Source organism: Dermacentor andersoni, chromosome 1, assembly GCF_023375885.2.
Source record: "Dermacentor andersoni chromosome 1, qqDerAnde1_hic_scaffold, whole genome shotgun sequence".
NCBI lineage: Eukaryota > Metazoa > Arthropoda > Arachnida > Ixodida > Ixodidae > Dermacentor > Dermacentor andersoni.
This window is the reverse complement of record NC_092814.1, coordinates 133,795,028-133,912,877: the sequence shown is the minus strand read 5'-3', so window position 1 is coordinate 133,912,877 and position 117,850 is coordinate 133,795,028. Positions and strand designations below refer to the sequence as shown.

General features: G+C 44.5%; 1 protein-coding gene across 1 annotated transcript; it reads right to left on the bottom strand.

Moving 5' to 3' along the window:
• Positions 1-3,336: 3,336 nt before the first annotated feature.
• Positions 3,337-99,385, bottom strand: LOC126544252 (E3 ubiquitin-protein ligase UHRF1-like). The gene is made up of 15 exons (XM_050191504.2): positions 98,633-99,385; positions 97,716-97,853; positions 88,485-88,541; positions 85,166-85,461; positions 80,310-80,522; positions 79,661-79,782; positions 65,428-65,614; positions 58,679-58,910; positions 45,146-45,250; positions 38,898-39,004; positions 32,318-32,480; positions 30,122-30,259; positions 29,297-29,396; positions 18,510-18,778; positions 3,337-7,369 (listed from the first exon to the last, which is right to left on the bottom strand). Exons 1-15 carry the CDS (start codon positions 98,783-98,785, stop codon positions 7,223-7,225), a joined length of 2,427 nt encoding a protein of 808 aa, XP_050047461.1. The 5' UTR covers positions 98,786-99,385; the 3' UTR covers positions 3,337-7,222.
• Between the last annotated feature and the right edge of the window lie 18,465 nt (positions 99,386-117,850).

Below are 117,850 nucleotides of genomic sequence, written 5' to 3'. Positions count from 1 at the left end.
GACAACGCGGCAAGCAGGTGCTGCGCCTGACCGTCCGAAATCGAGTGTCACGATAGACGTGTACAAAGATTCCGAGGACACTGAAGCACTATTTATGAATGGTGAATGCGAAAGCACTAATGTCCAATCAGGGTGTCTACCAAGCTGACATTTCCAAATTCCCCGAGTTTTCCATGTTTTCTCTAAGTGTCTTTGCAAAATTCCCCGAGTGACGCAGAACTCTGTTTTATGTCAAGACGGACTGACACCATGTCGCCCGATGCTGTCACTCTCTAGTAAGCATTTTTAAAAATAAAAAAAACGACTTAATCCAGTTTGAATATAAAGGAGTAGTGTTTATTTTATTCCAAAAGAAAACATAAGGGAGGGGTTAGTAAAATGCACGGCCAATAATCTTCGAAAAAAATGGTAAAACCCATTGCAAATCGAGTCGGAACATTCTCACATACGAATAAAAAAGAGATGCGTACAGAAGCAAATACTTTCGAACATGAGCTATTTTTATCAACTGATAGCAAGCTGATTGGTATGAGGCCCAAACTTTGTCACAAGTGAGATTCTCTCAGACGCTGCAACGTCAACCTCAACTGTCCTGACATACTCTCAGCCCACGCACAACGCCTCAGTGTTGCGTTTCGCTGCTTTAAAGAGTTTATTTTGGTTTGGATGAGGGTCACCTGCATCTCGGCGTCAGCCAACTTTCCTTTTTGACCTCCAGCTCCTTCAAAGAAGAGGAGGCACACTTCTTTATTTTTCCCGATCATTCCTCAATGTGACGGTCCTTTCTGTTCTCGTCCTGGTTCCGGTGCGCATTCGCCCCACGGACCATTTGAAGCATCTTCTTGGTCAGTTGTACTGTCAACGTCCGATTTTTTGGACTCCCTAGGGGCCGCTAAAACTTCCGAAAATTCGGTCAGTCCTAAAAAAATGAATGCATGTCTTTTACTGCCCTTAAGGGCTCAAATCGCCACAGGCAAGTCCGAAAAAGCTCTGAAGGCCTGCCAGTACACTTATTAGGCATATTGGTGCTCGTACTGCGACAGGAGACGGCGGGTGTGCACGTGTATAAGAGAATACGCACTGTGTCCCGTGACAATTGCCCCTTCCCACGCTTTACCGCGTAATGTTGCTGTGCTGAGGCGAAGCTGCCTTTCTGGAACCGACATTATGCAACGTGCCGTGCTAAGCTTCGAAGCCAATCGCGAGGATTACAGAGGCGGAGTCGGTGCCATTGCTGACAGCGGCGAATTCCTTCAATAAAAACACAGCACCGAACGGCCGGAACCTTAATAGCGAACGTCGAAGCAGCTAGGCCTCGTTTTGCTGCGTTGGTGGCTACGGCTGCCAGCGGATCTGCGTGCGAGCGCCGGTTCGAGGCGGCGAGATAATCAAAATGGTGGTGTTGGCTTTGATAATTGCCGTTTCGGACTTGCGGTCGCGGAAAAAAGTCCGGCAAATCGGACGGCGAAGGGTTCTTGCGTCCGAAATTTCAGACGTTCTTATACATCGACTTCATGGGGTACATGGTGGTGCCGCGAAGCCGCCCGCCTTATCAGGCATGTCGCAAAAATCGGGCGTCCGGAAAATCGGTCGTTGACTGTACACTGGCAACTCCTCCAGCCGACGACACGGCGTCAAAGACAATTCGGTACGATTCCACTCTTTTACTCGAGCCAGCATTAGGGCGACTTTTCCTTTTCAATAAAATGATAGCCAATTTTGCCAGACAGAAGCACAAATTCCCCGAGTTTTGCCTGAGTATTTCCAGACTCTTCAAACCCCTTGAGGATTCCCGATTTTACCGGTTGGTAGACACCCTGTGTAACAACACAGATATTAACCAGCCTGATAATGAAGACTGTGCTCATCCTTTCCATGATCTCCAGGATGAACACACCGGCAATGTCGATATTCACATGCCCGGGAGTCGAACAAGTCCTTCGCATGGCCAATCCCACAAACGGAACAAACGTCACCCAACCAACACCCTCCAGAGGGCAAAACGTTCAGCCCTCTGGGCCTGACAGACCCATTACAACTCAATCTGATAACCCCACCAAGCCATGAAAGAAGGGAATGTAAGCATTGAGTATAAACATGTTGCTAAATACCAACAAAAATAAAGCATTTTCCAAGCATTATGTGCTAAAGAACAATGCTCCAATGAAAACTTTCAGAGCTGCAGCTATGTTCAGTCCTAACATTATAAAGGCACGCATTTCACTAGATTGGGTCTTAGTGGCAGTACGACTGAAAAAAACTGTTGGTCATTATGGCCACTCCGACTCACCTCAACTCACTCGGGCTCACGCCTACTCCAATGTACTAAATTCGACTCGGACTTGCCTGGGCTCGCAGGTAGTCTGAGTGAGTCGACTCATATGCGAGTTTGTTGACCTATGTCCCAAGAGAGATTTAATTCAAGAAAAGATCCGGTTGCCGAGTACTTAGAGTGAAAACATCTCATCTGCTTGTCAACCTACATTTTCAGTAATGTTAGCCAGATAAGCCAATGCAATGATGCTGAACCAAGCCAAAAGCACCCTGCAGCTCAGGTAGCATGTGCTGTAACTCTCACAAGCCATGTCGCTAACAAATGACTTTTATTCTTATGTCACTGAGTGCTGTTACGGTTGGCATGCATTACCCCGGGCAACAAGGATGCTCAAAAAAGACCCTGCTCAACCGAAACGGAAGATGGATTCCTAGTTTGCTATGGTTGTCTCGTGAGGATGCCGGTCTGGCAGGCGCTCCGCAGTGATGACAGGCCCCTTTGTGTGTGCGACCAAGGGGAGAACGCTTTCCGCGAACCAACGCCGCCTACGATCCCCGACGCACGTGTAGCCGCCGCCAGAGAGAAGCACATGCAAACGTCACCTGGGACAGGGATCAGCAGCCCATCCACAAGCAGACTCAGTGCCTGTCACGTGTGTTGACGTGAGCAAGATCCCGCCTACGATTTTAGGGGGCCTATTTAAGCGGCCACGCAACGTAGTTTTGTCTTCACTCATTCTCTTCTGATTTTTCACCAACCATTGAATAAACCGTGCATGTTTCGCACTAGAAATTGTCTCGTCCTTGCCTGGTCGCCATGGTCTACTGGACGCCTGCAGCCCGCCGACAACGCCATGCTACCCAATAGTAACGCCCGTCGAGGTTGAATTAGGCATAGCAACAACTGTCGGCAGCGGTGGGGTATGCTACCCTGGAGAATGCAACAGTGCATGGAAAGTACCAACAGGCTTTTTTTCTACCCCCATTCTTCGAGAACCATGTTTCAATGGGCATAAAACATGAAAAACATTGTTTAGACAATTGGACTGAAATTTCTGGAAGTAATGAAAAATACATAAAATGATTTTTAATGTCTCTTAAAACAATTCTGAGCCCTTAGCCTGTGAAAAATGCATAAGAGCGCTGATAACATGACAAATCCTAATAATAATTTAGTAAGCATTAAAAAAATTTTTGCATCAATAAACATGTGGCTTTTTACTACTACCATAATTTCGCTACCTAGAAGCCTTCAGGAGTGCACATCTGTTGTTGTGGATGGTGGTTTTACAGTACTTGCTGCTATAACAGTGGAACATGTCAATCACCACTGGATTTGCTGTGCAGCAGCAACAGAATTCCTTTAGTTTGACAAGAGTTTAGGGCTCTTCAAGGTGATCAAATTAATAGCTGTTGAAATATGGCTGCATGCCATGGGCCTAATAAGCACAAGAAAATCAGCTTAAAGGGACACTGAACGTTACTATGAAGTAAAGTTAAAGTAATAAAGCAATGCTCCAGAACGTCTAAGGGGTCAATATAATCGTGAACAGAGCTTTAGTAACCGAGAAATTGAGGTAAATGCATGGCACGATCCGAGACCCCCCAGCGACATTTCGGTACTAGCCCGATGACGAAGGCACTCCTCATCATAATTTATGTCACTAGTACTCAACTACTCGTATTAAAAAAGATAATTTCATTAGATTGAAAGACTGAAGAAAATGCTGCTTGTCTACTTCTATTCGATTCTAAGAAAAAATAACATTTTGACGTTACCCTTGAGTAGTGTGGGTGATCGAAAGGTTTCGTTTTCGCTCGACTCTGCGCGCTCGACTCAGCGCCGCACGCGCTTTGGAGTTTTTTTTCGTTATCGCGTCGTGCTGCGGTGGTTCTGCTGGCTCGTGAAACTTGCATTTGGAACAAGCAGCGAGAATGCCACGTCTATGTCATGTCGTGGGATGCGCGAACGGTCCGCGGAACTTGGCCAAGGGCAGTTGCAGCGGCGAATCCAACGTTGTGCTAACGAGTGAACCTCTCCGTTCTAAGTGGTTAAGTGCCGTACCTCTGCCACAGCGCGTTGGCAAAGAGCCGTAAAATCGCATAGTGTGCTCGCTGCACTGTCGTCCAGAGGATTACGAGTTCAGCGCCGACTTACTGAAGTCGTGTGGAGTGCCTTTCAAAGCAATGCTTTCCCGTAGCGCTGTTCCGTCGCTCTTGCCTGCATTCTCCGAAGCGCAAGAACTGCCGGTCGAAGACGGGGTGGTGAGCGCGGCATTTGGTTTTCGCGAAGGAAAAGCTACAAATGTGCGAATATGTACAGCCATGACATACAGCTGTCGTCGTAGTAGTACGCAACGACGCCGGCAGCGCGAGCCCGCAGGAGCAGGTCGCGTTCATCAGTGCTTAAATCGCTGAAGTAGAGCCCAGCATCGCGAGCCAATGTGTCGTTGTCACGGTCGTCCATTGCAACGAGCGTCAAAGTTGGCGTCGTAAAATAAAGAACCAGCTTATCGTCGCGCGCTTTCCCTTCCGTTAGCCACCATAGTTCCGCTTTCGCGCTGCTGTCGGCTGTCTTGGCTCTGTTTCTGGCCGCGCGTTTGCGTTTTGCGCAGAAAAGCCGTAGCGCCATCTGCGGGCGCCGTTTTACTCACCGACGGCGCAACGTCACTATAAGACCATGACGTCACCACCCCTCGATCGGAGGGCGGGAAATTTGAACTGCGCTAGAGGTACGCGGACACTTCAGAACGCATGTCCTCTTAAGATTCTCTTCTTCGCATGAAACAAGCGTTTCGAGGTTTCTGGGATGGTACTTCAACGGTCCACGTTGACTTAATATTAACCTTTAGTGTCCCTTTAAGGTATAAAAAATGACAGCAATCCTGGTACAATTTCAGACAGACCTCTGAAGTTATTGCTGGATGACGTTTTGAGTGGTGATTATGTACATACATGACTAAAACAAAGTGGGTAATGAAATATATGAGTTGGAAAGCATTGTGGAAATACATAGAAAAGTACTCTTTATCACTGGTTATTTTCCTTGGTAAAATTGCCTCAGCAAACTAGCGCTATGGAATGGCTTCTAAGAAAAGCCCCAATTTCCTCCTGAATATTGACTATAAAAATGATACGATTTTTAGCCCCCATAATTAAAAAAAATACAGAAAGAACACAAAATTAAGAGTCATAAATATATAGTGCATCCATAACATGCATATACGTGCACACTGAAGACACAATGACAATGAAGCAGCTTTGTGTCACCTGTTATGAACCTCCGAATTTCTTTATATGCCACAGTGCAACACATTTTTTGTGACCAGGAGCCAGAACCAAACTTGATGACAAAAAAAAAGTGAGAAGAATTTATTTTTCATGTAGTCAGGAATATTGTGGTCGATATTGGGGCAACCAAAATGCAGCCCATTGTCAAACACTTTGTTTAATTTCATGTCAGTCATATTTTATGGCGCACCTAAGCATATAAAGAATGCAAAAGAGAGTACTGTTACACAAACCTTCAGCAGCTTAAACCTCAATAATTAAAACAATGTAAACATGCCAACTCGCATTACCTTGATTCACAAACTGAGCTTTACGACTGCATGCCATGATTCATCTTGCAGAATCAGCACAGCAAACACTGCTTAGCTGAAGCCTTCAGTCTTTCTAGCTAAATATTCTGCTATAGCAATGGCAACATGCTTGGTTCAACACCAATGACATGATTATGCTACTGTTGCATAATCTTGTTGCATACACCAAAAGTGTATTATATTCTTCTGTTGGAGGATCATAAAAAAAATTTACTACTGATTAGGCCTTGTGCATCACCATGAACTAGCAGCCTTCTTTTTTCATTTGCTATAGCACAATTTCATAATAACTCATAGTGGTGATTTACACAAAGCAACCATCTGGTTATACGCTACCTGAACTGATTTTTGGTTGTTACTGGTAATTCAGCATGACATCCAATGTAAAAGCTTTATTTATGGTTAAAAAGTTAAGCTCAATTTCAAATATTTCCACACTATTAAATACACAAAAGCTGTAATTTTCTTGCTCCAGTGCAACGTTGCTTGCTACTTGTTATGCCATGTCACAAAACAAAAATGGAAAGGCAAACTTAGCATTTCCCCAGATTATAAGTAGCATTAACATGAATGAATGCATGTCACCATCGTAGTCTAAATCTGGTGAAACTGTGAAGTATGGAAAAAGAAAAAAATAATTTGAAGACTCAATCCCACAGAGCAGTCCACTCACATATGCATGCACATGTGGCTATCCTAACACACTGTTCATCAATTTGTACTTGTAGATACTTCAGAGAGAAAATACAATCACCACTTCATAAGTGCCAGTTATTTAAGTATGAGGCCAAACACCATTAAGTGTCAACAATAAACTTCAAACATGAACTGACACTTTTCAGTGGCTTTTCTCTATGCACTGAATTTCTTGCTATAAAATAGCCAATAAAACAAATTTGGTGGCTTTCTCACTTTACCATCCATCAAAAACACAAACCAAGGCAAAAGGGCTTTAGCAAGCAAACATTCACTGAGTATAAAACAGGCATCCAGAGACACAAAATACCGAAACAACACATGTACCATGTTAACAAAAACCAATTTGTATACAGAACAAGGGGACAATAAAACACTGTCTTTGCCAAAAGCAAGATCTTAACATTCACAAAACCAAGCTAAAAACACCAGCTAAAAGTCAGTGAAAAACAGCAAGCTGGTCCAGCCATCACATTCAAAGATGACACTAATTTCATGCCACACTAAAGATGGCTTTCTTCATGGGTCTTCAGGTTGCTTTACACTAAATGCACGTCACAGCAGTAAATATAACCATAGATACCACCGCCCTTCGCACAGGTCAGCGATATAACACAGGCAGCAGAAGTACAGCCCTAATATAGGCCCACTCATCGTCCATTTTCATATCCTGGGAAAAGCGCCTGCAGTGTTTTCTGCAGGGACTTGTTGACCAGAAGAGTGTATGTGTTACCCAGTTCCTGGCGACATGTTGGGCAGCTGAACACCTCAGCCTTGAAGGATCTCTGTAGACAGCTCTGTAAGGTTGTGAACACACACAGAAAACCCACACCATAGTTACACAGAGCGAGAGCACAGTGCTTCCAATGCTAAAGAAAGCACCAATGTCAATCTTTGCAGCTATAAAAATGTAAACAATATTTATATTCCCAATTCTTAGGACATCATAAAAGAGAATGTCTGAGGTATATACACCGAAAAGTAACACAAAGGAAACCCATAAAGGATGGCAACTTTCCTTTTCATAACACTTTCTTGACCTTACGGATTTTAGCACAACCTGATTGGTCTGGTGGTATTACACATAAGCAAAGAATCGCACATTTAGAGAACTGCATGAGATCATGGTGACGGCCACTTGATGCACAAGTCAGGCATCTTGCAACCCTTAAACAATGTTTTAATGTCATGCTAAAACAGGCAAGTTTGCTGGCCTATGCAGCAGGTTGAGTCACTCTGGTCATGTGTTATTCTTTTTCTCACCATTCTTGATGTGATCATGGTAAGCTAAGCAAGTAGCATGCCTTGAAGGCATCATGTACACTGTAGTGTGCTTACTCAATTTGAACATACACCTTTCTTCCAGAATAAATGAACTGCAACTGATAGTATGCTAAGATTGGGAATAAAAGTGAGGTTACACTAGCCACACCCTCTTTTCACTTTGAATCAAGCCTGCCCAGCATAGGGTCTTTCCTGGATACTTCACTGCATGCAACCACTGTACCCTTTAGATGAGCGCACAGTCTGATTGGATGAGAAAAGCCACAGGTGTACTGTTTCTGTGGTTAGCAGTGCATGCTCACTGCTCTCCACATACCTTATGTTGACTAAATCAAAGTACCCCATTGATAGTCTTCCACACAAATGCAGCAAGCAATTATTATTCAGGCAAAAGCAACAAAAAATAACATGCTATCAGGTTAGGGAAAGTCAGTGGGTCACCAGACTCTAAGCACTTTGTAAGCAGACTCTGCCTGCAACCGGCTGGAACTTCAAGACTTGCACCAAAGGTGATTTCAGAATCCCACCATGTCAACAGCAGGAGTAGGAGTGTCAATTACGAGGACTGTCCTATAAGTCCTAGGCCTAACACAAAAAAGTTTACACAGAGTCTAGAACCTTTATGGTAGACATGCCTTTCAAAAGTTGCTCCACAAAAACTCGCCCATGTGTAGCGCACACATTGATAGTGAACAGCAGGTGGCGATTTGTGCCGCCAAACCAAAATGGAGAATTTTAATGCACATGTAGTGATTGAATTATCCCTGAAAGGGTTAGCTCCGGCCCGTCCATCAGGACATGGTTGAGGTGTTAAGAGAGGATGCTCTTATAGGACAACAAAAAGGGGGTTGTCAGCATGCAATAAAACATTACCTGTGTGTGAGACCGTGCAAAGGCAGATCGCCGGCTGAACATCTGAACAATCGTGAAGCTGACAAGAGTATTGAAAATCATGGTACAGTGCAGCCTTACCAAAAAAATTTATATGCACAATGTTTCTGGGAGCTGATTCCCAAGATTGCTCACTCAGAAGCAAAAACACATGTGGTGCACAATGTACAGATACAACCAGGAGCTAGCTGTTCAAGGTAGTTTCAGTAAACTTCAATGCACTGGCTGTCACTGTTGCTGAAACGTAGGTCTGCCACTTCTGTCCTCAAAGTAAGTTTATTCAAAGTGATGGAAACTACCTTCTTCTAAAGAGCCAAAGAAGCCCAGGCTGCTCCATCAGCAGACAAATTGTTGGCTACCGCCTCCAGGAATTTTGAGGGCCTGTTGCTTATGGATTTTCTGCAGTAGGGGTGAACCATCAATGAAGAATACCATGCTGCCCTGATTCGTTGCCTGTAGGACACCATCAAGGCTAAACAACTCGACATACTTCAAGAAGGAATCATTCTTATCAAGGCAATGCTTCTTCACACGCAGTTGTGGTCATCATCATCACCAGCAGCAGCAGCAGCAGCAGCAGCCTGGCTATGCCCACTGCAGGGCAAAGGCCTCTCCCATACTTCTTCAACTACTGCGGTCATGTGATAATTGTGGCTATGTTGTCCTTGCAAACTTCTTAATGTCATCCGCCCACCTCACTTTCTGCCGCCCCCTTCTACGCTTCCCTTCTCTTGGAATCCAGTCCGTAACCCTTAATGACCATCCGTTATCTTCCCTCCCGATTACATGCCGTGCCCATGCCCATTTCTTTTTCTTGATTTCAACTACGACATCATTAACTCGCGTTTGTTCCTTCACCCAATCTGCTTTTTTCTTATCCCCCCCCCTTAACGTTACACCCATCATTCTTCTTTCCATAGCCCGTTGCGTCGTCCTCAATTTATGTAGAACCCTTTTCGTAAGCCTCCAGGTTTCTGTCCCATACGTGAGTACTGGTAACACACAGCTGTTATACACTTTTCTCTCGAGGGATAATGGCAACTTGCTGTTCATGATCTGAGAATGCCTGCCAAATGCACCTCACCCCATTTTTATTCTTCTGATTATTTCAGTCTCATGATCCGGATTCGCAGTCACTACCTGTCCTAAGTAGATGTATTCCCTTATCACTTCCAGTGCCTCGCTACCTATCGTAAACTTCTGTTCTCTTCCGAGACTGTTAAACATTAGTTTTCTGCAGATTAATTTTTAGACCCACCCTTCTGCTTTGCCTCTCCAGGTCAGTGAGCATGCATTGCAATTGGTCCCCTGAGTTACTAAGCAAGGCAATATCATCAGCGAACTGCAAGTTACTAAGGTATTCTTTATCAACTTTTATCCCCAATTCTTCCCAATCCAGGTCTCTGAATACCTCCTGTAAACACGCTGTGAATAGCATTGGAGAGATCGTATCTCCCTGCCTGACGCCTATCTTTATTGGGATTTTGTTGCTTCACTTATGGAGGACTATGGTGGCTGTGGAGCCGCTATAGATATCTTTCAGTATTTTTACATATGGCTCGTCTACACCCTGATTCCGTAATGCCTCCATGATTGCCAAGGTTTCGATTGAATCAAACGCTTTATCGTAATCAATGAAAGCTATGTATAGGGGTTGGTTATATTCCGCAAATGTGCGGAAACATCCCTATTAAAGTATGTTTTACACCATTTTCTTGCGAATAAATCGCATTACGACTTTCTAATGCAAAAAAATTTTGTTTGCTTAGGTTAGCATAAGACTATTTCTGTTCAACGCAATTTCAGACTACCGGCAATGACTCCAAGGCATCACTTTATCAGCATTATAAAAACATTATGTTATAAATAGAAACAAAAGGCTGGAAAGCCTGCTAACATTTTATTGTGCCATTGTGTGTGTGTTAATGTAGTGTGTAGCACTCCAGCTACTTGCTCAGCCAAGTGCTAGCAAACCTAATCTTCTCAATTTTCTTGTTTAGTCCTAAATACGTGTGACGCATTTACAGAAGAAAATATTTTGAAAATAGTGGTCTAAGCAAAGTTTGCCACTTGTTTTTGTTAGGCAATAGCATTAAAGCTCATCGATGGAGGAACCTCACTCATGCAATGTCCTTGCTACCCAAGGCAGGAGCAAAGAAACAAAGGGTTACGCTGAATCGACTAACATACAGAGGCGAGTTGCTTCACAATGAAAGTAACCAAGATAAAACAAAATTATCTAGCAAAGGTCAGCCCTGCAGCACAAGACTACATAACTTTGTTTTCCCCACTAATTTTGGCCGCCCTTGTATCAGACATTCCAGATCGCATTTCGCTGCAATGCCGCTAAAGCAGTGCACGCTTTAAAGCGCCACAGTGACCATGTAGTTTCCTGAGAATGGCATTAAACGTCTTTCGTGATTTGCTTAACACGCCGCGCAGCAACAAAATTGGAAAGTCTGCGGCCGGCAGAGCAGGCAATTGAATACGCAGCACGCACTGCACAGCCAAACACAGTATTACAGTGCAGATACAGTAGCTGAAGGTCAAATTCTGTAGTTCATCGCCAGAAAAAATGTCCAAAAAATAATTATGACTGCACCAGGACAACGGAACTGCAATGAGGAAAGACTACCACTGTGCACGCACGTCTACATAATGATGACTAGCAGATGACACCAGGAACAATTGACGCAAAGCATGGTCACGAGTGCGACTCCACTCATTTTCGCAGGGAATAGTGACCTAGAACATTCCGTATACAGTGAAATCTCGGTGATACGATCTTCACGGGAACTGGAAGATAAAATGGACCATCCGAAAATCATATTCCCATATTTACTCGATTCTAAGGCGCCCTCGATTGCAACGTGCACCTATTTGGCGTAACCTAAAAAAAGAAAAGCCCTTTACAGTACCACGCACTTCAATATTTCATGCAGAAATACAACTTTATCTCATTTGGCAAAACAGATCTACTCCCAATGCACTAAATTTGTGAGGAATAAAGAAAGTCGAAGTTTCGCCCAAAAGGCAAAGCATTGGTTGCAATAGCAAATTAGTAGACAGCTATATGAAGTAAGGATAGTAGTTTTATCGGCCGTATAAACTTGTAAACATTTGCTTACTAATTAAATTAGCAAGCATGGTGTCACGTGCGCACAAGCAAACATGCACATGTCTCACTCGATGACCGCGGAAATGAGCTATCAAAATGCTGGAGTGAGGAAGTGCGGTAGCAGGAGCGAGCCTTCATGGTGCCTCTTGCTTCATTGTGAACTAAGAAACGAGAACACAGCGCGGTGCGCCTAGACGCGTAGACTCTGTCCGCATCACAGATCGTTTTCAAGATAGGGGCCACGCCGTACACAGCAGCTACCGGAGTAGAATGCTTCTTCTGTTTGCGCCAGTGCCATACGCAAGTTTCGGGAACTCAGAATGCCCGTGATGCAGCCCGATTTCTGTCCGTCTCCGCACACGTGATCACTTTCTTTTTAATTGTGCCATCATGATGAACACAGCATGTCTTCACAGTCGGTACTTCTATGCTGATAGAGCAAACACAACATAAAATGGGAAGGCAAACGGTAGACTAACCTAAGCACACATACTACATCACATGGAGGAAACTAGGTCAACTAGGCTTGAAGCAGGTACGAGGCGGCCATTTTAAAATGCCAAGGGCCGCCTCGTAGATTTAGGGTCATACTCGATTCTAACACGCATGCAATATTTGGACCCGTTTTATCAGGGAAAAAAGTGCACATTAGATTCAAGTAAATACGGTATCTAAAGCAAGCTCCAGATGGGACGGTGGTCGGGAAAAGAAAAAAAAACAAAACATAGTATCCCGAAAAACGTATTATGCAAAATAATATGAATGAGGTTCCACTGTACAGTAAAACCTCGTTAAACCGTACCAGCTTAAAGGGGTTGGGACACCAAATTTTGAGGCTATAAAAAGCATGTTGTAGGCTGCTTCCGTATGCAAGGACACCCACAACGAGGTATTGGACGCTGCAAACATTTCAAAATAATTTTAATTCAGCTCCAAAAAGTCATTAAAAACTCCTTCTCGTAGTCGAGACCCATCGCTAGCACGGCAGTTTTCCGTCACAGAAGAGGAACGAAAATATTGACGTCGTAGCACACTAGCACAAAAACGTGACGTATGATGAGTAGCGATGAAATGCCGATTACGGAGCCTGCTGAGCCGAGCGACCGAGCATAGCCTCCACTATGACCGAGCTACAGGCATATAGAAATAAGGGGTAAGGCGTGCAGACACGGACACGAGAGGAGAGAAGTGGACAACACGAACGCCGCACGGCGGCCCAGGAACGGCAAACTGCGTGCGGCGAGTTGCCGTGCGGACGGGCCTTTACACGTTTGAGTGTAACACTAGCCGGCCGACTCCGAAAGGGACCAGGATATGTGGCGTATATGTGGCGTTCGTGTTGTCCGCTTCTCTCCTCGCATAGTCGCATAGTCCTGCAGCTCTGAGCGGTCTCTCGTTCGTTTGGCCTTTCTCAATGTGAGGGCTGGGCACGTTACCGGCACGGAAACTCGCCGCACGCCGTTTCCGGGCCCCCGTGCGACGGCGGTTTTGCTCGCGAACGGCGAGATTTCCTTGCCGCCGAGAGGACGGGCCCGGAACCCATTTGTGCGGCAGCCATACGGTGAAGCAGCCAATCAGCGACCGAAGAGTGGTCACTCTGGCAACCGACGGCAGCTTCACCGCCTCTGATCGCTCGGTGCCGCCGATATCGTCGCTAGGCCTTTTCCGGTTCACTTCAAAGCTAAAGCTTACGGCACTTCGGAATGAATCACCGACTCTCACAAGCCGCAATATTTTGTTACCGTTGCTGACGCTCTTCCCAATAATCATAATCGCGACATGCACTTCGAATCGCCAGTTGTTGACCTCTGCTGGCAGAGCACGCGTATGCGCGAGCAGACGACGCAGCAGTTTTATGTCACTATTTTTTGTGGCCCACGTGACCAAGCCATGTTGCGTTCCCTCCTCTGTGACGTCATAGTCTCCCCTGAAGCCCAGAAACTGAAACCGATATCGCTCGGTATAATAATGCTAGTATTAAATTATTTATTGCATATATATGAATCCCGCTGTGTGTATCGCGCTCCCTGAAGCATGACGCAACGTTTGGATCAACAAACGCATGAACGAAAATTTTGATGTCTCCACCCCTTTAAACAGTAGTTTCGTTTTAAAACTAGTAAAGTCTGCCCCGACTCAGCGGCCATTGAACATAATGTGTTTTGTAACCGCATAAACCGTACCAGTTTATTGCGTACGCATCGGTTAAAACATAGTGTTTCCACTTTTCGTCGTGCAAACAAGGCGGTGTGTCGTCTCCATCGAGCGGCCTGGCAGAACAACAAGCCTCAGAGATGATTGGGACGGCCTTCAAGCACCCTGCGCGTTTGCGTGTGAAGCCACAGCACATCAACATCATTTCGGCGCCATGCCAGAGAGCGTCTTTATTCTACGAGAGCGTTGTGGCGTCGTGCAAGCGAGGACTTGCGTCATGCAAAAGCTCGGATAAAAAAAAAAAAAGACGCCGGGTGCTCAGCATAGAAGAAAAATTAGACATCATCTGTGCTATCAAACGTGACGCGGAGAAGTCGGTGCTGGCACGCGACAGGGATCTGCTGTTGACTACGGTGTGTGGCATTTCGAATGCGAAAAAGTTGCTCGGCAGCGCTGCTGCGACTGCGAAGAGATGTCGGCTATGAGGTTCGACTTTTCACCATCGTTGCCTCTGTTTTTGCCGAAGTGTCGACTAGCGACAGTGATGAGGACGGCATGGAAAGCGACAGCACGGGTGATTTAGGCCCGACAGTGGCAGAAGCTGCACGTTACGTCAGCCTCATGAATGCAATCGTCGCAACGAAAACAGCACCCGGCAATAAAAAAGGCGTCCCGGGACTTCTGCAGCACTACTGCACGGAGAATACGTAATGCCAACGAGGAATCTGCCATGCCAGTGTTTGCCGAGAAGAGGGGGCTGGCTGAAAAGCTGGCACGCAGCTTCAGTAAGTTTGAGGCCGCTGTCGTTGTGCTAGGCCGCCGCGGCATCAAATGAAAATAACACTTTTGTCGCGCAAAGTGAATAAATACTGTATGTTTTTTCCCCTTTCATCGCACTCTCTCTGAGTTCCGTTTTCAACAGGTAAGTGGGCGATCTGCTCATTCCGTTGAACAGTACGACCGCTTTCCGAGCTCCGGCAGCTACGGTTTAACGAGGTTTCATTGTACACTGTTCTTCGAACCTGCCAACTCACATTTCAATACTCGAGTAGAACACATCGGCCAAGAGCCTTCACGTAGCGAGCGCGCACATGGCGCGGCAGCGGAGTCTCCCCACTGACGTCGCACGTGAGATCTCACTGAAAGATCAATCGCACTCAGAGATCTCGGGGCTGACAGCCTACAAGATTGGGAGGTGCATGCCATCAACAGAGAGCGCGCACCATTCTTCCGTCTCAGAGGCCGTGCTCACTCTTCCTTAGCTGACAAAAGACTCCAGGGGACGGCACTTTAGGCACGGTCTATTCACCTGAAGCACCTGAACCAGTTCACGAGGTGCCACACACTGCCATTCGTTTCAGCGGTGCAGCAATGGCGCCCTATGAACCGTGCCATTCACTTCAAGAGGTGCAGGAAACGTACAAGGCTGGTTCATGATTTTGCTGCACTCTTTCTACTGTCGAAGCCAACTTGGCGCAGACATACAGGTGAGAAACAGCAGTGCAGCAGACAATGCAGCATACATGCGCAAGCGCCATTAAAACCCCGTTTACGTGCATCTGCTGTGTCTACACAAGCGCGGGTGTATTTACGCCTCAGAAGCCGATAACACAGTCAACTCTCATTACATCGGGCCCTCATAATCCGACAAAAAAGTTTCCACTTTATCCAAAGTCTGTAACATCCAAGACGCCTCACTTCCGAAACTTTCGTGTCAACGTCTCACAACTTTATTGCAAAGAGTGAGTGACGAACATCCAAAGTGAAGAACAAAAAAAAGAAAAAGTCGCAGTTTCACCCGAAAGGCAAAGCATCGATTGCAATAGAAAATTAAGCAAGATAAGCGCGGCGGCAGCAGCGAGCAAATTGACCTTCGTGCTGTCTCTTGCTTCAACACGAACTAAACGTCGAAAGCAGAGCACATACGAAGCTACCGGCACTGGGCACACTTAGTCCACATCGCAGATTGCAGATCTCTTTAAAGATAAGGCCAGCGCAGGCACACACTTTGTTCACATTGCAGATCACTTTCAACATATGGCGGCCGCGCCATTAACAGCAGCCACAGGAGTAGAACCTTCCCCTCGTCTGTGCTGTGCTATGTGCTCTCTCTCTCTCTCCTCCCCATCTTTCATCCCCTCCCATCCCGCTCCCATGTGTAGGGTAGCAAACCGGTTGAGCTAAACTGGTTAACCTCCCTGCCTTTCCTTCTCCACTTTTTCCTTCCTTCCTTCCCCTCGTCTTCCCTCACCTGCCCTTTCTCCCTCCCTCGTGCACAATTAGCAGGAATCGTCGGCTGACACTCACAAGTCAGTTGCCAGCCCATGTCGACACGGCAAAAGTCCGTTTTATACGCGCAATTTTGACAAACATTTCTGCTAATTATGTCGGCTGTATCCAATAGGCCATTGTAGCACAGTCCGTTAAAAGTGAACTTCATTGCATTAATGAAATGCGTAGAACAAACTAAGGCTGAAATATGATTCGTTAGATCCGAAAGTCTGGTGTATGCAGGCCCATTGTAACGAGCGTGGACTGTGCCAGCAGTTCAGGGCTTCTCAAGCTTACGCACTCCGTGCACATTAGTCAGAAAAAACAGAACGCCTGCACCACGTCTGCACCTTGACGTTTGTTTCGAGTGTCACGCTGTGCCTGCACCAAAAAAATCGAGCTGCACTATTTCTGAACTTCTCGTGGACTACCGTGAACCGGTTCACAGTGGTACAAGCAAATCGAACAGACCTTTTTTTTTTTCTTTTTCCTTTCTTTTTTAAGTCAGCACTACCGTTATAATCACTTAATCCAAGTCCAGTTGCTATTTTTTGCTCACGGTGTGTTCACAAAGAAGGTGTGTCTCGGAGACATCGCATCTTTACGTTTGTTTGTACGATTTCGCATGCCGTTTCCTGTGACTTCGCGAGAACCAAGTGATGCGATGTAACGTGGCTCGTTTGATATCCATGGCAATCTCCACCAATGAAGATTGCCAATGCAGTAACTCTTGCCGACTCTATATAGAGACGACATCACTCTTGCAGAAATCCAAGCAAATCTGATCGCCTCCAAGCATAGTATAAGGCAGGGCATTATTTGAGATTTTTTTAAGCCACTCGAAGCCTAATAAATTTCAGACTGTTTTTCAGTCCCCGCGAGGTACGGAAAATCTGTCGGCTACTGTATTTTAAAATATAGCAAGAATCTTTCTATGTTGAATATTTTGCCACCACATGCAGGTGCTGGCATGCAGGCCATACACTTTTGGCAATTCATTAATATGTGATATTACTACCTCCTACTAATGAGTTTCAATGTTTTCAATAATTGTGGCATTGTGACTGCTACTCATTTTCTGAGTATTAACACCCTTTTGTGATTACGTTTGTTTCAGTGAAGTTGAATTTTCATTTATTGAAGTTCTTTTATTTTATTTCCCTCCACGTTTAACCTGTTTGTATAAGTGAACTTGCATTGAATATTTTCATACATGTGCCTGGCTGGGTGCTAATCACTTTTGTAATAAAGCTTTATCATTTGTATAAGTAAAAAGTAGTGTTGATATGACATTGTGAGTCTGACTGGTGTGCTTTACCTAGTGCTTACTGAACTCATTTTTTCATGTAGCCATTGCAGGATTTCTAATATAATTCAGAATGATCAAAATACAGATCTACTATTTTATGAGCCCAGTTTTCACATTTTGATGAGCACCAGAACCATACATAATACAAAAGATACCTCAGGAGTGTTTAATTTATATTTTGACATTTACATGTTTGCACATTAACAAAACATTTCAAACAAGCTTACCAGCTACTTGCCGATAACTTTGGTAACTCTGGCATTAATGTGCCTCAGCAGATGCACCATCAAGGTACGTATTTGTAATGTTGTTTGGAGAAATACATATCAATAGGATGTGGGACACAAATGGTCATCTGGGCCAGTGAAAACACTTGTCCCAATCTTGTCCCAATGCCCGTGCACAGTTTCGGATACAAATGGGACATTCACCGTACGTCCACTTTTGGATATTCTACCGCAGATGTCCCAAGGATATCGCAGATGGACATGTTTTAGAAATCCCACCATGGATGTTCCAAGATATCACACATGGACCGTTATTGGCATACCCATGAATATTTGTGAAGCGGTTTATTTTACCATAGAACACATTCAAAAGTTGGCGGTGCATCGGCTGCTTATTGTTATATCCGATATGGTGTCAAAACTGGTACTGTTGTAAGTGGGTTCGACTGTACCACCAACTAGCCCCATTCACTGCCCCTCTGTTTTAAGAAATATCTCACTTAAATTATTATTATTTTTTTTTGTTGCCAATGCTAAATAATACCAAGCTACTGGTCTGCTGAAAAACTCCCTTATGCCAACATGAGCACATCTCACAAACATGAGAGTTTTGAGAAAACGTTTGCAGTGACCAGAAAACATATCCAGCCAGTGTAGACATCTATAGAGACACCGATCCTCACCTGGCACAGGTTGTGGTTGCAGGGTGTTGTCACAGGATGGCAGACCAGTTCTTGGCAGCACACACATGTAAACACTGCCTGAACGCGATCTAGGAAAGCCACTCGGCCCATAGATGTCGCATCCAAGCATTCACTCCAGAGCCGCTTGTTGCATTTATCTGCTTCTATTGTCTTGCGCACTGATGCTTCCAGTGCCCAGGAACTTCCAAGCTGGCCACTGCTGGCTCGTCGCTTCTTTGTAGTAGTAGCGGCATCTTCACCAGAGCTTGCTGCAAGTTTCACAAGATATTCAGTGTAACACTATGTTTTGACAGCCAAACTAATGCATCCTAACTGTTCTTTCAGATTAGTTTTAACAGATAAAATGCAGTGCATACCATAGGCTACTGCTGTAATACCTTGCTCTCTGGTGACCAGAAGCAGTATTCTTGAATGATCTCTTTTATGAGATTTCGTATGACTCGGCATTAGACGTGTCATCTATGAGTGGAAGCACTCCAGGCACTGTGTGGGAACAGTGTTGGTCATAAACGCTGATGCATTCGGTGCCAAGTCACAAGAAATCTCTTGAAAGTGACTGTATCCTCACAAGTGATTATTCGAGAACACCACCCCAGTAATTAGGGGTCACAGCAAACTGGTAGCAGCAGTAACAAATATTATTTGGCCCAGCCAACAATAGTTTACATATATGAAGCACGCCACATAAAGGAACTACATAGTGTACAATACAGATTTGTAGTGGCAACATAACTCTCTTCCTTTATTCATTTGAAGTTAGAAATACCTCTTGACCAGCTCACCACAAAGAAATGTCTCCACGGTGATGGGTGCCTAGAACAGTTACTGCTCTGCTGTGCTATGGTACGATTTCAGTGGATGTTGAGATTGTGCAAGAGCTAATAGTGAACTTAGTGTTACAACATCCGGACATGCATCACGCCTTCTCTACAAGGTCCACACGGAGGCCACTATTCGAGAGTAAAGCCCTCCTAGCACCAAGGTAGTGAATGGTGAGGGAAGACTTTGCTGATTGGCACCTGAATGAGTTTCCGCCACTTTTACTTTGGCTTCATAATGAAACACCTTCATTCCATGGTGCAGCTTGGCCACCAATGGCTATAAATGGCTGCTGACTATATAATGTGACAGTGAATGTCATTTTGTATCACTTCTTGTACTGTTACTTCTTGTACCCCATCACAATTTTTACATACACAGCACTGCCAACCAGAATGCCAAACCTAAAGCGCTTTTATTCAGGTTTTCGTTTCGGTAAAGTGAAAACGGCTGAGTTCCGGTTCTACTCCGGAACAAAAACTAACGGTTCAAATCGGTTCACCTTGGTTACCATAACCAAAGAGTATTTGCAGAAAAACAGCATAAACTTATTTTGTGCATAAACTGCACGAAAAGGCTCAAAAAAAGATTTGCACGATGTTCAGGGCCGCTAGTAAATATAAAAAGTTATGCAGATCAACCGAAAATGTTGGAATCTATGCGAAGCGATGCAGTTCGAAAACTCATCATCATCATCATTATCAACATCAGCCTATGTTATACCCACTGTAAGACGAAGGCCTCTCCCTGCGATCTCCAATTACCCCTGTCCAATTAACCGATTCCAACTAGCCCCTGCAAATTTACCTAATTTATTCGCACCACCTAGTCTTCTGCCGTCCTCTGCTGCGCTTCCCTTCTCTTGGTACCCATTCTGTCACCATAATGGTCCAACAGTTATCTAATGTTGAATTCCAATGGCGGAGTCGGAGTGGCCGCCGGACTCTGCGAGTGAGCACTCGACTCTGGCGTAGAGCAACGCCTCTAAATCCGCAAGTAGAACACAACCTGCGCCGCCGGAGCAAAGCGGAAGCGGAACTTGTATCACCGAGTTACCCAGGATGCCTTGCGTGTTGTCATTTCCTTCCACTGTTTGCTCCCAGCACCGCCGCACCGGTCACTTGTCTCTTCAGCGCCGTTCACCTGTTGTTTTTTTTAAAAGTGCGGAATGGATATCTCGACAAGCGTGCAGCAGCTTTTGCTTCCTCGCGAGTCGTGACCGGTGCCGCCTCCCAGCAGACAAACGTTGTAAAGGAAATACGTCACGCAGAGTTCTGGTCCACTCCGCCGATTTTGGCGGAGCATCTTTTTCTGCTCCACAGAGTGACTCCCGCTCTGAATCCACTCAGACTCTCTTACTGGAACACCTTACTCCCGCCCTCACTCTGTCACTGGAACAAACTTGCTCCGAAACGAGCAGAAAAACTTGCTCCGACTCCGCCATTGGAATTCAACATAATCTGCGCATTACACGACCTGGCCAGCGAAATTTTTTTCTCTTAATGTCTATTAGAATATTGTCTATACCCGTTTGCTCTCTGATCCAAATCACTCTCTTTCTGTCTCTTAAAGTTATGCCTAGCATTCTCCGTTCCATCGCTCTTTGCGCGGTCCTTAACTTGTTCTCAAGCTTCTTTGTCAGTCTCCAAGTCTCTGCCTCATATGTCAGCACCGGTAAAACACACTAATTGCATACTTTCCTTTTCAATAATAACGGTAAGCTCCCAGTAAGGAGCTCACGATGTCTGCTGTATGCGATCCAAACAATTTTTATTCTTCTGTGAATTTCCTTCTCATGGTCATGGTTCCCTGCGATTAGTTGACCTAGGTAAACGTACTCCTTCACAGACTCTAGAGACTGACTTGCAATCCTGAACTCTTGTTCCCTTGCCTGGTAATTTATCATTATCTTTGTCTTTTGCATATTAATCTTCAACCCCACTCTTATACTCTCCCTTTTAAGATCCTCAATCATTTGTTGTAACTCGTCCGCAGTGTTGCTGAATAGAACAATGTCATCAGCAAAACGAAGGTTGCTGAGGTATTCATCATCGATCCTTACTCCTAAACCTTCCCAGTTTAATAGCTTGAATACTTCTTCCAAGCATGCAGTGAATAGCATGGGAGAGATTGTGTCTCCTTGTCTGACTCCCTTCTTTATAGGTATCTTCCTACTTTTCTTGTGTAGAATTAAGGTGGCTGTGGAATCTCTGTAGATATTTTCCAGGGTATTTACATAAGCAGTCTGTACTCCTTGATTACGCAATGCCTCTATGACTGCTGGTATCTCTACTGAATCAAATGCTTTCTTGTAATCTATGAAAGCCATATAGAGAGGCTTATTGTACTCTGCGGTTTTCTTGATAACCTTATTAATGCATGGATGGGATCCATTGTAGAGTATCCCTTCCATACTACAACTAAGTGTGATGCATACAATTCTGTTTAACATCGATACATGATGTCTCGAGAAGCACGGCGATGTATGACGTTCATCAATGGAAGAGCGGTGATGCGAGATGTATGCGCAAACAGGTACAGCACATGTGTATCTAAATATATTTAAGCATTGTAATACCCCTTGTGCCACAATGACCCATACCCATTCCGGAAGGAAGGCCAAGAATGGGGCCACACTCAGAGGCACATACCTGATGGGCCAAGAGTGGTTAGTCCAAATATAATAAATGTAAGAAAATCAAATATGCCATTGAAATTTTTCAGAGGTCTGTGCACTTCAGTGTTACCGATGAGCCCACATTATGCTTGCAGGTTTTATGTCGCAATGTTTTATGCAGCACACAGGTGCGCTCATTGGCACGAGCTTTTCGGTCATAATTTCTTAATACAGTACGCTCCCATTCATTCAACCCTTGCAGGGCTGCAAGATTTGGTCAAATTATATGAAAGGTTAGATTAACGAACGGCAGCAAAATGAACTAATTAATCTTTTTTATTGCTTCAAGAAAACAGTAATGTCTTTTTGTTTCTTGCTCTTGACTCAACCAGCACAAAAAAAAAAGAGTGCCAACATGTTTATACACTGGCTCAACATGACATAACACAAAACAGGCGGCAATGGATTGCTTCACGGGCAGAAGGAGCATCAGCCACTAAAAGATAAAAATAAATTTACCTATAGAAAACAGCCTAACGTCTAGGAAAGCAGTAGCATAGTCTGCTGAATTTCTTGTGTTTTCAAGCTTATTGTTCTAACTAATAAGCTTTCCTTCCATAGTAATGCACGGTTTCTCTCCAGAAATTTTCAGTGCATTTAAATTATATTTTATGTTGAATAATAATATTTGTTCAAATTAAACGAAAAGTCAAGCTAAGCAAGATCAAATTAATGGGAGTCAGCAGTATCAGAGGTTTTAGAATAGCATAACTTTTTATTCAAGTTGACTACTAATTTTTTTGAAAAGTAACCCTCAAGTTGAATCGCATATGGAGTATTTTTTGCATTTGTGAACAAAGTGAAATTTGAAGTTTGTGGGGGGTCATTTTGTAAAAAAAAATGAAGCTTGTTTACATTATCTAATACATACATGTAATGCCGTTTGCAACTGTACGTGTGGGTCAACTGAGGAGCTTATAAATGAAGAACTTCTCTCAGTTATCTGGCGCACCATGACAATAGCAGTAATGAAAGAAAGGGAACAGCAAACCACCACATGCACGTATACAGTGTGTATACAGCCCCGCACCTTGTTCTAAAGCAATGCAAATACTTCGTGAGAGCGTTCAAATAATAAATTGCTTTGCCAACATTGAGATAGATAATTTGTATATAGCTTAAAAACGAGTCACTCATATTGAATAACTTAAAATTATTGAGCAGATTAACTGCCACTTGCGTTTGCAGGGTGTCTACCAAGTTGACATTTCCAAATTCCCTGAGTTTTCCAGGTTTTCCCTGAGTGCCTTTGCGAAATTCCCTGAGTGATGCAGAACTATGTTTTATGTCAAGACGGGCTGGAGCCAAATCGCCCGATGCTGTCACTCTTTAGTAAGCATATGAAAAAATTTTTTTTAGAAGAACCGACTTAATCCAATTTGAATACTGAGGAGTAGTGTTTATGTTATTCAAAAAAAAAAAAAAGAATAGAATGGAGGGATTAGTAAAATGCACAGCAGATAAAATGTCTTCAAAAGAAATTGCAAATCAAGACAGACATTCTCAAATAGAAATAAAAAGGAGATGCATACAGAAGCAAATATTTTTGAATAGGAGCTATTTATACCAACTGATAGCAAGTTCAGTGGTATGAAGCCCGAATTTTGTCACAATTGAGAGTCTCTCGACAGCTCGTAAGTCAACCTCAACTGTCCTGACATATTCTCAGCCAGCGCACGACGCCTCAGTGTTGTGTTTCGCTGCTTTAAAGAGTTTATTTTGGTTTCTATGAGGGACACCTGCATCTCGGCGTCAGCCAAGAGTGTTTCTTGAGCTCGGGCTCCTTCAAAGCGCTCGCATACTTCATTCCCCTTTCATTCCTCAATGTGTCGGTCCTTTCTGTTCTCGTGCTCCTTTTGTCGCGCGTTCGCACTATGGACCATTTGAAGCATACCCTTGGTAGTCTGAACGTCCAATTTTTCGGACCCCCTAGGGGCCGCGAAAACTTCCGCAAAATCAGGCAGTCCGAAAAAATAAATGCATGTCTTTTACTGCTCTCAAGGGCTCAAATCGACACAGGTACGTCTGAAAAAGCTCTGAATGCCTGTCACTACACTTATTAGGCATAGCGGTGCTCCTATTGTGAAAGGAGCGGGCGGGTGCATGCGTATAAAATTAAGGAATACATACTGTGTCCCGTGACAATTGCCCCTTCTTACGCTTGTTAAGCTTCACCGCAATTCTTTTGCTATTGCTTCACCGCGTCACACAACTGTACTGAGGCGAAACTAACTTTCAGGAACCAGCATTATGGAATGCGGCGTGCTTTCCGAGCTTCGAAGCCAAAATTATTGCTGACAGAGGAGAAATGAAGAAACATGGCAACGAACGGCAAGAAGCTTAATAGCGAACGTCGAAGCAGCGAATCGTAGCGTTGCCGCAGTGGTGGCTACGGCTGCCAGCGGATCTGCGTGCGATAACGCCGGTTCGAGGCGGCGAGGTAATCAAAATGGCAGCGGTGGTGGCTTTGATTAATGCCGTTTCGGACCTGCGGTCATGCAGAACGTCCTGAAAATCGGACGGCAAAGAGTTCTTGCGTCCGAAACTTCAGACGTTCTGACACATTGGCTCTATGTGGTACGTGGTGGTGCCGCGAAGCCGTCCAAATTATCGGGAATCCGGAAAGCCGGTCGTTGACTCTACACTCCAGGCAACTCCTCCAGCCGACAACAGGGCGTCAAAGACGATTCGTTACGATTCCTGCCTTTTACTCGAGCCAACATTACCGCGACTTTCGACCCTTTCAATAAAATTACAGCTAATTTTCCCTGATAGAGGCACAAATTCCCTGAGTTTTCCCTGAGTTTTTCCAGATTACTAAAAATCCCTGAGAATTCCCAGTTTTCCCGGTTTTCCAGGTTGGTAGACACCCTGGTTTGCTCAAAATATTGGTGTTTCTGCACAACTTCAGCACCCCTACAGCAGAATTATTCGTGGCAATCCTCACTTGCATCAATCTTTCTCCCTCGAGATTCCTGTGTTTTTATCCATTATGTACTTGAAGAGAAATGAATACAGTCGCCGGTTGATTTTCCGGACTCCAAAAATTCGGACATGCTCGATTATTCGGTCTGCTTCGCGGCACCGCCATTCTCCCCATAGACCATAATGTGTAACAACTGCCGAAAGTTCGGACACCTTGCAACCTCTCGTCTGATTTTTCGGACACTCCTTGAGCCAACTCGATCGAGAGCACCATGCACCAACTCTGACCGGTGCATGGTTCGACTAGCTGAGCGCCATTTTTGTTTTGAACGGAGCCTCCTTGCTGCCCCATGAAGTGGCGCTACTGGAAATCACCGCTCATCATCATCGTTTCTGCCTGGCTCGATAGAGTTGCTACAGCAGTTCCGGTCTCAGCTTAGTCAGCCATGTCAAGACAATCCAGCAGCTGATTTGTTTGTTTCTTCGTGCATGACGTGCGAGTAGGCTACGTTTTTCGTTTGTGCGACTGGTGTCAGCGTGACGGCATGGTGGTGTTTGCTTTGTGTGCTGTGTCGAAGGTTGCGGTGATCCAACGCGGCATACGGAAACATTGCGTCAAGTGTCTAATGGCGCTGACAGTGACTGCGCAGACTGCGGTGGGGCAAGCGGGTGCCGGGAGGCCTAGGATTTGTCGCCTTCCGATGTGCTCCCTACTGACGCCGAAAACGTTCTGCGGGGCCCTGCGCAGTGGTTGCATTGCGATTTCGGACACTGTCTCATTTGACAGTTTCACAGGTGCTGACATGCTGTACTGACATGCGCAGAACTCGATGACGGCGAGATCATTCGTCAGGTTTCTGCTGCACCGCCGGACAATGACTCCGAGTCGGAAGATGACGCATCATGTGCTACACTGCTGTCGCATGCAGAGTGTGTACAAGCAGTGACTGCTTTCAGCCGCCTATAGTGACCGTACGACCCTCTCCGCGATTCAGGCTTATCTGATTGCGCATAAACAGAACAGCATGCAACGGCGCATTCACGATTTCTTCAAGCCTACTGCCGAGCCCGAATAAGTGCGTGTAAATAAAGGATTTCTCTCTTTTTTTTTTTCTTAATCTGCTTTTTCGGACACCTGTTTATTCGGACATTTCCGCAGTCCCCGTGAGGTCCGAATAAACGGTCGGCGACCGTATTCGAGAATTTCAAACAGTCAACTATCCTATCAAAAATGAATCATAGCAAAGACTATTCAATGTGTATTCAAAATTTTGAATATAAAAAAAGAAAGGAAGTTTAGGAGGACGCTTGAGCTTTGCCTTTAAGAGTGGAACGTGATAGTATTCGAAGTTCCCCAACTGCTTCTCATACTTCTCGACAACTGCAGCTAATGTAACCATGTTTTCCTGGAAGCGCTGGCGGCAAACGCTATGCACGAAGGCGAGCTTCTTGGTTCTTTTTTTTTGATGCTGTCGTAAGGAACTGAGCGGGACCAGCTGCACCGCTCCTACTAAGACAGACCTCAAACGACAGCTGAAAAAGGTGTTCGTGTTTGAGTTTCTGCGTAACAAAATTATCTTTTCTCGTGTGTATTCAAATTACAATCCAGCGTTATCATGCCTGTAGGTTGTGTGGAAGTCATACTTCATGAATTTTCTGACGCATTTTACTTTGACAAATTCAATTAGTCGAGTAACATCTATGCGCCATGCAGAGGGCCTGTGTGGTTAGGGACGATTTTCTCGGCCACGGATTCCGGTGCAGACACCAACGCCGGATTTTCTGTGACATGGGGCCCTTAACACTATGGCGTTAAAAATTAACTTTGGGGCTTTATGTGCCAAAACCACAACCTTATTATGAGTCACGCCGTAGTGAGGGACTCCGGATTAATTTGGACCCCCTGGGGTTCTTTAACAAACATCCAATGCATGGTACATGGGCGTTCTTGCATTTTGCCACAATCTAAATGAGGCCGCCATGGCCAGGATTTGATTCCTCAATCTCATTCCTAGCAGTGCAACACCATAGCCACTAGGCCACCATGGCGGAATTTTGAATATTCATACACTCGTACTTGTATATAAGCTGCAGCATGTCATGGCACATACGCAGTCACCCAGGAATTGTCTAGACCAAATATAGAAAATGAAAGACCAAATATACCAGGTATATTAAAGTTCCAGGTATACCTGCTTGGATATTGGCACGTGTACTTGTTTATCTTTCTTGGGTGACCGCGTTTCACCGTCTAACAAATGTTATCACTCAGCACAGAACGCGCCTGCATGTATTGGAAGTTTCTCAAATGTTATCGATGCTTCTCTCCGCTGTCTGTTGTTACCAAACCTTGTGTAATCTGATTGCATGTATGCGAAACGTGAAATGTGTAGAAATTTCTGGAAGACACGCGGGCACCAGCGATTATTCTGGAACCTTCAATGACTCGGGTATAAACAGGACGCGCTTGCCCTGCAGATCAGATTTCGAAGATTGCTGACTGTGTTCACCGCTATCGTTGTGCTTTGAGTATAGCTGGCTTTTTGGGCAAAGGTTTACCCAATAAAAAGTTAGTTTCATCACTCAAAGTTTTGCGACTGTTTTCATCATGATCACTACAATGTGACAATATATTTTCCGGTGCAAAACAGTAGTACTCCTACAACCCAAGTTTGAACGTCGTGGTGTAGTGTAATGCTCAAAGCGCACACTTTAAACCATCTTTATGGGTAGGCAGGGTGCGACAGATATATCCGAACTCAACATTTGGCATAGAGGTAGCCATAGGATGGAAGATATCTGCAAAACTTGAAGATAGCATAAGAATTGGCACAATCAGAATTCTTAAATATTTGCCAATTCATGGCCAAGTAACGAAAGATTTTATTTCAGTGCGGATTTCAGCACAGCAGTTATTCATAGAATTTCTCTCACAAATACATCTCTTCACAGTGTTAGACGTCAGTCAATAAAGCTATAGTGTTGTCATGCTGGCATCCTCATCAGCGTTGTACTGTCATCCTACCATCATTGCCATATTGTCACCGCCGCCACTGCTGTTGTCGTCACCATCATAACGCTGCTTTACACAGTAAATGACGATGCCAAAGTGTCCATTTCCTTTTCTTTTTTTTTTTACTCTAACATTACATTGCGCAGTGCCTGAACCAAAGCGTGACAACTGAACAAATGATAAGGATCGACCCATTTCCAAGTTTTTAACTGCTGCTGGCAGCAAAAAGAGAAAACAAAAATTTTTGTCTGTGCCAATGCTGGCTAACATTTCAATGATTACTTTGTATACAGTACAAGCAATGCTGCCAGAACATAAACAGCATGACAGCAAGAAAAAAATTGCTTCTTAACCATCGTGACAAGTCAACACAACAAGTACACACAAGGTGGGGAGAAACTGTTGGACCAAAATAAAGAGAGCACATGTGACCCAGAAAGTCAGTGCACAACGTGCCCCCACTGTGGTACGTGTATGTCGCTGATGCCATAAACGCACACATTCAATATGATCACAAGGAATTCAGTCACAAAATTTCACAAAGTTGCAGTTAAACAACTTTCTCAAATATGCGATGAATTTGCCAATAGGCTTGCCGTAAGCTGGTGCCTCGAATAAAATATGAAACTCGCCACAACTTCAAGGTCTTTGGTGCACACTGCTTAGTATGTACTTTGAAGATCATCTCCTGGCTCCTTCTGACAAACTTATTCTTCAGTACTTGTAAGCTCCATAGTAATGAGTAGCTTTTCGTCTCGCAGTCTGCCAGGAACACAACTCTTTGTGGTGTCAAGCATGCCATTGAACTCGAAGTAAAGCTCGCGGTATTCTGTCCAATTAGCAGTTGCCCTTAATGACGAGCATGGCTTATGTTATAGCTTAACCATACTGCCATTTGCGACAACACAGATGAGCACTGTCAACACTGCCAGGTCAATAAAGACACCTGCAATGCTTTGGAGGGGGGTATGTTTTGCACTGGCCATCTGAATCTTGTGCACCGAGTCCAGCAGTTCTGCAACCTTGCGTAGACTTGATGTGCTTAGTACTTATCACAACTATCTTTTTCCTACGTCATTGCGTTCGTTCTTAGGTACATCTCCGGGAACTGGCAGTGAGACAGTAATTTTACTTCAGGTCACACTAACAACAGGCTGTGGACATAAGAGAAAAAAGACAACCAGTAGGCTCACAAGCTAAATGGAGCATAATCTGTAAAAACAGAAGTAAACTTGACGACTAATTCAGCTGTTAACTCAATTCAACTACCATTTGGTTTAAATTGAGACTGTCTATTCATACCTTTACTCACGTTTTCAAAAAGAAAATTACCTCTTGATCGTTTGCCTTTCCCTTTAGCAGCTGTAGCATCATTTTCTGAGCCAGAATTGTTAGCCTCACCATCTTGAGACTCCAGGTAGCCTTCAGGATACTATAGGTAAAGCAGAAACATTTAGAATGAATTAGAGTAGAAAGATGCAGAAACAAAAGAGTAAGGGCAAATTAATATAAAGAGGTTTCTGTGAAAATTTCTATGAGGTGCCCCGCAATTCATCTGCAGAATCATGCAAGTTATGTCACAGGAAGACAGGCAGAAAGGAGCATGCATAATTACTAACTTTACAAGCAAAGACCCATAGGAATTCAAGTAGTATGTTTAATCCTATAACAGCACCTACAGGTCTGTATGAATCTGGCAGCACTATGCATAAGCACCAGCAGTCGATTATTTTACATAAAAGTGACTCTACAGCCTTAACAGTAATATACCACATCAGGAGCTCCACATTTTAAACACAAAGATACAAATTGTTGCTTTAGCTAGCCTGTTCACACGTTTTAAAAATAAAATACCAAGTCTCAGCTACACAGTCTTTTAGTTAACTTCCAAAATGTCCCTGTGACTATACTTCTGAATGAAAGTGTCAGAAACTGCTTGATAGGTTGCATTTTGGAATGTTTTATTTAATGTATGTTTATTTGGTAGTTGACAGTTCAAATCATTAATAATGAAAAATAAAAACAATGGGCAATAGCAGAAGCAATAACAATCTGATCTGACAGTAGACAAGTCTGTTGCCAGAAATTTCAAGGACTGGGGGAACTTATGTTCTGGAAGCAACCTGCTTTTCTCTACAAATAGATTTTGAAACTAACCTGCATGCAAAGACCCAGTTTCTCAGCAGCTAGCTTGCCAGCTGCCGTCCAAGGAGCAGGACTCTTGTCATCTCTTCGAAGCAAGTAGCGCCAGACCAGGAAGCCGGATTTTCCCTTTTCAGGCCAGTACTTCACCAGCTACAACCATAAAATTATAAATGTAAAACCATTAAGTGCAACAATCGCTTGTGCCAAGGGCACAGCAAAAGGCTCAATAGTGGACCGATAAACCTACTACAGGAATGGACTTTTTACAAGGTAAAAATGCCTTGTTCCATTATGGCAAAAGCCAGAGTACCAAATGATTAAGCATGAAATCATATTGTCACAGTGCACTGACAGTGTAAACACCAATACAATGGAAGACAGTATTGCAGACTCATTCTTACATGCAGCCCACAATCCTAAACAATTGTGCATTGTGAACAGCCTGTAAATATAACCTTTCTTCTCCCTGTAATACCTTCATGAAAGTGCGGGGTCACATGTACAAAGCCCTGTTCAAAAGCATCTAATAGGCCTCGCTGCATTGACAAGTGTCGCCGTTGCACTTTGCACTTTTACTCGGCATGTTTCATAAGCACGTAAATGAATGGAGTACATGTACCAGTGCGAGATACACTCATTACTGCCATAAATTAAATTTTAACAAGTGCAATAACAGAAGGAGGAAGATTTGAAATTTTTTATTTGTAAGCCCTGGGAAAACTCGTGTAGAGGTGTGCAAATATCAAAATTTTTGTAATACAAATCGAATACGAATACGTTGCTTTGAATATTGAATAATGATAGGCACATGCATTTATCAGCAAGTTTGGCAATTTTAATATCTTGGAACATTGCAATTACATTGTCAACGGTGAAAAATTTCACTAGTAAGTGGCTGTACTAAAAGATTGTGTATTTGACTCATGTTAACTAAAGTAATTGAGTAATTCCCAGTAGCTGTTTGTTCTTGTCAACCTGTGCCATATTATATAGCATCAAGTGCCCGCAAACTTGGAGGCATTTGACCCTGTGCCAGCCATCACTCATCATATTTGCTGTCAAACAATAAGCTCAGGATTGGGGCATTGCGACCGAGTAGCAACCCGTACGACCAGTGCTCCCGGAATGAGCATCTTATTGTAGTTGGATTCTTTTGCACAGACTGGGCCATCACCTTTCGTTGCGCTTAAGCGCACCATCGCTGTCCGAAAACCCGTGCCCCTTGCTACTGAGAGGCTCGCTTTTCCGCACAGCTGATCTCTTCAGTGGCAGAGCGCACTTTACAGGCATTCCCCGGCAGCATGAAATTGCGGTTGAAACTCGATTTAACGACGTGATGACCACGCTCGAATTATTTCGTTAAGTTGGGAAGTTCGGAAAATTGAGTAAGAGATTTTTCGCTCCTCCGAAATCTAAAATTGTAACATAGCGACACCCAAAAGGTACCGCATGTATTTGCCACTAACCCATGCCTGCGCATTTTAAAAGTCTGTGAGGGGGGCCAAATACCGCCACCCCTAGTGCCATCTGGTACAGAAGAATGCTAGTGACTGCTGAGTAAGTTGTTCGGTGCATGGGCGCAGCATGCAGCCTCGTCAAAATAAAGCTAGGGCTGTGACTAGGGTGCCTAGATGTTTTAACACAATAGCGTTAGAGCGCACGCTCGAAGAAAATCCCATCTGCGTCAGAATTAGAAAGAAATCACAGCTTCTTTTACTCATTTATTTCTGGAAAACTTCGTTAAATCGGGTTTAATGCAAGCTGGTTGCGTTCATTCGGGTTGATGACAACATTGAACCTTACAGGTACTTGCCAGGGAATGAAAATTTCTTCGTTATATTGGGAACTTCGTAAAATTGGGTTTCGTTAGATTGAGTTTTACCTATATTACAAAATTCAGCACAATATCAGACACATTCTCAGATTGAATAGAAACAAACGCTAAGAATTTTCCCCCGCACAGCCATCAATATATTCTGTTTAGAACATTTGCATCAAACCAAATACTATTAGAAAATTTTCTAATTCCTAGGCAGTTTTTGAATCAAATATTAATTATATAATATTCAATGGTATTCGAAATTTTCATATATTCACACACCCCTACTCTCACGTAATTGCAGTTCCCTCTGTCTACCCACTTAACATAGGCCCAGCTTTACTCCCAAAAGCAAACTCATGTTTCATAACAAACGGTTAATGACACACCTTGTATACTCCATCATAGCGGTAGCCATCTTCAGGACAATACTTGGAATGCTTTCGGCCTTTAAAGCTCCTGATCACTCGCACAGGCTTGCCTTCTCGCCAGTCTTTTGCTTCAGCACCATCTTTAGCATTTATTGGTGCTGCACAGTTTCGTGCAAGAGACCTAGGAGACAAACAACATTCTCCTTGATTCCATTAAATCTAAACATAGCAAAGTTTGCTTTATAGTTAATCCTTACAATGCTGTCTCATTACTTCAAATTCATGGTTTATCAAATATTATTTCAAACAACACAAAATAAATTTGCATATTAAAGCCAGTCGCCAGTCTCATCAGTGATCACTGCAAGAAGGGCGCATACAATTTGCTGTTACAGTGGTCATAATACAGTTATGCAACACACAAATATAAAAATCTCAATAGAACATAAATTAATACAGTCATTCAACTCATTAAAAATACTGATCAAATAAACACTATTACAGGAAGCAACATAACTTTGGACAGCACTCAATAATAAACAGTAAGTATAACAAAGGAATAAGAACACTGCTCAGCAAAGATATGCAGCAACTTTTTCAAACACCTCTTGGTCACAAAGATAAGTGAAAGAGGGAAAGGAACTAAGTATCTTTTTGAAAAACCTATCAATAATATTTGGGAAAATAATTGTGCTATACAGTTAGTACAGTCAAACCTGCTATAACGAAATCATATCCGACATGAAAATACCTTTTGTCATATAGAATATTTGTTTTAAGCATGTATTATTTGCATACTGATATTGGCGTTAAATTTTTAGATTCACTTTTTTGGGGTACAATAATAATAAGAATTCACAACAATAATAAGAAAATCATAAGAATTCATACTTCTGGTTCAAGCAGCGCTCACCAGAAATGAGGACAACGGAGGACGACAAAGAAATGCAGTGAAGACATGCATTTTTTCTCTGTTCTCATTTCTGGTGAGCACTGCATGAATCACAAGATGAACACGTAACAACTTGCTCAGTTTTTAATTCTAAAGCATTATCTTTGCATGTCACCTCAATTCTGCAACTTCTCAACTCCTTAAAAGGTTGCTTTGAGGGAAGTACAGTAATAATAATAATATTTGGGGTTTTACGTGCCAAAACCACTTTCTGATTATGAGGCACGCCGTAGTGGAGGACTCCGGAAATTTTGACCCCCTGGGGTTCTTTAACGTGCACCTAAATCTAAGCACACGGGTGTTTTCGCATTTCGCCCCCATAGAAATGCGGCCGCCGTGGCCGGGATTCGATCCCGCGACCTCGTGCTCAGCAGCCCAACACCATAGCCACTGAGCAACCACGGCGGGTGGGAAGTACAGTGAAATCCCAATAATTATAAATATTTTAATTCAAATGGACAGATAATTCTAACTGCTCCAGTAGTCGTGGCAAAGTCTTATGTATTTCAATGGAGAAATACTGCCACAAATTCAAACTCCAAGAACTGCAAAACGGTTATTTAAAACAAAATTTCTCTCTTCCGTTGACCACTTTTCAGACAAACCTCAGCCAAAGGCAACATTTGATGCCATAATGTCATGTGCCAACTTTACTGCTCACTACCGCAAGCTTACACACTACAGTGTGCACTACACCCCCTTCTAGTGCACACTTGATCACGTAATCTTCAACATTGGGCTCACGGGAGGATAACCTACATCAAGCCATCATTCTTCTTGGCTCACCCTCACACGTTTTCACTCGTACTCAAAGCATGTGGCATTGACAAGATCCTACTGCATAATTATAATAAGCTTTTGTTATAGGAAATACTTTTGGTACCAAAGACAATTCATTCTAAGCTGGATTGTCTGTACCTGTGAATTGTGAATATAGTCGCCGACAGATTATCCACACATGCACGATTATTCGGACTGCTTCGCGGCACCGCCTCTGGCGCCATGGGCATAATTTTGTACATCAGTGCATCATTCGATAATTTGGACTCCGTCTGCACGAGTGGAGCAGAAATCGCGATATTTTGGCTTTGATACATCGCCAGCATCAACGCGGCATGATTGTTGGCAATGTTGCTGGCACCTCCTTGAAAACGAAACTAGCAAAGCCTAGTTGATCCAGCCCTGACTGCACCCAAACTGCTGGACAAGACAAGCCCGGCAAGCTTAATTGCAAAGCTGCACTGTCATGCGAGTTCTGCCAGTGTTGGTTCTGCAGATTGTGTTTGTTCATCCACATGTTACAGTGAAACCTCATTATTTAGCAATTCACGTCAGACGCCACGCCGCTACCAAAAAAGAAATAAATGTGATGTCAGAGTAAATCTTATCTACAGTATGCAGTAGTTAAACCTCAATATAACGAACTTCAATACAATGAAATTCTCAACATAACAAAGTGTAACTTTTCATAACCTCTTGTGCAAAGAACATCATGTATTAAACCTCAACTTAAGGAACTGCATTTGTATGCAACTTCAATATAATGAAATTTTGCTTCCACCGCAAAGGAATGCTGAGACAATAAATGGAAACTCCCGTGGACGCAGATGGTCAAATGGTTCAATTACAAGCAGCTGCTTGCAAACGCACCTCTAAAAAACCGCGCACTATGCGACAACTGCCGAATGCGACAACTGCCGAAGTGTAACAGCATCATGTTCCGTATAAAGTCCAAGTGCGATAAGATCCTATCACACACCGTGCACTTTGTGCTTTAGGTGCGAGTGAAAGTGTGCAAGAGTGAGACAAGAAAGATTGTGGCTTCTCGAGCGCCGCCTTCCCACACGAGCAAAGGGAAAGAGGGGAAGGGGAGCGATCTCGCAGTAGCGTGATGAAGCGTGCGCAAGGGCCGGAGGGGGGGCGGAGGTAAGTTGGCGCACATCTCGGTAATGGCTGTTCAGTTCAGTTTATTTTCCTTAAGGACCCCCGATTTCAGGGGTATTACATAAGGGGTGGGTACAAGATTCGAATTAACACTAGTTCAAGTAACGTTCAAGTTCAAGCACGCATATATATACACATACATAGTATACATATTCAAGTATATTCACACATGTATTTACACATATCAAAGCCTATATATGTAGACCAACATACACGTATGTAAATACAAACAACACATATAAGGAAAAATCATGTACAATGTAGTTGGAGATGGTCAGTAACATGTTATAAAAATACGGATGGACAGATTATGTCGACAATGGCAGTGGGGAGGCCGTTCCAGTCTGCCACCATGCGAAGAAAAAACGAGGCTAAAAATGTTGATGTTCGTGAGCGTGGTCGTGAAACTTGCAGCGAGTGGCTCGTCCGGTATGATATGCGTGCTGCAGGCGTGATATAATGGTGCCTGATGAAGGATAGGACTGTAAAAGAATTTGTGGTAAAGACAGAGGGAAGCGATGTGCCGACGTAAAACGAGGTCCGGAAGACCAGATAGTGATTTCAGTAAAGTGACGCTTACGTCATATGAGTACGACGAATGGATGAATCGAGCGGAGCAGTTTTGTACCGCTTCAAGAGCGTCGATGAGATATGCTTGATGTGGATTCCCGACTGCTGAGGCGTATTCATGGCTGTAAGCGCAGCTGCGCGTATACACATCTGCGCACCCTGCTTTACAGGTAATCTGCCTCATGTGGAAAGAGTGGGCGTGCCGAGATGGCGTGGCATCATGTAAGCTGTTTACCGTGTGTTTCGTGTTCGAGGTTGCGTAATGTCGAGTTTCGGTGACCCGATGGAGCGAGAGGCAGATGAAGCATACACTTTCCACTGCCAGCGCTTTTCACGATAGCGTCGTCTCAGTGCGGGCAACGCTATTAGCCCCGTGGGGGCGGAGTGCACGCGAAAGCGCGGCTGGCTTTGCTTAATTCGTGAAAACATCATCAACATGCCTATGTGAAAACACTGTCAACGTGGCATGAAACCGTACCATTCGTCGCTGACTCCCAAATTCATCAAAATTGATTGTTTTCTCATTCATATTTGTTTTTTAGATTGATCGCTAATTCGGAAAATTCTGCGTCCCCTTTCTGTGTAAGAAAAATCAATCGGCGACTGTACTTATTTGCATAAAAGGTCGAATTTACATACAACAAAATTTCGATAGAACAAAGCAAATTGCCCGATTTTACCTACTCCATTATATCGAGGTTTAACTGTATAAGGCATTTTTGTCTTTTTTTTTCTACAGCAGTGAAAAATTCTGTCTCTCTCGCATGACCATGTGATAGCACAAAAGCAAGCAGCATTTTGAAATTTTGGCAGGGAACACAACAGCAGAGCGAACGGCTTGTCCAGCTTTCCCCAATGCGCGTGTGCGCGTTTTTAGAGCAATCGGCTACTGAGCAAAACCGACACCGCTCCACTGAAATGCAGTACCTGCTGCCACGTGGTACCGATCGTCCCGTGCGTCTTGTGTGCAGTGTGTCACCTACTAAGCGCACGCTGTCATTGTGCTGGTATGCTTGCTGTATCACATGTGTGCGTTTTCTCAGCAAACTGCAGCATCTGTGCAGTCAGCTTTCTTCGTGACTGCACCACTCTTGGCTATGCACACATGTAGCATGTATCTTGTTGAGCCAACGCAGTGACGGTGGGCTGCTTTTGTTTCTGCAAGCGACCAGCACTTGAAGTGGTCTCACTCAAACAGGCAGCAGGGAACAGTGGCGCATTTGGGTTATCACCAATTAAAAACAAGCAGTAAGCTGAAGATGCTAATCGCAATAGGGTTGGGCAGCAATAAGTCATACTGGCCCACTCGTTGATGGATATTTGTATTCTTTGCCAAGCCCGCCACCACGCCTCCATGCATTTCCAATCGTTATCGGCATAGGCTTCACCACAATTACACCAGAGCCAGAATCATTGGTAGACGGTTTCCGCACTTACGTAAAAGGCGAAAGACCTTTCGAAGCACAACATGGCACACATTTTTGTTTTGCCATTTGTGGAATAAGGTCACTTGTTTTCTGGCCAATGTGATATTCCGAACACTCAATTATTTGAACTTTCAGTCAGTCCCTATCGAGTCTGAATTAATGGTCAGTGACTGTATCGGAGACAATGCAGTGAAAGTGCCGCTAGCTATCTTAATGAGAAAAAATAGGTGTAAGGCTGTCCGAAGTTAAATCAAATGACAATAATTCAGAAAGTACATGCTTCATGGACACATTCAGGACATCTCAAAGTAATGCAGTTGACTCTCGTTACAACGAACCCTGATAATCAGACAAAAGATGTCCATTTTTTCAGAAGTCCGTAATATCAGAAACGCCTTACTTTGGAAACTTTGGTCGCGATGTATAACAACGTTATTGTAAAGAGTGCGTGACGAATGTCCAAATTAAAAAACAAACAAAATAGTCGCAGTTTCGCCTGAAAGGCGAATCGTCGATTGCAATGCCAAATTTGTAGACAGCTATGCGAAGTAAGGATAGTAGTTTTATCGACCGTATAAAGTCGTAAACATTAGCATACTAACTAAATTAACAAGCACCATGTCACGTGCGCACTGGTAAACATGAACACATCTCGCTCGATGGCCGCGGAAAGTCACTGTAAAAACGTTGGAGTGAGGAAGCATGGCAGCAACAGCGAGCATATTTACCTTCGTGCTGCCTCTCGCTTCAGCACAAACTAAACATCAAGAGCACAACACATACGGAGCTACCGGCACTGGGCACATTTTGTCCACATTGCAGATCGCTTTGAAGATGAGGCCCACGCAGGCGCGCACTTTGTCCACGTTGCACATCGCTTTCAAGATACAGCACCCGCGCTGTTAACAGCAGCCACCAGAGTAGCATCCTCCCTCTCCATTGCCTCCCTCAGTGCCTCGAGCGCAAAAGAAGACGGCATGTTTCCGACCCGCATTCCTCTCTCACGGACGCAATATTGAGCAGCGATCATCAGCTGACCCTCGCAAGTCAGTTGCCAGCCAGTGTCGACCTGGCAAAAGTCCATTTTATGCGCCCAATTTTGACAAAAAAATGCCTCTAATTTGTCCGCTGTAGCCGATAGTCAGTTGTAGCACGGTCTGTTAAAAGCGAACTTCATTGCATTAATAAATAAGGTAGAGCAAACTAAGGTTGAAATTTGGTCAGTTATATCCGAAAGCCTGTTGTACGTGGGCACGTTGTAACGAGCATAGACTGTATGAGAGTAGAAAGGCAGACCAGCACAGCAATTCAACAGTGCATGAGGGGTTCATTTAGTTCCGTGACAGCAAAGGACCTACGGTAGCTAAAGAGTTCCTGCATTAGAAAAAATACACAGCGCACAATTGGCAATAACATAAGTGAGAAGGATGCAGTAAAGAGCACAAGGCAGGAAAGATTCAAGATTTCCAAATTGTAAACCATTGGCAAAATTTTGCTAAGGTCCACCACAGCAACGGCAGCAAAATTGCTACATAGCTGGGGCAGGCTATAATGTTGTTTGCTTCTATGAAGCTCCAGGACAGACTCAACCATGTGCCAGTGATGACACAAGTTCCATTACAGCTTTCAACAGGACTTCGTGGGAAACAAAGCTGAAAAACGCTTCTGCTAAAGAAAATAGAGTGTGTGAGAGGTAACAACTTACATGTTCATGCGAGTCAACTTTTGGTCACAAGACTGCTCTGCAGTGCGTTTGTTTCCGGACAGGTCACGGCCACCACTGCCAGTATATAAGAACTGCTCACCATCGTCCTGTGGGACAATAGAGACAGTACAATTACAGTAAAAGCTCATTAATTCAAGTTCCACGGGGATGCTATGAAAATTCGAATTATACAAACTTCGAACTAATGAAAATCTGAAAAAAAATCACTCGGTTAAGGTGTTTATATAGTCCAACGTGGCTTGAGCACGTGCACATACACGCTACACACACGTGAACAACACCGCCTATACTTCGAAGCACTGGCGCAGCCAACGTAACCGGACACACTGGCCGCGTCCAGTTACGGACGCATTGTTTTATACGGCGCAGAGCGGAAAAATGCCGCAATTTCGCCTGAAAAGCGAAGCATTGATTGCGATAGCAAATTAGTAGATAGCTATACAATGTAAAGATAGTAGTTCTATCGACTGTATAAATTTGTAAACATTCGCTTGCTAACTAAATTAACAAGTACGGTGTCACGCACGCACAGGTAAACATGAACACATCTTGCTCGATGACTGCGGAAACTCGCTGAAAAATGTTGTAGTGAGGAATCGCCGCAGTAGCAGTGAGCGAATTGACCTTCGTACAGCTCTCGCTTCAATGCGAACGAAACATAGAAAGCAAATCACGTACAAAGCTATCGGCACTACAGGCACTCTGCAAACATCGCAGACAGCATTGAAGATGAGGCCCACGTGGGCACGCACTTTGGCTACGTCGCAGATCGCTTTCAAAATACAGCACCCACATGGCCGCGCCATAAGCAGTAGCCACCTACAGTCACCGGAGAACATCCCCCATCTACCTCCCTCCGCCTCACCCCCATGCCTCGCGCGCAATGAGAGAGGGCGTGCATCCGCCCCGCCTTCCTCGCTCGTGCACGCGAGATTTAGCAGCCTTTGCCGCCTCACCCTCGCACGCTTTCGTTTGCACATACAGCATACAGCGCACGGCAACGATTTTATCAGCCTTGAGCTTCATACGGTACCTCACAGGAGAGGAGCGACATACACCAGAGGCATTGGTCATGCCTGGCCAGGCGCAAATGAGTCTCTCTCCAGTCAGACCTAAACAAAGGGCCGCAGATGAAAAGAGCAAAGCTACGCAACCCACGCAGCGACGCCAGCATTGCCAACGTGCTCCCGCGCACCAGCACTCTCCCCATCCACGATGACGCGGAGTTAGAATTATCGGTGGCGGTGCGTATCTCAGTGTGAATTAGCGGGATGTGTTACATATTGCTTTCAATACATTGCTAGACGGACCGCGGCGGCTACTTCGAATCATCCAAAATTTTGAATTCACGAGTTGTGAATTAACGAGCTTTTACTGTACAACACACATCCCCATATACTGTACAAACATAGCAACCACAGCAGCTCCCCTTTGTACAATTACTGAAAAGCATTATAAAAACATATTCAGCATCTGTCTCCAAGTACACTACCAGGTGCTGCACATACAACCCAAGCAACCACGGATATCCGTGGGATGTCGAGCACAAGTCCTAATGTCCATCCACCTAACTATCCATCTCGGACGTCCATAAAATGTCCATAGCCTGTTTGGATGTCTAGAGGACATCCTGTTTAGAACATCCCCTGGTTGCAGATAAATGGGCATGCCTTGAGACATAAGTTAGGTCATGAAGCAATGTCCTAACAGGCAAAAAATATAGTTGGAAGTTCTGAACGTTCGTAATTCGTTTTAGATTTTCATGCATTTCATATATTTCATGTATTTATATCTCAGCATAATAGATTTCAAAGGCTATGCTTTCACAGGCTGCATGAATGATTACAGAAGCAAAATAAACATCATAGAAGCCATGCAGTAGTAGACAATCTCTAAGGCTATGCTTTTGCTACAATGTTGCTATATGAATCCTGCGGAAGTGATTTTGGGAGCTGGAAACACATAATAGCTAGACGTTTGGTTTTTGGATACCACCCATTCCCAAAACAAGTAGCTATTTCACTGACTAATTTTATAATAATAAGAATGTTTCAACAAAATAATTTAAATTTGCGTTGACGTATCAAGAAGCCTTGGCAAAGCATGCTGTTTGACAGTGTCCAGCAGTGATCTAATCCAATCTAAGTTACAGCCATCGTTTCATTGTTTTAATGGCGGCAAAGCACCGATGCAGTGTTGGTTCGTTTGCCATCTTCACAGCCTGCCTGAAGTCACCTGCTCAGCTATTCAGGTATGACAGCTACATCTACCTCTATTTGAGGCATTGGAGTATCGGAATGTGTTTTGTTCCCAGGTGCCATCAAGCCCTAAAGTGAGGGAAAAGGCGTACATGCGAAAGAAAGCGTCACTACAAACAAAGGCTATATATGAGGACTTCAGATTTCGTGCCGGCAGCTGACAGTCAATAGCCAGAAAAATCACAAGTCCAGAATGGTGCAGTGGTGCACGTACGTCGCACACATGCATTAACATGTGTTGTCATCCTACCCATGCGAACGTTTGTGTGCCTTGTGATGTTTGCCGCTGTACAGAGGCAGCATCGGAAGTTAATGCCAATGATTGCAGCACGACGCGAATGCCGACCTCGGGCTCAGAAGTAAAATGCTGCAGCCACACACAAGCGAAGCAGGTATTAAAGACTCTTATAAAATTAAATTGAATGTAATTTGTTGGTAACAATCATTCACCGCTCTGCGGTTGCTAAGTGCAAGTACATTAAAACCTCGTTAAACCGTACCCGCTTAAACAGTAGTTTCGTTTTAAAAGTAGTAAAGTCAAATCCCCGACTCAGTGGCCATTGAACATAATGTGTTTTGTATCCGCATAAACCATACCAGCTTATTGTGTACGTATCGGTTAACAAGTAGTGTTTCAACTTTTTGTGGCACAAACACGGCGGTGCGTCGTCTCCATCGGGCGGCCCGGCAGAACAACAAGCCTCAGAGATCGGAAAGGCCTCCAAGCACCCTGTGCGTTTGCGCGTGAGGCCGCATCAACATCAACATCATTTTGGCGGTGTGCCAGAGAGCATTGTGGCGTCGTGCATGCAAGGACTCGCATCATGCCGAAGCTCGGATAAAGAAAGACGCCGGATGCTCAGCATAGAAGAAAAATTAGACATCATTCATGCTATCGAACGTGACACGAAGTTGGCGCTGGCACGCGACAGGGGTCTGCTGTTGACTACGGTGTGTGGCATTTCGAATGCGAAGAAGTTGCTCGGCAGCGCTGCTGCGACTGCGAAGGGATGTTGACTACGAGGTTCGACTTTTCGCCATCGTTGACTCTGCTGTTGCCGAAGTGTCAGCTAGCGACAGTGATGAGGACGACACGAAAAGCGACAGCACGGGCGATACAGGCCCGACAGTGGCAGAAGCTGCGCACTACGTCAGCCTCATGAATGCAATCGTTACGACGAGAACAGCACCCCGCAATGAAAAGGGCGCCCCGTGACTTCTGCAGCGCTACCGCGCGTGTGCACAGAGAATACGTAACGCCAACAAGGAATCTGCCATGTGAGTGTTTGCCAAGAAGAGGGGGCGGGCTGAAAAGCTGGCTCGCAGCTTCAGTAAGTTTGAGGCCGCTGTCGTCGCTACTAGGCCGCCGCGGCATCAAACGAAAATAACACTTTTGTCGCGCGAAGTGAATAAATACTGCATGTTTTTTTCTTCTTTCATCGCACTCTCTCTGAGTTCCGTTTTTGACAGGTAAGTGGTCGATCTCATGCTATTTCGTTTAAACAGTACTACCGTTTAGTACGTACTTTTTCCGAGCTCCGGCCAACTACGGTTTAATGAGGTTTCACTGTACTGGCTATACTGCTATTAAATCCATCTGGGGTGAAAATTTCCGTATATTATTTATGGATATGCATAATGGCTGTCTCAATATATCATTCTTGTAGCCAAAGCGGTAAATGTTAGGAGCTTCAAGTTTCATGCACTTTATTTCTTTCTTACTAAGCTTCCAAGTGAAAAAAAAAATTGCTCCATGTATGCAAATAATAAATTTCAGTTGTAATTATTGTTAAACAATATATAAATTCCTCGAACTAGCAGCAATGGCAGTGCTTTCGGTGTTAAAACTTTCCATCCCAATGAGTTTGCAGGTGCGTCGCATTTTAAGTTTTTCATATCTTTGAAAATGCATTCTATTTCTGACATACTGTACATAATTGAGTTTGAATGATACCTCACATTATTCTGTGTAGACTTATTCATGTCTGTATTAAGTAACCTTGTTTAATCAGTGCCAAACAAGACAAAGGACAACAAAGTTGGGATGAAGACAGCGTTTGTCTTTCTCCCACCTTTTTTGCCGTCCTTTGTCTAGTCCGTTCTCATACCTTGCTGTATTAGCTAAGCCTTGATGCTTAGACTTTCACTACACATTGTGCTGTCTTTTTGTCATTTCTGCCAAGCATTTATTCTTGCTTGTGAGCTTTTTTTCTTTATTGTAAAGCATGTGCCTATAATGAATCTTCGTAAGGTTTGGCGGTACGAAAAAGTAAAGTATAATAATTAATAAGACCTCATTTAGTTGTATTGTCTTTCCCACAGTTGTGGGACTCTGTTTAACATGTTGAAAGGAGTTTCTATTTTTGTTTTTTGTCTTCACACTGTTCTAACTTCAGTCACGATATCTAGATCTGCAAAGTGTTTTTTTTATCAGCACTTATATTTGTTGCTATGAACAGTATTCATGTGTGCTTTGTGAACTCCACAGCATAAGGTGGCAGTAAAAGATTTATTGTATTTTGAAGCTGGTGTGGGCCCTTTTTTTTTGCTTGTTTGTAGCAGAGCAGTGACAATGAAATGCACTGACGCACCCGACCGGTTGTTAAATAACAGTGGTTGGGTGCTTGAATGCATTCCGCTATCACTGCTTCAAGGTGTGTGTGTATGTGTGTGGAAGCACACGCACACACGTGCAAACACACACACACACACACACACACACATATATTCAGTTAAAACTTGATCTAACGAAGCCAGATTTTACGAAGTTCACGATCTAACGAAGAAATTTCCATTCCCCGGCAGGTACCTATAGGGTTCAATGTTGTCATCAAACCAAACCGAATTAGGGAAACTAACTTGGCCAAACTCCATTAGCTAAGTTTTTCCTGAAATAAATTAGTAAAAAAGCAGCGACTTCTTTCTAATTTTGACACAGATGGGTTTTTCTTTGAGCATGCGCCCTAAAAGCTATCACGTTAAAACATCTAGGCGCCCTGGTCACGGCCCTAGCATTATTTTGACAAGGCTGCATGCCATGCCCATGCATGAAATAGCGGACTCAACACCACCTCAGTAGGGGCGGCGGTGGTTGCTTTCGTTATTTCGTGGTTTATGCGACAGAAGGCTAGGTTAGTGGCAAATACAATGACCGGTAGCTTCTGCGTGTCGCTATGTTACAATTTTAGATTTTGAAGGACCGAAAAATTTCTATCTTGATTTTACAATCTTCCCAATTTAACGAAATAATTCGAGCGTGGTCACCACTTCGTTCAATAGAGTTTCAACTGCGCACACGACACACATGCCATCCAAAATATGTCCGCCACAGGATCCCGTTTCGGATGTCCGATAGATGTTGATGTCCGATAGATGCATGTTGATGTATAAATTCGTTTTTGGATATCTATCGGACGTATGACTGACGTCTGTCGGAGATTTGCGGACGTCCATCGCATGTCCATTATATCGGAAACGGATATCCGTATCACGTCCAATGGATATCCGTGGTTGCTTGGGACTGTAAATGCCACAGTAATGCCTCACAACCTGAAGCACTAATGAAAGTAATGACATTTACGATCAGCTCAGTGGTGATAAAATAATCGGGATGCGGGTGCGAGTGTAAAGCATGTCTACTTTGATTTGCATCTTGCACTGCTCCCACACTGCCAGGGAAGTCGTGAAGCCCTCACCGCTGTGGACACTTATCAGTTACAAGCTGGCCAGAACTGAAGCTTCCTCGCTGAATTTTTGCAAATAGTAACAAGGGTTCTGGATTCCTTCAGCAAATAAAGGCATGTTGATGTATAAGCATTTGTTGTTTTCTTGAGACATTTCATAATTTGACATTGAGTTGATTCGGTCATTTTTTCAGAAACCGTGAAATCGGAATTTTTGAGGTTTTACTTTATAAAGGCTTTCACTAGGACTACACAGAAGAATGAAGAATGCAATAAAAGAAGTTACCTGGTCGTCCTCATAGCCTCCTGAAAGAACAATAGAGTAAGCCCCATCTGACTCCCTGCCATGTATTCCTCCAACTGGTGGCCGATGGCAGCCAGATTCTGACACCTGCAAGCAAAAACCAATAAGTAGTTCTCTCTGAATGACAAACGGTAACTTACAATGGATCGTTGTTTACAACACAAAGAAATCATAATCAGACCACACGTCTCGAAAATGATCATAATCATCCCTTTGACATTGAATGGCCAGCCCCCGCGCTGTTGGCTGCTCCAAGCAGATGTTGCTATTGTCGCTACATGCGGCTGTATGTACTTGTATGTTATAATAAAGTAGCATCTGTGACGTGCACGTCACCAGTGCCTCGCTCGCTGATTTGCGGCTCATTCCCTTGTCATGATACATTTACCGACAAGGGTAAACAGTAGAGGTACAAAGAACGAAAAACCCTGTTGATAGTATTTGTTTGTTCTCCTGCTGCTGCTTCCACAGCACCAGAGTCTGCACCTTCTACAGGCATGACTTTTGCACCTGTTGCTCCGCCCTTCCTGTTGTCCCCCAGACTGCTCACCACACCATTACGCACCAATAAGCAGAAGAATGTCACCTCATAATTCTACAACCTTCCTCAATTTCAAAAAGTGAAGCTAGTGCTTACAACCAATACCTGTTTACCAACCAAGTGAAAGTCTAGCAATACTATTAAATTCAACTTGAGCAACTAAGGGTACTGTAGCTGACCAATTTTTCAGATTTCTTCGATTATTTTAATTCTGCACTGCCATGTGCTCCACAAGTATAATGGCAACCAAAAATGTGGACCCCACACAATTGTTTGTTTTATTACGATGTCAATCATATGGACACTGCAGGTGCATTTCTGCCATCGCCGCTGCTATTGCCGTGAGGTTACGTATAAGGACCAAGGGCCATAACATCATCCACATGCGCCGTATGCTGTATGTGCAAGTGAAAGCATGCGAGGGTGAGCCGACAATGGCGGCTCAATCCCGCATGTGCAAGGGAAGTGGGGAAGAAGCACACCATCTTCCATCACATGCAAGGCACCAAGGGGGGGGATTCTACTCCAGTGGCTGCTGCGTATGGCGCCAGTTGCTGTGTATCATCAACAGCTCTGAACTTAATTTGTAACGAATGCGAACGTTTATACAGACAAGGACATGTGGCCAGTCCATCGTGTAAGTCTTGCGGCTGCTGCGAGAAACTTCAGCATGCGATATTGGAGTGTCCCGCATTCAGTGCGCAGCGTATATGCCTAGTGAGGGACTATCATCTCCTTGGCCTGTGGTGTACGACACTCGACGAATGTTTGTACCCCAGTGGTTGTGCATCTTGACGTGATCAGGCTCATCGCACTCTACTTACTTTTCTCGAATTAACTAACTTAGGTTCATGTTTGTAGCGTCGATACTATTTCTTCTATTTACCATTCTGCAGTTGCATGACCTTCAGTGACCGGCCCTACTGTGTGTGATCTGTATTGTAGATTTGTCCTGTTGCTCTTTCTTTCCTCTTTCCTCCCCTCCCTCCTATCTTCCATTTCTGTGTTGCTGTCACCTCCCTTGTGAAGAATAGGGCGGCATTGTGCCCCTTCTAGTGGCAGTTGCCAGCCTGCTCCTCGCTTTCCCTTTCCTGTTAAATGTACATATGTTTTCGAAACAAATAATAATAATAATAATTTGTGGGGTGTTAGCACTGCTGGAAATACACAGATGGGACACTCACAACATCCACACTTCAACGTATCACAACACATCGTAGAATATAAAATGCATGATTAACGATTATTGCAAGCAAATATTGCCACTAGAGCTAAAGCTGAAAAAAAGGTAATGAGTTTACTGGCTGCTAGTGGACAAGGGTTTTTAAATTACCATATGAATACCTAACACATAATACTAAATTCACATTTGAAATTTGGATATTCACACACTACTGCTTTCTGAACAGTTTAAAAAATTACTTCAAGTACTTCTCGCAGTTAGACCTAAGATAAACGACATCCTACTGTATGCCCATCAACAGTATACAAGTATACAATAGGACATCACTCGCAACCTATCACGCATGAAGGAATTTTTCGTACTCTTTTTTTGTCTGCTCAAACAGCTTGAACAGTCGCTTTTTTCTGAACACCAGCACTTACAGAGACACAAGCACAGAAACTTTTGCACATGCACACATACAAATGCACACACAACACAGCAAAAATAAGTGTTTTAGCAGATAATCAAAAACGTGAATAGCACACTCATCATATTACCTCTCACCTTAATCACAGTACTAGGGAATACAGTAAAAATTCACTATAGCAAAGTTGAAAAGAGGAAGCCGAAATTGCTTTGTTATAACCATTGACAGTACTCGCAGCTAACATTGCCTGCCAGCACTGGGGAGAGGGGAGGTTGCAGTGATTACTGTCGGGTAAGCCAAAGCCGAAGCAAGAGACCAGTGCACGCCACTGAAGGACCGCTAAAGATAGTTTTATGCCACGTCTTCATCAGCAAGACGACTGCTTTTTCTAATGCATCTATGTCATTGTCATGCAAGCAGAAGTAGCAGCACTAGAGGTCTTATCAGTATAGGAGAATCCTGTTAATACGAACTTCAAGGTGACCGGAAATTTATTTGAATAAAACAAAGTTTGAACTAAGGAGAGGGCCAGTAAATATAGTGCCCAATTGATGAGAATTTCGGACACATCTCAAGGCAAAGTTCACCATCAAAAGTTTCATAATCTCCTAAAGAACCCTATCCTCATCTCACCCCCGCGCATTGAAGCTCCCTTCTCCCCTCCTCTTTCGTGGTCGCACATTCTTTTCAGGTTGCCAATTTGCGGCTTGGTAGTATTGCCAAATCATGCATGCAGCGCCAGCGAAGCAATACTCGGATTATGATGAGTTGCGCTGAACAGCAGCCTAAGAGATTGTAAACTGGGCCACAGTAGACACAACATGGATGAGCCGAGCATCCGCAAATGGAGACTGTTTTTACAATTATACGAGTGCTGTTGTATGAAATTATTTGTGTGGGCTATACGCGAGAAAATACAGTATCTTTTCTCCATCAGCATGTGACTTCATGTGCCGCAAGAAGCCTCCCGCCTCCGCCCCTGCCTGCTCTTTTTAAGCCAGACCAGGAAGAGAGCGCACGCCACACTAATTGCTTGGATTCAGCCTCTGCTCCCGGTGCGCCTTTTCTTGTCATTTTTACGGCACGCAACATTATGTTAGCTAGCGACACATCAAACCTTCACCTTTGGTTTGGGTTTCCAATAGCAGTTCATGGAAGCAAGGAATTTTGTTTGAAATAACCATTGCGCAGTTCTCGGAGTTCAATTTTGGGGGGATTTCCCCTATACAAACACATAGGACCTTGCTGGGACTAACAGAGCAGTTCGAATTATCCATCAGTTCGAATTAATAGATTTTGAATTATCGAGATCTCACTGTATTTTGTGACCATGCCCTCAAAATACTGCAGGCCTCTGGTTTCATAGAATGCTCGTTGCTGTCTGTGAGCAGACGCTGCTGAAAAACAACAAACGCATTCCTTTATACTTGCATGCAGCAACAAGCATTACATGAAGTAGTGCAGAGGCTGTATTTTGTAATAGTGCATTTCATTTTCTATTCTTATCATTTGTCAGAGCGAGTGGCCAATGCCAGTGACTATGGAGGTGCAGCTTCGTTTAAGCCAATAACGAAGACTGAAAAGAATGGAAAACAAAATTGATGATTATAAAAAGTTTACTATGCAAATTCAATGCACATGTAATCTACGTGAAGCGATCACTAAAATGCTAAAAACTAAATCCAATGCATACAAATGTCTTTATTGTCAAGCAACATAACGTGTTCTCTCATGCAATGTTTATGTTTATGCACAACATTCACAAGCTATGACGAAATGCAAATAGCAGCTCACGCGAATGCACACTGATAATGCACAGAGAGCAAGAGAGTACAGGAGTGCGTGGTGTTGGTAAAGCAGGGTAGCACAGCAGCAGCAGTAGAATGCAGGTGTGGGTACTAACTTGACAGAGCAACCGATTTGCCACTTTGCTAGGCAGCCGACAGCTCACAGGAGTTTTGAATTGTTGCATCAGACGTTACTAGCATCGTTGCATGCAACCAGATTTTGGCCAAAAAGGCGTGAAACAATCAGTAAATCTTAATTATAAACTTAAAAAAGTCCATTATATCCATTTCTAAGAAAGAAGCATGAGAAGGTGTTTCGGTGTTGACAAAGTCCGCATGCGCTAGTATTTGCGGAAGCAGCACAAGGTCCTCGCTACAAATCGGACACGTCACACCTTTTGCAGGCCAAAGATTGGAATGTTTCTTTGTGTGAAAAAAGTCTGAATGTGTCAGGAACCTGCGAAAGAAGGCTGCACCATTTAGGACGAAATGATCAGGTCACACACACAGCCATGGCAAGAAAGCATGGCATCATGTCCACATGGGTCATGCAGCAAAACGGACTGTTTGAGAAGGCACCCATTGCGTTGCCAATAACTGCCTCCTTGCTACGAGCAGAAGATCCTCACTTTTCCCAGATTTGTGATACGCCTGTGGCGGGACACAGTTTATCTTCTCACAAATCAAAAACGCGAATCATACACCGATAAACTTGGACATGCAAATGAGCAGGAGGTCGAGGAAAAAAGGCGCACACAGCATGCTTGTCAAACAACCAGTGTCTAATTAAATTACTATTGGGTTTTACGTGCCAAAACCACTTTCTGATTATGAGGCATGCCGTAGTGGAGGACTCCGGAAATTTCGACCACCTGGGGTTCTTTAACGTGCACCTAAATCTAAGTACACGGATGTTTTCGCATTTCGCCCCCGTCGAAATGCGGTTGCCATGGCCGGGATTCGATCCTACGACCTCGTGCTCAGCAGCCCAACACCATAGCCATTGAGCAACCACGGCGTGTTACCAGTGTCTAAAAGCAGTGCTTCACTGTGATGCTAGCGATAACAGCAGATGGCCAGGAAGCTGCCACCATACATTAGCTTGAAGAGAAAGACTATAGCAAAGGCCAACTTCCCAACAGGCATACACATGAGAGTCCAAGAAAAAGGTTAAATGTCTGCTGCTTTAAGACTGATTGGGTTCCAACAATCTGGGGATGGCGACCTGGCCCTGTCTCTCCTTGTGCTTGACAGTTCTTGTGGCCAGCTGGAAGAAACATACGCTGCACAATACAGGAGCTGTGAACTCAGATTGCGATCATTTCAGGTGGGCTCACTTCAGTGCTGCAGTCCCTGGATGTGTGTGTGAACAAGCCAAGGATAACATGTGATACTGGTACACATCCTGGATGACCCAGGAAGGATGTGCCCTGACGCCGACTAATAAGGTTAAGTGGCTGTCCATCGAGCTGGTGAGTTCCTGGATTTTGGATGCATGGCACTCACTACCAGCTGACCTGATCGCATAACGCTTCAAAAAGACTGGCATCGCAAATGCGCTGAATGGCAGCAAGGACAAGCTGTTGTGGGACCACGATGTGGAAGAATCAGACGGTGACCTGGACAACGGGTCTGGTGATTCCGATGCAAAATGCAATAAAGAAGCTGTCACAGTTTGCAAATAGTGGACATGCATATTTACTCCAGAGGTAAGTTATCTAATGCATTTATAAAATCATTACCGTCTTACATTTCAATTTTTGCTCTCGTAAAAGTTCCCATAGAGTTTACCTCACATGCTAGACAAGCTTGGTTTCCCAGAAAAAAGAAAGCGGATTCATTATGCGATTATATCCAATAAACCTCAATATAACGAGCTTCAATATAACAATCTCAAAGTAACAAAGTATTTATCATTTCATAAGTTCATGCCCACAGAACACAATGTATTTTTAACCTGAAATAATCAAGTGTGCCTATCCATGATTTCAATATAACGAAAGTTTACTGCTCACACGAAGACAGAGACAATAAATCAAAACTACTGCGGGCATCAGTGGGCAAATGGTTGACTTACATACGGTTGTGTGCAAATGCACCTTTCAAATCACACACCACGCGGCAGAGAACAGCCACCGAAGCGGAACAGCATCTTCGCTGGCAAGCCGGTCATGGCCTCCAAGATGTGCCGCCAGATCGGCCGCATCCAGAAGGCCATCACATGGTGACTGCGCTGTTGAGCAGAGGCACTAGGGGGCACACCTATCAGCCCATCATATCGCATACAAGTGCATTCTATGCAGTATGGTACAGTCGCCGACTGATAATTTGGACTTGACGAGGACCATCAAAACATCCGAATAATCGGAAGACCGAAATACTGCGTTGCCCACAAAATTAGTACATTTATTCCACAAGTGGCCAAGAAAGGTATGCCATATTCTCAGATTGTTTCTTTCAAGGATACCTTCAGTTTCACATGACTAGCGCAAGACGCATTAGAGTCTACAAGAGATGACAATCTTGGCACAGTGCCACACAGGCTATCTTATCACAGTGCAGAAACACTGCTGCTCGTGACTAGCAGCCCAAAATATTGCGAAAGTGAAAGTAACTTTGAAAGTGATCATCCGAGAATATGGTCCAAGTTGGTCAACACGCACATATGCTTGCCTTTGGCCTAACTAGTCCATAGCTGCGATTTGTTAGCGATGCCTTTTATATAGGGGTGTGCTAATATCAAAGTTTTCGAATACGAATACTTAGCTTCCGATATTGAATCGAATATCAAATAATGATATGCACATGCATTTATTGCAAGTTGAGTTAATTTGTTATGCTGGAACATTGCAATCGCATTGTCAATGTTAAAGACTAGATTAGTAAGCCGTTATGCTAAAACATTTTGGCACATGTTAACTTGGAAAATTTAGTAAATCCCACTAGCTGTCCTGACCAGGCTGTGCCTTAATATACAACATCAAATGCTCATAAACTCGGAGGCATTTGACCCTATGTCAGTTGTCACTCATCACACTTGCTGTCAAGCAATAAGCTCACAATTGGGGCTGGTGCTGCAAAAAAAAAAAAAAAAAAAAGTTTAACAATTACAATACTCCCCAATATGAAATTTGAGCGTAGCTCTATACGTGTTTCCATTTCGCAATATATTGGCTGGCGCGGACAATCTGTCTCACACAGCATGTTGCAAACGAAGCAAAGTAGCGCAACTGCCTCGCTAATTGGGAGATCACGAGAGGCCGCGCGTAGCTGATGCGTGGGAGCAATTCAGAGCAGCCGCTGCAGACAGACCTCCACTCATTAAGTGCTATGTTTCCATATAGACGATGCATGCTGCTCTGGCGCCGTCTCATAGCCATCGTTGCAGCAAAGCCCATCTTGTGCAGCACCACACTTTTTTTTTCTTCTCACGCTTTTGCCATACCCTCCTCCTCCACTTTCCTCCTTGTGCTCTCTTCGCTATCACCATCTTTTATCTCCCGCTGCACTCTGCGTTCACTTTCATCTTTCGCTGTGCTCGTTCGCTAGCTCGGTTATGAGGGACAACGCCGACGCTCGCCGCAGAAACAGCGAATGCACACTCGCTGTCCGCAAACCCGTGTCCCTTGCTACTGAAAGGCTGGCCTTCCAGCAAGGCTAAAACTTTTAGTGGCTAAGTATGCTTTACAGGCGAAATTTCGCTAGCAGCACAAAATTCAGCACAAGCTCGCCTCTACATTCTCAGATTCTACAGAAACAAATTCTAAGAACCGCGTTTGCTCCGGCACTGCAGCACTATATTCGATTTGATTCAAATATTCGGATCTAACCAAATATTCAAACATGTTGGAATATCAATTTTTAAATCGAATAAGAATATTAAAAATGTATTATTCAATAATAATCGAACTTTTCAAATATTTGCACGCCCCTACTTTTATGCTATTCCTCCTCATGCTTTTCGCACTTCGTCAGTGGTAAAGAGCAACACTCTGTGCGCATTATAAAATGGATGAGCTGGTCATGAATGGTGGACGATTAGAGTGAACAGAACTTGCACGTCAAATTGCACAAATCACAAATGCAGCCTTTATCAGCATTACTAGAATTCCTAATAATGTTGGCCTTTATGACTTACTGGCTTGGCTTGTCCTCTGGTTGGGGTGCAGTCGGGTAGTACTAGCTTGACTGGGCTTCACCAGTTTTGGTTTCGAGGAAGCACCGGCAAAATGGCCAACGACTTAGCAAAACAAAAATACTGCTATTTCTGCTAGACTCAGTGGCCAAATTAGCATACGGCTGTGCTGTCAGAGCGCGAATTATCGCACGACGCGCTGTAAGGCATCCAAAATTTCCATCATCCTAATACATTGTCTATGTGACTTGTGGCGGCGCCACAAAGCTGTCTCAATAATCAAACATTTCCGAATTCTCGATCTCCGAATAACCAGCCAGTAACTGTAGATAATATAGTATTTCCGTATTCCACACGTGCCTTACATCAGCACCCATTTGCTGTTTTCGTTGTTGCCAATTCTCCCTGCTCTGTGTGGCAAGTCACAAGTGTGAGTAGTAGAGGCGGTAGTACCCTCTCAATTGAGGACAAAGCTATAGTATTTCGCAAGTGATCTCGATCGGTGAGAAAACTGATGTCGATGCTAGTTTCGGGATACCACAGAGCTCCCTCTCCATGAGCTTGAAGTCAGAAGACACTATCCTCCACTCAATGAAGAAGGGGACAAATTCCCAGTGAAAGCAATTAAAAGGTTGTAGCTGACCGATTACTTCACCACAAACAAAAGTGTTCATCGTGTGCACTGCTCCTGCAACAAGTTTTCGATATACAGTCAATGACCAATTTTTCGGACACCCGATTTTTCAGACATGCCTGATAATCTGGACACCTTTGCAGCAGCCATCATGTATAGTAAAAGCTCGTTAATTCGAAATTTCGGATAATTCGAATTAGTTGCCGCGGTCCGTCCCACAATGTATTGAAAGCAATATGTAACACATCCCGCTAATTCACACTGAAATCCGCACCGCCACCGATAATTCGAACTCCGCATCATCGTGGATGGGGAGAGTGCTAGTGCGCGAGAGCACGCTGGCGTCGCCGCGCGGGTCGCGCAGCTTTGCTTTTTCGATCAGCGGCAAGGACGATAACACCCTCGCCGCGCGCCATGTTCTTTGCGTACGAGCGTGCGAGGGTGAGCCGGCAAACGCGGCTCAATCTCGCGTGCGCGAGAGGGGAAGGTGGGGCGGAGCGCGCCCTCTCTTGTCGCGCGCGAGGCAGGGGGCTGAGGCGAGGGAAGGACCTGGGGACGATCTTCGGCGGCTGAGGCGGCTGCTGCTTACGGCGCGGCCATGCGGCCGCCGCATCTTGAAAGCGATCTGCGGCGTGGCCAAAGTGCGCGCCCGCGTGGGCCTCGTCTTCAAAGCGATCTGCGACGTTTGCAGAGTGCGCGTATTTCCGGTAGCTTCATATGCGATGTGCTTTCTACGTTTCGTTCGCGTTAAAGCAAGGGCTGTACGAACGTCAGTTCGCTCGCTGCTACTGCTGCGTGCCCTCACTCCAGCGTTTTTCAGCGAGTTTCCGCGGTCATCGAGCGAGATGCGTTCATGCTCACCTGTGCGCGCGTGACACAGTGTTTGTTAATTTAGTTAGTAAGCAAAAGCTTACAAGCTTATACGGCCGATAAAACTATTATCCTTACTTCGTATAGCTATCTACTAATTTTCTATCGCAATCGATGCTTCGCTTTTCGCGCGAGACGGAGACTTTTTTCTCCGCCCCAGTCAGCGCGACGAACGCGCGGATGGAGCAAGAGCCATCTCGACGTCGGGCGCGTCGGACCGCACTGGCCGCGTCCGGTTACGTTGGCTGCGCCAGAGCTTCGAAGTATAGACGTTTTTCACGCCAACGTGACGTAGCGTGTGCGCGCGTGCTCACGCCACGTCAGACTATATACGTGCCTTGACCGAGCGATTTTTTTCTCTGACTTTCATTAGTTCGAATTTTGTATAATTCGAATTTTCATAGCATCCCCGCGGAATTCGAATTAACGAGCTTTTACTGTACCATTAGGGCCAATTTATAAGGACGTCTGCAATTTTGCACGTCAACACCCTTCACCGTCTAATTCTTTGGACTTTTGCTGTGACCGCAGGTTCCAAACAGCATTAATCGAAGCCACCACTGCCATCATTTTGACTATCTTGCAGCTTCAAACCAGCAGTTTAGCACGCCGATACGCTGGTATCCGTAGCAATTTCTGTTTGGCCACATGGAGTTTGGTACGTGGTCATGTGATCGTTTTGTGCTAGCGTGCACTCTGCAATGCTAGGCCTAGCCGCTTTGACATTCGCTAACAAAGTTCCTGTTGTTCTGTGCCGTGTTTTTCATTGAAAGAATTTGCCACTGTCGACAATGGCACCAACTCTGCCTATGTCATCTTCCCAGATGGCTTCAAAGCACAGAAGAAGCATTGCCTGATGCCAGTTCCCAAAAGTCAGCTTCACGGTGTTATGTGTTCAGTGGTGGTGTTAATACAGTGGTGTTAAGGGGGGAGGCTACCCTTGAGACCGAACTTTTTTATTTTTTAAGATATCCAGATGAAACTTTCAGGGTACGTTCACACCACGGAACTATGAGGAACTGCAAAGTTTCATGAAGATATGTTTATTAGTTCCAGAGTTATTGAGGTCTAACTAGGTGATTCATGTATATGCCTGAGGAAGAGCCTGGAGAAATGCCAGCACATCGTAGGAAGCTGAAATTCACTGTGATGATCCCTTGATAGATATCCCAGGGGGCTAAAGAGCCCTTTTCTTTAATTTCCCCTCCAAAAAATTTTAAGACAACTTTGAATTTGATGTAGCCAGTAATGACCACATTCATCAAAAATTAATTGCTTATTATAAATTAACTGCACCAGCTTTCAAAAAAAGAAGCCTGTTACCCCCTGGCAAAGTCATCCAGGAACAGAATAAAAAAAACGGCATACAAATCTGAAGGGCGGTTCTTGAGATATCGCCTTCCCCAGCACCACTACTAGCAAAAAAATCCATTCCGAGAAAACAGGCCTTAAAGTTGAACACGTGTTTTTTTTATTAGAAAGCTCCTGCGGAGCTTCTAATTAGCTCGAACTTGCGGCTCCAGGCACATCAGTATGTCGGATTTTCGACTGGCGACAGCCGAAAGCACATTTCCGCCGCTGAAAAGCTTCTACGCAGTCGGCACTCGCTACGGAAGATCGGAAGTTCGATGCTCGTACAAGACGCATATCGCGCTCCCGCGCACTGAACATCTGCACTGTCTTGGGCTTTGCCGGCATCGCGTGCAGCGAAGAACTAGCGAAAAAAGATAAAGCTGAGCAAATAATCTAAAAGATAGCGCAAGGCGATGAGCAGCTCGCAAGCTCATGTTGAGGCGGACGGAGCAAGGGGCAATAGCGACGCGAGCGCGGCGGGCGCGCCATCAAAGGGAGCAGCCGCCGCCGCCTGCGCAGCAGCCAATGGCAGGCGCGCTTTAGCCCGCAAGATTTGAGCAGCCGCCGCCGCCCGCGCAGCAGCCAATGGCGGGCGCGCTTTAGCCCGCGGGATTTGAACGCGCTGCTCCGGCCAATCAGCGCTCCGCATCACATCGCGGGAAAACGCCTATAGCGCCTCAACCGCGCCGACGATGCCATTTTGCAAGGCGGCAAAATAGAGACAAAGAATTCGCGGTCAAAACGACACCAATATGGCGCGGGCAGGCCGCATGGGCCGGGAACGGCGCGCGCGCGTAGTTTGACTTCATTTCGGCATTTGCGCGTGTTTTGTGGGCCGCGGTGGCCTCAAAAGTAGCGTTTTTTTGGTACTTTACGGTTGAATTAGGTGCTGATAATTACAGAACAGGTAGTTTATGAGACATACAACCCAAAAATAAGGTTTTTCGAAAATCGACTTTCTCGCGATTTTTCGGTTTTCAAGGGCCGCGTCCCCCCTTAACCGGTCAAGAATGCGCAGTGTATTGCGGTGAAACATACTAAGAGCGGAAATATGCCGTTGTAATGGGACATATTATGTGTTCCTTAATTATTACACGCATGCCCCCCCCACTGTCTCCTTCCACAGTACAAGCACCGATACGCCTAATAACTGTGCTGGCAGCCATTCAGAGCTATTTCGAACGTGACTGACGATTTGAGTTCTTGAGGGCAGTAAAAAGCATGCATTCATTTTTTCAGACTGCCAGATTTTTTGGACGTTTTCGCAATCCCTAGGGAGTCTGAATAATCAAATTCAACAAAATTGATTTATTTTTCATCAAAATTAGTCTTTTCAGACTGCCTGATTATGAGACATTATTCATTGCCCCATCCATGTAAATAAAAAACGGTTGGCGACATTACATAAAAGGTTGAATTTCAAGTAGTAACGAAGTAAAGTGCAATTTTATCGACTTGGTCATATTGAGGTTCGATTAAAAATGAAGCTTGAATGCTGATCAGCTGCAGCAAAATGAAAGCTTTTTTTTTTCTTTTCTTTCTTTTTATTTTTAGGTGGCATAAATTAGTCCAAGATCAATCGTACTTGCTACCCGGCTTTCTGCCCAATTTTGTTGCACGGTGAGCAGATATCCATTTGCAACTGCTGCCGAATGCAAATGCGCCATAAAGCTATCTGTAGGATAAGGTGGAGAAAAATGAAGCAATCTGCTTCTGGCTACACCATTTTTCCTCCTTGGAGTCAATACACAACTTTTATTAATTGAAAATGTGCTTCAGAATGCAACAATCCGAGTATACAAGTCTGCCATATCATTATTTCGGATTTCACAGATTATTTCACAATGGGGAAAAAGATAACTGAGTCCAAAGAACTGCAGGTTTTTTTACCAAGCATCGCAGACACATTACAAAAAATAATATGGCTTCCTCATCATAAATTTGACTACTGCTTTTATCACCAGCTTTTGTGCAGCCCTCCTCCTTTATCATGAGAAAACTGAGGAAGGTTTCAACGTGAACCCAAGGATAGAGTGAGGGATTCTAAGATGAAGAGGAAGAAATGAAAACAGCAGCCGCATATAGAAATGGCAGAAATATGTAGAAATATATTACAGGCAGAAGAAAGCTTTTACTTGCTGAGAACAACTGAGAACACAACTGAGAACAATATGCTATCCCATCTGCTCATGCTATATTTTTCTTTAAAGCTTCACAAAAGTTCCAAGAAAATCCCAGCATAGAATAGCATACCGTATAGACTTGTGTAAGGCCTGCACTTTTTTTTTTCTCTATCTTGACAAGGTGTGGTCCTTACAGGGGACTGCCTGTCTAAGGGCCACTCCGATGCACACAGGGGGCATCGGGGCACCGAATGCAATCACTTCTCCACTGGAAATTCTTTTCCCCAAATTTTTGGCTGCAAAGTTGGGGGTGTGGCCCTTACGTGGGCGCGGCCCTTATACAAGTCTATACGGTAAATCAAGCCAGAAATGGTGCCTGATGTGTGGCTTACATTGAAAATTAGAAAATGTGTTTCTTTAAAATAAACACAGAAAAGCAGCTCCGAGCTGCACTAATCATAATCCGGTTACACAACTCACCTGAAGCCTGAATTTCCACAGAGAACCAACAGGCACATTAGGAAGGGCCCCGAAGTGGTTGGCCGGCACCAAAGTGCACTCACGCGTACGTCCCACACAGGCCATGCCACGGCCCCAGTCGCGTTTGCCTTCACCAACAATTGAGGGCAGCCGGGACTTGCGCCGAGACTCCTTCAAAGCTTCCCCAGGCTGAACAACCTCTGTTGGATCATGCTTGCAGTCTGGGCAGAACCTGGGAAACATGCACAACTCTAACCATCATGCAATGCCAACAGCTAAAAGTTTAATCAATTTAATATGCTTCTACTGAAGATAATTCTTTACGCAATTTTTATTTACATGTTAGAGAACGTTTTCACTAAAGACTATGCATTATTTTTCTTGATTAAGCAAAGCAATGTTGAACCACAGTTGTTATATAATGAAGCCTCTGCACATCAGATATGCTTGGACTCGAGAGAGGGTACACGCAGAAGCGGTGAGTGAATTTCACTGTAGTGCTGTACGCTGCCCAGAAACTCAACAACCTTTGCACTGCACGCATTCCATTCATGTCTGGGTGGACACTCAAGAACACATAAGCAGGATCAAACACGAGCGAATAATTATGGTGATGATATTATGATGATGATGATACATGAGGGGGGGGGGGGGGGTTTGGCATAAGGACCAGGAATAGTTAATTAAGCATGAGCTGTGAATTGAGAAAAGCTGAATTAGCAGTGACCGTTCAGTCAACTTTCGTGGTCAAAAGACAGTGACTATACTCTGTTTCATGCATTGTGGACAATAATACAAGGGCTGAGAGACTTCGCTTACTGCTTGCATCCACAACCAAAAAGTAGTTCATCACACATTAAAGAAAAACATAGGTGCAATCCATGTAATTTGATGCGACATTAAGTCTCATACCTTTATATCACAAAATATGATGCAATTATTACATGAAGGTGCTGCAGGTCTGAACATACTTACTGCTGAACGAGCACAATGACAGGTTTCTGCGAGCAGTGGCCACAGTGCACAAATTGCGCTTATGACCAAAACGTAGTACAGTCAAACCCGGCTATATCGAACTCGCAATAAAACGCCTATCAGTTCGATATAGAGCATAATTCGATATAAGCCTGCTAAATAATTGGATGTCATAAAAGCACATACCATTTATAAAATCACTTTATTAACGAAACTAGCTTAGTTTGGCATAAATTAGTCCTGCATTTTCTTCTGCTTGGGCAATTTCGCTGCCTGCGATGCACGCACTTCCCCACGTTGTCTAAGGAGTTGGAGCAGCTGAGGCCGCAACCTTCCGCATTCGCGCAGAAGCGCCGGACTAATGCGAGTGCACCAATCACTTCGGAGGATGTGGGCAAAGGACCGTAGTTGCTTTCCTCAATGTGCCTACTGTCATTTGTGCTCGGTACGATGTCGGCGATGTAGTCTTCGTTTCCGGGCTCTACCATGGTCGCGACACCATCATCTGCACTCACAAACTCGTCCACCGTTGATTCAAATGTCCCGGAAATTTTGTCAGCTAGCTCCAAACTTCGGCAACACCGGCAACGGCTTCGTCGCATTCATCAGAATTTACAGTCCTCACCGAGCACGCGGAAACCGGCACGTGTGAAGAACCCCTCGTACACGGCCGTGCGTATGCGTCGGGCGCCATGGGCACCGGGTTGCGAGTCTGGCCACTTTAGCCCTAATCGTGCCGAGAGTGCTCCTCGGAATCTTGCACGCTGCGCGGACATCCAACTTCTCATCGCGTTCGACGCGATTTATGATTTCGAGCTTCACGACGAAAGGCGAATTCTGCCGCTTCATCACGGCAACACTGCGGGAGAAGGCCCACAAGGCGCAAACACAATAAACCAGAGAAGCAGCCAGACAACTCGCACTTTCGGCATCTTGCACGAAGAGAGCACAAGAGCTTCTGATTGGCTGTCTGAGCAAGCGCTGTAGGCGGGCCAGGGTCATCTTTTGCTGGGGAGTGTCGCTAGATAGTGATCTAAAGAAAGGAAGGACGCTTGATTCTGCAACCCGTGTGGGAGCACGGCAAAGCGTCGTCAGGGGAGAGGGATGGTAAGTGAAAGATGATAGAAAAAGAGGGAGGATGGTGGCCTAATAGACTCCACTATGCGCGACACGGGGAGTGTCGACGGCTCGCCCGAACAGCCCCAGATAGCGCGGTCACGGTAGGGAGAGCGGTTGGATGGAGCCGCGCCGCCGGGTTTCCCCGCTACCGCGAGGGAAAGCCAACCTCTGGGGGCACTTTTCCGCCGCTTGACGTTCGATATATCGGGAGTCACTGCAATATTTGTTCGATGTAAGCGTAATTTTTGCTATATATACTCATTGTAACTATACTGTGACCAGAAATTGTTCGATATATACAATAATTCGATGTAAACGGGTTAGATATAGTCAGGTTCGACTGTACACCACATACTGGGAGCACAAGGTTACAGAAATAAATAGTACATAATTTCACATAACTTAATGTAAACAAGTTGTAATATGCAAAGTAGTCTGTAGAAAGCGTGGCAGATCAAAAACAACTGCACTGCAAAACACACAAAGTGATAGTTCCATGACTGCACTACTTGAGAAGCTACCATAGCATTGCCTGCAAAGTATGAAACCGAGTATGAGGATTCATACAGTTGTCTACCAAAATTACTAAAGAGAACTCTAGCACTAAGATCATTCAGCTTCCATGGGAATGATGGTTAGTACAGTAGACTTTCGTTAATTCAATTCCAGTTAATTCAGTTTTTCCATCAATTCAATCTCGACTGAGGGCGCCTGACTTCTATGGTGACCCAAATAGCGACCCCTACACTGGCAGTGTCTGTCTCGGCAGAGCTTAGTGGACAGTGACTGCATTAAACACACATCAACCTCCCATCAAAAGCACCTAACTTTGGCCTGCCCTAGAATGATGTTCAAGCAATAACGGTAGCTCACAATGTCTGATTACAGTATTTACCCAATCCTAAATAGCACTTTTTTTTTTGTCCATGAAAATGAGCCAAACACTGCACTTCCATGCTTTGCCGTATAGCAAATGCATTGCGGCGAAGCTGACTTTAGGAAACCGGCCACCACTGCGCAATACACATTAGACCCCCTGCCCATTTTTCTTGCCAAGAACTCGTGTGCATAACAGATTTCTACTTTGTTCAGGAGCTTTAAAGTTATCTCTATGTTAGTTTTCTACATTGGACACATAAAAAGCAGGCGTGCGTTTGATTCAGGAGTGTGTTAGAATGGGACAAACATTGCCAAATGAATCGGCGATGTGTTCTGAAGCTTTTTTTTTTCTTTTTTTTTCATCTTGTTTAGTATGACTCGTCAGATAATGCGATCAGTTTTGTTGGTCCCATCAGAGTCGAATTGACAGAAGTCGAATGTACATGGGTATGTCTGATCGTGCTAGTGGCTTCAAACATTCTTCTGGTTTTATTGACTATGCTTTATGTGCCTTTATTGGCCTATATTTTGAAGTAATCCTATTTTTCTAAACACAGAGAACAATAAATGCACAATCATTGCAAACTGCTGCATTTGTAATGAAATATTTTGTTCAAAATGATCAATTTGCAAAGTCACAATGCCACTTGAAGCCAGAAGGATGAAGTTTAGACAAATCCACTTATACTAACCACAATTTTCATGATGGCTGAACTGCTATACTCGCAGCTCCCATAAACACTAGTGCCAGAGTTCCCTCTAGTAATTCCCTCTGTGAAAATTAACAAAAGCACAGTGAATAAGGCACCAGATGTGCTTTCACACACTTCTTGCTCAGGCTGATATCAGCACTACAAAGATTACTGCAGGCCTGCCATATAAGGTTGAGTACACTAATAACAAACCCCAGTTATAAAGAACTCTTATATTACAAATGCCACACTGTGACCATCAGAGTTTGCCAGCAGGTAATGACACTATGCACAGCAGCCAATGGCACAGCAGGCAATATGTAGACCCAGAACGCTGTTGTAACACTCACAAGCAGAACTCACGTGCACAGGATAAATCCGTGCACCTGTTCTTATGCTACATTCTTTGCTTGCTTTGCCAGCATGGGCCACACTAAGGCACAATCTTCTGGGCACAAAGATGATAACAAAGCTAACATAACTTGCCCAGCCATGGAATAGCAGTTTGAAGCTTCACTGCATTTTTATCATTTTCATCCTTTATGGCTGTCGGGTAGTGGTGAACATTACTTCTACAACTTATCTTCACTACATTTAACTGTTTAATGACAAAAACTGGGAGTCACTGCCCCCAACTATGAGTGCTTTCAACTGCAGACACTTGCATGGCATCCTTGAAGCCATGGATCTTCACTAGAAGCCTCAGTGATGAGTACTTCTCAACATCAGTAATATGTTGCCTACATTGCCCTTATGCTGTGTTATTGCTAACAAATTGCCAGGTTGGTGATTAAAACTGGGTTTATTGAAATCTTTCTGAGCATTGTTTCTGTACTTCATAGCCATCTCTCATAGATGCAAGCTGTATGCTTTTTTTTTTCTTATTGTACACACTGAAATGCTATAAAAATACCTGTAAATGATGGATACAAGAATTTTCTACAATATATATGTATGCATTCCTTTTCTCTTGCAATGCTCCAATTAACATTACTTATTGGGTGCCTGCCAGGCACGGCCCTTCAAGCCCTACGTGGCTTTAACATCCTGTATGTTATAACTGATACTTTAGTTTTAGCAATAATTTATTATTATTATTATTATTTGTCTTCCCTGAATGGCCTTTATTAAAAACCACAATTATCAGTCTGCACTGAAAAATAACGTTTCCATTATCAATACCTTTTCAACATAAATATTCATGCTTTGCTTCCTCTTCAAGCAATCACACAGTATAAATGCACAGTGATATCCTTATAACTGGGCTCAACTGTATTCCAGGGGGTCTACCAAGTTGACATGTTCAAATTCCCTGAGTTTTCCAGGTTTTCCCCAAGTGACACAGAACTTTGTTTTGTGTCAGGACGGGCTGACACCATGTTGCCCAATGCTGTCACTCTCTAGTAAGCATGTCAAAAAATAAAAAAACGACTTAATCCAGTTTGAATAGTAAGGAGTAGTGCTTATCTTATTCAAAATAGAAAACTAAAGGGAGGTGTTAGTATAATTGACAGTGAATAAAATATCTTTAAAAAAATGGTAAAGCCCATTGCAAATCAAGTCAAACATTCTCAAATACGAATAAAACGAGATGCATGCAGAACCAAAATTTTCAAAAATGGGCTATTTCTATCCGCTGATAGCAAGTTCATTGGTATTAGGTCCAAACTTTGTCACAAGTGAGATTCTCTCAGCAGCTGGAAAGTCAACCTCAACTGTCCCGACGTACGCTCAGCCCACACACAATGCCTCAAGTGTTGCATTTCACTGTTTTAAAGAGTTTATTTTGGTTTGGATGAGGGTCACCTGCATCTCAGCATCAGCCAACACTTTGCTTTTTTGAGCTCAAGCTCCTTCAAAGAAGAAGCGGCACAGTTCCTTTCCCGATCATTCCTCAATGCGACGGTTTGGTGCAAGTTGAGGAATCTGTTCTCTATGCCTCTCTTTCTGTTCTTGTCCTCGTTCCGCTGCGTGTTCGCCCCACGGACCATCTGAAGCATCCTCTTGGTCAGTTGTACAGTCAACGTCCAATTTTTCGGACTCCCAAGGCCGCAAAAACGTCCGAAAAAACGAATGCATGTTTTTTACTGCCCTTAAGGGCTCAAACCACCACAGGCATGTCCGAAAAAGCACTGAAGGCCTACCAGTACACTTACGATACATATCGGTGCTCGTACTGTGACAGGAGACGGCGGGTGAACGCTTGTTTAATCAAGGAATATGTACTGTGTCCCATGACAATTGCCCCTTCCGACACCTAAGCTTCACCGCAAGATTTCACGCATGCTTCACCACGTTAACTTTGCTGTAATGAGGCAAAAATGCCTTTCAGGAACCGGCATTATGCAACCCGCTGTGCTTTCTAAGCTTGGAATCCAATCGCGAGGATTACAGAGGCAGAGTCGGTGCCATTGCAGACAGCAGCGAATTCTTTCAATGAGAAACACGGCACTGAACGGCAAGAACCTTAACAGCGAACGTCAAAGCAGCTAGGCCACGCGTTGCAGTGGTGGTAGCTACGGCTGCCAGCGGATCTGCATGCGAGAGTGCCGGCTTGAGGCGGTGCGATAATCAAAACGGATGTGTTGGCTTTGATTAATGCTGTTTCGGACCTGTGGTCGCGGCAAAAAGTGTGGAAACTCGGATGGCGAAGGGTTCCTGCGTCCGAAATGTCAGACGTTCTTATAGATTGACTCTATCGGGTATGTGGTGGTACCACAAAGCCATTCGCATTATCGGGCATGTCCCAAAAATCGGTCGTTGACTGTACACTGGAAACTCCTCTAGCCGACGACATGGCGTCAAAGACAATTCATTACGATTCCGTTGTTTTACTCAAGCCAGCATTAGGGCGACTTTCATTGACTTCCAATAAAATGACACTAATTCTCCCTGACAGAAGCATAAATTCCCCAAAGTTTTCCTAAGTATTACAAGACTATTCAAAATTCCGAGAATTCTCGGTTGGCAGACACCATGTATTCACATTTTTATCTGCTTCTACATTGGTGAGGAAAAAAATCCGTGGACTAAATGTGGTGGAAGCAAACTGTAGGTCCAGTTGGCATCCCTTCCATTACATACCAGTGCTCTTCCTCTGGCAGTTCTTCTAAAGGTGGCTCAAGGCAGCCCAAGTGAAAAGCCCGGTCACATTCGTCACAAAGCAACTGCCGCTCAGGCTCCTTTTTACTTCCACAACGACAGCAAGCACAGTGGCGGCAGCGGCGCTCTGGTCGATCACCACAGTGTGTGCAGTCAGGCTGCCGTCGACCTGGACCACATAACACAATAAACTGCATTCTATCGAAACTAAATTACAGATGACACATTTATCAGCTGGCCAGCGCTTGTTGTTGCCTTGCCAGCTTTGCATCACAATCATAAATATGATTAATATTAATCCATTGAAGGCCTTCGAGCTCAGTTAGTTCTCAGCCATATTTGTTTGTTTCTTTGTGTGCGAGAGAGTGTTTTTGTTTAGGGGTAGAGAAGCTTTTGATGAACCTGTCTTGCCAAGTATATTTTGCAGCAGTTAGCACAGCTGTTCACAAACTTAGCTCATGGAATATTGTCATAGTTATCACTAAATACAAAAGGTGGCAGTTGAAGCACCTCCACTCCTTGACACAAAAAAGGCAAAGTTTCCTACAATAATTACTAGAGGGAACTCTGGGTAGTATGATGGGTAGTATGATGCATAGTACATGGTTCTGTCAGATATTCATGCTCGTGGATTAAGACATTCTTGTGGCTTCATTTATTACACTTTATCTTCCTTCATTCTCCAAAATTTCAGAGCAGTCTATACTTTTCCAAGTGCAGAAGACTCTACGAACACGCAAAATCACTACTAATTGCAGCCTATCGAGGTGGCAAAAAAAATGCCACGTGTGCTCTGAGCACTATCATACAGCTGAAATGAAACTTTATCATTCCAGAATGATCACATCACACATTTTCTATAAAGGGACACGAAGGCAAATAAAGTCAAACCCCGATATAACGAACCTCAATTTAACGAAATTCGCAATGTAATTAACTAGTTTCATTCACCAATCTTAGTTCCATTGAAAACAGAGTATTCTCTTTTTGCAATTTAACAAATTTCGTGATGTGGTTTCAATTTATTGATGTTTAAGGCTATTTCAAGCATGTACTTGGAGCCTGTATGGCTGCTAAATCTAGCAAAAGCACGATCAAAATGTCAGCTGAGGAAGAAATTTGTTGCAAATGTCATCTGGCATGAAAAGTTCGAGCGGCAAAAACACCATCAAAGTGTGCACTCCGGGAAGCAGTATGCAGGAAATACCACTGCACATTTCTCATGTAACAGCTGTGGGGCACGTGGCAGCTCAGAGCGCTCAAAGAAATGCGAGAGATGATTGATTCAGCGCAAGGAGAGTGGGGAAGAGGTGAGTGTGCGGTAACGTGATCAACAGGGTGTCTACCAAGTTGGAATTCAAGTTCCCAGAGTTTTCCAGGTTTTCTCTGAGCGACACAGAACTTTATTTTATGTCAAGACAGGCTGGACACCACATCACCCGATGCTGTCACTCTCAAGTAAGCATTTAAAAAAAAATTTTTAAATAAGAACTTAGTCCAGTTTGAATAGCAAATAGTGTTTCTTTTATTCAAAATAGGAAACTTAAGGTAGGAGATAGTAAAATGCATGCACTGCAAATAAAATATCATCGAAAAAGAAAAATGTTAAAGCCCATTGTAAATCAAGTCGAAGATATTCAAATACGAATAAAAAGAGATGCATACAGAAGTAAATATTTTCGAAAATGAGCTATTTCTATCAAGTGATAGCAAGATCATTGGTATTAGGCCCAAACTTTGCCACAAGTGGGACTTCTTTCTCGACAGTTGGAAAGTCTACCTCAACTGTCCTCACATACTCTTAGCCCATGCACAATGCCTCCGTTTTGTGTTTCACTGCTTTCAAGAGTTTATTTTGGCTTGGATGAGGGTCACCTGCATCATCGCGTCAGCCAACACTTGCTTTTTGAGCTCAAGCTCCTTCAAAAAAGAGCCGGCACAGTTCCTTTCCCGACAATTCCTCAACGTGACGGTCATTTCTGTTCTTCTCATTCCGCCGCGCGATTGTCCCACGGACCATTTGAAACACCCTCTTGGTCAGTTGTACAGTCAACGGCCGATTTTTCGTACTCTCTCGGGGCCATGCAAGCGTACGAAAAAATGAATGCACGTTTTTTTACTGCCCTTAAGGGCTCAAATCCTCACAGGCACGTTTGAAAAAGCCGTGAAGGCCTGCCAGTACACTTACTAGGCATATCAGTGCTCGTAATGTGACAGGAGACGGCAGGTGCACGCGTGTATAATTATGGAATACGCACTATGTCCCGTGACCATAGGTCGGCACACTCACTCATGAGTGCACTCACACTCACTCGCACTCATTTCAAAGGCATGAGTGCGAGTGAGTGTGAGCGAAGGTGAGTGCGAGTGCAAGTGCCAGTGAGTGTGAGCGGAGGCGAGTGCGAGTGCGAGCGAGTGCCAGTGAGTGTGAGTGGAAGTGAGTGAAAGTGAGTGCCAGTGAGTATGAGTGTACGTGAGTGTGAACATGACTGAGTGCTATGAGTGTGAGTGGAAGTGAGTGCGAACGAGATTGAGTGCTTGTGAGTGCGGGTGGAAGTGGGTGTGAACATGGTGAGTGCTTGTGAGCGAGTGGAGGTAAGTGTGAACGTGAGTGAGTGCGAGTGCAGATGAGTGTGAACGTGAGTGACTGCTTGTGAGTGCGAGTGGAAATTAGTGTGAACGTGAGCGCGAGTGCAGGTGAGTATGAATGTGAGTGAGTGCTTGTGAGTCGAGGTGAGTCTGAATACGAGTGTGAATGATGGTATGAATGTAATAGCGTCCTCGATCACCCGCACCGGTGCGCACCGGGGCGCCTTGGTGCGCACTTTCATCCTCGATCAACTGCACCGGTGCACACCGACCATCCTCGATCACCGGAAGCGCACCCTGTTGGAGCGGTTTTCCGTTGCCCCATCTCGCACCGAGAAAATCGGCGGTGCGCCGGGGTGCAATCCCAGCAAGCACTGCGGGACGTGCGACGCGCGCGCGCACTGCCGACTGCAGAACCGCGGACGCTCTGGCCCGATAGCTGCGCAAGCTGCGGTTGCAACGAAGTTGACGGAGTTAGCTAGTGGAGATGGCAATGAGAAAGGAAGCGCTCCTAGTTGCTGCAATCGATGAGCTTTTTTCAAGTTCGTCTGACAGCGAAGACGACATGCTGATTGACCTCGTCCAAGAACAATGTGGTGAAGAGCGGCCGAAAGTGGACAGGTTCGTTGAACAGGTCGTCAGGAACGGGTCGTCAGGATTAATTATAAAATCCATTGGTGTTTGCTTGCAACCAGGTATGTCGGAGCACGCAGTTTGACAAGGTTCGAGCGCTTGCCGCAGATGCTCAGCACCTGCAAACAATAAAATGTGCGCGCACGCGTGTTCGCGCACGTTTTTCGCGCCAGGGGCAATGTAGCGCTGCAGGCAAGCACCCTGCACGGGGTGCAGTTTTGTCCTCGATGTTGACCCTCCGCAGTGCTCCACCACGGCAGTGCAAAGCGCACCATTCTGGTTTCGGGGCAACACCGGGGCAAGGTGATCGAGGACGCTATAAGTGAGTGCTCGTGAGTGTTAGTAGACGTACGAAGGTGAGTGAGTGAGCGTGAGTAGACATCAGCATGAACATGGGCGAGTATATCACAGCTAGCACAACAATTGAAGAAGTTTAAAGTTCCATTCAAGAATGGAACGCGATAGCGTAAACGTGCTATGTTTGCATCGAAAATCATGGGAGGCTGTTGTTGGTGGGAGCCTATCGAAGAGGAAGTGGACGCAGCATCGAAGGCGCGAGCATGTGCCACGTCCAAACTCCTTTTCTTCATACAAAACCCCGTTTAGGAGCCGCAATGCGCACCATCAACCGACAGTGGCTGAATAGGTTAACATGCTGGTCTTGCAACCCATAGTTCCTGGGGTCGAATTCCCGGCCTCCAATTTTATTTTCAGGTTATCGTCTATTTATTACCTTTATCGGAAATTTTCGCTCACGGCCAACAGCACCGACAATGCCAACACCGGATTTTCTGTGAAACAAGCTTCTAAACGCTATCGCAATTTAAAAGCAACAATCTGTCTTATTTAAGAATATATCACTATCTGAACCATCAAAAGTTAACGTCCCATGTCAAGGTCACCGCTCCTGCGTTGCCACTCCCATTACCATGATATGCACATGCATTATTTCTGTGAATATGCTATCATTTGCAGGTGCTAGAAAGCGCGAAACAATCATCTGTTCTCATTGATGGAAGTGGAACGGCTTCCAATGGATGTAAAGTTGGGAGGCATGTGAGTGAGGAGACTAAATTGGTCTTTAAGCAACACTTACTCGTTCTGTGTGGATTAAAACCAGCCATGTCACTACGAGAAAATCTCTCGTTGAAAATTCACTGTTAGCAAAAACTTTTTAATTGGGGTGCATATTTACACTCCACGTCCGTTTCTCTTTTCTCGGCAGTTGACTTTCACTTTCCAATGTATATTAGTGCTAACACGATGCATTTGAGTGTTCAAGAAGACAAGCCCAATTGTTCTGGTGCGCCTCCATTCATCACTTACATAGTTTATTGTTACGTAATGATTTTTTTTAGTGTAATGCATGTAAAACAACTCTTTCTATTGTCTCGAATACACGAGTGACTACTCACTTGTACGCCAAGCGTATGCTATCTCAGCTAATTAGTTGTCATGGTTTGTGCAATAAATGAACAACTAAACAAAGAGTGCAACTGTTAGCGCAACCGTAAAGCACAGTCAAAATCAGGCATGGGAAGACCTTTGCAGGCGGCGCCAGAGGGATGGCTCCTCGCCTTTAGGGAGACGCCGACGAGTCGCCGAGACACGACTGTTGGAACTTGGAAGTCATGCGAGCCGTGCATGCGCGTGCATGCGTGTATACCAGCAGCGCCTACTCTTCCTTCAGACTGACACCCCTTCTCCCCGTCTGCCGGCGCAACAAGTTGACGCCGGGTGCTTGCAAGTGTGCACATGAGACGGTTATGCCCATTTATGGTCCAATTTTGCACCTGCGTTCCTGATTGGACCAAACCATGCTAGGGAGACCTGGAATACTGGTAGGGTGAAGCTTTTCAGGAGAACTGCCACGCCGCCTTGCTGCTTGGCTGCACCCTTGGGCTTTCTCCGCTGTGCAAGCTGCACCAAAGCGGCGGTTGTCTGCTATGCGCTTGATATTTTGGTCGCTGTTAGGCAACATTGCGATAATTTCACTCCTATAGTATACTACGTAACTGCAAGATAACACTGCAGCGACTCACCGCACAGCTAGAGAACGCGTTTGTGTGCTGTAAATACGGGGATTTTGTATATTTCCTTCTATGCTTGCAAGTTTGTCACCGCAATGGTCCGTACTTATGGGGCTGTTTCAGGCACACATTCAGTGCGCACTTCATTGTGAGCGGAGGTATTTAGTTAGGTGTGGAATGACGAACGTAAACGTGCTACAAAGTAGAATAAGCACGAGATCACGCGCCTAACCAGCAGAACGAAGCAGATATAAAAGGCTTGCTCATACTAATGCTTTGTGCCTTTCATTTACTTTCTTTTATTTCAGGCGTTGGATTTGCTTTACAAGACTGCCTTCCGCGCTCTGCTGTTTCATTCTTAACATGAAAGTAAATTTAGCAACTTATTCAGTTTGCTCGCCGGTTCGTACATAGCAACTATACTTGCTGATCAATTAATACGTAGCTGTAATTACATAATGAATATAGTCAACTTATTATAAGGACGTATACTTCTCACGTTTTACTGCCATTGAAGGCAATAGCAGTACTGATATTTAAAGTTAATAGAAATATTTGCAGTGCATCAAGGGTTGTACTTTAATGCAAACACACATAAAGCGTCATGCGCAATAAATGCTTGCTGGTTTACATAGCAATCCTACCTTAGGCAATAAATTATGCTTACAACTATCCCAGTGGCGGGTCATTTGCATACGATAGCATGACACAAGTTAATGTTGATGATTTATGAGAGGACTCACGGAATATATAACAAGGCTGTTGTAACAGTTGAACTTCTAACAATAAAGGCGTAAATGGCTGGCGAGAAATAGTTATATATTAATTTCAATCTAGAAAAATAAATTTGTGTATAAATGGAAAATTTCCTAAAAGGAGGAGGGGTCGGACAAATGCAGATGACGCAGATGTAAGATTCAATGTTTCTGGCGGGTTGACCGGTTGTTTCCGCGTCATATCACCTCCAGACCTCTCTCCTTTTGCTCTTCTCATTGACCTATCATACGTAAAGTAAAGCCCCTGCACCTTTTTAGTCATACGGCGTAATCTTAGTAATGTCGTCTTCGCATTACATCACCACTTCCAGTCTCCTAACCTTTCTCGCTTCTCATATTAAGCTATCATACGGCGTAATGTCGTCCCCACATTGCATCACCGCTCCCGATATTTCTTTACTTTCTCTCTTCTCTTCCGTAGTTATGTGCCTCCGCCGCATTGCTAGGCATTGCATCAATGCAACAATTCAGAGCCAAGTGTACTCACTACACTTCTTGATAAAGATGCTGCAGGTGGTGCAAAGCCAGATAAATGTGGCTTGATCGAAAGGCTAATAGAAGAAGGCAACCTGACTGGTGCAGAACCAGATCACGCTGAAAGCGTGTCTAAAAAAAAAAGTGATGAAAGGCTCATTCTTTACATTTGCAGCTATGTGACTAGGAATATTGTTCTGAAAACAAAGTGTGAACATTCTTGCAATATTCTACTAACCAAGAAAGAATACGTTAGTCAGCTGAGCACAGCTGATTACACACGTCTAGCTGCGGGACAAGGGAGGCTTGCTGTACCCGTCTGGCCATCTCCTTAGATTTATCAGAGATTTTGAAAAGCTTGTCACAAGCTGCAGTGTTTCAGTACTCGGGAGCTCCATCACGAAAGTGTGATGGACATTACTGAACTCATCAGAAAAAAACTGGAAGTTGCGGTCAGGTGCCCTATTTGCGCGCATTCACTTGCCGGTGAAATTATTGCATTCTATGTAACTACTCGTCTCCATTTTTTTGCGATGTCTTTGAAACGCGCAAAGGCTAACCGCTGTGAATCTTCAAAATATGTGAAGTTAAGCTGCTGTACGTGAGACTGAGTTATTTGAATCTGTTTAAAACATTCTCATCTATTGCACTTTTTAGGGTGAAGCAATCCCAGCACCTCGGATGAATACATTATATTGATGTACAGTGACCCATGTAGAAAGACACAAGGGCGATGCATGACAGACTCCTGCATACCCCGAAACATGCAGTCTGTACCTGCTTATAATGAATATTTGTCGTCTCATGTTATATTTTTGTCAGGCACGAAACATAGGAGACCTCTCTATTTGTTGATTATATTATTTACATAGAGCAGGTTTGTATTCCTGAACAATTTTCTAAAGTGGCTGAAATAACACTTTTACGTTTGTACATTGCTTGCTGTATTTTTGATTCAGCAGTTATTTAATTTATACAGCAAAAATGCTAGTACCTATGCCCTTAATTTTATCTGAATATCTGTAAAGTCTATTTCTGTGGGACACCTTTTGTGTAAAACCTAGTGGAATAAAGTTTACCTGGCATTGCTTTTATTTCTAATGTCTGCACTTAATACAAGCTTTGTCTAAGCTCGTTGCTGCGTGCTATCTCTGAAGCGAAATAAGCTAACATGATTGCAGCGCTACGGTCGTCTATACTCTTTATCTCATTTCCCTTAAGCTCTCTTTCGGTGCTCTTTGGATAACAAAGTATTAGTCGAGGCTAACAAATTGTCGAACGAAAACATTTGGATCTGGCCGTAAACCACAGGCAACCGTGACTAGAAAGCTTGTAGTGGTGAGTGAAGCTGTTACTGCACCTAAGTACTTCAGTTGACTACGTGAGTAAATTAGTTCTTTTGTCACTCTTAATTATTGCATGCAACACTCTTTCGGCCGCTTACGCATGTGAATAACTTTGTTTTCGTTCTCTCCTTGTGTGAGACTTCATTTAGTGTGTTTCTATGCACGCACAACTCCCACATTACCGTTTCCGAACTCTAACACTGGAACTAGGCCGCGCTGATGCCGTTCGACACATGACATTTGCGTTATCTTGCTGCCCCAGCACTAAGACAACGCTTAAAGATGGATAAGTTCCATGCTGTACTGCACCATTGAAGTTAAATAGCCTCTAAGTGTCTTGCGTACAAACTGAAGGCAAGAAAACTACAGTGCGTAGCAGAGGCCTCTAGCTTCCCGCTTGCTTCCCAAGCGCAGAAAGCCAACGGGTCTGGGCTTTAACGGGTCCAGCACAGCAGCGGCACAGCGCGGCAGTTCCCCGCAAAAGCCTCGCGCAGGAGCCGGCGCTTTGGACACTCTCCCAGTTTTCTAGGCATGGAGGGTTCTAGGTAGAATGTACTAGTACACTAATTCTAGGTCACTCATACTGTACTCGTGTTCCAGACCGCCGTGTGAATCTCCGCATGGCTCCCATTGGTCGAGTTAATGCAGCCGCTCTTTTCGACGCTAGAGCCAAGGTGCCCTTCAGTTACGGCCCTTTCGGGTGGGCGATACTTCGTGAAAGTGGCGGCGGTCAGTGCGAGTGAGTGCCAGTGAGTGTGAGCAGAGGTGAGTGCCAGTAAGTGTGAGCGGAAGCGTGTGCGAGCGAGGGCCAGTGAGTGCGAGTGGAGGTGAGTGCGAGTGAGTGCCAGTAAGTGTGAGCGGAGGTGTGTGCAAGTAAGTGAGTGCCGGTGAGCGTGAGTGGAGGTGAGTGCAAGTGCTTGCCAGTGAGTGTGAGCAGAGGTGAGTGCGAGTGTGAGTGAGTGCCAGCAAGTGTGAGCGAAGGTGAGTGTGAGTGCAAGTTAGTGTGAGTGGAGGTGAGTGCGAGTGCATGCCAGTGAGTGTGAGTGGAGATGAGCGAGTGTGAGCGGAGATGAATGCGAGTGAGTGTGAGTCCGAGTGAGTGCTTGTGAGTGCGAACGGTTCACGGTGAGCGTGAATGTGAGCGAGTTCGGGACCTGGAAAAATTATGGTGAGTAAGTGTGAGTGAGTATTCTCCCACACTGCCGACCTATGCTCGTGACAACTGCCCCTTCCCACGCTTGTTAGGCTTCACCGCGTAACATCGCTGTGCTGAGGCAAAGCTGCCTCACCGGCAGCTTGCAACACGCTATGTTTTCTAAGCTTGGAAGCCAATCGCAAGGATTACAGAGGCGGAGGAGGTGCCAGTACTGACAGCGGCGAATTCTTTTAATGAAAAACACGGCACCGAACAGCAAGAACCTTAATAACGAACGTCGAAGCAGCTAAGCCTAGCGTTGCCGCGGTGGTGGCTACGGCTGCCAGCGGATCTGTGTGCGAGGGCGCTGGTTCGAGGCGGAGAGATAATCAAAACGGCGGTGTTGGCTTTGATTAATACCATTTAGGACCTGCGGTCGCGGCAAAAAGTCCCGAAAATCGGACAGCGAAGGGTTCTCGCGTCTGAAATTACAGACGTTCTTATGCATTGACACTATGGGGCATGTGGTGGTGGCACGAAGCCGTCCACATTATCGGGCATTTCACAAAAATCGGGCGTCCGGAAACCCGGTCGTTGAATGCACACTGGCAACTCCTCCAGCCGACGACACGGCGTCAAAGACAATTCGTTACAATTCCTCTCTTTCACTCGAGCCAGCAGTAAGGTGACTTACGTTCCCTTTGAATAAAATTACAGCTAACTTTCCCTGATTGAAGCACAAATTCCCCAAGTTTTCCCCAAGTTTTTCCAGACTAATCAATATCCCTGAGAATTTCCGGTTTTCCCGGTTGGTAGACACCCTGGATCAAACCTGCACTAGAGGAGGGAGGGGGCAGAGGGCAGGTGGTGGGGGACACACGCCTATCCACTCTCTACCCTACACACACGTTTCCTCTCCTCTCCTCTACCCTTGCTGTAGCTGCGCATTGCTGTCCTTATGTGGGTTACGCACCATATCTTGGAAGTAATCTTTGGCAAGTGCAAAAGCCAAGCTGAGGTGGTTGATGCCTCAATGCACATTTCGTTCCTGCACATATAGTGTTGGCGGTCGCGTAATCTCAAGTTTTCATTCGCATTGTGGCAGTGAGTGTTCTTGATCATAGAGCGAGATTTTTGCTTGAGGACGTGCAACACTTATAAAACTACGAATCTTGTTTTTTGTAGTTTGTCTCTTTGCTATTGCCATCAATGTTCCACCTTTCTGGCAAAATTGCAACATTTTGCTTTTTTTTTTCAGAACGAATATCTATCTTTTCACAATTTTCTTTTTTTTTTCAGGACGAATATCCATCTTTTCACACTTTCGTTTTTAATTTGAGGGCAAGATCTGATGACGGCTGCGGGCACTAAGCGTGTTCAGCCATGGCGTCCAAGATTTACAGCACCACACAACGCAACAAACTAATCACGGACGCTGTGAGCCACACCAATGCATTGCTCTCAGTGCCACCTGCACCACGTGCGCTAGCGCTTTTAACCACGCTATTATGGCTCGACCTTCTTGTGATGTTTATAAGTCATTACTGACAAGATGCTGTCTACCAGGAATATTCTGGGAATAAGTGAAATGATTCTTACTGATCGAATTAATGAAATTTGCAATTTAACGAAGCTTTTTGCCGCAAGTACAACAATGTTATATCAAGATACGACTATATTAGGTCAAGGTAAAGTGATAGATTAGTGCTCAAGAACGTCTAAGGCATCAATGGTATCACGAACAGAGCTTTAGTAATCGAGAAATTGAGGTAAGTGAAGGACACAATTGGAGAGTTCCCCGAGACATTCAAGTACTAGCCCGATGACAAAGGCACAATTATAATTCTGAGACTAGTGCTCAACCACTTGTAATAAAAAGATCATTGTATTGCATTATAAGACGAAAGAAAATGCTACTTGTCCAGTTCTATTTTATATTTAGAAAAAAGAACTCATTGAAGAACCGAAGAATTCCGAAGAACCGAAGAACTCGAAGAACCGCTCAGCGGCATTCAGTTGGACATTAATTTTGCATTCACAACTCGTAAGAAGTGCTTAGGTGTCCTTAAATTTTTTTTTCTTCTTATATGACCTTTCAACTGCCCATGGTGAGAGCTTACCTTACCTTCATGTGGAGAAAAACTAGATCGCAGACACGCTGGTAATCTGGCACACAAATGATATTATGAAGGGGAGCGTCACTGCACCGCATCAGTGCATTGTAAGACAGTTGTCATACACAAAATAGAAGGAGAAAGGCTCCTACTGTAAGAGTTCTAGCTTCTTTTCATCAATGTTGTTTGGTGAGCATAGTATGGGGACATTGGCCACATAACACCCTTGACCCAATGTGTCTGACGCACCAGCTTTTGCCTTTGCCACTTCTCATTTCATAATCTGTTCGTCTGCCTGGCCTGTTCTGCACAAGAAGAGCCATGCAACCACATGCATTGTGAGCTTGGTTGCTCCGTTTGGCTCCTTGTGTATGTATAAGGGGCTTTTCTAATGCCGTGTGATCTCCTTTCCACATGCAGGGAGCAAGCAACAGAAAAAGAAAGAGTACAATGCAGAAGGCCAGAAATAGAGAAGTGCAAAATTTTTTTGACAAACAACAATGAAGATTCCTCACTGCTATGAGCTGCCCACAATGGGTAACATGAAAAGATGAAAACATTGGTTTGGGGGAATAAACAAGGAAATGAGATGCTGACCGCACAAGCTGAAGGCTTGAAACAAAGCAACATGAGCATGTGCATAATGCAAGAAGCACAAACGAGCAATTAAAGAATACAAAAAATCAGGGCCACAATGGGCCGCATTGTTCACTGTGGGCTAAAAAGCACCGCTGCTTATATAAATGCACAAAGGTGTAAACATAATGCTATCATTTTTTTTTTCTCTGCTTTTGTCAAAGAAAGAAAAAGTTGATCCACCTCCGTGGCAGCTTTGCCTGCAGTGCCCCAACAATAGCAAAAAATTTATACTCTGATGCAACAAGTAGCAAGACTGCTTTCACTATGCAACTGGCATAGCAGTGCTATTGACGCAATTTATTTGCACAGAAATGCCAGCCACATTGAACGAGAGTAGTACCAGAGTCCATTTATACCACTGGTCACAATACTTCAGGCCAAGTTTGCTATAGGGACAGCAGCTGCCACTAGGGGTGCCAGTGCAGATGAGAAGGCCACGATTGCTGGTGTTGTTGCCTTGCTTTGGCAGTTTAGAATAGTTTAGATGGGCTTAGGCCCAATCGCACTAGGCAGACACAATGCCTATTTTGGTCTGCCAACTTCCTGTGACAGCTGTGTGGCGCCGACAGTCATGTAGGCAGCAGTGGCATCGTCGGTATACAAGTCAGGTGATTTTGTTGCTACACTGCAATGTCACAACAGCCCCCTGTGCCGTTACAGCTGACATGGAATTCTCGTCACTGATTTCTACATGTGCTGCTCGCTTTTTTTTTTTTTTTTACTCATTCTCCACAAGACATTTAGCATATTCGCAGCAAGAAACAGAGTACAGCTTTCCGCATTTAAATACCATTTATCCAATGGTGCATTTCTTCGCACCAGCACGTACGGCCACACTTGGTTGTTCACTTCAAGCACAGCGTAAACTGTGCAGTGCTGACACAAAATACGGACGAAATATGGCAAGGCATGCTGATTTACGAATATGAGCACTGTCGCATCCCACTATCTGAGACGAGCTGCATGATATGAGCGATCGGCGGCTTCAGCTAGAAGCGTCTTTGAAAACAGCGCCTGAGAGACAGTGGGGGGGAGGGGTTAGAACTATTCATCATGCATGCAGCGTGCTTAATGAAGTAGTATTGCCAAAGTAAACCATGCGCGCTTAAGTGTTCAGTTAGAGAGCGCGTGGCTTTCTTTGAAGACATCAATGCCTGCTCTATACTCACATAACTGAGCTAGGCACACTGCAGTATTGTGGAGGCTGTCACTTGTTGCCCCTTTGGCATAGGAGGCAAACAAATATGATGCAAGAATAATATCACAACCACTTCTATAGGTTGTGAACAATACGTACAGAGCTACCACTATATGTAATCGCATTTCATTCATGGAAGCACCAGCAAATGTGACCGGTGGCCTTTGATCGACAATGGTAGCGTACTGATGTTGGCACTACGTAGTGTCGCCGCTTCCAGATTCTTGCGCGCGTACCATACAACACCTCAAATCACTATGGCCAGAACCAAACTGTAGAAGCAGTGCCCATTCCAAGTGCTTATCCTTTAGCTCAGGTCCATCGGTAGTGAGAGCACGAACTCGTCTGCTGAACTAGGCCTAACATTCGCTGAACAAGATCGACACAGCTTCAAACTCTATTTGTACGGATGGAAAAGGCTGACAATTGTGCATGTCAACTGCATAAGCACGTTCAGCTCACTGAGCGCAATTAAATATAGGGTGTCCCAGTTAACATTAGCCATACTGTTGAAAGAAAAAAACACAGTTTGACTGACCAAACACTGTAGGTATCAATCGTATTTTGCACAATGTTTTTCCTTATCCCCCCCCTCCCTTCTTTTTTTTTACGGGCTGGCTAACGTTAACTGGGACACTCAGTATGCGTGCATAAGTATATATATATATATATATATATATATATATATGTGACAGGTGCTGCAGTAATCGTGTTGGCTGCGCGCTGTTTTCTCTCTGCGGTTGATTTCACATAGGTTGGCAGCTCATTTAGTTGGCCCCTTTATTGCTGGAACACTACTGCTACACACAACAGGTGTTCGGCATTGTTCTTCAAGCTCCTCAGGACCATTTAAGCTTCTCTACAAAAGCTAAAAGGCAGAAAGAGAGCACAAAGCCACTACAAAAATCATACAAACAGTCCAGCCAGCTGATACGCCGCTTGCCGAGTGCCCATTCAACGTGCCCCCTCTGAACCAGTGGTGCCACCACGCTGTCACTGTTCAGTGCATATGAAGCTCTCCCATAGCATGACGGAGAAGTTTTGCGACCATTCAAAAAGTATCAAAGGACTCTGGTAATACTAACACAACTGCTTTTTCCATGAGGGCCTTGCTGGGCTGGGTAATTAGCCATAACATGCTCATGCAAATGTAATATGCAAGACAGTGAATACACAGGATTGTGCTGCAACATGCCTAAATTAATGAGCTGTTGAACGTGCTCGTCATTTGTCTTGGCCAAAATGAAATACTAACTTTTTTTTTGCTATTTTGGTACTCACGTTTAACATGGGACTGCTCAAAATTTTGACGGTCTGCAGCATTGACAGCTGGATGCGGCTCAATGGCAAAAAGTTCATCACAGAACATGAGACGGCAATTTTCCAAAGGTGTTTTTGATGCCCTGCAGTAAAACAGAGCACAAAAGCAACACAAGCAGTCTGTAGGTTTTCCTTTAAGTATAAATGCACCAGTGTGAAGCAAATTGTACACATCACCCTGCATGTTCTGTCGTAATTTAGCACACTTGGGTAAGCTCTTCAGTCTACCTTCAACCTCATTTAATAAACCAAGCAGAACATGCCACAATTGAAACACACAAATGTCAAACCAGAGTGCTGGCTAGCACAGTTCTGCATCTGTTCAATATCTGCTCCTTCTGCAGGTGCTATGTGACTGTGACACACATCGTGAAGAACAAAAGGTTTGGACAATAAGCGCAAGAGTACAAATGAAAACTTGTTTGTTTGTGCCTCCTACTTATGCCAGTTCAGTCAGTGTCAAATCACTGCAAGGAAGATTACAAACTTCATGCTCCTATGTAAAAAGCAACTGCTAGCAGCTAAAGAAATTAACCAATAGCCTGCTGTGGCTACTTGCACTTTTAAGAGGACAACAAATGGAAAATTAAAGAAACAGGGCATCACTCACCCAATAAATATGGTGGCCCACAGCTCTTTCTGGGTGCGAGTCGACTTCTTGGAAGTCACCAGGCAGTCATACCAAAAGCCCAATGAGGATGGCTCTTCGACATTGAAATTGACCATGAGTCTATCACCAATGCTCACATCTACAAAGGGGATCAACTTCTTGGCTCGTGGCCGGAGACAGTTCAGATTTAGTGCAACCACTTCGTCTTCATAGCTGTGTAAAACATTTTTTTTTAAACAAGTCATTAGTACACATCTGCTGTAACAATACTCCTTAACTACACCTATGACTTACATAAAAACACAAGCACTACTTGCCCCTAAATATATGAAACATTCAATAGTGACTTGTGCTACTGCATTACTGCACACAAATGCTGAACTTCACAAGGTTCACAAAGTTGGTGATGCACTAATACTAGTTTCTCAGAAAATTATTAGAGGCTGCAGACGTAGCACTGAAAGTGTATTTTAAATGATATATAAGAAACCTAATACAACACATTTCCATTATTTCAACTCCAGTTAAGTCGATCCCCACTAAAGGTCCCGGCCAGCACCCATGCATTTCTATAAGCCTAAACTTTCATTAATTCGATCCTAAAATTGGCCTTTGCCGGTTAATTTGGACTTGTCCATTCAGCATGCATGAGCCTGACCCCTACGGTGAACCTAATAGCAACCTCTTTACTGGCAGTGTCTGTCTCGGCAGAGCTTAGGGGATAGTGAATGCATTTAAAAATGTAAACAAATCTCCAGTCAAAAACGCCTATTTTTGGCCTGCCTGCCATAAGAAGTCCTTTTTTTAATTAAATTCTGATGCACTACATGCCAAACCCAGGATATGATTATGAGTCATGCCATAGTGGGGAACTCCGGAATAATTTTGACCACCTGGGGTTCTTTAACGTGCACTCAATGCACGGTACACAGATGTTTTTGTATTTCATTACATCAAAATGCCGCCACCGCTTCCGGGATTCGATCCCATGCCCTCAGGCATAGCAGCACAATGCCGAAGCCACTGCGCAACCATGGCGGGTAGAAGTTTCTCAAGCAATTAAGGTAGCTCACAATGTCTGATTATGGTATTTACCAGATTCTAACAAGTCATCATCATCATCATCAGCCTATTTTATGTCAACTGCAGGACGAAGGCCTCTCCCTGCGATCTACAATTACCTCTGTCCTGTGCCAACAGATTCCAACCAGCAGCCGCAAATTTCCTAATATCGTCGCACCACCTAGTCTTCTGCCGTCCTCTACTGCGCTTCCCTTCTCTTGGTATCCATTTTGTAACCCTAATGGTCCAACGGTTATCTAACCTGCGCATTACATGACCTGCCCAGCGACATTTCTTTCTCTTAATGTCCATTAGAGTATTGTCTATACCCGTTTGCTCTCTTATCCAAACCGTTCTCTTTCTGTCTGGTAAAGTTATGCCTAGCATTCTTCGTTCCATCGCTCATTGCGCGGTCCTTAACTTGTTCTCAAGCTTCTTTATCAGTCTCCAAGTCTGCCCCATATGTCAGCACCAGTAAAATGCACTGATTGTATACCTTCCTTTTCAATGATAACGGTAAGCTCCCAGTCAGGAGCTCACAATGTCTGCTGTAAGCGATCCAACCCATTTTTATTCTCTGAATTCCTTCTCATGGTCAGGGTTCCCTGTGATTAGTTGACCAAGGTAAATGTACTCCTTCACAGACTCTAAAGGCTTGCTTGCGATCTTGAACTCTTGTTCCCTTGCCCAGTTATTTATCATTATCTTTGTCTTCTGCATATTAACCTTCAACCCTGCTCTTGCACACTCCCTGTTAAGGTTCTCAATCATTTGTTGTGACTCGTCTGCAGTGTTGCTGAATAGAACAATGTCATCGGCAAACCGAAGGTTGCTGAGGTATTCACCGTCGATCCTTATTCCTAAGCCTTCCCAGTTTAATAGCTTGAATACTTACTCAAAGCTTACTCTACAAACCATGCGTCGAAGCTGACTTGGAAAATTGGCTGCCACCGTACAACACATATTACACTTGCCCATATTTCTTGCTAAAAAATCAGGTGTATGCTAGATTTCTACTTTAAGGGCTTTAATGCTATCTCTACGTTAGTTTTGACTTTGGACACATAGAAAGTGGGGATCGCGCTTGATTCGGGGGCTTGCTAGAATCTGTCAAATACTTCCAAATAAATCAGCAATGTGTTTTGAAGTTTTTTCTGCATCTTGCCTAATTCCACCTGCCGGATGATTAGATCAATTTGGTCACTTCAGTCAGGGTCCATTTAACAGAAGTCAACTGTAGTAAATAAAGTTTTACTGCAATCTAATAAAAAACCTAAACACAAAGAAATTTCTGCTGGTTACATATACCTTAAGGCAAGGCAAAAAGGGTGAAATCATGTTTAAAGGAAAAAGAACAAACACAAGGATGCCATTTTTCAACAGTGAGCATAGCAGAATAAAAGGCTTGCTGTTCACTTGTTGTTTGCATTTCATTATGCTAAGCATGGCATAGGCATGTCCTCACCATGAATGATCTGAAAGCTTTACATGCTTCAAGTAGCCTAATAAAGAAAAAGATTTGTTTGCACAAAATGGCAATTTTTTTCGCCTTTTGTTCCTTTGTGAACTCAATAATTGAAGGCACTATGAGAAGACACACTTCAGGACACTAAAAACATTATTTGAAAGGCTGATCTTACAGGAAGTTATCAACTACCACTGAAAGGATGTGCAAGCTGGCTGGTATGTAGTATGTTAAAATATACCGCTCTGCTTGGCCTTATCAAAATCTGTCCTTTCTTTTAAGGTTCATTAAGTTCTACTAGACATTTAGAAGAAACACATGAACTATGGTGTAAAGGCACAATAAACTTTTTTTTGCTGAAGTGCACAATAGTACGTCATCATGGCATACTGTCTAACATAGCCAAAATGTTTCAGCACAGATTTCCAGAAAATTTATAGGAATATCCACATCTTTATTTTGACAAACAGTCATGCAAATCAGCTCAAGTAGCTTAGGCTTAGCCGCAACGTCCAACAGATATAGCGTGGCTAGGCTTTTTGAACATAAACTAGCTCCACATAACAAAGCCAACTTATAAATGACAATTGTAATTGTTGTAAATATACAATAGATGTCTACAAGGGCAATACTTCTGCTACTTGTGCATCACTGCATAATCATAGGTCTGTCAGATAATGAATGTTTCTTTCTTGGCCCTCAAGTCTACAATGGCAATGCACAAGTTCACCCATTCAGCACATGCTCTGACAATTTCAACAAAATTTTCAGAAACTAATAAAGCAAGAAAAGCTCCAAGCACTTTTCATTCAGGTAGCTCTTATTTCCAATTTAACTAGTGTTAGCAGCCAAATTATGCCTATTTGAAATTAAGTAACCCAGTTTTAATTCACTTGTATGATAAATTGACAAAATTAGACCATGTGAAAGAGAAAAGCCAAGCATCTACTCATAAAAAAAAAAATTTTAAATCACAGGACAAACCCCAAAAGAAAAAACAATCAGTGGCGATTTAGCGGAAAATGCAAGAGAAATGCACAACACATTACGTCGCACCTCTTTGAGGTCCTGAATTCACAATTTAAACCGTGTTCACCACATTGCAAATAGTTGTCCAGGAGCTCATTCGACACATGTCCTGCCTTTTTATGAGAGAACTACAACTGATGGTGGTCCGGAGCAGATAACCATCAGTTGCATTATGTGTGAGTGTGTATGTGCGCGTACACACACACACACACACACACACACACACACACACACACACACACACACACACACACACACACACACACACACACACACACACACACAACCTCTATCAAGTGACTGGCTTCGCACACTTCACACACATACAGTTTTTTCCAATTTGAAACACCTAAAGCTAACACATTAAAAAAAGACTGCTGGGCAGTAGAGTCATAAAAAACATGAGCGTCTTTTTCCAAGTATCGTTACCCATATTTCTTTTGGTCTGGAATGCATTCTATGAAATCTACTTAATCATCATTAACTGCTCTTTGTTAGGTGTCTTGTTCATTATGGTCACACTGTTCAACAGCCACCACTTTTTCTGTTTCTGCCATTCTCTCCCCACTGTGAAAGCCTTTTCTTTCCCCATTCCATGTCACACTAGCCCAGAATGTCAAGACAGCTAGGCTCAGTGCAGCTTCACTTAAAATCCACCCACTCGCATGCAAAAAATATGCTTCAGTGGATCTTTGTAGTAAATGACAATGCCCATTCAATGGCAAGTTTCACTACCACCACACCTACTGCAGCACAACACCACCAGTTACTGCCATCACTGCAGAAAGCACGGAGAAACTTTGCACAATACACTGATTTCCTTTGGTGCACACTGCTGCCTATGTCACTATGACTGAAATCTGATCAGTGCTCTTCTCGTAACCGAACAGTCCATGGTTCAATACCACCTAGACACAAACATTTTTTAAATGGTACCATAGTTGCTGACCATCAATACATTGATACAAGAACTTGATCTACTGAGTAACATGCCATACCACATCTATAACAACTCAAATGCTTCCACACGCCATCAGAAGAGAACTTTTTCCCCAGTGATCATTTAAAGAATATGGCAATGGTCGCAAAAGGCTGAAATATGTTCATTCTGCCAAAAGTTGACTAGTTGCCTTTTAATTATTGTATCTCGCAGCACAGACAAATTTGTACACATCATGACTGGAAGATGTAAATTTTCCTATTCATTTCAGATCAATAAAGAAAAAAATGTGTCCTCATATCAAGCCTGCAACTTGCATACCAAAGCCATCATGCAACAAAAAAAAACACAGAAACTTACTCATCATACTGAACGTGGTAAAGTAAGCCATCGTCTGCAATAGCATTTGTTGGATCTTCTCTTTTTAATTCCACAGATGGTTCATTGGCTGCAGAACAAGCAGGCAAAGGCTGCGACTCTGATGTTTTTGGTTTTGAAGCCTCCAATACGCTCGCTCTCTCGCAGCCATTCACCACATTAGTTTCTTCCCCTGAGTCTGGGGGTGTAGACGTGCATTCACCTTGGGTAATTTTGACAACTTTGGCTTCAAACCAAGCTCCATTTGTCAAATCTCGAGCATCCACCAGATCGCCCACCTGCATGTCAGCATGTGTCACCATTATTACAAATTGTTCACGTGTTTCTATCGCAAAAGCATGCTCACTCATGGTGCATAGCAAGAGAAAATTTCACAGTAGCAATGAGCTACTGTTAAAAAGTAACAACAAATAATGAGTTTTTAGTTGCCACTTCAGTGTTCTCGATCAAAACACTGCAGCATGTGCTTTCATTTCTTTCATAAGCCACAATACCACACTGTGTCAGTCCTATCTCCCATAATACATGGGCATTTCAACATTGCAGCCTCTAGTGTACCTCCTCCACAAGTAAAGCAACTAACTGCTTTGCTTTCTGTAGCAAGCTTTTAGCAAGGGCAGGTACCTATTACAATACCTACTAGCAAGGTACCTAATACACTGCAAATTTTACAGATTTCAATGCAATTTTTCCTCTATTCCAGAAAAGAGATTTTTCAATCCAGTGTTCATCCAGAAAAGACCATCTCATCTCACGATGATCTCATGAAGACCAGAGTTGGGTTGGACAATGGTAAAACTAGATTTCTGGTCCCCCTTTTTCATGCAAGTAAGATGACAGCTTTCATGCACTTTCATGAAACTTTATCATCAATCACACAAATACGCTAGATTAGGGACTTATAACAGACAGTATTGCAGGCTTAGCAGTAATAAGCGCATAAGCAGTTCTTATGCCTCTACAGTTACGGTGCTCAACAAATCTCAGCCTTTTGTGTTTACAGACTAAATTCAGTGTATACTTCCTGAACACTGTCATTGTCATAACATTCACACTGCAGACTTACTGTGGATAAACTGTGTTTCCTATAGGACTTTCTCTTTATAGCTAAATCAAGGGCCTAAACACTTGGTTCTGACGGAACAGCATAGACATTTATCTTCCTCAAAGTGACTTTCATATGCAGACGCACATGCAGTATGGTTTCTTTTTCTTGTTCGTTTTATAGAAGGACAAAATTAAAGAAAGATCTACTGAAGCAGGAGTAGAGGGGGGACTGCAAAGTACTGGAACACCAATTACTGATGCGAGCAGTTGTGCTATCAGGGTCAAATGAAATGTGAGCAGCAGAGCGAGCGGCCGAAGCATGAGTGAGGGTATAGTGCGCGCCGGCGCGTCCAGCCATCACCACTGACAGGTGTGCACATTCAGTTTGGCCACAGTGCGTAAGCTTGCCGACTGAAAGAATGAATGTGGCGTACAAACGTCAAACCGCATGAGCGAATCTATCTCTAATGATGACAGTGCAAACTGCACCACGCACACCACTGTTCATGTTTCATTTGACGCCGATGGCTCTTATGGTTTCCACGAAGTGCGCGACAACTTGCCGTAAGCTGCAATATTTTAGCTTCTGTTTTATTTTATTTCCTCCCTTCCAAACATAAGAACCAGAGCGCAAGCGAAAATATCTCACTACAGGGGGACCGCGTAGCGCGGCCAAACCGGATGTGCGCGCCTGTCAATGATGATGACTGGACAGCGCACACTATACATTTACTTAAGTTTGGGCCACGCGCCCCACTGTTCAAGTTTCATTTGACGCTGATAGTACATCTGCCATGATGATCTACAGGAATCGTTTTTCCCAATAACAGCACTGAAGCATCAATTTACACCATTCTGCAAATTCAGGCAAGCCAATATGATTGCCAGTCAAACAAACATCAAAAATAAAATTAATTCCACCTTTCAATGAGCATGCTAATAAATATATTTAAAATAAGCGAAACCAAATGTGTGCTCAGCTGTTCTTGGAGTGTACATAAATGTAAAACTTTGCAAACAAGAGTTGCCATATTTACGATGATCATCTACTTGCAATGCCCAAACCTAGTGAGGGACCATTGAAGACAAGAATAAAGTAAGGACACGGTGCCACACTAGGGTTAATAAACAAGATAAACTTTTATGGTATGGAATTACGATTATGTTGCAAGCTCTACTGAATGAACAGAAATAGAATTCACTTATGAGGTTAATGAATGCTTGTTGAATACTAGTGGAATAAAACAAAAAAGAAAATGATGCTTGAGAATTGACTGCAAAATCGAATGACATGCAGTACCTTAGAAAAATCTCAGTGATTCATGCATAACTCCTCACGTGTACAGTCATGGACAATGAAACACAGACAAGTTAGGGCCAACAAAACGAATTATTTAGGCTCAAGGAGAATGTGTTGGGAGGCTAGTTGGTAAGACATTTCGGCTTGTATGCTTAGTGCGATTCCTATGCCACCTTTCACTACCAGATAAGTACGGGTGCGAGATCATGCTCTCACGCTGTTACTTGAAAGGGGTGTTCTACTCTATAATTGCTTGTTCGTGTTTCATTTGTTCATTAATGAATGTGCACACTGCATTCTAATAAAATTTATAGTGCATTAACCCTACTGACCCTTTTAGAGAATTATATTTTGAACCATTTAAGAAGTACACAGTTGACAATTAAAACACCTTACATGGCCAGTGAATTAATATATGAATACCAAACAATTTACAGAACAAACGTATCTGCTAGCACTTAGTAACAGCACAATGACATAGCTTGCACTCTCTATTCTACACCCTTATACGTGACTATGTAAAGGCTTAAGGCAAATAACGAATTACCTCTCAAGTAGAAAATAATTATAGAGATTAGAATCATTATTTCTCATTGTGGGTACACTTTTCAGCGCAAAATTACACAGGGACAGAAGGAAGACCACACCACACTAGTGCGGTGTCGTGTGGTCTCCCTACCGCCCCGTGCAAGTTTGCACTGAAACATTAAACAATAACTCACTTAGTTTACCCTACTTCTAAACAATACTCATCTTGGACATGGCAAGAGCTATGTTTTAAAATCAAAAACAGGCAACATGTCCTGTGTTTGGATGCACATGTGCAGTAACCTTCAACCTTACAGCATTAAAAAACATAGAATTTTTTTTTCAACATTCCATACAGTTTGAACAAGCTCACACTCTACATTCTTAGCAGTCTTTCCTCGCTATTTGAAGAACAAATATACTGACCTTGTAGTACAGGCTTTGCATGAAGCATGGAGATCCAACAGGTGGTTTGCTTGGTTCCTAAAGAAAATTGCAGAATTATTCATTTATCACGGCAGCAAAAGCACATTAAGCCTATAAGGAACCCTGAAACAACTTCTAACATGGTAAACAAACCTGCTTAGTCATTAGACTTTAGTGTCATGAACATCAGAGCCAAATATTACTCCTGTACTTCTATATATGCTTTTATTCACTTAGATCACAATCATTAAGTCAGATTTTTCAAGGCACCATGACTAAGCAGTGGCTGCAGCAAAAGGGAAAACAAATCTCATCACTGAGAGAGGTTGTGCTGTGGTAGCTTGATAATTGCCTGCAGTGAGGGCGCCAAAGATGAGTGCCATACAAAACAAGCACAGAAGAGAACACACAAATTATCCTGCCACTCCCAGGACCATTGCCAGGCTGGCCTGTTCAATTAACTGCGGCAGCGGTTCTCTCTTCAAGCCACCTCTACAGCACTATATGGTGGTGGACCAAAATACCACTAAGCAAATATTATGGCATAGGCTATGCTGATACCAGAGCTAAGAGCATAATGAACAGAGCATGGCAGACATCTTTTCACACAGACACAGCAGCACAGCTTGAGGCACAGTAGCGACAAAGAAAAGGAAAAGAAGGCTACAAGAGCATGGCAGCAGCCTCCGATTGCTGACAACTTCATTTATACATACACACAGCATATTCACGAGATTTTTCTTGCAAAATATTAAAGAGGAGGCAACCTTTAATACGAGACACATTCAACACTTTTCATAAAAGGCATTGCTGAGCCCCTTTAAGACTTTGTACAAAACTGTGCGCACTGTGCATTTGACCATATTCACTGATAAAAATAAAAAGCTTGGAGAGAAGTTACTAATGTTTGCCTTTTTTTCGCATCATTTACATGACAACCAGCACTGGATGAGTGCCAATTTGTGCATTTTGATGAAACAACAATGTCAAAACAAGCCATGAGGGCTTCCAGGATGGCTGTGACAAGTGAGCCACTTTTATTATTCTTTTATACAGTTCTGCCCATATATTCCAAGCATAAAAACTTTTATTTCTAATGTAAAGAGTACAACAATAACAAAGGATAGCCAACTGCATCCTCGCTCTCCATCAGCAGACTTCCAGCAATTGTGGTGTTATGTACATAAATATTTGTGTACATGTGTTGTAAAAATAAAGATGGGTGTATCAAGATTTTAATATTTATTTATCTTAGGTACAAGTCAGTACTTTTCAACAAAAAAATAATTGTTTTTTTCTAAAATAAGAAATGGCATCCAAAAGGGTTAACATCAGTTATCAGAAAGCTGCATCACAAAGCAAATGTTTACGCAAGCCCAAGCTATAGGGAAGCACACATGGTTGAAAACAGTTCATGAAAAACCAAGCTACCATTTTTATTAAAGGAAAGTTCATGCACAAGTATGGGGTAATGCATTAAATATAGTACTGGATAGCTGCAAAAATAAAAAATGGCAACCTTGAATATATCCACACTATTCTGCCAAAATAATGTTCAAGACGGCTTACTTTATCACAATAATAAGCAAAAATTTGCGCCCTACACAATGTTTGTCATTTTTCCTCCTACAATGTATAGCGGTCGGCCTACTAATTACAGTATGAAGCTTCAAGGACTCAAGAGCTCTAAAGATAACCTAAATACATGATCATTTAATGTGACCAGTTCAATACACACCTAGAGTACAGCAGCTTCAGGCATAAAGTTATATAGCATAATTTAAAGGTGGTGGTCACATGGTAAAATAAACCAGTCATTCCAGTATAGCGGACACTAAGAACACATCATGGCTATGTCACTGAAAGCTGAGTACATCACTTATCACCCTGAATACACATGTTTTTGTCAGATCAGTAAAGTTAAGCAGCACTGTGCTCGACAAGTATTTACAGTGTTCATAGAAAAAAACAACTGAAAAGTGTTCATGGACAATCAAGCACCTCACGAAACATATTTAAGGACTAAAGCAATATTATGCCTGACAGTTTGAAAACAAAATGCCATCTTCCACAAAAGTAACATTTTCTGTCTGTGGTGAGTGAAACGTTGCGATGAGGTGTCCAAACAAAATCCACTGCACCCCATTTCAAACATAGCAGGTAACACTACAAAGGCTTTCTTAGAAAGACTTTTCTCACTGCATGCATTTGTGGCTAAAAAATATGGTGCATCACATATAAAAGAAAGATGTAGGTATGTGTCGCATAATTTGACATAACATTAGGATTCATACTTATATGTTGCAGAATATGGCGTAATTTTTACATAGAAGGTGCCACAGATTTGAACCTCATTAAAGGGACACTAAAGGCAAATATTAAGTCAAGCTAAAGTGGTGAATTAGTTCTCGAGAATCTCTAAGGCGACAATATTATCGCAAACAGGGCCTTAATTATCGAGAAATTGAAGTAAATGCAGGACATGATTAGAGACTCCCCCGGGGCATTCAAGTACTTGCCTGATGACGAAAGCACTCCTCAGTTAAATTCTGTCACTAGTACTCAACCACTTGTTGCACAAAACATCCTTGCATTGTATTATAAGACGAAATAAAATGCTACTTGTGCAGTGCTATCTCATTCTATAGAAAAAAGAACTCATTAAAATTACCCTCGACAACGATGCGGGTGGTCGAAGGGTTTCATTTTCGCTCGACTCTGTGCCGCCCACGCTTTCGCGTTTCAGTAGTTTCGTTATCGCGTAGTGCTGTGCTGGTTTTGCTGGTACGCGAAACTCCCACAAACAGCAAGTAGCAGATAATTCAACTTCCATGTGATGTCGCGGGGTGCCCGAACGGTCTACGCCACTTGACCAAAAGGCAGCTGCAGCAGCGAATCCACCACTCTGTCTTGACTCAGTACCATCCTCTGTCAGGCGCCGCTTTACTCCCTGATGGCAGCAACGGGCGGTGATGGCATATGCAACGTCACCACTCCCCCGGTCAGGTGGCGGGAGATTTGAATTGCAATAAAGGTATACGGACCCTTGAGATGCAATTTACTCATAAACTAAGTCTTTTCTTGGCATGAAACAAGCGTTGCGAGGTTTCTGGAATGGTACTTAAACAGTCCACGCCGACTTAGTATTTGCCTTTAGTGTCCCTTTAAAGGGACACTAAAGCGAAACACTAAATCAGTTTAGACTAATGAAGCATTGTTTGAGAACCCTGCAGGCAGTCATTTCAAAAAAATAGTTTGATTATTAGATGAGAAAATAAAGGTCCAAGTATCAGCATTTGAATTTCGCGCTGAAACCCCAGCGCCGGTACGTCAGCGTAACGTCAGGGATTCCAAAGTATGTTTTCGCATTTGGGCCGCGTTGGCTGAATAAAGGCTCCCGAAACTTGCCATGTTTAATATTTGGTTCCTTTAGAACACAATGTAGTCAATCTGTACCGCTATATATAATTAGTAGGCCCTAGGAGATGCCATCAAAATCCAAGACGTCACAGCCCCCAGGTGCGGAAACTTCAGTAGGCATCGCCACCAGTATTTCGTTCTTGCGCTTTTTCTGGCTTACCAAACGTCTTAGCGTTGCAAGAGTGGTGTTTTTGGTGTTGTAGAACGGTAATTTACTGATGCAGAGGAAATCATTTTTCACTTTAGTGTCCCTTTAACAATGAACGAGCAGAGTGTCACGTTTCTATGACCATCAGCCTCAGCACAGCCCTTTCGCCTGCGACCTATACATACTCGAACTGTGCATAATAGAAGCACAAACTTGAACAAAGAATGCATGAACTGACATAACCTTACATGCACAGGTTGTAGTTGTATTATATAAAGTAGTTATTCTATAGAAAGTATCGCAGATCAAAAACAACTGCAACGCAAAATGCGTAGGACGAGGCTTCTCCCCCACGACTTGTACAGCTGTTTGCGGCATCGCCTGCTAAGTAGGAAACAGAGTACAGTAGAAACTCATTATAACGAAGTTGAAGAGGGAGGGTCAGCTACTTCTTTATAAACATTACTACGTTATAATGATTGTTCACCATTATGGCCAACATTGGCCGGTGTGGGGGTTGAGAGGCAGTTACCATCTGGTAGCGCAGCACTGAAGGACCGCATAAAAAATTTTAATAGTGCATGTGTCATTTTATTCTTTCAACATACACACACCCTGGAAAATTGTATAAGCACCGTATCTTTAACACAGCTGTGGCCCTAAAACAGCTTCGCAACAAAGAAGTTCATGATGGCTTTCTGCTGTGAAATGATCACTAAGTCTTCATTCTGAATTTTCAAAAAATTATATTATATCCACTTATGGATCATTTTAGCTTTGTTGAAGTCAAATTCTAAATACCTGGCATCTATGGGAGTTTTAAGGGAAATTGTATTAACTTTGTTTATTTCATTACTTCGCTATCACCAATTTTGTTATAGTGAGGTTCAACTCATTTGCAGCACTTGGTTCATAGCTGAAGATAAACATAGCGTAAAACCAATAAACCTACAAAATACAATGAGACAAAGGCTATACCCATCACCTACGTCCCACTGTCTTTCTCTTGTCCGTTTTAAACAATGTTTTTATTGAACATCCGCTAAGCTTGGCTGCAAATTATATTTAATGATTTTTTTAGGAACTTGATGGCAGAGAGTTTACTTGGGAACACTGAGTGATTATAGCTTAACTCCCTTCTGTAGCGGAGTAGTTTGGGTACAACAGGTCGCCATAACTGCTTTGCTCAATGCACGACAGTTACAATGACCATCGCAGATTTCCCTTCCCTTCCTCCCTTACGCCCTAATAAGCGTTACTTATTCTGAACTTCAATGCAAAAGTGGGGAAAAAGCAGGCTGGCAAACAAGCAATTGGCAACAATGGCACCGATCCTAGGAATACTAGAGGAGAAATGCTAGTAGAATTCACAGAAAGGAATAAGCTTCGAATAATGAACATCTTTTTCAGGAAGCGTAGCAACAGAAAGTGGACATGGAAAAGCTCTAATGGTGAAACAAGAAATGAAATTGACTTCATACTTTCTGCTGCTTCCAGCATAGTGCAGAATGTAGAAGTGATAGGTAGGGTAAAGTGCAGTGATCATAGGTTAATGAGGGCTAGGATTCACTTCAATTTGATGAGAGAAAGAGCAAAATTGGTCAAGAAGAAACAGGTCAACCTAGAGGCAGTAAGGGTAAAACCAGACAAATTCAGGCTGGTACTTGCAAACAAATATGCTAATGAATGAAACCGTAACTACGCTAGCTGCAGAAGTAGCAATTGAAGTGGGAGGCAAGGCACCAAGGCAACGAGTAGGCAAGCTCTCCCAAGCAACAAAGGACCTAATAAAGAAACGGCAAAGAATGAAAGTGTTCAACTCAAGAGATAAGATAGAATTCGTGGAACTGTCAAAACTGATCAACGAGGTGAAAATAAGTGATATTCAAAATTATAAATTGACAAAGACTGAAGAAGCCGTAAAAAATGGACGCAGCCTGACATCAGTGCGAAAGAAACTTGGCATAGGACAAACCAAGATGCATGCACTGTAAGCAGGGTAATAAGCAGGGTAATATCAGCAATCTCGAAGATATAGTAAAAGAAGCGGAAGAATTCTATACTGACCTGTACAGTACCTAGAGGAGTCAAGATATCTCCATTAAAAATAGTAATGAACAGGATACAGAAACTCCTCCTATAACTAACGATAAGGTCAGAAGGGCCTTGCAAGACATGAAACAAGGAAGAGCGGCCGGAGAAGATGGAATAACACTCTATTTAATCAAAGATGGAGAAGACATAATGCTTGGAAAACTGGCGGCTCTCTATATGAAGTGTCTATCGACTGCAAGGGTCCCAGAAAACTGGAAGAATGCAAACATTATACTAATCCACAAAAAGGGAGACGTTAAAGACTTGAAAAATTATAGGCCCATTAGCTTACTCCCAGTATTATATAAAATATTTACCAAAATAATCTCCAATAGAATAAGGGCAACACTGGACTTTATATTTATACCCCAGTCACACGGGCACTTTCAAAGTCCTTTGAACCAAAGATCCTTTACTTCAAGGGAGAATGCACACTGTCACACAGGCACAGCAAAGGAGCCCTACTGGAAGGGAGCTTTTTGTCAAAGGAGTGCACATTCGTCCTTTGAAACCTCAAGGGAATACTCTCGAGCCTAGAGGGCGTCCACCAGCAGAAAAAATAATCTCTAAAAATATGGAAGTTCAATTTTTACCTCTTCAGAACGAGCTTATAAGTACTGAATACTGTTACTGAAGTACTAAACACGTTCGGGACACCCCCAATCTTCATCATGAAAGCACCTCTACAGCAACGCCGGTACGGCCAGTCGTCAGCAGCAACATCGACACAAGACAGGTTCCATGTACAATTTGGTTCTTTGGTTAGCGGCTGCTAGGCATCCGAGTCTCATGGCTTTTTTCTGCGCGTCTTCTTCCCTTGTCACTTTTGTTTTGTAGTTCTTTACCGCGTTTACGCGTACCTACCGCTACCTAGCCACAACGAATGAAACAAAGCAGCTGAAGCAAAGGCGACAACGAATAATCGACACCAACGTGCGGTGTACGAAGCGGTACACATGGTGGCCATCATTACAATAAATACATCTGTTTGTGGTAAAGTAATGCCTTTACTACGTGTGCATTTTGTTTGATGTTTCTATGTATCAGGAAAAATAAATGTTGCTGAAAAAAATGTGACAAATTTATTATAAGATGCATTTGGGCCATATTTTTTTATTATTTTCGAGGCGATGGCAGCACTAAGGACACGTTGCGGTTTCTGTTAAAAGCTTCAACGGAGACTACCTGGCGACCGTGTAGCACCGACATATATCCCTTGAACTAATGTGCCTTTGAAAGTTCAATGCTCCTTAACTTCAGAGGACCTTTGGCATGCTCGTGTGACTGGGGTATGTCAACCACAGGAACAGGCTGGCTTCAGGAAGGGATACCATACAATGGATCACATCCATGTCATTAATGAGGTTATCGAGAAATCCGCAGAGTACAATAAGCCCCTCTATATGGCTTTCATAGATTACGAAAAGGCATATGATTCAGTAGAGATACCAGCAGTCATAGAGGTATTACGTAATCAAGGAGTACAGAACGTTTACGTAAATACCTTGGAAAATATCTACAGAGGTTCTATAGCAACCTTAATTCTAAACAAGTAAAGCAAGACGATACCTATAAAGAAAGGGGCCAGACAGGGAGACACAATCTCTCAAATGTTATTCACTGCGTGCTTGGAAGAAGTATTCAAGCTATTAAACTGGGAAGGCTTAGGAGTAAGGATCGACGGCGAATATCTCAGCAACCTTTAGTTTGCCGATGACATTGTTCTATTCAGCAACAATGCAGATGAGTTACGACGAATGATTGAGGACCTTAACAGAAAGAGTGTAAGAGCGGGGTTGAAGATTAGTATGCAGACAACAAAGATAATGATGAATAGCGGGGCAAGGGAACAAGAGTTCAGGATCGCCAATCAGCCTCTAGAGTATGTGAAGGAGTACGTTTACCTAGGTCAATTAATCACAGGGAACCCTGGATCATGAGAAGGAAATTCATAGAATAATAAAAATGGGTTCGATCGCATACGGCAGACATTGTGAGCTCCTGACTGGAAGTTTAGCATTATCATTGAAAAGGAAGGTGTACAATCAGTGTATTTTACCAGTGTTGACATATGGGGCAGAGACTTGGAGATGGACAAAGAAGCTTGAGAACAAGTTAAGCACCGCGCAAGGAGTGATGTAATGAAGATTGCTAGGCATAATGTTAAGAGACAGAAAGAGAGCGGTTTGGATCAGAGAACAAACGGGTATAGACAATATTCTAATTGACATCCAAGAGAAAAAAATGGAGCTGGGCAGGTCATGTAATGCGCCGGTTAAATAACCGTTGGACCATTAGGGTTACAGAATGGGTATCAAGAGAAGGGAAACGCAGTCGAGGACAGCAGAAGACTAGGTGGAGCAATGAAATTAGGAAATTCATGGGCGCTAGTTGGAATCGGTTGGCGCAGGACAGGGGTAATTGGAGATCGCAGGGAGAGACCTTCGTCCTGCAGTGGACATAAAACAGGCTGCTGATGATGATGAATCTGAACTCTCAAGAGTACAAGAGCAGACAACACCTGTGGAAACCGCAAGGCTGTAAACTGTGGACTGTGGAGATAAGATGAAAGGGACTGTTGCCTCCCATAAAAGCGGCGGCTCTGGCTTATCCCCTGTGACATGCAAAAAGAGAAGTATGGAGGAGGATGGAAGGGCCATTTTGACAGCATGTGCGCTACTTCCAACACAGCTACGGTGTGACCGTCCGCTACACTGGACTTACTAGTACTCACATCAGTGGTTTGTGCTATCTCGTGACAACCACTACCAATATTAAGAATACAGTCCAGCAGTATTCTTCATAGTTTTGGACAATGCTGCTGCCAGTATAGGCATATCGGCCACTGCTGCACAGACCACATTAAAATTTTTGCACACGACTTTTACTTTTAGCATAATAAAAACAAATAGTACATTACAGCAGCATTTCCAACTTTGCTAGCACAACCAATGTGTACGTCCAGAGAGCCATCACAGAAACTAAGGAAAGGCTAGTTTGCTTCAAGCCACAAAATAAAGCACTGCAGAGGGACACAACAGAAACTTAACCTGACCATAAGTGATAGAATATCTCTTCAATCAGCCAAATGTTATGTCCCAAGTTATAAAACCCAGTCTATGCAACTAGATAAATGTAAAAGAGCTTTTTTTTTCAATATCTCTAAACTCTGCTGCCTACTTTAGATGATTTGTCCTTAGAATATGAGTCACTGTCCGTTAGTGAGCAGCATATGCTGCTGAAAACAATTAACAACAGACAGGCATGTTACCCAACAGAACATTTAAAAAAGTGCACAAATGAAGGAGAGGACTACTGTTCCAGGCACAGGAACTATCCTAACAGCACAGTGGTTGCACTTCTGACTTTTACTATAATGTCCAACTTTCAGAACACAAGGCAGTCTTGCAAAAAGAAACTGCGATTTTCAGTTTCATCACCTCTTATCTACACTGGTAATTTACCAGAACATGAAAGCTTATTTCCAAAGCTTTCCTGCAGTATCTTTAGACAATACAGGGAAGCTTTAAGATAGTACTGTGATAGGAATGTTTAAAATCACAACTCACCTTCAAATTCTCTTTGAGTGAAGTCGAAGAGCTTGCAGAAGATGTGCTTGTGGAATCTGATGGAACAACCCTGACTAGCAGCTGAATAATATCATTCAACCCAACGTCATAATCAAATAAAGTATAGCCATCTTCCAGCTGAAACAAAGGTAAACAAACCAATCACAGCAATGCAGCATAAATTTATGACACGTCACCTTAACACCAACAATTGTGCACATTAGTAAGATTAAACGTACAAGCAAACACATACCTTACTTCACCCACAAAAATCTCCTTAACATACTAAAGTCACATGTTATTTGTAAAATGGCCCATCAACTAAAGAGACTAGCAAAGCTGTGGGATGAACAGAATTATGTTACGTCAATACAATAACTGAAAGTAACATTTCCGCAAGCACTACTGACTGCTAAGATGCAGTGCATTCAAGTGCAATACACAACTGCTGCACTGAGATACCTTTCGAAATACCATATAAAAACTTGGATAACAACGGAACATGTAGCCACATATAGAAAAATGTTCAGAAATAAATAGCCCTCACCACTAATAGAAAAGCTAAACGCTCGCTACAGAGACAGAAATCATACATGTCAACACTTCGTTCTATTGTAAAAATTGTCAGCGCTGGAAGTCCAATCTTCACACAAGCTTGTTTGTGAACTTTTTCCGACTATGACTAAAATCATTCTGCCCAATCTAGTCTGTTATTCGGAAAATGCTATAAAGCACCTTGCATCTCAGCGAAAATATGCAGAGGCACTACTAATTTGCACACCCTAATTCGACGCAACGCAGTGTTCGTACGCAGCGAAATGCTAAGTGCAAATTATGCGAGGATCGCCTTAAGACAAAAGACTATACCAATTGGTCATCCCGCACATATCCGAGCTCAAATTGCAGCGGAAACTTACCTGTTTGCCTCGATAGAAGAGTCTCTGCAACGCTGTTTCGACGTCGAATTCATCGCGAACACGAAGCCGCAGTTCTTCCACCTTAGTGATCTTTGAGAGGCCATCAATGCGCACCGACTTACCGCCGTCCATGGTTCGCACTTGGATCCACATCGTCGCAAATACTGCTCCTGCGAGCTCAGGTCTCGTAAACAGACAATTTACGTTGAATTACTTGAGTAACAGTGGTCCTGAATGTTAGATGAAGAAAGAGGAAAACTCAAATCTCGTGCGAGCTGAGCTAGGGCGTGCTGACCCACTGACAACGCACGATCACTTCTAAAGTGACTGCTGCGTTTGAAGGTTTCGGCAATTTGGCGGGAAAAGCTGCGCGCCGGCGCGCTGGCTTCGGATGGATACACAAGGGCTGCTGGCGCTCCTATGAATGGAGTGTTCGCTTTTTCAGTACGTTGAGGCAATGGTTGAGGTAGTTGAGGCAGGTTGAAGACGTGAACATAAGCGGGAATGTGATGGACGCAAGAATTATTTGACAAAGTTCGACAGTTTTCTGCGATCACTTGATTTTGAATGGTGTCGATACCTTCTCATGGCGCCGGATGCGCCTGCTTTTTGGACTTGTATCCGCGTTCGGGAACCTGTCCCACCTGCTCCACCTGAACGTTCCATTTACCTTACTATGCCAGTATCACGGAGAAAATAAACGTCGTGGTGGATGCCAATGTAGCCGAGAGAGCAGTGGCGTAGCAACAGGGGGGGCCGGGGGGCCGTGGGCCCCGGGTGCAAGGGGCCAGTGGGGGGTGTCATATACGTCTGAAGACACCCGGAAATTGTCGATATCCTCGCCTTCCTCGACTACAGCCGGGGGGAGGGGGGGGGGGTGACAGAAGACCTATGGGCCCCGGGTGCCAGACGACCTAGCTACGCCACTGCGAGAGAGATCCTAGAAGGTTGGTTGGTATTCGATTTAGTGAGGGACATGCTTCGGGCAATTTAAGTTCGTGAACCGCTGAATCCGATGTTTTGTGGTCCACAGCCTAGCGGTTTCCATAGGTGTTCTCAGCTCTGCGTCTGCATGCATGCCATGGTTGCAAACAAAAATATGGCAGAGACGCCTCTCTTGATACAGTGAATTTTGGTGGCACCTATGTCACATCACGCAAGAATTATTTGACAAAGTTCGATAGCTTTCTGCGATCACTTGATCTTGAATGGTGTCGATACCTTCTCATGGCGCCGGATGCGCCTGCTTTTTGGACTTGTATCCGCGTTCGGGAACCTGTCCCACCTGCTCCACCTGAACATTCCATTTACCTTACTATGCCCACCATGCTTCGGCTTCTTTCAATATAATACGTAGATGCCTGTCACACGTTAATGTCGAATGTCACTGCCCCAGTCGAGCTTTCTGTAAAGGCGGTACGCTGTCATGTGCCTATTCCGTGGGTGCCTCCATGAATGGGAAGGAGGCTGCCGTGAGTTTCAAATCGTTTGGTAAGTCCTTTTGGCAGAGTGATATAGGTCGGCATTGTCCATTGTCCAAGTATGCAAGTCGTGGTCATTCATTGTTTTAGATTTGAGAGCCCTGTCTGGTTTTGGTGTGTTCAGAAATTCACCATTTTCACAGATGCTGATAATGAACTCCAGAGAAGGTCTGATTGATGCATGGAGGAAAGAAAAAAAGAACTGAGGGCCCCTGACATCATTCTCTGTGAAGCTAATGGCATTTTCGACTGGTCGTTTCTGAGCGCTCTCGCAGGCGGCGTTGTCTTCGGCTGGTTGAAAGAGGGTGCGCGCCCTGCATTCAGCTGGTTCTTCTCGAACGCTCTCCTCCATCTTCGAGCGCGCCGAGCTCTGTCGTCAGAGCAGTCGTCGAGATCGAAGCTTCTCCCGCAACGTCTTCACAGCACAGCGTCGCTGCAGTTTGCGACGATCCACCGCAACTTAGGCCACTGCGAGCTGGCGTCTCGACGAACGCTCCCACGGCGCGTCCGCCGGTTTTCCCGGAAGCGCTGGGAACTTTGGACAGGGGAAACATCGGACGTTGGCAGTAGTCACACAGAACACCTATCTGCCATTCTCTCCTCCGAGAGCGTCACACGTTCTAAAACCCCTTAAACTTCGTAAAGTAGTGCCACGCTTTGAAGAATGCCGCCTCCTCCTCGCTCACCCTGGCCGAAGCCGACGCCGCGTCGCTATTGGCCTAATAGCATCACGTGGGCCCTCGCGGCGTGCATCAGTGCCATTTTTGCTCGAGAAGCGTCTACGGAGTAGCGAGGAGCGCATGTTGGCGCCGTTGCTACGCTCGAGCAGTGTAGGCGGCGTCGGTCGAGGAGGGAGCGTGAAAGAGAGGAGAAACGAGGAGGAGCAAAGCCGGAGGAGGAGAGTGTCACTACTTTACGAAGTTTAAGGGGCATGGAGGAAGGAAACTGAGTTTAAGGAAACTGAGTTTCCTTCCTCCATGTTTAAGGGGTTTTAACACGTTGGGCTTGCGCGCTTGTCCTCTACCTCTGAGTTCGGGTAACTCCGGATCTGCCCGACTCTGCTTCGAGGGACGGAGGCGACAAATCGAAGGTACCATAAGTGAAGCCGGAAGTTGACGTTGCTCCGCCATTATGTCGGGCCAGTTCTCCTCTCTTGTTTACATTTCTCACGAAGCTACGGGGCGCTGCGCGCAACCGGGCTGCTCGGACGCGCGCGCTCCGCAGCAATCCTAAACCAAAGATGCTAATCGCGATGTCTCATCGCATAACTATTGCCGAAGTCATGCTGAAAGAAGTTCATAATGAACTTCGCAAAGTGGGCCGTGAGGTCAAATCCTCTGTTTTTACCGGCTTTGATGAAAATAAACATACTTTGTCCGCCCAGCCAACTAACTGAACTGTTCTCATCAACCGCAGGTACCGGCCGCTTCCCAGTTCTTGCGTGTTCTTAAAAAAGACCACCTTTATCGCTCTCTTCTACTTGCTTTTCTCTGCTTGGACTTCCTGGGGCTCTCATACGGACTTGCGAGCTAGTCGTCTGGCGATACGAAAAAAATGTACGCATTCTCACTGCACTGCAAGAATGCATTGGAGACACGTAGTATCAGCGTCAAATGAAACGTGAACAGCGCAGCGCGTGGCCCAAGCATAAGTGAAGCTATAGTGCGCGCCGTCTAGTCATCACCATTGACAAGCGCGCACATCCGCTTGGGCGCACGGCGACCGTTTGGAAGTCAAACGGCCGAACGTGCTCGGCACGCCCAGGTCGGCTACCAGTAATACCACGCTGCGCAAGTTGACCGATTGAAAGAATGAATGTGGCGCGCAAGCGTCAAACACACATGAGCGAACCGGGGCCAACTGCACAACGCGCACCGCTGTTCGCGCCTATAGCACTTATGGTTTCGGCGAACTGTGCGACAATACTCGCCGTAAAGTGCAATATTCTAGCTTCTGTTTTCGTTTATTTTTATTTGCTCCCGTTCAAATATATGAAGCAGAACAGAAGCGAAAATATCTCACCATAGGGGGATCGCACGGTGCGGCCAAAGCGCATGTGCGCGCCTGTCAATGGTGATGACTGGACGACGCGCACTATAGCTTCACTTATGCTTAGGCCACGCGCTCCGCTGTTCACGTTTCATTTGACGCTGATAGTACGACATACCGACCCATTTGCGATGCATCTGGAGTTTATGAGCACAAACACGTAATCTCGCTGTGGCTTGAGGAATCGTGCTTTATGGAATAAATTTCGGGTGACCGCGCATCACTCGTCATTTCTGACTCAGCGTTTACATGCATTCACTGCGGCCTGGGGTGCCTTCTTCCCGCGGTAAGTGAGGCTTCACGGAACCAAACTTTTCCAAAGTTTTGTGATAGCCAGCGTACGGTGCAGAACAGTACGCGCGTATACATACACGGCCTACGTGCGACAATGGAACAGCCGTTTGATGTGCTCGCAGGCACACGAGCAGATATAACCGCGGTTAAGCTTAACCATGGTTCACAGGGTTAACCGCGGTTAACGCGAGCGCGCTTTGCCAGTGCTACACGGACTCGGTTCAGCCAACCGACGCGATCGCGTGGTCATTATGCGTGCAAAATTGTTTAAACAAAGTTCGCAGCGTATGATAAAAAAATAATAATTAGCATGCAAATACATGTTGTAATAAAATATAAGCTCACTGCGTTAATACTGAAAGCCTTTATTTGGTTGGTAACAACTTTATTTAGAGTTCTGCAGAGCTTTCGCCGACGGGGCCTTAGGTCTCCCACGTGGGGACGTCGAGGTGTTGCCTCGCCGCCGCCTCACGGGCCTGCTGGACGGCCCATAGTTGGTCACCGAGGCTGGGGCTGCGCAAGGCAGCGGCCCACCGCGACGGAAGGGTTTCGGAGTTAGCACCGAGCGGGTTTTTGTTACAGTCCCAGAGCATGTGAGTTAAAGTGGCTATATCGGTGTGGCAGACCTTGCATATAATCGTCGGGTATGTGCCGGGGTAGAGCCTATGGTATTGTGCCGGGTTAGGGTACGTGAGCGTCTGCAGTTGTCTGAGGGCCACCCCCTGCGCCCTGTCCAGCTTGTCGCTGGGTGGAGGGAAGGTGCGGCGGGCCAGGCAGAGGACCTTGGTAATTTCATTGTAACTGGTCAAGCAGTCTTTGGTGCTGTCCCATGGACGACGGTCGCCGGCGCGGTTCGCGAGCTGACGTGCCTTGGCGTGTGCCGTCTCGTTTCGGTTACGCTGAGGACGTTGTCGAAGGGAGAGACTTGTTTTCATCGAGAACGAGGAATATGGGATTTATTTACAGTATCTACATGAGAACGTTACAGTTCATCAGTCTAGCATGACTGAAAAAGAATGCACACTCAGCAGCCGCGCCACGGCTGCTTATAAACGCTCTGTCCTCCCTAGATCCCTAGGTGAGGGAGAACGGCCGTTCAACAGTCGACCAATTCGGAGTGTCCAAAGTCATTGTAGCCTTTGAGGGGGAAGGTTTACACACTCACTTCCGCACAGGTTTCACTAACCACACCGAGGTGAGAGGGTTCTCGCAGACAGAGGTCTTGACCCGAGCAGGCGCCTCTTTGATCCCAGAGCTGACCCTGCAGACAGTGGCCGCCGCGTCTGTCCATTGACTGACCACTTCTGGGACTCGTGAGACCGCACCGCAAAACACCTTCTTCCAGGAGTTCCACCGCTTCAAACAAACCGCGACGGTGACGGCGAATCCACTAACAATACTTGGCCCGCCGACTGCGCAGTAGACATGCCGGCGCCGTTCGGTTGGGGACTGTCGCTTCCCCGAAGATCGCCAGCCCCCGCAGGTCGAACGTAACAGCTCCTCCATGGCCCGGAAAATATCGACTGGCCATTGCTGATAACCGCTGGGCAGGAAGAGAATGGCTGGTGGCAAGGGGGGGGGGGGGGGGGGCTGCTTTGGCTTGCAGTGACCAGCTGTGAAATGATGACATCGCCCCAAAGACTCCAACAAGGACCGGCACCTGCAAAGCGGACCCCACAACACGGCTCTGCGCCGCGATGACGCATCTTGGATCTCACTTTAGACCCGCTAGGCTTCAAAGAAAACACAAGTGCAGAAATAACAAATGCTGCTTTTCGTTACGGAAGGAATTTCGTGCTGACAAATTGAGCAATCATGGATGGGGTCCTGCTAAATGAGAGGAGACCTTCTAGGCTTAAAGGGACACTAAAGGTTAATATTAAGTCAACGTGGACTGTTGAAATACCATCCCAGAAACCTCGAAACGCTTGTTTCATACGAAGAAGAGACTTATTTTAAAAGAAAATGCGTGCTGAAGCGTCCGCATACCTCTAGCGCAGTTCAAATCGCCCGCCCTCCGATCGAGGAGTGGTGACGTCATGGTCTCATAGTGACGTTGCGCCGTCGGGAAGTAAAACAGCGCCCGCAGACGGCACTACGCCTTTTCTGCGCAAAACGCAAACGCGCGGCCAGAAACAGAGCCAAGACGGAGCCGACAGCACCGCGAAAGTAACTATGGTGGCTAGCGGAAGGGATAGCGCACGACGATAAGCTGGTTCTTTATTTTATGACTCCAACTTTGACGCTCGTTGCAATGGACGACCCTGACAACGACACATTGGCTCGCGATGCTGGGCTCGACTTTGGCGATTTAAGCACTGATGAACGTGACCTGCTGCTGCGGGCTCGCGCTGCCGGCGTCGTTGCGTACTACTACGACTGCAACTGTATGTCATGGCTGTACATATTCGCACATTTGTAGCTTTTCCTTCGTGAAAACCAAATGCCGCGCTCACCACCCCGTCTGAAGACACCCGGAAATTGTCGATATCCTCGACTACACCCGGGGGGGGGGGGGGGGGGGTGCGGGGGGGTGACAGAAGTCCTATGGGCTCCGGGTGCCAGACGACCTAGCTACGCCACTGCAGGCAAGACCGACAGAACAGCGCTACGGGAAAGCATTGCTTTGAAAGGCACTCCACACGACTTCAGTAAGTCGGCGTTGAACTCGTAATCCTCTGGACGAAAGTGCAGCGAGCACACTATGCGATATTACGGGTCTTTGCCAACGAGCTGTGGCAGAGGTACGGCACTTAACCACTTAGAACGGAGAGGTTCACTCGTTGGCACACAGTGATAAGTAACGTTGGATTCGCCGCTGCAACTGCCCTTGGCCAAGTTCCGCGGACCGTTCGCGCATCCCACGACATGACATGGACGTGGCATTCTCGCTGCTTGTTCCAAATGCAAGTTTCGCGAGCCAGCAGAACCAGCGCAGCACGACGCGATAACGAAACAACTGAAACTCCAAAGCAACGCGGCGCAGAGTGGAGCGCGCAGTCAAGCGAAAACGAAAGCTTTCGACCACCAATACTACTGAAGGGTAACGTCAAAATGTTATTTTTTCTTAGAATCAAACAGAAGTAGACAAGTAGCATTTTCTTCCGTCTTATAACCTAATGAAATGACCTTTTTAATACGAGTAGTTGAGTACCAGTGACATAAATTATGACGAGGAGTACCTTCGTCATCGGGCTATAGTTCTCAAATCGTGTCATCCATTTACCTCAATTTCTCGGCTAGTAAAGCTCTGTTCGCGATTATATTGACGCCTTAGACGTTCTAGAGCATTGCTTTATCACTTTAACTTGACTTCATAGTAACATTTAGTGTCCCTTTAACAAAATTAACAATAACAACCCCAAAATTGAGGCGGGATCCCTAAACGCAGAATTCAAATTAGCCTGCTGAAACCATCCGCATTGCTATGCAACTTTCCCTTCTTAAATCTAACGGCGAAGTTGTACTCTTGGAGAGTGAGGCTCCATCGGTGCAAGCTGCCATTTTTGTGTGACATTTCATTGAGCCACGTCAGAGGACAGTGGTCGGTCTCGATGAACCTCGCTCCGTACAAGTAACACGACAGCTTCTGGGCCGCCCAAACCAAACAAGCACATTACGCTGAAGCACTGTAGGCTTCCTCTCTTACAGTTAGTTTACGGCTGGCATAGAGGATAGGATGTTCCTCATTATCGTCGCCGACCTGACTAAGTACCACGCCCATACCCCGGTCGCTTGCGTCGCACTGAACTATGAATTCCTTTGTGTAGTCTGGCACGCGAAGCAAGAAACCAATAGCGTTTTCAAACCTTGGAAAGCGTTCTCTTTGTCCTTATCCCAGTGCACGCTATTCGGTGCTCCTTTTCGGATAGCGTCCATTTAAGGACTTGCTATTTGCGAGTAATTCGGAAAGTTCCGTTGATAGTAACAAACAAGTCCCAAAAATGAACGAATGTCTGTTTTCGTGCATGACTTTGAAAAATCTTCAATCGTAGCTATTTTCAGCTCGGCCGGCCGTCTCGAGCCCTGACTGACAACATGGCCCAGATAATTAAACAGGTTGTAGAAGAATACAGCGTGTGTCTGCCCATGGCCAAAGTCAAAATCAGCGGACCGTTCGGGGAGCTCGTGACCGAGGCTGCAGTTTCCAAATTTTTGTCGCTGCAGTACCCCAGGCTTACATTTTTTCGAATCGGTCAGATCAGTTACTGCGTGACAAAGGGCTTAAACTGGGAGAGGGCGTAGTACAGGCGTTGACGCTAGGCCAAGCTCGGAAAATGGCGTCGCTTTCGGTTGAAAACGCAAAAGCTGCTCCAGCGGAAGTAGCAAAAGAGGTAACTTCAGTAACCGAATCCGAGCTAGGCTCGAGGGACGAAAAAACGGTTGAAGAAAGCCTGCCAACTGACCAGCTAAATGAGAGCGGATCACTATAGAGTGTCAAAGTTCACGCCTGCAGGACAAGCCCGCTGACGCACTCGCAAGCGAGACAGGGTTGTTTCTATCGCCCGCCTCAAAGAACTTTGATCAGCTCTTACGTATGGACAGAGACTCACTTGCAGTCGAGCAAAAGAATGATGACAGCTTAGCTAAATTGCATCACACAGTTAAAGAAGTCATTGCTAGGCGCAACGTGACGATACAAGAGAGAGGAGGATTGTTGTATCGGCACTACAGAGACCGAAAGGGTAGGATTCTAGATCAGTTAGTCGTACCTACTAAGTACAGGGAGGACCTTTTGAGTCTCTGTCATGGAAATGGGTGGTCTGGCCACCTAGCCATAAACAAATCAAAGATTGCTTATGGAATACTACTGGCCTGGCTGTTTCAAAGACGTAGAAAACTTTGTAAGATCATGCGACGCCTGCCAGCGCTAGGGTAAACCAGGAGAAACATGGAAAGCTCCACTAAAGGTAGTGCCCTTAATAACAGAACCTTTCAGACGACTTGTGATAGACACGGTAGGGCTTCTACCAAAGACAAAGTCGTGTTACAGGTACTTGTTTACCATGCTGTGTCCGGCTACAAAGTTTCCAGAAGCAATCCCTCTGAAAGAGCTTGGCTCCACCGAAGTAGTAGACGCGATTTTGACAGTATTTGCACAAGTTAGGTTTCCACCGAAATTCAGGCGGATCAAGGGTCAGTATTCACCAGCGCACTGACTTCCACATTCTTGCAAAAGTGCGGGGGTAAAGTTAATACACAATTCCGTCTATCACCCTCAGTCAAGTAGTGTAGAGAGGTGGCATTCAGTGCTTAAGCGAGTTTTGCGGGCGCTCTGTTACGAGCACAAAGAGGACTGGGAGAATTGTCTTCCGGCCACTTTGTTTGCTTTGCGAACGGTTCCACATGAGGCTACAGGGTTCTCGCCAGCAGAACTAGTGTATGGGAGGACACGCCGTTCTCCACTGAGAATGTTAAGAGAGATGTGGGCGGAAAGAGGAGAGAGTCCAACAGTGGTAGAAGACGTGCTAAATCTACTGAAACGGCTAAGTGCAACCCAAGAACTAGTCGAAAAGAACACGGGAGTAGCTCAAAAGAACGCCAAGTTCTATTACGACACGAATGCGAGGCTTCGTACGTTTGACGCCGGAGACCAGGTAATGATCCTCAAACCTTCCAAGCAAGAACAAGAACAAGCTTGAAGTTCACTGGGACGGGCCCGTTAAAGTGTTGCACAAACTTTCAGATACTAACTATGCTCTGAAAATGCCCGGTCGCAGGAAGGAGGTGAGGATATATCACTGCAATTTGATGAAGCCGTACGTAGAGCGGAGCGGAGTCGTTAACTTTACCATCAAGGAGCAGGATGACACTAGGACCATGTTTAATGAGTATAAGGCGACCTCCAACTCTGAAATCAGCCTAGAAGAAGTAGTAAAACATTCGGTAAGCTCGCACGCTCTTAGACCCGAGCAACTAGATGAGCTAAGAGGGCTGTTAGGAGAATATCTCGACAGATTCAGCGATCGGCCAGGTAGAACCGAACTAATAACGCATGAAATAGAGCTGAGATCAACCGAACCCGTAAGATCAAAGCCTTACAGGGTGTCTCCACGACAGAGAGAAATTATGGAGGCAGAGATACAGCGCATGCTAGAGTTGGGAGTTATTGAGCGTGGAGAGTGACTACACGTCACCGCTAATACTTGTAGAAACCCCTAATAAGGACCCTCGTCCGTGTGTTGACTACATGAAGTTAAATGCCATCACTAGGGATCAGCTGTACCCGATACCAACATTGAGGAACGAATCGAAAGAGTTAGCGCTGCTAAATACATTTCATCTATAGATCTCGTGAGGGGATACCGGCAAGTTCCCCTTTCAGAAAGTGCCAGCCGCTATGCCGCCTTTATCTCACCTGTAGGCACTTTCCGCCCTCTCGCCCTCAACTTCCGGCTGAAGAACGCGCCGTTTAGCTTCTCCAAGTTAATGGATATTGACCTAAAATACTTGCAGGAGTTCGCCTCGCCATATCTTGATGACGTAGCAATTTTTTCGGACAGCTGGGAAAAGCACGTATCGCACCTCAAACACGTGTTCTCACGGTTGAGGGAAGCAGGCTTAACGATGAAGGCGGAAAAGTGTAGATTTGGTTGTTCGCAGGTTACTTAATGCGTATTTAGTGTTTGTCTTGAAAAATCATGGATTTTTATTTTTATTTATTTATTTATACAATACTGCAGGCCTCATTGAGGCCCAGGCAGGAGGGGCATACAAAATACAGAATAATTGCATTTGCAGACGTAAGAACAAAAGGACCAAATTAGTGTGCACAATAGCAATGGAGTCCACCAGCTGCGAGAACCAAATGGGTAAAAAGAACACTCGGTCTTGTAACCAAACAATTCCCAAAACAAAAGTGAAGAGTAAATGTACAAATGAACCGTCAGTACAATTTTAAGCAATGAGAAGGAATGTAACACAAAGATCAATTTCAGTTATTACTATGAAATCAGTAGTTCAAACGGTCAATGGAATCAGCACTGTTTAGTAGCGACTGAGGTAAATTATTCCAATCGGTTATAGTGCGTGGGAAAAAAGAATATTTAAAAATGTTAGTTCTGGCATTATAGGGAGTTAGAGAGTCAGCATGACGATGACGTGTTCGGCGTGCTGCCATTGGCGTTACATAAGGCTCAGCAGTGAGGGCGAGGAGATTATTTTTAAGAAGAAAAAGAAATTTCAGCCGTTGTATTTTTCTTCGTATTTCCAATGTCTGAATGCCATGTTGTCTCATTATTGCTGTCGGGGAATCAGTCATACGGTATTTCGAAAAAATAAATCTGATTGGTTTACGCTGTACTCTTTCTAGTGCACCAATGTTCGTTTTAGTGTAAGGGTCCCACACTATGCAGGCATACTCCAGTTTTGGCCTTATTATTGATGTGTAGGCTAAAAGTTTAGTTTCAGCGGGAGCTTGTTTTAGTTTATGACGTAGAAGACAGAGTTTACGAAAGGCTGAGTCACATACGTTAGAAATGTGAATGTTCCAGTGCAGGTTATGAGTTATTGTGACGCCAAGATATTTGTATTCCCTAACCTCGGTTAATGGTTCAGATCCGAGAGCGTAAGGAAAAGATAGGCTATTTATTTTTTTAGTTATCTTCATGTAAACTGTTTTGTTAGCATTTACCTCCATGTTCCAACGATTGCACCAAGAAAGAAGGTTTTGAAGATTATTGTTCAGGGTTATCTGATCATCGCAACCGGTTACCTCACTGAACAGAACACAATCGTCAGCGAACAGTTTTATTTGAACTGGTGCTGTGACAACGCTGGCAATGTCATTAATATAAATTAAGAATAATAAAGGCCCTAAAACACTACCCTGAGGGACGCCTGAGGTAACTGGAAGTTCATGGGAATGGTAAGTATCGATACTAACAAACTGTTTTCGGTTAGTGAGGTATGCTGAAACCCAATTAACAATGAAACAAGGAATGTTAATTAATCGAAGTTTTTCAATTAACTTGGAGTGTGAAACAAGGTCAAATGCTTTCCTGAAATCTAAAAATATTACATCTACCTGGCTGGATTTGTCTAGAATATTCGCAAAATAATGAATAACCGATGTTAATTGGGTGACAGTAGAAAAACCTTTTCGAAAACCATGTTGCTCAGGTGAGAGTACACTGTTATCACTTAAGAATTTAGTAATGTAGTTAGCTATGATGTGTTCTAGCATCTTACAGCATGATGACGTTAGCGATATTGGGCGATAGTTACTTATCAGCGTTAGGTCCCCTTTTTTCGGTACAGGTACTACGCGTGCAGTTAGCCAGTCAATAGGAAGAGTTGCTGTGGATAATGAAGCACGAAAAATGATCACAAGAAACTTGGACACCATTTCTGCGTATCGGCGCAGAAAAACATTCGATATATTGTCAGGACCAGGGGTTGATTTGGTTTTTAAGTTAAGAAGCATAGAAACTACGCCAGGTACAGATACAAGGTCCGAGTTTGCAACGGACAAAGAAAAAATGGGAATCGATGTATCACTTGTATTTGCAAAGACACTATGGAAGTATGTGTTGAAATGCTCTGCAATACTTTGCTTTTCGACGATAAGAATGCCGCCATCCACTATTTGTTCAATTGGTTTGTTTTTTTTACTCAAATATGTCCAAAATTTTTGTGGCGCGGTACGAATAAAATTGGGCAGAGTGTGGTTAAAATATCGCCGTTTAGCATGCCCAATAGACGAGCTTAATTTAGCTCTTGCGGTTTGAATTTGCGTTATAGGGGCGTTCTTTCGTCTCCAGCGTTTAATCTTTCTTTTCAAGTGAATGACTTCCCGCGTAACCCAAGGGTTAACTTTCGCTGTTTTCTTTGTCTTGTTTGGTACAAAATTTTGAACACAATATGTGCAAAGTTCTTTAAACCTGTCCCAAAGTTCTATAACATTGTTTCCTTTAAAGTTGCTGAGGTGAAAATCTAGATAATCTAAAATAGTTTCGTCCCTGGCACGTGAAAAGTCCTTCACTACAACACTTTTTGCATTACTGCGATTGCATTTTTCCAAGCAGCATGAAAAACATACCATTTCATGATCAGATATGCCGCGTTCAACAGACACTGATAACTTTTCGACATTTCTATTCACAAACACAAGGTCAAGTATTGACGACGAAGATCCGTATACTCGCGTGGGTAAAGTTACAACTTGATGTAAATTGTGGCATAGAATTATATCACGCATATAATTGACATGGGGAGTAAGTTCAGTGCAAGAAGTATTATCCTCCCAATTAACTCCTGGAAGATTGAAGTCTCCTAACAGAAATATTTTTTTTGTGTGTGTGAACGAAGTGATATGCGTACGCAAATCACTCATGAATTGAAGCGGTGAACCGGGTGCTCGATAAACGGCAAACAACAGGAAAGATTGTCCCCAACAAGAAATTTTTAGGCTAATAGTTTCTATATCGTCAGCCTGACGCAAAAGAGTGGACGGCATATTTTTCTTTACCAGTACAGCTACCCCACCTCCTCTCGTTGGTCTGTCGCGTCGAAAAACACGATAAGAAGGCGGGAACACGACTTCATCTTCTATTCCGCTGTGTAGCCATGTTTCAGTTAGAACAACTATATGCGGACTATAACCTATAATAATAGCCTCAAGTTGATCACATTTATTAACAATACTACGGGCATTGATGTTTATAATACGGAGTTCTTTATTATCTGCATAGTGAAGTCAGTCTTTCTTAGAATTGTTGTACTTTCCAATTTTTACTCGAGCGTTTTCCGTATCATCCCAAACAAAGACGTTATTATCAATGCGTAGTATTTCGTGAATTAAGTTTACTTTCCTTTTTTGTTGTCTTTCCTCTGAAGCACTGTGCCACAGAAGTTTACGCTTCCTGAGCGTATCTCGCGAGTAGTCATTTTGTACAGATGTATTGGAACCTTTTAGTTTGTAAGCATTTTTCATAATCTGGTTTTTTTCTTCGTAATCCTGAAAGTACAAGATGACTGGTCTGGAATTGCCAGACCGACCAAGACGGTGAATTCTGCCAACTGATTTACATGTGACTTCAAGTTTAGTAGAAAAAATTTCAGTTAGAATTTTGTTCCGCAAATCAGCCTCTGTTTCATTTTCGTCCTCAGGCACGCCAAAGACCACTAGATTTGAGCGTCTACTCCTGTCCTCTAAGTCAGTAATCTTGGCCTCCAAGGATTTTACCGTTCGTTCAAGGCTGTCCACGCGCTCAGTTTGCTTTTCTATTTCTAGGAAGCGGGAATCCCACTCCGCAAGACGTTTTTCCATATTTGTTTGCTGTGTTCGGAGGGCTGCCACATCCTCAGCTAGTTTATTCTGACCTAAAAGCAACTTTTCCAGCAACTCGCGAGTGCTAGACTCCTCTGGATTAGGGCCTGGATTTACTTCAACGTCTCCGCACAAGAAAAGCAAGCACATACAGTACACATCATAAGCCATTGAGACACAGTGCTGTGGGCACGGTAGGACCAAAAGATAACGGCAGTCACTTTTTATGGAGCTGTAGTAGGGACTAACCTGCACAAGGCAGAAGAATGGCTTGTTAGGCCACATGCTCGTTCCAAGTCCACCGTGCCCACTGAAGTTGACTGCTTGTAGCTGCTGGTTTATAGCTCGATGCGGTGAAGTCACGTGAGGGCTAGATGGCGCTGTTGGAACGCCACGAGGCAGTGAAGATATGATGCCAGGGAATCGAGGCGCTGAGCACTGCGACGATTGTGACGCAGCTGTAGACTGGGATTGCGTGGTGGTGATAAGCTCGATGAACTGTTCGTCTTCTTTCGCTGATCCGGCAAGCCCAAGAACAAGCACCTGCACAAGGCAGAAGAATGGCTTGTTAGGCCACATGCTCGTTCCAAGTCCACCGTGCCCACTGAAGTTGAATGCTTGTAGCTGCTGGTTTATAGCTCAGAACCTGTTCATAAGTAGAATGCTTAGAGTTATTGAGTGTTCACAAAGTGTCTGGTCCGATATTCAGCACCCAAACAATAGTTATACATGTCCCATTCCTGAAACGTACATAGCGCCGGGTCCAGACGGAGTCACCAACAGAATGTTGAGAAACCTCGAGGACACGTCGATCGTCTTTCTGACCGACAAAATCAACGAGTCCTGGAATAGCGGCGTTGTTCCTGCAGAATGGAAGATGGCCTGCACGGTGCTCATTCCCAAGCCCGGCAAGGCCCCGAGCATCGAGAACCTCAGGCCGATTTCTCTAACCTCCTGCGTCGGCAAGGTCATGGAGCGCGTCATCCTCAACAGGGTCAACGGGTACCTTGAAGACAACGAGGTTTACACGTACAACATGATCGGCTTCCGCGCCGGACTCTCGACGCAGGATGCAATGAAGCTAATAAAGCATCAGACTGTGGATGGCCGTTCCAGAGACGTTAAGGCTTTACTCGGTCTGGACCTCGAGAAAGCTTTCGACAACGTGCTCCACAGCTTCATCGTAAAGACCATTTCAGACCTGGGTCTCGGTTCCAGATTCCATAGCTACGTCAGCTCTTTCCTAACGGACAGGAAGGCCAAGCTTAGCATTGGGGACTTCCGCTCCAACGATGTGCCCCTCGGAGGGCGGGGCACTCCTCAGGGCGCCGTCATCTCACCCACACTGTTTAACATCTGTATGATTGGTCTTTCCGAGAGGTTGGCACGCGTAGAGGGCGTCAAGCACGCCATATACGCCGACGACATCACCTTATGGTGCTCCGGCGGCTGCGAGGGCAGAGTCGAAGAATCCACGCAGGAGGCGATCGACGTGATCGAGGAGTATCTCCGCCCCACCGGACTTCGATGCTCCCCCGCCAAGTCGGAGCTGCTGCTTTACAGAAAAGAGAAGGGAGGCAGACCCAAAGATTGGAAGCCAGTCTCCGACAGCAGCATCAGTCTTCGTACTTGTGACGGGGGGGGGGGGGGGGGGGGGTGATACCCAGGGTCGACGTTATTCGGGTCCTGGGCATGTTTGTCGAATTCAACGGCGGGAACGGAACGGCTCTCCGCAAGATCATCGCAAAGACGGACAACGCTTTCCGCCTCGTTCGCAGAATAGCAAACCGGCACCGAGATATGAAGGGAAACAATCTCCTCAGGCTTATCAATGACTTCGTACTATGTCACTTTACGTACACAATTTCTATGCACAACTGGCTCAGAGCGGAGCGAGACAAGTTCAACGCTCTCATACGCAAAGTGGTCAAGAGGGTTCTCGGGCTACCCATCAGGACCCATACCGAGGATCTCCTCAAGCTGGGGGTGCATAACACTACCGAGGAGATTGCCGAAGCCCAAGAACGCGCACAACTCACTCGCCTGAGCACCACAGCGGCAGGTAAACACATCCTCGAAGAGCTGGGTTACCAACCGGCCGGATTCCCGATGGTCAGTACCCTGATCCCTAGGTGCATTCGAGACAAGTTCGAAGTGGCCCCTGTGCCCCGAAACGTCCATCCCGTCCATAACGAGGGCAGACGCAAGGCCAGAGCAGCAGCCATCCTCAAACACATCAAGCAACGAGACATTAGAGCAAGCTTCGTCGACGCCGCGGAGTACAGCGATGGGAAGACCTTTGTCATTGTTGTGGTCGACTCCAACGGCAAGATTTCCAATAGCGCCTCCATTCGCACTTCAGACCCCGGAGTCGCCGAGCAAGCCGCCATCGCCCTTGCCCTGCTAGACGGTCATGGGTCCGAGATATATAGCGATTCCAAAACGGCAGTTAGGGCTTTTCAGAAAGGTTGCATCGCCAAGCAAGCTGCTCGTCTTCTTAGCAGCTCGAGTCGATATGCTCTCACGCATCATTCAATCCACTGGTTTCCCGCTCACGTAGGGTCGGTCGAGAGTGCTCCCCCGAACCTAAATGAGTCTGCTCACGAGGCTGCGCGTGACCTCACCGACCGCGCTTCCTCTGCAAGAAGCACCTCCATACGGCCACAGGGACGCCGCCGCTACTCACAACGATATTATTAAATTCTTCTACATGTCTAGAAGGGTTTTTCCACCCCCTCACCCCAAGTTGAATAGGGCGCAAGCCGTTTCGCTTAGGCTTCTGCGGACCAGCACGTATCCGTGTCTGTCCGTTCTCCACGAGGCTTACCCGGACGTGTATCGCGACGACGCCTGCCCCTCCTGCGGCCAGACCTCCACTCTAGCGCACATGCTCTGGGAGTGTGGGTCGACATACCCCAAGTTCACCAAGGAGGAGTGGGACTCGCTTCTGTGTAGCCCCGCTCTAGAAAAGCAAATCCTGGCTGTCCGGCGTGCCCGCGACCGGGCCGGTGGGCTAGACCTGCCGGTCCCGACGTGGGATTAGCCGGGTGCACGACGAGTTCGCGTCCTCGCCGGACCTGCAATAAAGTTTCTTCACTCACTCACTCACTCACTCACTCACTCACTCACTCACTCACTCACTCACTCACTCACTCACTCACTCACTCACTCACTCACTCACTCACTCACTCACTCACTCACTCACTCACTCACTCACTCACTCACTCACTCACTCACTCACATAGCACGTGTCTTCAGATACCAGAGCGGGACTATAGCAGAATCAGTCAAGTAATACAAGAATTCAAGTCAAGTAAACAAGAATCAGTAATACAAGAACTAATATTCGCTACGGTAGATCAATTACAGTTTACAGCTCCATTTAGTCAAGCCGTGAAAGAATTGGCAATTGTGCCTGAAAGGAGAAGCAGTGACAGCAATAACAAGTTTAGAATAAAGGGAGTACAAGCCTACACTCGACGTCTAGTCACAACGATGATGAAGTAGATCAGTTTTATGAAGATGTTGAATGAGCGATGAGTGACCTGGCTGCACAGTTCTCTGGCGAATGAACTTATGCAATTCAAGGAAGGACATCTTCAAGTACCTATATAAGACTGTCGTTGAGTAATTCACATTTTATGTTTGGCACAACCATTTAACTACTATTACAGCACTTCACAACAAACTATTCCGATTTCTGTTGTGTTTGTATCTTAATAGTTGAATAAAATTCGGCAAAAAATGAACTGTAGTGATAATTTGTCTACAAAGCGCTCGCCTTCTGTAGCGCACTGTAAGATGCAAACTTGTGCATCAATTAAATAGAGAATTATACAGGGTGTCTTTTCCTAGGTCAATTTTTTTTTTAAATTCCGGTTGCAGATACCAACATTCCGCTTCTTCATCTGGGTCATTCTTACAGGTGGTCATTACATTCTAAATGAGTTGTGCATAAGTTGCTAATTGACAAAATCATGCGCCAATTAACTTTTTAATTAATAACTTTAGTGCACATGTTAGAATGGTGCAAATGAGTCCGTTAACATGCAGGGCCTATTCAGTTGGAACCAGCCAGTTTCGAGATATACGTCAAAGTATACGGCAAAAATGTCTTGGTGCACATGTCATAGCTATTTTCTTGCTGCACTGCGAATATATGCAATGCACGAGGGAAGTAATCAGAACACCAACTCATTTTGCTTACTCTGACTTCGTATATTTGGAATTGGTGCTATTTATAAAATTGGTTCCAATTGAATAGGTCCTACACGTTGACGGCCTCTAATTTCGCCATTACAGCATGTGCCCTAAAGCGATTAGATAAAAATATACTTAGCGCGATTTTTTCAATAGAATGTTTCTGCACTTGCGACTTATCCAGAATGTAACGTCGATCAATTAAGGCAACTCTGTTGAAGAAGTGGAACACGCTGGCATCTGCGACAAAAGGCTTTAAAAAATGACATAAGAAAAAGCACCCGGTATACGTGACTCAAAAAAGAAAAATGAAGAAAACCTAAAAATGAATCCCGACAAAAGAATGCTGGCCGCGGTCAAGCCATACTGTTGCCGTCGGGGAAGTCGCCGGTCCGTGTGTCGGTCGAAAGCGGTCGCGACGATTTAACCGGCGGTCATGACGCCGGCCCGGTGTCGTCTGCCAACTACCTGCCGGCGGTCGGCAAACGGGCTGGCCACGTGCAAAAACCAAGATCGGCCCGACCCGGATGGCCGAGATCGGGCCGTCTACTTTATAACTGGTCATGGGCATCAGCCTGATCTTTTGCCGAGCTCATTCTTTTTTGCTTGGGTGGGTGATAAGAACCGAAATTGAAATTGAACGTTACATACATACCGGCTCTGCGCGATAATAGATTAATGATGAATGAATAAAACTATTTATTCCAAAAGAAGATGGCTCCTTGTTCTAAGTGGGGAAGGAGTGGGAAAGAAGACAAGTCTCAGTTTTGTCATTGATTGCGATAGTAAATTAGTAGACAGCTATACGAAGTAAGGGTTGCAGTTTTATCGGCCGTATAAACGTGTAAACATTCGCTTACTAGCGTGTTCTCTTGTCACGCTACATGCCTGTGAGCCCATCTTCTTCCCCGGCTCACATTTATT

Bases quoted from the DNA above. Each gene is read 5' to 3' on its own strand.
- LOC126544252 (XM_050191504.2), bottom strand. From the start codon at position 98,785: ATGTGGATCCAAGTGCGAACCATGGACGGCGGTAAGTCGGTGCGCATT. The intron at 88,542-97,715 runs GTGAGTTGTGAT...AATTTTCTTTAG, and splicing joins CACTCAAAGAGAATTTGAAG to GAACCAAGCAAACCACCTGT. The intron at 65,615-79,660 runs GTGAGTACCAAA...TATGTGGTCCAG, and splicing joins TGAGCAGTCCCATGTTAAAC to GTCGACGGCAGCCTGACTGC.